This window comes from Mus musculus, chromosome 10, assembly GCF_000001635.26.
Source record: "Mus musculus strain C57BL/6J chromosome 10, GRCm38.p6 C57BL/6J".
Taxonomy (NCBI): domain Eukaryota; kingdom Metazoa; phylum Chordata; class Mammalia; order Rodentia; family Muridae; genus Mus; species Mus musculus.
Genome location: NC_000076.6, coordinates 127,816,565 through 127,959,125, shown reverse-complemented (window position 1 = coordinate 127,959,125; position 142,561 = coordinate 127,816,565). Strand labels below are relative to the sequence as shown.

General features: G+C 44.7%; 4 protein-coding genes, 3 long non-coding RNA genes, 1 other non-coding gene and 2 pseudogenes across 14 annotated transcripts; 6 read left to right on the top strand and 4 right to left on the bottom strand.

Annotated features, from left to right (window-relative positions):
* Positions 1 to 5,950: 5,950 nt before the first annotated feature.
* On the top strand, positions 5,951 to 6,081 carry Gm23996. The gene has a single exon (XR_003949077.1). It is a non-coding gene; the product is annotated as a small nucleolar RNA SNORA70 (small nucleolar RNA).
* A 529-nt stretch (positions 6,082 to 6,610) lies between these two features.
* Positions 6,611 to 23,585, top strand: Gm40805. Of its 5 annotated transcripts, none has more exons than XR_872186.1 (5): positions 6,611 to 6,692; positions 19,823 to 20,048; positions 20,487 to 20,642; positions 22,663 to 22,765; positions 23,475 to 23,585. It is a non-coding gene; the product is annotated as a predicted gene, 40805 (long non-coding RNA). The 5 variants fall into 5 exon arrangements; XR_872187.1 differs by lacking the exon at positions 6,611 to 6,692 and adding an exon at positions 15,114 to 15,144; XR_872189.1 differs by lacking the exons at positions 19,823 to 20,048; positions 20,487 to 20,642 and having other exon boundaries at positions 6,620 to 6,692.
* Positions 10,563 to 11,513, top strand: Gm15900 (predicted gene 15900; annotated as a pseudogene).
* Positions 23,586 to 33,889: 10,304 nt separating the features above from the next.
* On the top strand, positions 33,890 to 45,530 carry Gm40804. The gene is made up of 3 exons (XR_872184.2): positions 33,890 to 34,453; positions 36,816 to 36,894; positions 45,040 to 45,530. It is a non-coding gene; the product is annotated as a predicted gene, 40804 (long non-coding RNA).
* A 1,834-nt stretch (positions 45,531 to 47,364) lies between these two features.
* Sdr9c7 (4short chain dehydrogenase/reductase family 9C, member 7) lies at positions 47,365 to 60,591 on the bottom strand. The gene is made up of 4 exons (NM_027301.3): positions 60,181 to 60,591; positions 56,712 to 56,970; positions 55,385 to 55,548; positions 47,365 to 49,381 (listed from the first exon to the last, which is right to left on the bottom strand). The coding sequence occupies exons 1-4, from the start codon at positions 60,479 to 60,481 to the stop codon at positions 49,164 to 49,166; spliced, it is 942 nt and encodes a 313-aa protein (NP_081577.1). The 5' UTR covers positions 60,482 to 60,591; the 3' UTR covers positions 47,365 to 49,163.
* Positions 60,592 to 69,878: 9,287 nt separating this feature from the next.
* Rdh7 (retinol dehydrogenase 7) lies at positions 69,879 to 75,099 on the top strand. Of its 2 annotated transcripts, NM_017473.4 has the most exons (5): positions 69,879 to 69,891; positions 70,434 to 70,825; positions 71,455 to 71,710; positions 73,290 to 73,453; positions 74,358 to 75,099. In NM_017473.4, the coding sequence occupies exons 2-5, from the start codon at positions 70,513 to 70,515 to the stop codon at positions 74,573 to 74,575; spliced, it is 951 nt and encodes a 316-aa protein (NP_059501.1). In that variant the 5' UTR covers positions 69,879 to 69,891; positions 70,434 to 70,512; the 3' UTR covers positions 74,576 to 75,099. The 2 variants fall into 2 exon arrangements, with proteins under 2 accessions (NP_059501.1, NP_001144221.1); NM_001150749.1 differs by lacking the exon at positions 69,879 to 69,891 and having other exon boundaries at positions 70,393 to 70,825.
* A 5,491-nt stretch (positions 75,100 to 80,590) lies between these two features.
* On the top strand, positions 80,591 to 89,227 carry Gm31091. Its single transcript, XR_380940.4, has 3 exons — positions 80,591 to 80,865; positions 83,221 to 84,366; positions 88,854 to 89,227. It is a non-coding gene; the product is annotated as a predicted gene, 31091 (long non-coding RNA).
* Positions 81,807 to 92,650, bottom strand: Rdh16f2 (RDH16 family member 2). The gene is made up of 4 exons (NM_145424.2): positions 92,258 to 92,650; positions 84,036 to 84,297; positions 82,712 to 82,875; positions 81,807 to 82,252 (listed from the first exon to the last, which is right to left on the bottom strand). Exons 1-4 carry the CDS (start codon positions 92,568 to 92,570, stop codon positions 82,035 to 82,037), a joined length of 957 nt encoding a protein of 318 aa, NP_663399.2. The 5' UTR covers positions 92,571 to 92,650; the 3' UTR covers positions 81,807 to 82,034.
* A 5,299-nt stretch (positions 92,651 to 97,949) lies between these two features.
* Rdh19 (retinol dehydrogenase 19) lies at positions 97,950 to 109,198 on the bottom strand. Its single transcript, NM_147222.2, has 4 exons — positions 108,793 to 109,198; positions 102,086 to 102,347; positions 99,469 to 99,632; positions 97,950 to 99,006 (listed from the first exon to the last, which is right to left on the bottom strand). Exons 1-4 carry the CDS (start codon positions 109,103 to 109,105, stop codon positions 98,789 to 98,791), a joined length of 957 nt encoding a protein of 318 aa, NP_671755.2. The 5' UTR covers positions 109,106 to 109,198; the 3' UTR covers positions 97,950 to 98,788.
* Positions 109,199 to 112,560: 3,362 nt separating this feature from the next.
* On the bottom strand, positions 112,561 to 134,910 carry Rdh18-ps (retinol dehydrogenase 18, pseudogene; annotated as a pseudogene). The gene is made up of 4 exons (NR_037604.1): positions 134,530 to 134,910; positions 117,158 to 117,416; positions 115,852 to 116,014; positions 112,561 to 115,405 (listed from the first exon to the last, which is right to left on the bottom strand). The product of NR_037604.1 is annotated as a retinol dehydrogenase 18, pseudogene (transcript).
* Between the last annotated feature and the right edge of the window lie 7,651 nt (positions 134,911 to 142,561).

The following is a 142,561-nucleotide window of genomic DNA, read 5'->3' as shown; positions in this document are numbered from 1 at the left end:
GCAAAGCAAAGCAAGCCAAGCCAAACCAAACCAAACCAAACCAAACCAAACCAAACCAAACCAAACCAAACCAAACCAAACCAAACCAAACCAAACCAGTTTTTAAAGATTTCAGGCTTGAAGAATGAAAATCTATCTACTGTGTGCCTCTTCTAGATGACATCTTAAAGATGAGTGTTTCGGCTCACTGTTTCCTTCATATCATTTTTTTACTAAGACATGAGGATTTTGCTGAATACTCTTTGGTTAAGATAAGTCTAAAATAGGGAGTTTCAGGTGGAATGTGATTTTTGTTGTCTTTTCTCTTTTTTTTTGGGGGGGGGGTCAGGGTTTTTCTGTGTAGCTCTGGCTGGCCTGGAACTCACTCTGTAGACCAGGCTGGCTTCAAGTGCTGGGATTAAAGGCGTTTTTTTCTTTTCTTTTTCTTTTTCTTTTTCTTTTTCTTTTTCTTTTTCTCTTTCCTTTTCTCTCTCTCTCTCTCTCTCTCTCTCTCTCTTTCTTTCTTTTTCGAGACAGGGTTTCTCTGTGTAGCCCTGGCTGTCCTGGAACTCACTCTTTAGACCAAGCTGGCCTTGAACTCAGAAATCCGCCTGCCTCTGCCTCCCAAGTGCTGGGATTAAAGGCGTGAGCCACCACGCCCGGCTGGCGTTTATTTTTCAATTACATTTCTCAAAAGTTTCTGGTCCCTTAAATAATCCATTTTAAAAAGTTACATTGAAAAAAGTCATCTTTTACTGGAGTCTTGTGAGCATGGTCTTCTGTCTCCTGTGGTGAGTATGTGTGTGTGGCCTGGGGGGGGTGGGGGTGGGGATGGCAAAGAGCAACTTTAGATACCATACCTCAGACACTATCATTTTTAGAGACAGAGTCTTTCATTGGTCTGGAACTCATTAAATGGGCTAGACTGGCTGGCCAGGGAGTTGAGAGATCCTCCTGTCTCTGCCTCATCAGTTCTGGGACCTGGGACCACAAATACCCAGGATTCCTTCCTTCTTTTCTCCCTTCTTTCCTTCCTTCCTTCTTCCACCCTCCTCCTCTTTCTTTCTTTCTTTCTTTCTTTCTTTCTTTCTTTCTTTCTTTCTTTCTTTCTTTCTCTCTCTCTCTCTCTCTCTCTCTCTCTCTCTCTCTTTCTTTCTTTCTTTCTTTCTTTCTTTCTTTCTTTCTTTCTTTCTGTCTTTCTCTCTTCCTGTCTGTCTTTGGGGTAGGGTTGGCTTCTCTGTGTAGCTGTCTCTCCTGGAATTCTCTTTGTAGACCAGGCTTGCCTTGAACTGACAGAGATCCTCCTGTCTCTGCTAATCCCCAGTGCTAGGATTAAAGGTGTGTGCCACCAGGCCAGGCTTGTATACCCTGCCTTCTTAAAAAGTGTCTTCTGGGGATCAAACTTTCAAAGTGAGCACTTTACTGAATGTGACAACTTCCGAGCTCTCTTTCTGGAGTCTTGACAATTAAATCTAGTAGATGCAAGATGAAGATAGTAAGTAGACGAGAAGGCGCTCACAATCTGGATTTGGTAAGTCTGAAAGAGTACCTATTCAAAGTGATCAAGGCAGATGGGCATAGTGGGACTGTGGTGGAGTCAGAGCACACAAGGGAGCAAGAGATGACATTGTCAGGTGTGAAGGCGGGTAAGCGTGAAACCAAGCTTGCTTCTTAGGTAAATACCTTTTCATAAATACCTACACAGGGTTCCCATAAGAACATGTCAACTCTTCCAAGCTCATTCTTCCGGTGATCCACATCCGAGTTCCTCCCTAACTATGCCTACTTCAGAGGCTGACTCTGTAACCGTGTTTAGCAATCTTCTGGAGCAAATGTCTACACAAATTGCTAAGACTAATGACAAACTAATAATAATAATAATTAGTCCCCTGCCTGGATGGCCTCTCCTACCTCGGCGTGCACAAGGCCGAGACTATCCCCCTTCATAGTGACTTTGGGTCTCACAGGCTCTAAACAGAGGGAAACAAGTCCTCAATACCTAGGCTGTGCATGGGCATTGTCCTTTGAGCAACTCCCATCTTCTGGTGTCAAATTCCAGACCTCTAACATCTGTACCGGTAAGGAGAAAGTGACCTTGATAGTAAATAAATATGCTTTTCTCTCAAGAGGTGCGTGAATGTGTGTGTGTGTGTGGGGGGGGGGAGGGATAAAATGAGCTGAGTCCAAGAATTTATCATTCACCATTCTCATACAGGGTGAACAGCTGTCTTCTAACACTTCCCTGTCCTGATGTGTCGTGTTCCCTGAATGGGTGAGCTGCAACGGCTTCCTTTAGTTGCCTGTAGAGGTATTTTGTCGCAGGAACTACACAAGCAACGAAAGTTAGCCAGTGAGTTTATTGGGGTTTCCTACAGAAACGTGAGTGCAGGGGCACTTGTGGGAGCGCGAGTGACTCTTGCCATTGTGTCCAAAGCCAGCACCAGTGTAAGCGATGACTCGCAAAAGTTGCTGCTACACCGAGTTCACCTCCTGTACCGCTAGCATCCCCTCCCCCGCACCTCTCCCGGAACCTCGAGCATCAAGATTACATACACCTGGGCCTGGGGTGGTGGGGTAGGAGGAACTGAGTGGCTGGCAGCTCAGGTGAGGGGATGGTGACCCTCTTCACTCCTCTGAAGGGATGTTCAGCAGGCCTAGCTTTGGGAAGGTCTCCTAAGGGTGCTCAAGGCTGCTTCGGGTTCAGGTGTGCCACTCCTGGACCGCAGTGTTCCACAACAGGGGACTCCGCACAGCTCTGTGGCTTAACAAGCCATGGGTGTGAGAAGCCAACTGGTCCTTGAGCAGGTTTTGGATCAAGAATTTCCACCTTCTTTGAGATCCCTGCCCTACTTTACTCCACACTGCCACCTAGTGGGCACACCAACAGAACAGCTCCTCCTCATCCCAGAGAATGTGTGGTTGGTAACCCGGTATATATATATATATATTTATTTTAATTGCTTTCTATGAACCTCCGGGAAAACTTTATATTATGAAATGTGATATGTACTATGAGCTGACATCCCCAGGAAACACTCAGTCATACAACAGAATTCACAAAATGAATAAAATCAAGGTTAACTCTCGGAAAGCCGAGGGCTATATAGCCAGAATCTCACTGCTGAGCCTGGCAGAAGCAATAAAATCAGGACCCAGATCTCACTTTCCTTCTGGAGACAAGAGTCCATATTCATTGTCACAAATAATAGGACTTTTGAAGTTGAATTAACGAAGCTCTCTATCCTTTTCATTTCCTTTCAAATATTTACGTTATCATTCATTACAATGAACTGTTGGTGTATACCCTATGGATTTGAACACACCAACAGGTGTAATTACCATCAGCACCAAGATACAGTTTCATCATCTTTCCATGCTTTCCCATCCATGTCTCTAAGTCACTCCCCCACCCACCTACACCTATACAACGACCGGCCTGTTTCTCATCGCTGTAAATTTTGCACCCATGGAACACAGCAGACCCATTTACTCTCATGCAACTTGTTGAAGTAGCATTCCAGTACAGAATTGGCTTAGTGCATGCAAATCTTATCTATATCCCATCAACACCAAAATCCCAGTTCCATCTTATAGTCAGAGTGGAGAGAAATCTGGACACAACCTAACTCCTTCTGTGAGGTTAAACAAAAGAATTATGTGTTCTCAGACCATAGTAGAGGTGTGTCTTTAGGACTGTACTTATGAACATAGTTCCAGTTCAAAGCCAGGGAAAGGTCGAAGAACAGAAGGTTAAAAAGAACTCTCCAAGCCAAAGCAACTTGTATATCCAGCCAGGGAGATAGGCTCAGGTTCCAAGGATCTCTGCTCTCAACCCTGCCTTTCTGTCCTTGTTTTACTCACCTGCAGCCTCTTGGGCCCACCCTGTGAGTCACCTTCACATTGGCAGCTGATTGGGTGTATTCGTTACTCTTGGCTCTGACAGAATATACCAGATAAAAGCAACTTAAGAGCTGGGTGTGGTGGTGCGAGCCTGTAACCTCAGCAGGAGTTCAGATCAAGGTCAGACATGGATATTATGAGTTCAAGAGAAACTTGGGCTATTTGAAAGTCTTCTTTATGATAACAAATAAACAAAACAGGAGCGAATGGAGGAGCATGTCAGCCTGACTTACAGATTGAGAGAGTACAGTCCGTCGTGGTGGGCAGCCCACAGCAGTGGGACATGCTCACATCTGGGCAGTAGAGTAGAGCTGTAAGGCTCACACCCCAGTAAGGCTCAGCAGAGGGTTTCTGCAATCTCCCAAACAGCAAGTGTTCAAGGACATGAACTGGGGTGGGAGCCATTTCACAATCAAACCGTAACAGTGGAGGTCTTCGTCTTTGCTTATTTTTAAGGCAAGGTGTCACTATTTTGCTCAGGTTGGTCTTGAACTCCTGGCGTGGCCGTCCTGCTTAAACCACCGAGAGGCTGGAATTACAGGTCTTTCACTATACACAGCAGGGGCTGACACTTTCAATTATGCTACCTGCCTCAACCCAAACAGGTCCTGAATGAATGTCCATCATCTGACTCGGGTTAAGACCAAGGCCTTGGACCCATGGGAATGCAAGGGTCAGGCTCAGAGAAATGGCAAAGCCTCCTCTAGTCCCGATGTCTAAAGCCCGTGGCTGCTGCCGAAAGACAGCATCTGAGCTAAGTCCTCCTTTCCATGTTGTGTGCGGTGAAAGCCTGAAGTTTCAGTTGCTGCTTTGAAGCTGTTCGCCTCCATCCAAGTACAGCCCACTCAACCCCAGGGTTCCATACACACATCTCTATGTTGCGCCTAGCTTGATCCCTTCAGTGTCTGTCTGTCTTTGTTCCTTTAACCTTCCAGTCAGGTTTCTGGGACCCAGGCCTTACCGGTCAGGGTAAAGAAACCTGTGGGCTTTGGCTGTCTTTATTTCTGGCCCAATTAACAGGGACCAGAAAGACAAAAATCATATGACACACAATTCACACATTTTGAGTACAGAGAGGGAGGATCGTCCAAGCGTGGGTGTGTGAAAGAAGTGGCTTCTAACACTGGACGGGGATCAGGGTGGGAGTGGGGGGGCATGTTCTTACTGTCATTTCTTTCTTTCTTTTTAAGATTTATTTATTTTATTTATTTGAGTACACTGCTGCTATCTTCATACTCACCAGAAGAGGGCATCAGATCCCATTACAGATGGTTGTGAGCCATCATGTGGTTGCTGGGAATTGAACTCAGGACCTCTGGAAGAGCAGTCAGTGCTCTTAACCGCTGAGCCATCTCTCCTGCCCCCTTTACTGTCATTTCTTAAAAGTTATATTTTCTCTTAAAATTCTTTGATTCAGATTATAAAGTTATGTGTTTCCTTTATTGCTGCTCTGGAGGCAGCCATCTCTCCATGCAGTTCAAACTGGCTTTTAACTCACTGTAAGCCCAGATAGGCATTGCCCTGGAGATGTTTCAACGGCCTGGCTGCCGGGATTGGATACACACCGCCACACTTTGCATAAATACATGATTATAGGCCAGTGAGATGACTAAGCAGGTAACAGCAATTGCTGCATAATCCTGATGACCTGAGTTCAATCCCTGGAGCCCACAGTGAGGAGAGAGAAACATCACCTTCTGACCTTCATATATATGCCATGACACACACACACACACACACACACACACACACAGAGAGAGAGAGAGAGAGAGAGAGAGAGAGAGAAAGTTTTTTTTATTACTAATTTGAAACAATATTTTAAAATTATGTTTAAAATTGGAACATGGGGCTGGAGAGATGGCTCAGAGGTTAAGAGCACTGTTTGCTCTTTCAGAGGTCCTGAGTTCAATTCCCAGAAACCACATGGTGGCTCACAACCATCTGTAAGGGGATCCGATGCCCTCTTCTGGTGTGTCTGAAGACAGCTATAGTGTACTCACATACATAAAATAAATAAATAAATCTTTTAATAATAAAATTGGAACATGACACAGAAAGCTAGAAGTTCCTTCTGCAGCCAAGTAAACTGACTAGCTTCCTTTTTCATTGGAACCTGGTACGCAAAAGCCATAAACAGTAGCTTCTCTTGGATGTATACTGCCAGTTACATGGGTGAGTTACCATAAGACACTTGGTCCAGTTTTTTGATGGCTTTTCAGGATCTCAAGGATGCCCCAAACTTAGACAGGTGTGTAGGGTGCTTTTGGGAAGCCCCAGAGCTCATAACTGCTATATCATCATGTCCAAATGCCTCAAATTGCAAAGTAAGGGGGTGATTGAAGCCTTGCCCAGAACCAAGTTCAAGTTCCCTGTCACTAGAAGAGCCACATCTCAGAGAAATAGGTTTAACCAAATTAATGCAGATGAATTAGAAGACAAGTGTGGTGGTTTGAATAGGAATGGCCCCTAGACGCTCATATATCTGAATGCTAGCCACCAGGGAGTGACTACTATTTGGAAGGATTAGAAAGATGAGGAGGCATGGCCTTATTGGAGGAAGTGTGTCACTGGGGTGGGCTTTGAGGTTTCAAAAGTCCTTGCCAAGCCCAGAGTCTCTTTCTCTGCTTACTGCTCAGGCTGTATATTCTCAGCTACTGTTCCAGTGTCTGCTTGCACGTCACCATGTGTTCTGCCTTGATGATAATGGACTAAATCTCTGAAACTGTAAGCCAGCCCTCAATTAAGTGGTCTCTTTTATAAGAGTTGCCTCAGTCATGGTATCTCTTCACAGCACCAGTGCCTAAGACGACAAAGTAAGTGAGATGCGGCTCATTCTGGATGGTTGTGGTGGGGCGGGGGTGGCAAACATATCCCCAACTGTGCTGTCCTGGATAAATGTCAGACTCTGTGCTCCTGTAAGAGCCATGGAGAACTGGGCTCCTGAAAGGAGAGCTGGGGATGAATGGGAAGGATGGACAAGAGAGGAATGAGACCAAGACAGAGTTTCTGATCAAGGCCCAATGTTTAGTTCTTAAGTCTGAATTTAAAGAGGGGAGGGGGAACCCATCCCCTACTTTTCCAGGATCTTGTCACTTTGTAAGGAAAGCAAGCTCAGCTGCTTAGCAGGCAGTGGCTTCTTGCAGGAAGCTGTAGATGTGGCAGGACAATAGACTTCACCTAGGTCGGAAGACTCCACCCTTGGTGGGCTAAGCCGACTGTGGCAAAACAAGGTCTGATTTAGCCCATCTACGGTTGGGGGAAGGGCACACTTAGCAGTCCCATGGGGGTGATGGGATGTAGAGTCCAGAGACTCGCCTACAATGGTGTCAGCAAGTCTGGAGTACACAGTACAGAGATAGAAACAACAAGAGGGATCTGTTTCAGCAAGAACTCTCAAAAGAGGTCCTCTGACCTCTATTCACACACCTGGCCATGCATACCCTTCACACACACACACACAAACTTAAAAAAATAATAATTTCATGTGTATATGTACCTTCCCAAAGGAAAAAGAACACACACTTCAATGTTTACCCTCCGTTCTAGGAAAGGCCATAGTGACTAAAGAGAACCCTCTTCTCCTGGATCCAGCTTTGTTTGTGACTGACAAAATCGAGTCCAAAGTGGCTTAGGCAAACAGGATTTGTTCAGATAACAAGTGGGTTCAGGTACAGGATAGGTAGGACTGAACAGGTACGCACGCATGTCACAGAACGCACGTGTAGATCAGCAGCCAGTGCTGTCTACCCACAGCCACAAAGCAAGCAGCACAGGCACAAAGCCACTGCAATTTCACAGGAGACGGAGACTCACGTTTGTCAAGGGTTTTTATACCACCCGGTGTCACTGAATTACCTATTACACAGTTCCGAGGTAGCAACTCAAACCCTCCTTCCCAGCTCTGGGCTCATTCCAGTGGAGCCAGGATAGGGAACCCAGAGAATGCAGGAGAAGGTGGAGACAGAGGTTCATCTCAGTGTACAACTTTAATTTCAAAGACAGAACATTTAAAGAAGAACATGTCCAAAGTGACAGAGGATGGACGTTAGGACAGTGTCCCCTCTTCCTGTGTCTCTACTCATTCTGTGTCAATATCATTCTCAATTTAGTCCCTGTCAGGTTGGCCAGTAGTGAGACCCCAGACATTGCGGCACAAAGCCCAGACTTGACTCCCATTGGTCAGGTTTGGCCACTGTTGTCCCAGGGAAATGCTAGGTTATGTGATTCCCCCAACACACACACAGGAGCCAATCTGATGCAACTCACAGCAGGGTCTTTATTCTATTTGAGCTAGCTTGCCCCCCGGGCCCCTCCCCCACAACGTACCACCATCACACAGTGGTGGGGGAGCCCTGAATGTCTATCGAGGCAGGGCTTTATAGAAAGTAGCAAGCAGGGAATGTGTGTGCAAGCATCTAATTGAAAAGCTCCTGTGGCTTTTAACATGATTGGTTGGTGCTGGGAGTCAGACAGTCTGCTCCCTCTGCACTGGTGGTCGTTAGGCAGGGGGTGGGCTTGGAACATGGGTGCAGGTTTGTTGGGGGGAATAACCTGGAGACACTGGTCTTGTTAAGGGAGTAACCTGGAAAGTCTGGTCTTGTTGGGGATTAGCTTAGAGACTGCAGCTAGGCTCAGGTTTTGTTGGGGGGCAACTTGGAAATTAATGCTAGGTACCAGCCTGTTAGTTTACCTGAGTTCAAACTTAGGTCAGGGTCTCTAAAACGGAGTCTGAATTTAAAAGCTTTGGCATCTTACCACCACCCAAGCCTAAACCAATCAGGAGTATGGTAGGACAGACATTAATATCTATTTTCTCTTGTTTTTCCACAATGAAAAGAATTCTTTGCATCGAATGTATCGTGCTTCAGATAAAGAAATAGATTTCCATTCACGCTTTATCTAAGTACAGCCTTTGCCTAAGCTCTGTTAAAGTTCTTGCTATCAAAACAACTTTTTTTTCCCTTGGCTTTTTTGAGACAGTTTTTTTTTTTGTTTTTGTTTTTGTTTTTTGTTTTTTGTTTTTTTTGGTTTTTGGTTTTGGTTTTGTTTTGTTTTGTTTTTCCCCTCTGTGTAGCCCTGGCTGTCCTGGAACTCACTCTGTAGACCAGGCTGGCCTAGAACTCAGAAATCCACCTGCCTTTGCCTCCCAAGTGCTGGTATTAAAGGTGTGTGCCACCACCACGACCGCTGGGCTTACAACAATTTTTAATCCATAGCTCTGAAAAGAAGGAATACTCGATCCCTTGTGGTCAGAGACATGATGATGGGCTGTATCAGAATGTGAGAGCGATTCAGTCTTATGACAAATGTCTGAGGGGCTGGGGCCCTGACAGCTCCCACACATTCCATTCTGAATGGTTTTGTCAAACTGCTTCTATAACAGGCTCCCAGACCCTTAGTAGGCTGCCAAACCTTAGCCCAAATGACACCATTACAGAGGTGTCATTCAGACTTTGGAACCTAGCATACTTGCCAAACTTGGCACATAACAAATATGGACTTTGCCAAAACAAAGACCTGATTTGCCAAAGTCCATATTTCTGGCAAAGCCCCTAAGTGTGCTAACCTTGCTTTTTAGCTTCTGTAGTTCCTCTCTTGGTTATCTGTTCTTGCTAACTGAGGTGTGTCAACCCAGGATGCAGGGTGGGCTTAAAAGTTCATCCTGAGAAAGGCACAGGACCACTCTCAGGTCCCAACCACCCAGTGTAGTCACCAGCCGGGTAATTAAGACTTCCTATTGGTTTGAACCTGTGTCTGATGGTCTTCTCTGGGGGATATTCCACAACATTGTCAGACATCTATGGTCATAATCAAAATGCACACATGTACTGAAAATGTCTGTTCAGCCTCTTCTCTACTCAACTGCCAAGAGTTATAGCAGGCATCGATCCTATGTGTTGGTGTGAAAAATCAAGCCACTCCCTTTTGGAAATTTGGAATTTTATGATATTAAGAGGTATGGGTTCCAAGTCTTACTAATTTTTTAAAAATTTTATTTCTAAAGTAGCCAGCTAATTTTTTCCTCTCAAAGGCAAGGACTCCTTGTGTGTAGGCCAGGCTGGTCCAGATATCACAGTCCTGACTCCACCTCCGAGGGCTAGGCTTACAGTCGGCATCACCATTGCCGCTATTTCATCATGGTTTTGTCTCCTTTTATTTTTCAGTGATGTTAGAGGTTAAGCTTAGAGTTACACTTATGTTGAACAAATGCTTTGCCAGGGTCACATCGCCAGCCTGTTTATTTTGATGTTCTTTTTTTTTTTTCATTTTAGAATTGATATTTATTTCACACCCCATGAACCCCACCCTTAAGGTATGCAATTCATGGTTTCAGCAAATCTGAAAGGGGGTGCAACTGCCACCACTGTCTATACCACCTAGCTCCAGAACATTCTATCTGCTCTTAAAGGGTTGCTGTAGCTGTGGGTTCTCCGGACTTTTCCTCAGAGCACAAGAACCCCATCAACAACCCTCAGCAAATCAAGGGGAGGCAGTGAAAGACATTTCCTTTTTTTTTAATGTTTGAAACAATGTCTCGCTCTCTCCCTCTCTCCCTCTCTCCCTCTCTCCCTCTCTCCCTCTCTCCCTTTGCCTACTTGCCTCATGGGACAGAGCAACTGTTAGATCCTTGGACTTCCATTCATAGCTGTTGCTGACCATTGTTGGGAGTTGGACTGCAGACTGTGGCGACAGACAAGGTGGCAAAAAAGCTGAGTTCTACTCTCTCATGGGTGAAGAACACAGTATCGCACACAGTCAGTCAGATGGCCAGTCAGGTGGCAAGTCCATCTGCCTCACTACACACTACATCCTCATCTACCACACTGTCAACACCAACACAGTCACCATCTTCCCCATCAAAGTTGAGTCCAGACGACTTAGAACTCCTGGCTAAGCTGGAGGAACAAAACAGATTAATAGAGACAGACAGTAAGTCTTTAAGATCAGTGAATGGGTCAAGAAGAAACGGTGGTTCCTCTCTTGTATCAAGTTCATCAGCCTCCAGCAACCTCAGCCACCTGAAAGAAAGAAAGAAGAAGGCAAGCTCCAAGGACAGCTTAACAGGTCTGACTCTAACCAGTACATTAGGGAACTGAAGGACCAGATAGCAGAGCTGATTCATGAGCTCAGATGCCTAAAAGGCCAGCAGGACTTCTCCAGCCGACCTCCTTTTGATGGAATCCACATTGTCAGCCATCTAATAGGAGACGATGAATTGTTCCACTCATCGGATGAAGGTTTTATAGATAGTTCCTTACCGGAAAGTGCCATTGGTTTTCCTTTGCACAGAAAATCTGGCCCAATGTCTCTGAATCCCGCTTTGGCAGATGGCAGTGAGAGCGAAGCAGAAGATGGTATGCTGGGAACTCAGGAAGTGACCCTGAGGCTCCACAGAAGCAGCCCCCACAGAGAGGGTCCTACTCAACTACCCTGTGATCGTCACTGTGACAGCCGGAGTCTTGAGGGCAGCAGTGTTACATGAGAAGAGCTGGAGCCATCCCTTGTCCTGTACATATGTCTGTTTACAGTGTTATCTGACTGTCTTTGCCAAATGCTCACTGAATTTCCATTGCCACAGTAGAATGAAGTATGCTAATTGGTAAACGGGGTTCTAACAGTATTACTGAATATAAATTTTTCCTATTTAGAAAAAAAAAGAAAAAAACAATGTCTCACTATATAACCTTGAACGCTCTGAAGCTGTCTATGTAGACGATGAACTCACGACTGCCTCTGCCCCACAGCGCTAGGATTAAAAGCAAATCCCACTACGCCAGGCTTAAAGAAGGACTTTCTACTCACTGACAGGCAAAAGGAACACCAAATCTTTCAGGATCTAGAAGAACAAGAATAATGAGAAGTTTGAGATTCATGGCAGCTCGCTTACGACCCGACCCGGTCATCTCGGACAAGAAGGCCGAGAAGCTGAGGCAGTCCCTTCTCCCTGGTTTTGGCAATGAAGGAGCTAAAATGAACCAGACATCCTCCTCTGGACTGGACTGTATTAAAATCCCGAAAAGCTGCTGGAGAGATGGCTCAGCGGTTAAAAGCATGGATTTCTCTTCCAGAGGTTCTGAGTTCAAATCCCAGCAACCACATGGTGGCTCACAACCATCTGTAATGGGATCCGATGCCCTCTTCTGTGTGTCTGATGACAGCTGCAGTGTACTCGTAGATAAAATAAACAAAATCCAGAAAAGCAAAACAAACAGAAAGGACTGTGCACCCATCAGCAGCCATTCCTGTCAGCTCTAGGCAACAATGAATCTAGAATCTGGTTTCTGTGACTGTGTTGCCAAGGTTCCGAGGTCTCATATAATTGAGAATCACAGACAGGTAGCTGGAATTCTTTGCTCTGTCTGGACAGAAACTCTGGAATGAGCAAGTACTCCTAGAGCTGATAACCCTGAGTCACAGAAACTCACAGAGCAGCCTTCCAAACCCAGAACCAGAGGTCTACGTCTCAAGCTTCCTTCCTTCCTTCCTTCCTTCCTTCCTTCCTTCCTTCCTTCCTTCCTTCCTTCCTCCCTCCCTCCCTCCCTCCCTCCCTCTCCTCTCTCTCCTCTCCTCTCCTCTCCTCTCCTCTCCTCTCCTCTCCTCTCCTCTCCTCTCCTCTCCTCTCCTCTCCTCTCCTCTCCTCTCCTCTCCTCTCCTCTCCTCTCCTCTCCTCTCCTCTCCTCTCCCCTCCCCTCTCTCTCTCTCTCTCTTTCTTTCTCTCTTTCTTTCACATTTATTTATTTTATGTACATGAGTACACTGTCACTGTCTTCAGACACACCAGAAGAGGGCATCGTATCCCATTACAGATGGTTGTGAGCCACCATGTGGTTGCTGGGAATTGAACTCAGGACCTCTGGAAGAGCAGTCAGTGTTCTCAACCACTGAGTCACCTCTCCAGCCCTACTATTCCCCTTCTTAATACTCAATCACTCTTTGTATTTTTTTTAACTTTCTTTTAGTGTTTTTGTTTTGTTTTGAAGACCATGTCTCACTCTAGCTATGGCTGTCCTGGAATTCGATGTGTAGACAAGGCTGGCCTCAGACTCACAGATCCTCCTGCCAAGTGCTGGGATTATAGGAGTTGGCCACCAAGTTTGGTTCTTTGTAGTGTCCATTCTTGGTTATTTCTGGAGTTCTTTGGTGGCCATTTAGAGTTGCAGTTATTTTGGGGTAATGGGGCAGAAGCTCATAAAACTGGCTTGAACTGGCTATATAGCCAAAGATGGCTCGCCTGCCTCTGTCTTTTAAATACTTGTGGGCTGGCTGGTGTTAGAATTCTGGGACTTGACTGTAGAGACCCTAGGCTCCCTGTAACTCAGCTACATCTCATTGTCAACATTGTTATCTTCATTAGAACTGGAAGCCAGAGTCCTGTCTGTTCTTTGTACCCCACGAGCTGAAATCACAGTAAAGATCAGAAACACAAAGAACATTTAGGAGATTGTTGAGCAACATTTTGCAACACTGGATGCAGGTGCTAAATAGGCCTCTGTGGCAAACAGCCTGCTCTGAGACGGACTCCAATTACAGCCATGGGAAGGATGTGGGAGGTTCCTGTGTGGATTCAGCCCTGCACGTGCACAGCTGTGCACCTGTTATGGGCTTTGCATATGCACTAGTCTCAGGTCAAGTTTACCAATGGATCCTAAACCTGGTACCATACCAACCGCAGGCTTTTTTGCTGAATCACAGGGGAAGTGCACCACCTTGTGTCATGATGGAGAATAGCCACAGTGGTACAGGGTCATACAGGGTTACTAGTCATTGCTAGGTGGGAGTCCTCCAAGCCAAGTTGCCTGAAGTAATTAGCTGGGATACACTTGCCTCAGGCAGTCTGAAGGTGCTTTGAGGACAGTGCAGCTAGTCTGTAAGAGGGGCTGCTAGGCTCTAATAGCTGTGGACCCAGCAACAGCTTAGCTCACTCACTGAAAAGGCAAACATTAAAAGGTACTTACAAGAAAGACAGTGATGTTAACTTTTTTTTTTTTTTTTTTTTTTTTTTTTGAGACAGGGTCTTACTGTGTAACCCAGTCTGTCCTGGAACTCACTCTGCAGACCAGGCTGGTCTCAAACTCAAGATACCTGCCTGCCTTCCCTTGCTTCCCAAGTGCTGGATTAAAGGCAAGCACCACCACCCTGCCCTCTACTCATTTTCACGGCCGATTTACAGACTGTATAAACACACCACATTTTGCGTCTCCACTTGTTAGTTGACAGACATTTTGGGGGCTTTTATTTTTTAGCTGTTACGAATGTCTAGCTGCCAACAGTTGTGCACACGTTTGTGTGTCTAAGTTTACCACTTTAGGAAATCATCAGTAGGTCTTCTCTTTCTTTCTTTCTTTCTTTCTTTCTTTCTTTCTTTCTTTCTTTCTTTCTTTCTTTCTTTCTTTCTCTCTTTCTCTCTCTTTCTCTCTCTCTCCCTCCCTCCCTCCCTCTCTCCCTCCCTCCCTCCCTTCCTTCCTTCCTTCCTTCCTTCCTTCCTTCCTTCCTTCCTTCCTTTCGTAAATTTAAAAATTTATTTATTTTATGTGTATGACTACACTGTCACTGTCTAAAGACACACCAGAAGAGGAAATCAGATCGCAATTATAGATGGTTGTGAGCCACCATGTGATTGCTGGGAATTGAACTCAGGACCTCTGGAAGAGCAGTCTGTGCTCTTAACTTCTGAGCCATCCCTGCAACCCATCATCAGTAGGCTTTCTAAAGTAGCTGTACTATCGAGCTTTACTGTATGTCATAGTTGGGCCAAATTTCACATGTTTGTGGTACTCTATTTTCTTTTTTTTTTTTTTTAAGATTTATTTATTATTATAGATAATCACACTGTTGATGCCAGAAGAGGGCGTCAGATCTCATTACGGGTGGTTGTGAGCCACCATGTGGTTACTGGGATTTGAACTCAGGACCTTTATAAGAACAGTCAGTACTCTTACCCGCTGAGCCTTCTCACCAGTCCCCAGTACTCTATTTTCTTGACAGTTGTTTCATTTTGGGTTTTATTTCTGACTAGATAGTTAAGATAATATTTTAATATTTTCCAGCCAGTTATGATGATGGCATATGCCATAGTCATAGTGGTAAAGAAGTGGAAGCAGAAGGATCATGAATTCGAGGTCATCCTCAGCTACATAGTAAATTGGAGGCTAGCCTGGACTACATAAGAATGTGTCCCAAAACATCATCATCATCATCATCATCATCATCATCATCAACAACAACAACAACAACAAGAACAACAACCAAAAGACAACCTACAAGGTCTGGGTGTGGCTGTTAGTGAATGCTTGCTAAACATACACAGATCCCTGGGTTTGAGCCCAATCAGTCCAGAAGACTGGGCATGGTGGTTCATGTCTGTAATCCTAGCACCGAGGAGTTGAAGGCAGGAGGATTAGCAGTTCAAAGTCATCCTTGCTTATGTGGTAAATTTGAAGCCAGTCTGGGATACAAGAGACCCTTTTGCAAAAACAGCAAAAAACAAAAAAAATACTCTCAGTTTTTTGTGGTTGGGCATTTTCCTAGTTTGGTCTTTTCAATTTGAGACAAGAGACAAGAAAGTCCCTGCCTTTAATCTTCAAGTACGTCTCGGTATCTCCATGTATCATTAGCCCAAGGCTTACTCATATGTTAAAAAGAGCTGGATTTTCTTTATCTGATTTATCAGTTGTTTATTATAATGTACACCATATGAACCTAAGGCTAAAAAGCCCTATAGTATATAATAGATTCTTCATTACAGGTCTGTGTACACTAAAAAGTTCTGGGCAAGTATGTAACTACAGTTCTAGGGGTGTGAGGGCCAAACAGAAGGGTTTCTGGAGCTTGCTGGGCAGCTAGCCTACCAACCAGTGAGCTGCAGGCTCAGTGCCCGCTTCTGCCTCAAAAAGTAACACGGAGATGTAGGAAATACTGAACTCCAGTTTGCATCTGTATCCTCCTTACACAGGCAATCATAGCCACTTGTGGGCATGCAAGCATGCCTGTAAAACACACACACACACACACACACACACACACACACACACACACACACACACACATTTACACACACATGCACACACATGCACACTTGCACATTCATGCATGCATGCACACACACACATGCACATACTCATACACACGTACACACATAACACTCACACACATTTACATGTAAGCATGTCCACAACACACATGTATATACACATATGCTCACATACACATGCACACACATGCACACAACACTCATACACACGAAAGCATGCTCATAACACACATGCACACATGCATGCACACGCATTCTATTTAACAACTACCAGTTTCCTTCCTTCCTTCCTTCCTTCCTCCCTCCCTCCCTCCCTCCCTCCCTCCCTCCCTCCCTCCCTCCCTCCCTCTCTCCCTCCTTCTTTCCTTTTCTGTTTTTGTTTTTTCGAGACAGGGTTTCTCTGTGTAGCCCTGCATCTTGTTCTATAGACCAGGTTGACCTTGAACTTAGAGAGCCATCAGCCTCTGCCTCCTGAGTGCTGGGAGCAAAGGTGTGTGCCACCACCACCTGGCAAGCACCTGTTTCATAGCCAAACACCGAAATCTGTAATTGTGCCATATCTTTGCTGACCCTGACTTCTCATGCTTCATTCTTGGCCCTGATCTAGTCGGTTTTCTTCTTAGCTTTATACTGAAATTTGATTTATACAGTGATAATACTTGATTTTCTTAACCACAATACAGATATGATCTTATATCTCCTTTTTTATTTATCCTTTTATTTTTCTCTCTTTTTTTTCATTTTTTGTTTTATTGTATTTTTTTTTCTTTTGTGACAGGGTCCTACCATGTATCCTCCTGGCCTTGAACTTGTAACTTTTTTCATTTTATATTTTATGTGTGTGTGTGTGTGCACATGTGCATGTGTACATGTGTGATATGTGTGTGCCTATGTGTGTATGCACGTGTGTGTGCTTGCTTGCTCTTATTGTAGAGTGTTGTGTGTAGAGGTCAGAGGACAACGTGCAGGAGTCAGTTCTCTCCTTCCTTCCACCTTATGGGTTCCTGGAGATCAAACTCAGGCCCTTAGGCTTGATAGTTAATACCCTTAAGCTCAAAGGATGTGCACAGTAGGCAATCTCTCTGCCTCCAGCCTGAGTCCTGGCATAACAGGTATGTGCCACCTCACCTGGCTTAAGTTTGGATTTTGCAGACAGAAAATTACAGGAGCTACTCAAAATATTACTGGAAATACTTCTTTCAATAGGAGAGGTGACCATTCACATTTACTGTCCTCTTTGAGAGACATTTTTACCATACTTTGTTCTCCCTGTTAAATTATGTAATTTCTATCCGTCAACATTTTTTTTTTTGTTTAACACAATTATAAAATAGCCTCTTCTAGCTCATATATATTTTCCATGCTAGTATCATTTATCTTAAAAATAAACATTACTGCTTCACCATATCCATGTCAGAGCCCTTGCCTAGCATATGTGGTTCAGTCTCTAGCACAGGAAAAATATGTATATGGTGTGTGCATGAGTGCACATTATTGTATATGTGTATGTATGTGCTTGCATGCATGTATGTGTATATGTATGTATGTATATTTATTGTGTTCATGTGTGTGCACATGTGTGTATGTATGAATATATAGATGTATATATAGTGCACTTATGTGTGCACTTATGTGATATATATATATAATATATGCATATATATATATACATATACAGTGTGTGTGTGTGTACATATCTAGGTCTGTGGGTGGTGTCTGGGATTCACAGCAAGACTCTATAGGGGCAGGGGAAGAGCAAGCAAACAGAATAATTTGACTGAGGAGATGGCTTTCTCAGAGGACCAGAAATCAGTTCCTGAGCCCATGCCAGGCAGCTCACGACTGCCTGTAGTTACAGTTGTAACTGATGCCCTCATCCTCCTGGGTTACCTATAGTCACATGAGCACAGCCTCACACATCACACACATGCACACAATTAAGAAATAAAAGAAGTAAAAAATTGCTTGTTTATTGCTAGCGGGTTAATTGGGAGAATTGAAAAGATAAGAGAACAGCCCTGGGCTTTGGTGGAGGTAGAAGCTGTGGGAAGCAGCTCCAATTCTCCATCTTGAGGTTATTTGAATCTCCGTGCTTCCAAGGATACACACTCCCACCCCTCCCCCCCAGATCTCAGACCACCGAGGATAAGACACTGGCTGGAGGGTGCTGGAGCCCTAGGAGGTGGCAGCTGGCCAGGGGGGCTTCCCAGTGCAGAGAGAATGGCAACTCATAGCCAGGTCTGTTACTGGAGCCAATGCTGATACCAAAGTGGAAGGGTTTGCTCTCATGGCACCGACAGGGGTAGACTGCAAAAAGCTGTGAGGAAATTACCTCTGACTGCTGCAGGGTCTGACCAGGGAGACCTGGAAAGGCTGGGTGAGCTTTGCACAGTAGCCAAGCAAAGAAAGCATGCGCAGGCCAGAGAAAATGGCTTCGTAACCAACTTCATCCATTCCCTAACCCTAACCCTAACCCAAACCCTAAACTCTAAACCCTGACCCTGACCCTGACCCTGAGCCTAACCCTGACCCTGACCCTAACCCTGATCCTGACCCTGGCCCTGAGCCTGAGCCTGAGCCTGAGCCTGAGCCTGAGCCTGAGCCTGAGCCTGACTCTGCCTCCAGCCAATTCTCCTTCTGTTGAGCTTCCAGACTAGAGCAAAGTGATCCCTACCTCTGGGACAAGCCACAGGTTTCCACTGCACAATCAAAACCATTCTCATTCCTTTCTCATAATGAGAAGTGTTTATCAGTGGTGACAGTCACAGTCTCCCTCTCTGGAAAAGGGGTTTATAGTTGATAAAACAAACAAACAAACAAACAAACAGGCACTATCTCCAGGTCTCTGTGTACAGGGATCCGACTCATTATCCAGGTTCCAGAGGCAGATAGCGCTCCACTGGCTTCAATGGTGGTTTCATGTGATGGTGCTAGGTTTACTACATTTCTGCATATTCAGTCTAGAGACTGGATCGGTGTATCCGAAATCTGGCCCTCCTCCACAAGCATTGACTGACCTCACAGAGCTCTTTGAAGTTTGTCTGTGGTATTTAGGGACCCCAGGAAACCAACCATCCTGGTCTTTTGTTTTATACCAGTATGTGCCTGTCTGATTCGCCAGCAAAACAGATGCCACAATAGGATCCTTCTGCACACATTTATTGGGAGAGCTTGATTGCAGAGGCGAAAAGACCCCAAGCCCCAGAACTGGCGCTGCTTATATAGGCCTAGGAGAGGCATGTCTCACACCCGATTGGTTATGCTTTCAGTACCTCATTTACATGTCCACACCCGATTGGTCTATGCATCCAGTACCTCATTTACATGCCTCATTTACATATCTACACCCGATTGGTCATGCATTCAGCACCTCATTTACATACCTCGGTCCAGGCAGTGACTCGGCAAAAAAACTCTACTGCACATGCGCACATTGGTTGTTTACCCAAACTTATGGGTGATGGCCAGCGGTAGCCAGCGCCACCTTGTAATGGCATATGTGGCTTCCCACACCAGTCTGTCCAACTCTTCCTGACATTGGATGACATACTCCATCCTATGGCCTCAATCCATCTGTCCCTGCTAAACCTTGCCAGAATGCTGGTCTGCACCCTAGTGCCATGTCTTGGATCTAACGCTCGGCTCTCCCACCGATTTTACTATTCCTCTTCAAGTGAATGGTTTTCTGTTTATGCAATCTCTACTGGGTCAGCTCAGGATCAGAGCAGCAGATCCTGAGACCATCCCTCTAGTCACACAATAACAACCTTGCCCACATGCTTTCCCTGTTCCTACTTTCCACTCTGATGTTATACAAATGCTCAACTTCAACCTCTCCTGCAGCTGGGGTTTGCAGTGATTGACAGGAGGCATTAATTCTCTTTTTGAATTCTTCCTTGTGTTTTACTCCAGACAACTGGACTGTCCTACGATCCCCTGGCTCAGTGAAGTGAGGTTCTGTTCGTTATTACCGTCATATTGTCAGTGCAACCTCCTTATATTCTGCGAGGTTGCCTGCAACATCTTCCTTTCCCTTCCACTGAATGGCCACATTCCAACCTAGGAGCTTGTCCCTTAAGCTTTAATATATTCGACCTGGAAGATACCTGGATTTGGGAGAATAGACATTGTAAAGGCAGTAAGTGCTTTGCATGTGCGTGTGCATGTGTGTACGTCTGCTTTTGTCTGTCTATCTATGTCTCTCTGTATGTTCATGCTCACATGGGTATGGGTACATTAGCAAACGTGTGTGTGGAGGCCAGAGACCGATCTTGAGAGTTATCCTCAGGAACACTGTCCATCCATGTTAAGATGAGGTTCCTTTCTCTTTTGCCTGGGACTCACCAATGAGGTAGGACCGACTGGCCAGGAATCCCCCTGCCTCTGCTTTCCCAGCACTGAGATTACAAACATGTGCTACTGTGCCTAGTGCTTCTGTGTGGGTTTTGGGTTGAATTCATGTCCTTGAGTTTGTGAGGCAAGGGGCTTAATCGGTTGAGATATCTTCCTGGGCCAATGGATGCTTCTGGTTAAATTTTAGAAAATATTTTAAAAGATTTATTTAATTTTATTCTAGGTGTATGCAGGCAAACTATCCTCTCTGAGCCAAATTTGAGATTGCTGTGAGAAGGGGGTTGAGGGAAGAATCTTTAAAGGTGAAACCACAAGAAGACCTTCAATATCCATGAAAACAAGAAAAAAATTGGCCTGTCTGGCAAGTTAAGTAGTTAAGGTGACTCAAAACAATCTTTGGTATCTTTATAGAAGATTATGTATATATATAATATTAATATATAATATGTTATATGACATATAATACAGAATACATATAATATACACATACATATAATACATATAAACATATACACATAATAATATTAAATGCATGTAATACATATATACATACATAACATATAGCAACATATAACATACAATATACAATACATAATATAACACATAGCATATAACACATACATATTATATACAGTACATATAAGTATACATTTTATATTATATATTATACATTACCTATTACATACTGTATATTATTATTATATTTCATTTACTATGCATTATATATTATACATAATATGTATTATATATTACACGTGATATCATATATCATATAGCATGTTATACATGTCATATGTCATACATCATGTGCCATATATCATATATTATATAACTAGATATATCATAGCAAGTAGATAGTCACAGCTGTACATTTTTGGGTGGGGGTCACTGAGTCAGAGTTATGAGGAACTTATCTTTCAGGGATTTTCAGTCAGAGACAAAAGGCTAGTGGCTACCAAGATGGCTGCCTAGTATAAAATGGAGTTTCTTTAGCTTGCACAAACAATGCTCTACTCCTAGTCAAATATCCTTAGGGAGAGTTAAATTTAAAATAATATTTGGCCTTTGTACTTAGCTCCTCAAGGTCCATCCATGTGGTAGCATGTACCAATTCATTCTCTCTCTCTCTCTCTCTCTCTCTCTCTCTCTCTCTCTCTCTCTCTCTCTCTGTTTGCTTTTTGTTTTTGGTCCGTTTGTGTTTGTTCACGCAGTGCCTGAAGAGACCAGAAGAGGGCATCAGAGACCCTGGAATTGGAGTTGCAGACAATTTTTATTTTTTATTTTTTTATTTTTTCCTGCTATGTGGTTTCTGGGAACTGAACCCAGGTCCTCTGCAAGAGCATTGAAGGCTCCTAACTGCTGAGCCATCTCCAGCCCCTTCCTTTTAACTTTTTGAGGTCAAAGTGTTAGCAAAGGCAAGGAATTAGACTGTTCTAATTTCTGTTAATGTCACGAATTTACCCAGCTTCCATTTCCTCCAGGTCTTGGAGCTTATCCTAGGATACAATTATTTCTTTTCTGATTTGGTTCCCAGCATGATGGCGTTTTGTCCATGAAGAGCAATAAACAAAGCCAGGAAGTCACAGGGACACCCAAAACTAAGCAAATAAAAACAGTTATCAACTCCAGGGGAAACGAAACAGCTTGGAAATGATTGCATAATCCTTATGCTGTAACGCTTCATATCTCTCTGTTCAGTTTTAACCTTGATACTTTGGAAGGGGAGGAGTGGATCGCTGAAACAGATGAAGTCTCATAGTCCACAGGAAGAATCAATAGAAAATGAGACCCACATCAAAAACAAACCGCACAAATACATTGCTTGGAAATGTGGCAGTAAATTAAAATAGTGAGTTGGAAGGCGTCAAAGCATAGCCCGGTGTGGAGTGGGAAGTGGAGAGGGAAGGAAGTCGGTCTTGCTCGGGGCTGCCTCATTGTCTTTATAGAGCCACGACACATGCTTCTTGATTATGGAAACACATTCAGAGAATGTGCTAGTGGTTGTCATCCTTGTACTAAAGTCGTGGAGTGTATTATACAAACTTAGACGGTCATGACACAGTGACGTCTGAGGTGACGTCATCTTACGAACCGCGGCCTCTACGTGGTCCGCCATTGGTGGACCGCAGCACACACGCAGCAGTGTTTGCATGTCTGTGTGGCTTCATGGTGTCTGTAAAAACCACACTTCCAAACAGAATGAGAGAGAAGGGTCTCATCGTTTTCTAGAAGCAAACTTGTGCTGCAGCCCTTGAAGTCGTGGTTTGGGGAAAATGCCAGAAGTATAAAGCAGAAAAGAACAGCAAGTACCTCGCTCCCTGAAGATAATTGCTCGTAAGACTGCAGCTCAGAATGTTTCCTCCCAGTCCAGTACTTAACCCAGCTCATTTCTTTTGCAGCTCAAGATTCAATTGAACTCAATCAGCCCACGCTGGGCATTATGCCCAACTGCAGCGTTAGGTGCTCAGAACGAGACACGGTCCTGACCTTTCATTGTTACAGGTTAGATTTACCACAAAGAAGCAATAGCAACATTTGTTGATTGCCTTGAGACATCTTTGCATTAATTCTTAGAAACTACATTCATTTATTTGGGAGAATAGGGGTATCGTGGTGTGCATGTAGAGGCTTGTGGAAGTCAGATCTCTCCTTCCACCATGTGGGTTCAGGTAATTGAGTCAGATTGTCCAGCTTGGCTGCCAGTAGCAAGACTCTTTACACGATGAGCCATTTCTCCAGGCCACTTTCAATTCTTATTAACAAGCCGATATTGTATCCATTGAGCTTGCCCCGGTGACTCCAGAAGTAGTGGGAAACTCTGCCAAGGCCAGTAACATACTTTCCAAAAGAAATAGACACAGTCTAAATCAGTCATCTATTAAGTCTAATTCTTGGTATATATTTGCCACATGTGATTACAGGCCCTGACTTTGCGTGAGTTACCCTAGTCATGGCTTCAGAGTAAAGAAGGTAGAGGGCAGTGAAGTTGCCGGGTGACCACCAGATGACTGACTTCTTGCAATTTTATAATCCTAATAATAAAAGTTATAAGCTGAGCATAGTGGTACATTTCTGAGTTCCCATCACTTGGGAAAGGGATGCTGGAAGCTTGTTTGAAGTCAGACTGGGCTAAACAGAGGATCTTGTCTTTGAAGAACTGAAAAGAAGACTCAAATTATGTACGTTTTAGAGCTAATTGTTGTTTTCACAGGTAAATTCTCAGCTCCAGTGCCTGCTCGCCACCGTGTTCCCTTCCACGATGATCATGGACTCAACTCTCTGAAACCATAAGCAATTTCCCAATAAACTCTTTCTTCTGTAAGTTACCTTGGTCAAGGTGCCTCTTCAGAGCAAAAGGAATGCGCCTAAGACAGCTGGTAGGCAAACGGGCTTTAGTTGAGTTAGATCTTGGCTTTTTGAAACAGAGTTTCAATGTGTGGCCCAGGCTGGCCTTTCATTCACTCCATAGCCTAGGATATCCTCAAACTTGTGATCCTCTGCCTCTGCATTTAAAGTGCTGAAATTACATTTTATTTCCCATTTAAATGCTATTCTTTTTTTGTTTGCTTGTTTTTTTGTTTTTTGTTTGTTTGTTTGTTTGTTTTTTGAGACAGGGTTTCTCTGTGTAGCCCTGGCTGTCCCGAAACTCACTTTGTAGACCAGGCTGGCCTCAAACTCAGAAATCTGCCTGCCTCTGCCTCCCGAGTGCTGGGATTAAAGGCGTGCGCCACCACGCCCAGCTTAAATGCTATTTTTTCATTTCTTTCATCTTTGTGAACAAAAGGGTGACCCCAAGCCTGGTATCAAGACTGTGTTAGTTTGTTTTCTTTTTGTTTATTTGTTTGTTTTTTTGGTCAGCTTGACACAAGTTAGACAACAGTTGAGAAGAGGTAACCTCGCTTGAGAAAATGTCCCCGCAGGATTGGCCTGTAGGCAAGTCTGTGTGTTGGGGGGTATTTACTTGATTAATGATTGAAGTGGGAGAGCCACTGCGGGTGGTCCCCCTCCCGGACAGTCAGTCCTCCCTGGCTGTATAATAAAACACGCTGATCAAGCAAGCTTGAGTAGCAAGCCAATAAAATGTGTTCCTCCATGGCCTCTTGCTTCAGGTTTCTACCTTGAGTTCTTGTCCTGACCTCCCTTCATGACCTACTGTAAGGAATAAGATGAGATAAACCCTTTCCTCTCTGGGTGTTTTTTTTTTTTTTTCTTACAGAACGTCAACAGGGGAGTGGGGGGCTTGAGAGATGGCTCAGCAGTTAGGAGCATCGACTGCTCTTCCAGAGGTCCTGAGTTCAATTCCCAGCAACCACATGGTGGCTCGCAACCATCGTAATGGGCTCAGATGCCCTCTTCTGGTGTGTCTGAAGACAGCTATAGTGTATTCATATACATAAAATAAATAAATGATTCTTTACAAAAGAAAAGAAAAAAAGAAAAGAAAAAAAGCCAACTAGGACAAATAACCAGAAATATGCTAAATTAAAAAAGCTAGAACTACAGTTAAAAATGCCAAAACATCCTGAGTACCAGCTGGACCTGGATTGCTTATGACCCTGTCTTAAACAAAAAAAAACCAAACAGGGCGGGTGAGACGGCTTATCAGAAAAGGAACTTAAGAAGAAATATGATTCCAGGGAGTGTCCTCTGACCTCCACAGGCTTGCCATGGTGTAGATACGCTCACATATGTACACAGGAATAAGCGTATAAATAATGAACTGGAGAGATGGCTCAGTGGTTAGAGCACTTGCCACACAAACATTATGATCAGAGTTCAGATCTTGGCGTTCCCAGAATTCACAGAAATGCTGTGTGGGTGTCAAAGCCTGTGATTCAGGACTTGGAAGTTGGAAACAAGGGATCCCTGGGGCAAGATAGCAAGCTATACTAGCTGGTGTCAGCGAACTCTGATCCAAGATGTCACCCTCAGGTCTCCACAAGCCTGTCACACACACACACTACACATGAATATCGATACACCACATGGATGAATGCACACAACACGGAAAAAATGAAAATAAATAAAAACCTCTAAATTCCCATCTGCGTGAAAGCTGAACTGTAGTTAAATCTTTCCTTCCGCCAAAGTCTTCACTTAGAGAGGCCAAGCTTTTCCATCAAGGCCCCCATTGGCATACGGAAGGCCAAACAGTACGAAACCTAACCGGCAACATCCAATTCATGCCTCATCAGGGCAATATTTAAACACTGTCTTAATTTTTCTGCCGCTTTCCAATTGTATAATGGCAGCCAGTGTATAGGCCTAAGTTTTATAAAATAAATTTTTTCTTTTTGCCTTTACCCTGGAACTAGGACATTTTAAATTACAAAAATGTATTTGTAGAGTCACTGTTGGGTATTTTTGCAATTGTGAGCAATATCTCTAGATACAACAGCAAGTGATTGGGAGGCCTTATGCAAGAAGCTCCGAGGAGAGTCTGTTTGGAAAGTATCAAGATAATAAAGTCCATTCCATCAATCTTGTCAATTTAGCTACATTATTCTAACATCAGTCCTAACTTAGAGAGTTTGCAACTCTATACCTGAATTATGTTTTGATTTTACCTTAGATTACCATCTGGAAACAGTCCTTTCAAATCTACATTATCTTCCTCAATACAAAACAACTGAAGTTTGATTATGAAACTATAACTAGTCTTCAACCCTATCAGAGATCCAAGAATGAATTACATATTATCTGAATGTATAGGAAGCACAAAAACATAGCTTCCAAAACTTAACCAATTTGCAGAGACAGCTGGTACCTGGACAGTCCCCTATATTTCTTATAATGTTGGAGCAGCTGTCTTCAGCCTTCTGGCTCAGAACCATCTGACAGACCTTACATGAAGCAGGAATAATGGTTAGTATGGTTAATAAAGTCATAACAACTTTTTGGGAGTAGGGAACTCCACTGCTCAATTAGAAAACCACACAAGACAAATATCACACAAGAGAAATATCACACAAGAGAAATATCAGTAAATAAAAGAAATGTGGTTGATCCACTGACTAAGAAAATGCCAAGTAAAATAAGAAAGAATTTGCAATAACCAAGGGGCTGTTTGCTTCGTCAGCTCGAGTGTCCAGGCCTGGCAAGACCTCAAAGACCTGGCGTTCACACACTGTGGGCGGGGTTGCCCTCAGCTGCGAGTAGGGATAGCTGAGTGTCTCCAGGGGGCTGCAGCTGTGCTCCATCCTTAGCATATCCTTTGCTGTGAAAGTCTTTTGGTTTTGTAGTTGTTATTGATTTGGGACATGGTGTCATTACGCAGCCAGGCTGGCCCCAAGCTCAGGATTCTCCTTCATCCTCCCAGATGGTGAGATTACAGACATGCATGCACCATGATGCCCAGCTGCTGCTGCTGCTGCTTCTGCTTCTGCTTCTGCTTCTGCACTTGATCTTAGCCAAAAGGCCGAGAAGCGATGCTTCTGCTTCTGCTTCTGCTTCTGCTTCTGCTTCTGCTTCTGCTTCTTCTTCTTCTTCTTCTTCTTCTTCTTCTTCTTCTTCTTCTTCTTCTTCTTCTTCTTCTTCTTCTTCTTCTTCTTCTTCTTCTTCTTTTTTTCTTCTTCTTCTTCTTCTTCTTCTTCTTCTTCTTCTTCTTCTTCTTCTTCTTCTTCTTCTTCTTTTCTTCTTCTTCTTCTTCTTCTTCTTCTTCTTCTTCTTCTTCTTCTTCTTCTTCTTCTTCTTCTTCTTCTTCTTCTTCTTCTCCTCCTCCTCCTCCTCCTCCTCCTCCTCCTCCTCCTCCTCCTCCTCCTCCTCCTCCTCCTCCTCCTCCTTCTTCTTCTTCTTCTTCTTCTTCTTCTTCTTCTTCTGTTGTTTGAGACAGGGTTTCTCTGGATAGCCCTGGCTGTCCTGGAACTCACTTTGTAGACCAGGCTGGCCTCCCAAGTTCTGGGATTAAAGGCGTGCGTGCCACCACACCCAGCTAATGCCCAGCTTCTTAAGCATTTCCGTTCGCAATCATTCCGAGTGAGTACTTTTGGGGAAAAAAAGAGCCAGGAAGTGATTTGAACCTGTGGTTATTTCATTTCTCAAATTGCTGTAGAGTCTGCATTCAGCTTAATTAAAAGACTGGCTTTTATGTTTTCAACCCTATCTGTTCCCTTCACACTTACCCTGCCCCCCCCCCCACAAAAAAAATTCCTCAGTCAACTGACAGGCTTTTTCTTTCTTCTAGCTTTGCCAACCCCATGCTCAGTTCTCTGTTGACTCCCTTTCTTGTTGACAGGATTTTGCCAAAAATAATATGGCCTCTTGGAAAAAGCTAAAATCTCTCTCCCCAAACTGGCCATCTCTGACCCAGTCTTTCCATTTGATTCTGTTCTCTTGTGAGCGAGACACCATTAGAAGAGCCACAGATCCCCTTCTTGGGTTCTGATGCCAAGGTTGAATGTGTTGGGGCTCCTTTTGGGTCAGATCTCCTCCACTCTTTTGAATTGAATTCCTGGATCTGCTGGATGTTGCGTTGCATTTATGCCACGCCTATATCATTGGGCCAGCAGGGATGGAGGGGTACTGTTGCATAAGTTAATTGAGGCTGCTGCTCAAATTGCCCTGCTCCACTAGTAGCTGCCTGAGTTCCTTGCCACCCACCAAAATGCTCTGGATTCTAGAATGAAACACACACACACACACACACACACACACACACACACACAGTCTTATTATTATTTTTTTTAAGATTTATTTATTATTATACATAAGTACACTGTAGCTGTCTTCAGATTACGCCAGAAGAGGGCTTGAGATGTCATTACTGGTGGCTGTGAGCCACCATATGGTTGCTGGGATTTGAACTCAGGACCTTCGGAAGAGCAGTCAGTGCTCTTACCCACTGAGTCATCTCACCAGCCCGAGAGTCTTTTTTCTGTTTTTGTTTTTTTTGTTTTTTTTTTTCGAGACAGGATTTCTCTGTGTAGCCCTGGCTGTCCTGGAACTCACTTTGTAGACCTGGCCTCGAACTCAGAAATTCGCCTGCCTATGCCTCTCAAGTGCTGGAATCAAAGGCATGTGCCACCACTGCCCAGCCAGCCTGAGAGTCTTATTTTTAAATATGCCCTAAGCAGCTCACTGGTTGGGCCACTCCTAAACTCCCATGTTGCTAACACCTTCCCTCTGATACTCCTGAATTATTATTTACTAAAATCTAAAATCCATTTTTGCTACCCTAGACCCAAACGGGGCCCCCTCTTATATGGCTGCACACACCTGCTTCTCCAGCTCTCAAGCCCTGTCTTCCTGCTTCCCTGTCACAACGATTCTAAATCCTTCTCCCTTACCCGGGAAAGCCAAGGTTCTCTTGCCCAGGAAATCTAAGGTTCCACCTCTGTCCCTCTGAGCAGCCATTGGTCGATGGTAACTTTATTTACTAATTAGAACCAGCTGGGGGCAGGGACCTTCAGCATCTCACACACAGATGTGCAAATTCCTGTGTAATTTGGGAACTCAAATATAATATAAGCAATAATCCAAATCCACAACACTTCACCTTTCCATCCATTAAAAAAGGCCTTTTCTCTTAGATATACAATGAACATAGTTATAACTATATATAACTACAAGGTATAATATACACTAATAAAATCCATTCCATCAATTTTGTCAATTTAGGTACATTACTCTATCATCAATCCTAACTTAAAGAGTTTGCAACTCTATACCTGAATTACGTTTTGATTTTACCTTAGATTACCATCTGGAAACAGTCCTTTCAAATCTACATTATCTTCCTCAATACTAAACAACTGAAGTTTGATTATGAAACTATAACTAGTCTTCAACCCTATCAGAGATCCAAGAATGAATTACATATTATCTGAATGTATAGGAAGCACAAAAACATAGCTTCCAAAACTTAACCAATTTGCAGAGACAGCTGGTACCTGGACAGTCCCCTATATTTCTCATAATGTTGGAGCAGCTGTCTTCAGCCTTCTGGCCCAGAACCATCTGACAGACCTTACATGAAGCAGGAATTATGAAGGGCTAGCTTACTCTGTCTTGGCAGAGCTAACTGTTGACTATCCTGCATCATGTGCCCTTTCCTGGGCAGTATTTTTGTCTGTAGATGAATTAGGGCAATTCTTGTTCAGTGGCTTACCTTGCCACAGCTGGAACAACTCCATATAGAAGTTATGATGCTCAATATATTTTTTGAACTGTGAAGGGGATACCACAGGAGCCGACATGTCTCTTAGTCAAAAATCTAATAATAATGAAATTATTATAAGTCCCATATCCCGTGGATTTCTGATGTTTTTGATACTTTGTATAACATTTATCCAGGAAATAGTCTGAGCATTGACAGTTATAAAATCATAATATTTTTAATTCTGAATAATGTTGAAGATTCCGTTCATCTGCAGTATAATCAAGATTCAATTTTTATGTGAAAATAAATAAGCCCATCCATATCACTAGTGTTCAAATCTGTGCTCTTTTTAATAGAAATGGTGGCAAGCTCACACCACGTGCACTGTAGCTGGAATGTCACATTGCCACGTGTGACTGCCTGTTTTAAGGAGTCACACCTTAATGCTGCCTGTTCATTGGAAAAACTGACCTGTTTCCTTGTTTCTGTGGGTGACTTAAGTGCTGGCCCAGAAACCTCGGCATCTGGGGGGACCTTGACGAGAGAGGCTTTCGCCCCATGGTAGAGGAACCAGAGGCACAGTCCAATGCCAAGTCTTTGGCTTGGCTTCCTAGCTAGGGGAGGCTTTTTACAAATCTAAACTAAAGGCCAGGCATGGTGGCATGTATCTAAGTCTTAGCATTTCAGAAGTAGAGACAGGAGGATCAGAAGGTCAAATCGGCCCCCAAGTGTTGGCCTGGGTTACATGTGGCCCTGTCTGGAAGCAGACAAGAAAACAAATCCAAAAGTGTCACAAGATTCTCATTATAGAGAATAGAAAAGTGTGTGCTCTCATAGAAACACAGGTATCTATCTGTCTGTCTGTCTGTCTATATCTATCTATCTATCTATCTATCTATCTATCTATCTATCTATCTATCTATCTATCTATTATTTATCTCAGTGCTTTGAGTCAAGGCATTGCTATATAGCCTATCATTGTTGTAATTAGTTTACGACCTTGCTATATGACCTACCATTATTATAATTAACTAGCTCACCATTGTGTACATGCTATGCATATGTGTGCATGTGTGCACGTGTGTACGTTTGCATGTGTGTGCACATCCATGTGGAGGCCAGAAGCCATATCAGATGCCATCCTTAGCCACTCACTTCCTTATTATTCTCACTGAAGCCAGAGCTCACCGGTTGGCTAGCTGGGAGGATCCACTTGTCTTTGTCCCCTTCCTCATGCTTCTCCCCCAGCATTTATGTGAACACTGGCGATCTGAACTCTGGTCCTTGTGCCTTCATGGCAGGCACTTATTGACTGAGACATCTCCTCAGCCCATGATACTTTTGTCCTTATTTACTTTTTACTGGACTGTGGTGGTGGTGGTGGTGTTGTTGAGACAGTATCTATCTATGTAGACCGGGCTGTCCAGGAACTCACTATGTAGACCAAGCTGGCTTTGAACTCATAGAAATCTTCTGCCTGCCTCTGTCGCCCAAGTGCTGGGGTTAAAGGTCCATACCACCATCCCCAGTATACTTTTTATTTTTAACTGATCCATAAGAGCATAAAAAATAGAATATATTAATAGGGTATTATGTCATGCTTGACACATTGATTATATTGTATGTCGTTTAAATCAGATTAACTATATTTATCTCTTTAGTGATTCTTTGTGGTGAAAACTTTCATTCATTATTGTTATAAATTGTAGCCATGCTGCACCGGCTCCCTGTATCTTCTTGTTTCTAACTATAGCACAGAGCCCATTCATCACAATTGCTGCACACAATGTGAGCTTGAACAGACATGCCATCAATCACTGCTTCCATAAATCATCAGACGGAGGCTGAATATATTTTGTGGATTAGTCAGCCTCCCTGTTATTATCTCTGCAAATGGGGTGACTAAAGAAAGAAAAATTGTTAAAAAAAACCAAACCAAACCAAACCCTTATACATGAATTTGCTCTTAGACTCTGCTTCATTGTGCTTTGTTTGTTTGTTTATTTATTTGATACAGGGTTTTTCTGTGTAGCCCTGGTTGTCCTGGAACTTACTCTGTAGATTAGGCTGGCCTACTCAGAGATCCGCCTGCCTCTGCCTCCCAAGTGCTGGGATTAAAGGTATATGCCACCACTGCCCAGCTACTTCATTGGTTTTGAGGTGTTGAATCTACTTGAAATCTGGCTAGACACCCCCCTTTAAACACCCCTCCCCAACCCTCGACCCTCACGAGCTCTGCCTCTTTTTGAGACAAAGTCTCTCTGTGTAGCTCTGGCTGGACTAGACCAGGCTAGCCTCATGCTCAGAGAAATCCACCTGCTTCAGCTTCCTGAGTGCTGGGATTAAAAGTATGCATCACCATTTCAGGTTTAGAGCCAATTATTGTCCTTCCTTCCAGTGTCAGGCTGTGACTCTCCTAACTACGATGGTGACTCGCGCCCCCCCCCCCCCAATCCCAACCTTCTAGTTCAGAATCACTGATGTCAAAAGTATCATGTCCTGAAGCCCTGCAAGCTGGTTGGTGATAGGATGAAGACTTTTAAGAAATAACCATGAGCTTTACTGTTCTTCATGCTGCTGTATGGGCCTCTCAGGAATGGCTCAGAAATCATTCTTCAGCCCAAAACATTATAGCTTGAACATGCTGGAACCCAAATAGGAACTTCACGGGAAGTCTACGGCTGAAAAACCGAGCCCACAGTTTGTCTTTGCTCCTTGTTTTCTTTTGTGTCTATAGAAACCCAATTGGAGATCTGGTGGGTTGAGCCCTGCAGAGGCCGCCTCTTGATGGAGCCGTCTGCATCCAGTGCCCTGAGAGGAGACATGCAGCTGTGGATTGGGTGACTACACTGGCCTGTTTTGAGGAATTTGGTCCAATGTTGGGTTAAAGGGTTAGGGGAGTGGATTTCAGATTAGAGAACGTTGATGCTCAGAAACGGACACTCCAGAGTGAAGGGCTCCAAAGCAAGGTTTCTCTCTGACCCTCTCCTGCCCTCTTGCCTCTCCCATCCCTTGTTCTTTCCCAAAGTGAGCCACCGAAACCACAATGTGCCTTCTTCCAGGCTGTCATCAAAACCTGAATTTTGTCTCTCCCCAGGGATAGCCATAAAATCTCTGCCTTCCTGCTGCTGGGTTGACCAGAAAGAGAGGAAGCCCTGCACTCCAGAGGGTCCTGCCTTATTCCTAAGAATGAGATGCTACAAGAAGAATTGGAATAGATGTGCCTTGCAGGGTCCCCTCTGTCTGTCTTCAGCGGCACACACACATATACATGGCTGTGTCTGCTCATTGGCCCCAAACAGTGAAACACCACCATTCAACTTGTAAGCTTTTGGGTCTTCAATCTGCAGGCTCTTTTTTGTCTATTGTTATAGTTGTCAACCTGTCTTTTGTCATAGGGATGTCAACTATGGCCTTTATAATAGGCAGGGAAGGTATCATCTCTCTCCACCCTTACAATCTTTAAAGACAGTTGGCAGATGACAAAAAATTTAAAGCATATAAAATAATCCCATTCATTAGAATCCTATTTTAATAGTTCTTTATTAGAACTGTGAGGCTGGAGGGAGGGCTTCGTGGTTAACAGCACTGGTTGCTCTTCCAGAGGATGCAGGTTTGACTCCCAGCCCGGGAATGGAGGCTCACAGCTGTCAGTAACTCCAGTCCTAGGAGACCTGAGGCACAGTTCTGGGCTCAGTGGGTACTAGGTACACATGTGGCACACAATCATACATAAAAGGAAAACAGCCAAATATATTAGATAAAAAAAGAGAAGACTAGAACAAAATTCTGCAGAGGAGGGGAGAAGTAGGGGACATACAACAGTCAGTAAGTGCTCCTTGGTGTCTAGAGACAGATCTGGTGTGCTTCAGTACTTGTGAGTGGATTATTGGATGTTCAGAAAGCTTTCTTTAGTCACATGGATGAAAGAGACCTATGAGAGAGGATAGAATAAGCCTGAGAAAGATACAAGAGATGCCAAGACTCCAGCTCTATTCCTAAACTCTGCCCAAGAGCAAAGCATGGTGGCACATGCCTGTGATTCCAGTACCTGGGACACAGAGGCCAGAAAAAGCAGTTGTTATCTAGGCCACCCTCAACTATTTAGTGAGTTTGGGGGCCAGTGTGGCCTCCCCTTGCACGTTTTATAAAGTCTCCTGACGATCTGAGCTTGCTCTCTGTGGCATCTCCCATTCAAGAATCACTTCTTGGTTTTGAATTAAAAAAAAAAAAAGATTCCTTTTATCATACTAGAGGAAAGACACAGTTGCAGGCTGGTGTCCCCCTCCTTGCCACTACTGCCACTATTAACAAAGACATGAAACAGAGACAGGATTTGCCTTACATACTCAGTAGTTTGACCAGGGACTAGAAGTTAGGATTCTAAATCCAGTCCCATGAGATGTATGATGCTTATCTAGAGAAACCCAGACAGCTGGTTTAACGAGTTGCATGTGGAAGCTGCCAGGAATTTCAGGGCTTTCCTCCATCATCAGGTCTGGTGTTACTGGTTTTACCACATACCCAACTGTCTAAATCCATCTGGCTCAAACAAATCTGAAAATGAGTCAGGGATGGTAGAGCAGGCCTGTAATCCAGAGTTTAGGCAGGAGCTTCCTCAGTTACATCGTTACATAGTTACTCAGTTACATAGTTACTGAGGCCAGGGCTACAGAAAACAAACCAATAAAGAGCCATTGTTTCTAGAAGGCCACACCAAATCCCATAGATGGGGGAGGTGAGGAAGGGGAGGAAAGGAGGAACAAGTAAGTGAGCGGTCAAGCTGAACCCTCTTGGCCATTATTAATATGCAGCACATGCCTGCTAGCTTTCTGGTCAGTACTGACTCCCCCTCAGCCTTAGCTCAGACTGATTCTTCCAAGAGTCCTTTGATTCCCCAGTCTAGACTACCTGTCCCTGCTGTGCACCAGCCCTTGTAACAGCCTGTTCACTTTGTTCCATGGTACTTACCACTGCTCATTCTACCACGCCCTTCCCTGGTATCGGATGTTTCTCCAGTGCGAGAGTTATGGCATGTTCAGCACAGGCCCCCAGGCCCAGGCAGGCTGCTGACTTCTGTCAGATGTTGCTATGTAAGTCAGATGAACGACTGAGAATGGAATGGTTTCTAATTTTTGATATGGAGAATATTTTCAGTAGGTCATCTAGAGCCTTCACTGGAACACCTCGGATGTGGGTTACTGGTCACAGAAGCTAGAGGTGGATTGCTTTAGAAGGTAAATAGCCAGTACACCTGTGTATGCACTTAGGCCTGTACAGTGCATACACACCTAGACACACAGAGACACACATAGAAAGACATAGACTCACATACAGGCATACACACATAGACATGCACACACACAGACACAGACAGAGAAACACACAGTCATAGACACAGACAGACACACACAGACACATACACACACACACACACGAAATTAGGAAATGAACTGAATAGAAATGAAAATATAACACATAATAATTTGTTAGCTGAAACCAAAGCAGTGCTTCAATGAGATTTCACAGCTTGCTATGTGTTCAGCATTGTTTATTAGTAGGGAAATGCAAATTAACACCATCATAGGATGACACAACACTCTTACTGGGGTGACTGTAATCCAAGAGATTAACTATGCCCAGTGCTGATGAGGACATAGAGAAGGTAGAGCCGGCATACATTGCTGGTGAAAATGTAAAATTCAACTGGAAAATTTCTTAAGAAGTTAGGGACAGTCCATGACCCAGTTAGGTAACTTCTGGGTAACTACTTTAGAGAAATGAAAGCTGTGTTCACACAGAGGTAGCACATATATATAATACATATAATAGATATATTATATATATGGGCTCTAACATAGCCCAGGGTGGCCTTAAACTTGCAGTGTAGCTAAGGTCCACTTCCCAGCAGCTGTGCACTGCTACAGCAGGATCAAAGCTGGGGCCATGCTTATAGTAACATCACAAATAGGAGCTCTAAACTAGAAACAAGTGGATATTCACGCATGGTAAATAGGCAAGCACAAAGTGCTATTGCTATGCCATGGGAGATAGTCCGGCAACTAAGAGAAGTTAACCATTGAAAACATATGAAATATCATGAATAAATCCCCAGATACTAAGTAAAAAGCTAGACATAAAGGGCTACCTATATCGTGATTTGTTTATATGAAATTTCTAGCAGTGGATGCTCCCTGACATAGAACTAGATTTAGATACAGTAGATTTAGGTTTTAGATACAGTTATACAATTGCATACATTTAATTAAAATCATCAAACTAAACAATGGCATCAAATTCAGAGAATTTAATGGTACAAAAATTATACCTCGACAAGACTACTAAAAAACAAAACCAAAGAACTAGCAAGGCTTTACCTATGCAGGAAGATTCTTTTCTTGACCACACCCAAAGGCCTGCCATCCTCCCAGAGGCAGAGACTGCCACCCACTTCCGTGTAATAATGCAACTTCTAGTTGAGAACGTGGCTGTCTAGAAGGCAGACCAGTGTGACTGAGGTCTGGCCAGTGCACGTGAGTACAGATTAGTTGTGCAAACCGTGTCATGCCCTAAGGGAGCAGAAACCTACCCTCCATCTTCTCATTCGGGCTGGCTGGTGCCATCTTAGACCACGGGACGGCAGAGAGAAAAGACACAAGACATCAGGCCCTCTGGCAGATTCATAGAGATTTTTTTTCTATTTTCAAGTGAAAGAAAAGACGATTGTCATAAATGTTACCATTGGTTGTTTTGGTGCTGTAACAGGCATCTTGGGAACCCCGTGTTTTACACTGTGGGCCGGAAACACCATTTGCATCCCTGTCTGTCTTTCTGGGAAATTCTCTTACCACACGCTCTAAGTGGTAGATAATGTCATTTTGGAGATTCTATCTGCTCTTAACCTGAGGTGATTAATCAGGAACCAGTCTTTCACCCAGGCGAGGCCAGTCCCGGGGCCCTGAACCACTGTATATTGACCAGGATCAATGGCTTTAGGCATTTAGGCAAATATTATTGACACAAAGTAATATTTTTTTTTTTGAGCTTGGTTCTACTGGGGGCAGGTCTGGCCTCCAGGGTAATAAAGTTACAAGGTTTGAGCTGGAAACTTCTATGGGTTGTCCCACCCTGAGCCTCATGTTGGATTTCCCCTTATGAAACATTAAGAGTCAGACAAGAGAACCTCTTCTTGGTGACTAGGGCTCTTGCTCTACTGAATGGGGTTGATCCATCCAGTGACTAATGGGTGAGTGGATTAATGATTGAATGGGCTACCTGGAAAGTGGGCCTGCTACTAAAACCAGTTTGGTTAGTCTCTTGCTCTGTCATGCACAGCACTACCTCAGGACTCTGTGGCCATCAGCAATGCCTACCCTTTGACCTTGGGTTGGGTTGGAGCTGTGAACCAAAATAAACTTCCTTCTTTGTAACTTATCCAGTCTTTGATTGTCTTAGGGGTTCTCCTGCGGTGATAAACCACCATGACCAAAAGCAACCTGAGAAGGAGAGGGTTTATTTCAGCTTACACTTTCAGGTAAGTCTATCCCTGAAAGGAATCAGGGCAGGGATTCAAGGCAGGAGGAAGCTGGAGGCAAGGACTGAAGTGGAAGTCATGAAGAGGTATTGTTAAATGGCTTGCTCAACTTGCTTTTTGTTTGTTTGCTTAATGTATTTTAATAGCAAACTTACAGGAACAGCACAGAAGACAGACAACATTAAGAACATGTGCTTGTATGTAGGACAACTCAGTTAGAAAAGTATCGTGAACGGATGGAATCTATTGGGTGATAACAATGCCACACACACCACTTAGTTGCTGACAATAAGAAATTTACTTATTTTTAAAAAAATCCAAATGCTGGCATTGTCCAGAAAATTGTAACAGGTTTATTTATAATTGTTATAAAATTCAACTGTTGAAATGTGTTCACTGGGGCTGGCGAGATGGCTCAGTGGGTAAGAGCACTGACTGCTCTTCCAGAGGTCCTGAGTTCAAATCCCAGCAACCACATGGTGGCTCACAACCATCCGTAATGAGATCTGACGCCCTCTTCTGGTGTGTCTGAAGACAGCTACAGTGTACTTATGTATAATAATAAGTAAATCTTTTAAAAAAAGAAAAACCAAAAACCAAAAAAAAAAAAAAAATGTATTCACTGAAACATTTTGCTTGGCATTTGTGCTTCATACCTGTCATTTATATTAAAGATTCACATACAAATGAATGTGGAGAAACTGCCAATACCGGATTCTGTTCCCTATGTTTCCACTCACAATCATATACTTAGGTACCATTGACCCCATGGAAAAAATATCTAACATTCAGAACCACTGATGACAGGAAGAAGAGGAAAAAGGGGTTTTTATGAGAGTGAAACGTTTCCCCTCATAGTGGACTCTTAAGCACGTCCTCCGCGTACGTGGCGTACTAGCTAGATATCTTTTGGCCTAATTGTTACACGTTTGGCATGGATAGCACATTAGGTTGGTATCTTCAAAAAGGCCAACCAGATAGGCCTCACTTACTTCCTGCAAAGCACCCATAGCTGCACTCTGGAAGCACAGACTTGTTTTGAAGTCCTGAGCACCAGATGCTGAAAGGGAAGTTTGCAAATCAGAAGAAGTTCAGTGGACTTCTGACAGCATCTGATTTTACGGAGTCCAGTGTATTTTCGGGCAGTCTGCTTTGTACGAGTCATGGTATGGGCACCTCCTTCCTTACCCTGCTTCTCCCTCAGCCAGAGCTCGGCAAGAGCTTTCTTGTACACCCCAGGACCACCTACCTGAGAGGTGGCACCACACACAGCTGGGCCCTCCCTTATCAATCACTAATCAAGAAAATGCCCTACAGATTTGTCTACAGGCAATTTGATTTTTTTTTTCTCAACTAAGGTCCCTTTTTCTTAATAACTCTAGCTCATGCCAAGTTGACAAAAACCAAAACCAAAACCAAACCAAACCAAGCCATCTAGGACAATGATTTTGTTATTAGCAACAGAAAATGGATAAAGATGGGACCTGATCTTCATAGTGACTGGTGCAAGAGAGGCAGTCAGTCTTAGAAGGAGGTTAAGGGGTGGACAGCAGCTACAATTTCCACTTGTGACTTTTTTTTCTTACTCAAGTATTTTCTCTCATCTTTACAATAACGGACTCTGTCTCTCTGCTTCTGTCTCTGCCCGTCGGTCTATTGTCTGTCTGTCCATTTGTCTCTCTCCCTCTCTCTTGGTCTTTCTCATATGTCTGTTCTGAATCTTTGTGTGTGCATGTACACGTGAGTGGAGGCTAGAAGACAGCTTTGGGTGTTGTTCCTCGGGAACCACGCACCTTGTCTTTTGGAACAATGTTTCTATGTCTCATATTGGCTTGGAGATCATCAAGTGGGCTGGCCAGCAAGCCCCAGGGAACCACCTGTCACCCACTCCCCAGCACTGGGTTCATAATCATGAGCTATCACATCCAGATTTTTAATTAAAAAAAAATTTTTAAAGACAGGGTCTCTCTATACAGCCCTGGCTGTCCTAGAATCACTAGGTAGACCAGGCTGGCCCTGGACTCACAAAGACCCACCCACCTCTGCCTCCTGAGTTAAAGGTGAACAACACCATGCCTGGTTCACACAGCTTGTGTGTGTGTATTTTAATTAAGTAAACTTTTATTTTAGAATGACTTTAGATTCACAGAAAAGTTGCAGAGACTAAAGAGTTCCCTTCCAGCTTGAGTAATCTCATCTCTGGGATGGGCTGGATGAAGAATGCAAGAGAACTCACCCAGCCTTTCAAACTGTGGGTTCTGAAGCTTGGGCTTGGGTCCTCATGCTGTCAAAACAGGTTCTTCACAGACAGCATTAACTCCTCAGTCCTGGTGGGTGGATTCTCTTGACTCTACTTTGCTATTGTCAGAACAGACCTCCTTGAAGGAGCTTTTCAGGGGTTGGTGGGGGGTGATAGTTGGCAACACAAAACAGAAATGATCTATGGACAAGGAGATGAAGTCTGGGGCCTTGGCTGTGCAGAAGTCAGCGGTGCAGTGGGACAAACCTAGTCCATGGTGGTGTTTGCGTCACTGAAGGGAGGGTCTGTCCATCACAACCCTCTTCAGGGTCTTCTCAGCCACCCCGAGGCAATACAAGCAGCACTTCAGGGTGAGAATACGGATCACATAGCACCCTTGACTTCAGGCTATGCCCTGTTCTGTGTAATTTACTCATTATTAACTCTTAATCTTTATAATAATACCGTGAAATTGATACTATTATTACCCTTGATTTATGTGAGAGAAAAATGAAGCACAGAGCGGCTAATACTTTGCTCAAGGAAGGTCACAGTGAATAAAGAACTGACAGAGGGAGACTTAACCCCAGGAAGTCTTCTTCCATGACTGTAATGTTCAGGTATCCTTTGAAAGGCAAGAGTGTGGCTTGCTCTGCAGAAGTGGTTCGAAGTGTTTAGTCACATAATCCTTCCTAATTGCCTTTCACACCTGCCTCCTGTGAACTCTGGGGCCACCACCACTGCTCACAGTCTTCTTCCTTTTCTAATTGCTTGACTAACATGCTGGATGCTGATCCAGGTATCAGACGACTTTTAGGATGGACAAGGTAATTTGTAGTGTGTGTGTAAGGACAACGGTTCTCTCTCCACTTAAACTGGTTCCCTATTGCACAGAAGACAAGGTGCTAATCCTGGCCTGTGAGTTTCAGTCTCTCTCTCTGTCTCTGTCTCTGTCTCTGTCTCTGTCTCTCTCTCTCTGTCTCTCTGGTTTTCTCTCCACTTAAACTGGTTCCCTATTGCACAGAAGACAAGGTGCTAATCCTGGCCTGTGAGTTTCATTCTCTCTCTCTCTCTCTCTCTCTCTCTCTCTCTCTCTCTGTCTCTCTGTCTCTCTCTCTGTCTGTCTGTCTGTCTCTCTCTCTCTCTCTGTATGCATGCACACATGTAGATGCATGTGAAGTTCAAAGGTTGCTGTCCAGTGTCTCCCTTCATTACTCATTTGAAATAGAGTCTGTCACTGGACTAGGGCACTCACTGAATCACCTAGAGCTCTGGAGAGCTGCCTGCTCCTGTCCACCCCTGAGTTTAGGTTACAGATGCATGTAGCCCTATCCAGCTTTTGATGTGGGTGTGGAGGATCTGAATTCATGTTTATGCACTTGCCTAAATAGAGCTGTATCCCCTCTTCTTTTACAAAGTTTTTTTCTGTGATGTGTTATAGCATGTGTGCTCTACCATTGCCTCCTGGGGAGACACTGTTATTCCTATTTCACTGGGAAAGGCACTGACTCAGGAGGAATTAATAACTTGACCAGGAGCACGCAGAATCTTAATGTAGGCATCTGGATTTCAACTCATATATGATTGCAACAGCATGTGTGTCAGAGCTATGAGCAAAGACCTGGAATGGGGAGGTAAAACCCATTAAAAAATGGTCAAATTAACTGGGTGTGGCAACTCACGCCCATAATCATAGCACTTGGGAGGCCAAGACAGGAGGCCTTAGGGTTGAGGCCAGCCTGGGTTACACAGTGAGTTTCAGGCATATAAGGTGCGGAGTTCAACACTAAGTATGGGGCAGGAACCAAATTACTATTTTGATGCCTCTTTGTTATTAGGAACATTGGTGGTATCTCTTTGAGGGACCATTTGGAATAAGGGGGGATGTAGATTAGGAGAAAACAGACCAACATCATAACTAGTTCTTTCAGCGGTGCTTCAGTCTCTGGACAGCTGCAGTGCCTGCTGCTCATTGTCTTGGTGACCTTCATGGTCACCATCTCACAGCCAGCAGCTACAAGCCTTACACACTCAGTTGTACGCTCAGCAGGTCCCCAAAGGCTGAGTCGCATCTCACCATTAAATCACCAGTGTCTCCGAGATGGCTCTCCGGCACCTTCCTCAACACCCAGTGTGCTAGAGCGCCATTTTGGGCTTCTTCTCTTTCACTAGTGGGATCCACAAATGAGCTGGTGAGGCAGCTCAGTGGGTAAACACATTTGCCACCAAACATTTGGATCTGAGTTTAATATCTGAGACCCACATGGTAGAAGGAGAAAACTGGCACCTGGAAGTTGTCTTTTGGCCCCTGGGGGTGCCCCACTATGTGTGTGTGTGTGTGTACACACACACATGTGCAAGTATACCCAATAAATAGTTTTTAATTTCAAAGAAGTAGAGATAAAAAATTAGATCTTTCTTTTTCAGCAAAATTAAAAAGAATTATCAGAGGGCTTTGTCACAGCTCCTCATGTACAAAGGCTTCTGATAGGTTGTCAGCTCCTCAAGTACAAAGCCTTCTGATAGGCTGACAGTCAACTCCTCATGTACAAAGCCCTCTGATAGGCTGACAGTCAACTCCTCATGTACAAAGCCCTCTGATAGGCTGACAATCAACTCCTCATGTACAAAGCCCTCTGATAGGCTGACAGTCAACTCCTCATGTACAAAGCCCTCTGATAGGTTGTCAATAAGGTCTCAGTTCTGCCTTTGAAATTGTTTACTCGCAGCCCATTTTCATTTCCTGCATCACATGAGAAATCCCAAAAGGAACGTTTTGCTCGCTATTCTGTTTTCCATTAACACTCTGTATGTGTTTGATTGAGTGCAGAGGCAGTGAGCACTCTGTCCTTGTGCAAAAGTCTCTAACAAGCTGGCCAGGCAGGAGCAGCCGCTTTGGGCACCTGGGCTCTTATTTTTTCCTTCCACCTTGAGGTTGGGGAAGATTCTGGAAACCTGTTGAGATTCCAAAGGGACCTCATAATCCCCAGGAAAGAGAAGTCCCTGGAGGGGCAGGGGCTCCTATGGAATGAGCTGGAAGAACGGCTCAAGAAAAGCTATAAGGGGAGGCATTGTGAAGTGGAAGACCCTGATGGTCTTAAATGGTTGGACAAAAAAGAAATAGAGCAAGGTGCATGGTAAAGAACAGTGCTCTAGAACTCAGAGTCTGCTCTGCCCATCCTTGTAGGGTAGCTAACAACACTCTCTGGGCCTAGGCTCTTTGTCATCAAAACTAGAACATTAACCCCTTCTGGCATGAGGTGAGTACTCTGGAAGGACTTGCTGTTGTAGAGTGTTGGGATTTCCACAGGGCTAGAGGTCTGACTATGCTCACCAACTCTGTAAACGTGGGCTGATCGCTTAACGACCCTGAGCCTCGGTTTCCTCCTCTGTAAATTAGGAGCAACGTCCCGGTACTTGTTGCAGAAATTTAAAAACAAACAAACAAACAAACAAACATTTTTTAATGAGTTGCGTGGAAAACAACCTGGTGCTTGAGACGGGCTCCGGCCAATAAATGCCAATTGTTGTTTGTTTTTCTAATTGTGACATGTCTCTCATTAGCTCTGGACTTGCTTGTCTCTCTAGTTCGTTCCAACTCATCCACTCTGTGTATAAAGTGACTTTCCTAATGGTAATCAGGCACAAAGCAAATGTGGAAGGACTAGGGTAGGGAGGAAGGATCAGTGCCCAAGGTGGACAGGAGAATTTTCTAGAATGACAGAGTCAGCCTGCATCCCCATAGGTGCTGTTGCTAGGCGTTTTTATATTGCAAGGCTTGGGTGCTGGGGTGTAGCTCAGTGGTGGGACATGAGTGCAAGGCTCTGTATTTGATCCCCAGTACCGAAAAAAAAATCCAAAACCTAAACAACATAAAAATCCCAAAATCCTCATTGAATTGTACACTTGAATGAATATATTTGTTTTTATGTAATTTTTTTCTGTGTGGATTTTTTTTGTTTGAAAATATCACAATGAAATCTATTATGCTGCACAACAAACCAAGAGTAATAAATTAATTTAAATATACAAAATGTAAATCAGATTACATTACTTCCCACTTTAAAAGCTTGGGAGGTGCAGTGATGAGAATGCTAAGTGATGAAAAGTGCTGAGTAAGTGATGAAAAGTGCTGAGTAAGTGATGAAAGTGCTGAGTAAGTGATGAAAAGTGCTGAGTAAGTGATGAGAATACTGACAAAAGTGCTGAGTAAGTGAGGGAAGTGCTGAGTAAGTAAGGAAAGTGCCCAGTAAATGATGAAAGTTCTAAGTGGTGAGAATGCTGAATAAGTGACAAAAATGCTGAGTAAGTATTGAGAATGCTGATTAAGCAAACTTTTAAGACAGGAACATGGAAAAGCACTTGTAGGGAGGAGTAAGGATAGCGGGTGAGAATGATGTAAAATGTACTTCAAACATGTATGAAAATGTCAAAGAACAAAGTTAATTAGTAAAAATGAGTCTGAGGAAGGGATAGCTCTAAGGGCCTTTGAAAACGACATATGGAATCTGCTGTAAATGCTTCTTAATATGCATTTATAACATTTGTTTTATTATACATGATCAAAAGACTGTAAGTGGAGTTACACTATACAGGGAGGATGTGATGGTTTGTATATGATTGGCCTAGGGAGTGACACTATTAGGAAGTGTAGCCTTGTTGGAGTAGGTGTGTCATTGTGGGCGTGGGCTTTAAGACCCTAGTCCTAGTTGCCTGGAAGTCAGTATTTTCCTAGAAGCCTCCAGATGAAGAAGTAGAACTCTCAGCTCCTCCTGCACCATGCCTTCCTGGATGTCCTGTCTTGATGATAATGGACTGAATCTCTGAACCTGTAAGCCAGCCCAATTAAATGTTGTCTGTGAGAGCCCGACTCGCCAGCAAAGCAGACGCCACAACAGGATCCTTCTGCACACGTTTATTGGGAGAGCTTGATTGCAGAGGTGAAAAGACCCCGAGCCCAGAACTGGTGCTGCTTATATAGGCCTAGGAGAGGCATGTCTCACACCCGGATTGGTTATGCATTTACTACCTCTTTCATGTCTCACATCCGATTGGCTATACTCTCAGTACCTCACAGAACCTCATTATTATACCTCATTTACATGTCTCACATCTGATTGGTTATGCTCTCAGTACCTCACAGAACCTCATTAACATGCCTGGGCCAGGCAGTGACTCGGCAAAAAACTTTACTGCATGTGTACACATTGGTTGTTTACCCAAACTTATGCGTGGTGGCCAGCGGTAGCCAGCGCCACCTTGTAATGGCATATGTGGCTTCCCACAGTTGTCCCTATAAGAGTTACCTTGGTCATGGTGCCTGTTCACAGTGGTAAAACCCTAACTAAGACAGAGGATAATACCCCAGCTAGACACTAGACATTACCAAATAGAACCTCCAGTATCCAGAATGGGTTACCAAGTTTTGAGTTGTTGGCCAGTAGGTTCCCATAGAACCCCACCCCAAACATTACAAGTTAGGGGCTGTGCTATTGGTCACCTCCAGAACCTGATGGCAAGACCCTGTTGCTGAAGACACCACCTACTTGAGTCATAGAACATGGCGAAATCTAGCTGGTACCTGTTGGCTAGCATTCACGGTGCTGGAAAGTGCTGTGCAGGTGACCGGAGGGGAAAAGTCAGCCCCAAATTTCACCTAGCTCTGAACCCTACAGGTTATAATAACAGCCTGCCTGGTGAGATATGCCCCGTGATGAAATAGTGGCACAAATGTCATTTTCAAATGGGCTTGAAGGCCTGCTCTATGATATATATCTCATATCTGACACTGTCAATGAGGCCATGAATCTGTGACTAGAGAGGTCATGGTCCCTAGGGGAAATCTATGACTGTTATTCTGCTAAGTGGGCAAAGCCAACAAAGCTTCTCTTAATAACTTATTGCAGTAACCATAAATCAGTGCATCATTCGACCCTTGGCTTCCTTCCGGAGAGGACAATTCACAGAAACTCACAGCTGGTCAACATACAGAGAAACGATATGGAAACGCTCAGCCCTCCAAGGCTCAGGGATCTACGAGGAAGAGAAGGCAGAAAGATTTAAGAGCCAGAGTTGTAGAGGACTTCAGAGAAACTTTTCCAGACACAGCAGGGTAGGTGCACAATGAACTAACAGAGCTTGTGAGAGTGCACACAAGGCTGGCACAAGCTCAAGTCAGACTAAATCCAGCGTGGGGGAGGGAAAGTGGGCATGGCTCGCTGAGGAACTGTTGGCCTCTGATCACTGCTGGGACAGTCAGTTTTCTTCAAGGAGTGACATCTGGTTGATGGACCAGTCCTATCCCTTGAGTAGTCTGCTAACACAAGCTGAATTCCCGTTTTGTTCTAAGATAGAGAAAGCATATGAAGTTGGGTAGGGAGATGGAGAAGGGTGATCTGGGCGGAACTGAGGGATGAGATGAGTATGATAGAAATACATTGTATGACATTCTCAAGGATTAAATAAAAACAATTTTTTTCTGAAACAGGATCTCTGGCTATCCTATATTCACTATGTAGACCAGGCTAGCTTTGAACTCACAGAGATCTACCTGCCTCTGACTCCTGACTTGTTAGGATTAAAGATGTGAAGGCTGGACTACTACACCTTGCCTAAAAAAAATGTTTAAAAGAAATGATTATTTTTTAAATGGAAAAAACCCTGTTACTTCATATTCCGATTTAACAACTAATAAAAATTATGCTAAGCACCAAGAAGAAGAAAAGCCACTTAAAACTAAGAAAAATACCTACAAAAAAGATCATAGTCCTGACATGAGATGAAGTAAAATGTCACATTGAAGCAGGTAAGAGTCACAAAGTTCACAAACTCAAAAAAATACTTCAACTGCTATGAGGTGGGCAGGTATCTTTTCTAGCACTGCTTGGCCCTGGGAGCTTGTCTGGAGCATGACAGAGAAGAAAAGGGACAGAGATAGAAGTAGAGTAAAGCTGGTATTGGATGGGAGTGGCATCTGCTACTATGTAACAACCCCAGAAGGGAAACAATTTACTTTGTAGAGTGCAGGGAGCTAGCTGTTAGCTAATCTGGGTGGAGGTCAGCAGTCTCAGACTGTAAAAACTGGGAGAGGGAAGCTGGGGTCCTTAGATTTTGCACAAGCTTTCAACATCCACATGGACCAGAGGAAGGCTTTGCCAATTCCTATGTTTCTTAGGCATTGGTCCCCATCAATACACGTTCACTTGGGACTTCATCCGCACCTTCAATATTCATTGGAGGCATCCTCTGATCCCCACAGAGGGGTAGCTCTTAAACCAAAACCCTGAACTGTTTTTTCTTGCTGAAGTACTTTGAGGCTGAACCCTGGATTGCTTGCACGCCAGGCAGGTGCTTTACCACTGAGCCACATTCTCAGCTTCTACAATGAAACCTCCCACCTACACAGGTTACTCAGATGTCTGCTGCGGCCCTGCATATTCCCTGTGCTGCGATACTCCTGCTGCCTTCCTGCAGTGTAGAGTGGGACATATGAATATTTTCTGACATTACCCAGGCTGTCATATACCTGAACACAAGCGCTCAGCAAGCAGTGGTTCTCTCTAGGCTCGCCACTTCCCAAAGTGCTTCCAGAAACTTCCCCAGAAGCCTTAACCCTCTTGTCTTACCAGCCATGTCTTTGGAGGAAGGACAGCTTCATGGAGATCAGGACATGTCCAGAAGTAACATTATTTGTACTTCATTCCCCAAAGTCTATAATTTCTCTAACAACCTCAGAGCTGGAGAAAATAAAAACTGAGGAAGGAAATCTGTGTTCTGTCAAGCATCTCACCCTAAGTAAAGTCTCACTTTAGCTACCTACTTGAGTAGAGGAATGGAAAGAAGCCTGGGAGAGCATACATGAAGATCTCAGAATATTGTCTAACAGTTTCCTTAGACGGATGCAATTTTGTGTCATTTGTTTGTACAGGGTCTCATGTGATCCAAGCTGTCCTCAAACACATGTAACACAGGGTAACTTAGAACTCTGGATCTTCTTGCCTCTACCTTCTCGGAGCTGCGATTAAAGGTATGCACCATTACCCATGCCTGAATTTGCTGCTAGGAATAGAAGTTAACAGACTGTAGTGGATTATATAGTGTTTCCTTCCTGGCCCAGGTATATCTTCATGTTAATTCCTAGAAACTGTGACAGTTGCCTTATTTGCAAAGAGTTTGTAGAAACGACTATCTTCAACCTCAGCCAGAAGTAGATGAAACATAAACTAAAAACATTTTGATTTTTAAATAATAATATTTGACCTTTATTGCACAAACTGCAGAATTTTAAACAATTCTATTTATTTATTTTATCACTGTTATTGTTGGGACTGATGGCACATGCCTGTAGTCATAGCACTCTGGGAGTAGAGGCAGGAGAATTATGAGTTTGAGGGAATATTGAAAGTTATAGCAAGTTCAAGGCCAGCCTGAGCTTCTGAGTAAGCTAATTGAAAATCTGAGGGTGGGAATGTAGGTCAGTGGTGAGTGCTTGTCTATGATGCTCAGGCTCTGGGTTTGATATTCAGTATATGAACTTGATCAAAAAAGTATCCTTTTTCATTAATAGTTCATATAACTCAGAAGTTGGTAGCTATTTTTAAAGACATGAATTATTTAGTTCTATGACTTATTTGAAGATGTTACAAACAGTTCATCACCTGCTGCTGGAAAAGGGTTCTGTTTGTTTGACCACTTAGCTGGGTGCCTTGGCGAAAATGACTTCCCACTCTGAGCTGATTGGCTGCTTCTCCTGTGGGACTATCACTGCCTCCCAGGTGCGCAGGTACATTTAGGTCCTTAGTACACAATTCATAGTTCTGGGCTCTGCCTCACTCAGGTTTATTGAATCGGATTTTCTAACATTGGGGTTCCTATGAGTTCTTTTGTTTGTTTCCTGGGGTTTGTTTCTTGAGACAGTGTCTCATTTTGTAATCTAGTCTTTCCTTAGACTCACAAAAATCCTCCTGTCTTAGCCCCATAAATGTTGGGATTACAAACATGAGATACCATGCCCAGCTTCCTTACACATTCACTTTTTAAAGATTTATCTTATTTTATGTGTATGCGTGTTTTTGCCTGCATGTATCAATACACATTACATTCATGCTTGGTACCTGTGGAGGTCAGAAGGGGGCATCCGATCCCCTGGAACTGGAATTATGGAGGCTGTGAGACACGGTGTGGAGACTGGGGATCTATTCCAGATTCTGCGAGGCACAAATGCTCTTAACCTCCGAGCCATCTCTCCAGCTTCCGTACGCATTTTAAGTAACTGAGTGATCCCAGTAAACATCCGAGTCTAGGACTATTGAGATCCAGGGTCCTTCAAATTTCCTTTTTCTGATCTTTGTCCCCTTGGTCACTGTCCTATCTCTGCTGCTAGCTACTGTAACAAAGTAAAACGTGAGACAAACAAAACAAAACAAAACAAGACAAGTTCATGATTTCATCACCCTCACATACCCCCAGAGTTTTGGTGCTGGTACGTAGTAAGTGCTCAATAAATACTTGAAACAGGAATCAATGGTGATTAGAGAAGCAAGCATTATATGGATCCCAATCAGATAGAGAAATGCAAAGAAAAGAAAACTATTTAAAACCTTCTCTGAGTATGCTCTGGCAGTTCTTGTTGCCATGTTACATATTCCATATATACACAAACCAGTGCCTGCTTTGAGAGCTGTGGGGAGGGGACCGAGATTCTCCTGTGGGCTAGATTGTCCCATGGTGTTTTACGGAGGTGGTGACAGCTTGTCAGTCAACAGAAGCCGGCTTTTCAGGTCCAGGAGCACTAGTACCTGCCTTGGTGAGGGGTGTCTTGCGGCCTATGCTGCAACGCTCTATCTACATCAGCCGGGGTCACATCAGGTTTCTAGAGGCCCCAGCAGATGGAAGGAGACATCAGCCTGCAGTGGGAGTGAGCTGAGTATGCTCTTCTCTGCCCACAAGATATATGACAACACCTCTTGTGATCCCCCAGTCCTTTGCCCTCTCCCCTGTGCTCCACTGGCTACCCCTTGAGCTCGCCAGCTCAAACACTGTCTGCTGGTCTTGGCAAGTATCTGCTAAGGATGAAATCTGTCACAGGGGTGGGCAGCTTAGCCAGGGTGAGATAGAGAAACTTGACGTCCAGGCCAGGGTTGTAGCGGATTCGGGGGCTCCGGGAGACAATGGCGTGCTCCATGCTGTTGGTGACATCGCTGATTCTTGGCTCTGCTGACCTCATCAAGTTAACCAACTTTTTAGTATCTGTTTGAAAATTTGGTGGCAAAAGGAAGATAGAACAAAAGCCTTTGTTATTATTATTTTTTTAAAATGTGCTCCCCTGCCTACCGAATTCTATCCAAGGTCCTTGTCTATCAAGTTCAATTCAGCATTTAAAGCAAGTCTCCCACAGTATCCCGTAACTAAACACCCATTTACAGGATCATTATAATATCTTATTTTCTCTGTCTAAACACAAGAATTGTGTCCTGAAATCTTACTGTCTTATTAGATGATCAACAAAAAGATCTTGCCCAATTCTTCTACAATAAATCACTTGGTATCTGGCTGGCCTGGAACATAAGCTTTGATTATCTGTAAATAACATGGACCTGAGGGAATAACAAAGATGATTTTCATCTTTCTGTCCCTGAGAGGAAAACGTAAAGGGAAAGGCTATTTTGACTCAGTCCTGCTGTTCTGGGCCTGCTATGAAGTCAAACATCAGGGGGTAGTGTGAAAATGTTCTCCTCATGTTGTCCAAGAAGGGGCAAGGGATGGAAAAGAGGTGGAGAAGGAAGAAAGGAGAGACAGAAGGAATGGGGACAAGGGCAAAATACAGTCCCCAAATGTATGTTCCTAAGGACACACCCAGTATTTCAACTAGGGCCCAGATTAAGTCTGTATTATTTCCCACAAGCCAGCGAAGTATGAACCATCAGTAGATTAATCCTTTGCTTGGTTGGTTTTGTGTTGAGGACAAAGTCTCACTCTGTATCCTAAGCTGATCTAGAACTCACTATATAGCCCAGGCTGACCTCAAAACTCATGGCAATCCTCCTGCCTTAGTCTTTCAAATACTGGAATTACAAGTGTGAGCCTTCACAGCTATCTCCCCCAATCTTTCCTGGAGCATGCGAGTTTGTGTGGGGTGTGTGTGTGTGTGTGTGTGTGTGTCTGTGTGTGATCTTGGAGATTGAGCACAGACTCCCAGACACACTAGGCAGGTACTCTACCACTGCACTATAGCTCAGAGGGCTTGATCCATTGATAACATCAGAGCCCTTGTGATTCAATGGCTCCCAGAAGGCCCCCACTTCTAAATATTGTCTTGGGGACCCAGCCTTTAACATGTGAACTTTTGGAAGTCATTTCCAGTTCAAACCTTAACATTGATTAATAGCAGAATGGATGATATGGAAGGACAGAATGAAAGAGATGCATAGTCTCTCTCACACATACACACATACACATACATATGCACACATACACACAAATACATACATATACACACATACATATATACACACACATATACATTCACAAACATACATACACACATATATATACACACATATACATACATACCTACACACATACACATACATATACACATACATATACATACATACATACACAAACACACATACAAACACACGCATACACACATACACACAACAAACACACGCATACACACATATATACACACACACACATATATATACATACACACATATATACACACACATATACACACACACACACACACATACACATACACACACACACATACATACACACACACACACATAAAACACACACACACACATATACACACACACACATACATACACATACACACACACACATACATACACACACACATACATAAAACACACACATACACACATACATATACATACATACACATACACACATACTCATACATACACATATACACACATACACACACACACACACACACACACACACACACACACACACACACACACATTAAAACTAAGTGAAACTATTGGCTAGTGGGATGCCTAGTTATTGCTGTTAATTTTTCTTCTGTGAGTTCTATATTGTCTACAAAAATATCTGGGGAAAAAGTATTAAAATTAGTGATTCTGCACACAGGTGTGGAGGAGATACAGATTGGCAGCTGAGCAGTTCACACCTGTTGGGGCTCATGACATAAACAACAGGCAGGCCTCAGGCACCTCACCATGCCCCTCCTCCCAGACTCTGGGACAGAGATAGGCATTTGAATGGGGGTGGAGTGGGATTCAAACCTCAGGAAGAGAAAGGACTCCAGAGAAAATGGGTTTGAGGGTCAGACTTCCATGACAAAGCATTAAAGCTGCCAGGAAAGGGAATAACATTTGAAATGTAAATAAAGAAAATAACTTCTAAAAAAAAAAAGCTGGAGAACAATAACAAAGGTCTCCTGACTCTGGCATGCTCTAGGTGAGTAAATCACCCATTAATTCTGGGCCAGGATGCTTGTAGATAGTGGGTGGGCACTCAAGAATCCTTAGCCAGCCTCTAGCTGCACATTGCCACCCCCACCCCTTGAAGAGCCTTGCTCACTCTCACAAGTCAGGCTGTCCTTTTAGTGATGTGGCTCTCAGACACCTCCAACATTGTACCCAGCATGAATCTCTCCCCAGCGAGGCCTGGGCAGGAGGGTGACTAGGTAGGTACTCGGGGTTCTGCACATTGCCTCCCTTAGGGACATAGAGCCCATGCAGGCTGAGGGAAAGTAGCAGAGGTCCTCAGGGGCATGTGGAAGGAGGTGTCTGGATACAGAGGCTGTAGGCTTTTACACTGTTTTTTTGACATATTTGTTAGCTCCAATTTTGCGTGGAATTCCCATGAGACAGATTCCCGCCCACCCAGCCCTCTGCTCTCCCAGATGGTAATGGAGAGCAGGGGATTTGGATCTGAGTCCTTGAGAAAGAGTTCTCATCATGGAGACACAGCACTCTAGGAAGTATCCTGGCTTTCCCACTTGGGCTCTAAGGCTCAACTCTCTGTTTTCTCCTGTGGTCCATATACATACTCCCTAAGAAGGAACTTAAATGGGAACTTTTGCTGGCTTCCCAGCAGAGTGCGGATGAGACAAGAAGCTCAGTTAATAGTCTGACCCCTCTCAGATCCTCCTTAACCCATTTGGCTGCAGTTTATCCTGGGATCCATCAGTGGAAGAACATTGCCCTCTGCTTGCTGGCCTACTCTAGTGACTGTGTGCCACTTTAATTTGATTCTACCCCAGATATGGCTAAAAGTAACACCAAGAAATAGGGAGCCTGCTCCAGAGAAAACGTGTCACTGAGATGCTCACCCTCCTGGGTAGATTCAGACCTATCATGGATTGACTGACAGACTGACTTACGTTGTTGTAGTTTGGATCTTAGGTATCTCCCAAAGACCTATGCATTAAAGGCTTGGGCCCCAGCCTGGTGTTATTAGGCAGTCTTAGAACTTTAGAAAGTGAGGTAAGAGGTCTTTAGATGTCTAGGAGCTTTTGAAGGGGATGCTGGTAGGGCCCCAGGCCCTCCTTTGTCTCTTTCACCTCCCAGCCACCAAAAGAAGAGTTTTGTTCTGCTGTGAGCAATTGATACACTGTATCGCTGCAGGCCCAAAGAAACAATAAGGTCAACTAATCATGGACTGAACAATTCTCAAAACAGCAGGGCAACAACAGCTTTTCTTTTTCTGCTGATCATCTCAGCGATTTGTTGCAAGAACAGAAAGCCAACACCTCAGACACTTTTGAATTTTATACTTTACAAACCTGACCTTTTGGGTTTGGGGTCATTTTTGTTTATTTTTGAGACAAAGTTTCACTTTGTAGCCCAGGGTGGCCTCAGATTCACTATGTAGCTCAGGATAGTTTCTTTAGCCTTCTGAGTGCTGGGAATGGAGGTTTGTATCACCCCACACCTGTGAATATCCTATTGTTATTTTTTGAGAGAGGATTTCTTTGTGTACCTTCCCTGTCCCAAAACTCACACTATAGATCATGCTGGTCTCAAACTCACAGAGATCCACCTGCCACTGCCTCCCTGAGCATGGGGATTAAAGGTGTGTGCCACCACCACCTGGCTGAATAATGATTCTTTAAGGCTCTCTCTTTGTAAGATAAAAACTTAAAGTCTGTAGGTACATTACATTAGCAGCATAATGGCAGAAAGAAGGCCATATTCAATCTAAAGGAAAAGAACAATAACCTCAAAGTTTAGATTCAGATTGTTCTTACAGGGACCAGGTGTTTCTATAAATCTGTGTGTCTGTCTGTGGGTATATGTGTGTCTCTGTGTATGTGTGTGCTTGTGTGTGTGTCGTGTGTATGTGTGTCTTTGTGTACATATATGTATGTCTATGTGTGTCTTCTGTGTGTGTGTATGTGTGTGTCTTCTGTGTGTGTGTATGTGTCTGTGTGTATATGTCTGTGTGAATTGATTTCTCACCATAACTCATTACAAATGAAAAAAACCTGAGAGGTTAACTAACTTTCCAGCAGACAATTGAAACCTGCACCTGGATAGCTTAGATCTGACCTAAACAGCACCGAAATTGCCTCTCAGCCACAGGGACATCTAGAGGGAGTGGAACAGGGCTGGGCACATGGCTGCTTCCCTCAAGAACATGCGTAGCGCCAGCTCTGCCTTCCTTGGCAGGCAGCCAGAAGACTCACACCAGCTAACTGTGTCACAGTGTGTCTCTGTCATCAAGAGCTCCCTTCACAAAGGGCAGTTATGGAGGAGGCTCCTGGGAGACTTCTCCCCCAAGGCCCTGGGAGCTGCAACAAGGAGACACCATGGAAGGAAGTCTCATGGAGCCTCCCCCTTTTGAAACCTCCGCTTTGGTATGCTCCAAGGGGGATGTGGGGCTCTCTCTCTTTCCTACTAGGCTATGTCCACCACTGGCAACTCCTCCCTTCACCATGCCCACTCACATGCCCCACTGGTTCATATGTCCCTGGACTCGAGGCACTGCTGAGATTGACTTCTGCCACCCTCCAAGTTCCAAAGGTTACAGACGCCTGCTAACTTGGTGAAAGAATGGGAGCCTTGGATCAGCTCTACATACTTATCATCCTCTTTGGCAAGCTGTATGTACACAGCAGCACTCACAGCCTCCTGAGGGAGAGACATGTGGAGGCCTGCCTTCAGGTGACATGCCCAGTGGTTTCAACTTTTTTTTTTTTTTTTTTTCGAGGCAGTTTCTCACTGAATCTGGAGCTCACTGGCTGGCCAGTAGAGCCTGTGGATCCTTCTCTGCTTTCTGGGATTTGAGTTATGTGCTACTGTGTCCTGCTTTTTATGTTGCGGTCAGGGATACAAACTCAGGTGCTCAGTAAGCATCGTACTGACTGGGACATCTCAGCCTCATAGGCTCTATGTACAGATGAAAAACTGAGGCATAAGATGAACAGTGGAGGGCTGGAGAGATGTGGCTCAGTGATTAAGAGCACTGCCTGCTCTTCCAAAAGGTCTTAAGTTCAGTTCCCGGCAACCACATGGTGACTCACAACCATCTGTAATAGGATCTGATGCCCTCTTCTGGTGTGTCTGAAGACAGCAACAGTGTACTCACATACATAAAATAAGTAAATAAATCTTTTTTTTTTTTTTTTTAAATAGATGATCGGTGGAGCAGAGCCTGGTGGTATACTCCTGTGATTACAGCATTTGGGTAGCAGAGGTAGAAAGGTCCAGAGTTCAAGGTCATCCTGAGCTACATATGAGGTTTTTTTTTGTTTGGTTGGTATTTTGTTGTTGTTGTTGTTGTTGTTTTGTTTTTGTTTTTTGTTTTTTTCTGAGACAGGGTTTTTCTGTATAGTTCTGGAACTCACTCTGTAGACCAGGCTGGCCTCGAACTCAGAAATCTGCCTGCCTCTGCCTCCCAAGTGCTGGGATTAAAGGCCTGCACCACCACGCCCGGCTACATAGGAGGTTTTAAGACTGCCTGCAAGCAGGCAGTCTGGCTCCGGCACACTTGCTCTTTTTCACTTGCTAATTGTCTTCTCAGTGCAAGATCTACCTGTACCTGATGTTTGGAGGACAAGTGCAGGCAGCGTCCCCCACACAGCCTACCTTCCCCTACACTGTGGCTCTGCAACGTGGGCTCTAATCTCAAACTCTGACTTTGCTCCTAACTGTATGCATGATCTCTGGGGCTGTACGTCATCATCCAGCCAGTGACCCCAAACCCCCAGCTCTTCCTCAGAGAGCCCACGTCTGCCTGGAGACTCACAGGTTTGGAAATACTCCTCTCCGTAGCTATCCCGGGTCTCCTGTGGCAGCCGATCCCACAGCTTCTTCATGCGTGATTCCAGAGCTTCTTGGCCCAGAATGGATGTCTTGTAGTTCCCTGGCTCAATGATGCTGACCTTCACCCCGAAGAAATGAAGCTCGCGCCTGTGAGATTAAGAGTTGCGTTTGGTTTAGCTTCATAATGACAAACATCAGAGACACTTTTGGAAGGACCTATCTTTCTGGGAACCTGGAAATGTATATCCTACCATAAAAGCTAATTTCAACATTGCCTTCATGCACATAAGCCTTCCTTAGGGCTTCAGTCCTTTCCCCAGCTGATCTAGTAGTCTGTGGCATTTGGCATTAGGCAAAAACAAGAGGAAGCCAGGGAAGAATCTAGGCCAAGGCCTTGTCTCCTCCACAGTTCTTCCCACTCAGCCCTACACCACCCACGTGACAAAAGGAACAGGAGATCTGTCAAAGGCCTGCATCTTCTGAGGGCTTCCAGATGCACCTCTGCTCCAGGCCTCCCTCTGTTTGGAAAGTCAGTCAGTCAGTCAGTCAGTCAGTCAGTCAATCTGTCTCTCTCTCTCCTTCCCTCCTTCTCTTTCTTCCACCTTTCTCCCTCCTCCCCCCTCTCTCTCCCTCCTTTTTCTCTCCCTCTCTCCTTCCTTCTCTCTCTCTCTCCTTCTTTCTCTCTCTTTCCTTTTCTTTCTCCCTCCTCCCCTCTCTCCTTCCTTCTCCCTCTCCTTCCCTCCCCTCTCAGGTCCCTCTCTTTCTCCTTCCCTCCTTCTCTCTCTCTCCTTTCCCTCTCCCCCTCTTTCCTCCCTCCCTCTCCCTCCCCTCTCAGGTCCCTCTCTTTCTCCTTCCCTCCTTCTCTCTCTCTCTCCTTCCCCTCTCCCCCTCTTTCCTCCCTCCCTCTCCCTCTCTCCCTCTTTCTCTCTCCTTCCCTCCCTCTCTCTTCTCCCCCTTCATCTCTCTCCCCTTCTCTCTCCTTCCCCCTTCCCCTCTCTCTTTCCCCTACCCCTTCCTCTCCCTCCCTTCCTCTATCCCTCCCTCCCTACCCACTCCTTTCTCTCCCTTACAGGCCTATCAGGGTTTTCCTCACTCTGGGTCCACCCAAGGGAAGACCCACCTGGTGTTTTCTATCCTCACCCCACGCAGTTTCCTCCTTACTTCTTCTCTTGGTCCTTGGAGAAGATACCAGCTGCTGTTGGAGCTTCTTCCCCCAGAACTACCCTGACCATATGCTGTTATTCTCTGGATTCCATTGCTGTGGTAAAGCCCCAAGATCCCCACCTGACTTAGAACCAGGACCCAGTCACCTGATGCTATCAGAGAAGGCTTCAACACCAAACTTGGAGACACAGTAACCACCGCCGAATATAGCCACACGGCCACCAGAGCTGGACATGTTGACCACCCTGCCCCGGGCTTTCTTGATCATCGGCAGCATGTTCAGAGTGACATCAATCAGCCCCACCAGGTTTATGTTGATCACTTTCACAAAGTCTTTTATGGTCAGCCATTCGTTGGGACCACTGGGCAGGCCCACGCCAGCGTTGTTCACCAGGGCCCAGAGGCCTAGGGGAAGAGAGAGAGGTAGACAGAATCACATAGGAGTCAGCAAAATCCCTGAGAAAGCTCCAGGGGCCACTACCCAACAGCTCAGCCCACGGAAGCCTGGGCAGGTGAACAGCACACAAGGTCAGTGAGCAGATATGCTCAAGGGTGCTGTGGCTTGGGACAGCCACGGGAGCTATGGCAAACTGAAGGTCAAAGTGCTCCCCGTTCCTGATTCTTATGATCTGCCAACTATACTGGGTCCTGTGCCCTGTACCCAGGCTGTGCAAACAGAAGGCATGGGATACAGAGTAAGAGACACAGCACTTTTATACAAACGGGTGAATGCTTGAATTCTCCTAAGTAGAAAAACTTTCCAGTTCACTATTACCAAATCAGTCCATCTGTGCATTCATCTAGCAAACTTCATTCATTCATTCATTCATTCATTCTTTCACTCATGTGTCTGCCCTGGGCCAGTTACTAAGCAAAGGAGACACTAAATGAATAAGTTGGGCTCTTACACCTCCAAGAGCTCAGACACCAGAAAGAAAAGTGTGGTAAGAATATCTATAGATACATGCAAAAGAATATTTAATAAAACTACTTGTGGAAAGAGCTATCTCTTTAAATTAGGTAGATAGGATTGGAGAAAAACAGTGTGGTTACCCAGCTCTTGCAGAGCCTCAGGGTTGAAGAACTTCAGGTTCTGGGTCTAGATTTAATTCCAGCCTTGGATAGATGCCTTCTTTCCCTTGGTCTCAGGTCCCTCATCAAACAACACTAGCACAGTTATTCTCAGAAGCCTGCAGGGGAGGGGGCTGTGGGAGAAGAATTCCTTTTGCTTGTTTTATGTATTGAGCTTCTGAGTGAAATCCTACCAGGAGAGATCATGGTAAAGACTGGAAGCTTCTTCCTCCCTCGGATTCCATGAACCCATCCCCTGACCCCTCTGTTCCTTTCCCTGCTATACTCCCATTGATTAACACAGACCTTGCCACCGCACACCTTCTCCTAAGAGCAGATCAGGATGCATGCTTCAATTCTGACCTGTCTTTCCCCTAGCTCTGGGGTCCCTACCTAAGCCACTCCTCTCCCCATCTTATCCCTTCTTCAAGTGAGAGAGAGACTTCAGGGGGATAACAGGTTGATAGGGCTTAGAACCTTCCCAGCTAAGGGAACTCTCTTGCTTTACGGAAGAGAAAATGAGGCTCCTGAGACTCAGACCCTAACCCGTCAGTGGTCTGGGCTCCAGAGAGGGCCACATTCTGCCGGTGTCTCGGACAATGTACTGGGGAAGTGGAATGTATTATCTTTGTTTGTTTCCCTGTAAAGAATACCTAGATGATAGAGCTCCAGGGCTGTGCTTACAGGAGCTTCTCTATCCTGCCTCAGTTTCTCTGCTCTGAGATGCAGGTGTGCATCACCCCTAGTGCTTCTTACACAGAAGATGTTGCTGGGTGGCACACGCAGAATAATGGTCCTCCAAAGATTGTTACCTTCCCAGAACCTGGGAATTTGTTAGGTTATATGGGAAAGAGCTATAGGCAGATGGAAGGCAGCTAATCAACTGACCTTACACAGGGATACATTATCCTAGGTTCACTGGGTAAACCCACAAAACCACAGGATACCTAAGTGGAAACAGAATGCAGGAGCCGAAGAGCCAGAGAAATGAAAAGCCTTTAAGAGGACATGTCCCAGGCTTACTGGAAGAGGGAGTGAGCCACGAGCTAAGGATGATAGTGTGTTTCTCTGGCACCACCCTCGGAGACACGAGCTGTATGTGGTCCTCTCTAGAGTGTAGATCACTGATGCATCAGGACCTGAGGCTCGGGGAGCCTCATTTTCTCCTCTGTCGGAATGTAGGTAGCCTCTGAAGGTGGGAAACCTGGACGTGAGCTCTGCCCTAGAGTCCCCCAGATGAGCAAAGATCTGCTGGGACCTTGAGTCTCGAGAATCATTTTTGGATTTATTCCTTCAGGAATTATGAGGTAATAAATATGTGTTGTCTAACCTATTCATTTGCATGAATTTGTTGCAGCAGCTACAGGAGACCGCCCAGTGAGTAATGAACACAAGAGGCCGGATGGAGGAGGCTGTATTCAGGAAACAGGCTGGGACAGCAGTGTGGTGGAAGAGGCTCACCCCTGCCAAGTTATTCATTAGCTAATTCATTCAGAAAATATCTGCTAAGTACCTTCTTAGGTGCTAGGTTTCCTCCTCGGTCGGTACTCAGGACTTGGGGTGAGTAGAAGAGACACAAAGTCCACTCTTAGGAATCTTAACTCAGCAGAGAAGACATGATAAAGAAAGAGAGGGCCAGCAGGACAGCTCAGCAGAAAGTCCTGAGGCACAAGCCTGAAGACCTGCGTTCCATCCCCAGGGCTCACATGGTGGGAATTGAGAAATGACTTCCAAAAGTTATCCTCTGGCTCACTCATACGCACATTTTTCATACTGTCTTTTCTTTTTCTGTGACTCCAGATCCACAGAGCCAATGCTTTCTTCTGACCTCCTCATGCATGGTACACACACACACACACACACACACACACACACACACACACATCAATCATAACAATAACTTTTTTTAAAAAAAGTAAAATGTTAAAGAGAAAATCAGTGAAGAGCTAGAGTTGTTGGCCTGACCTGGGCAGAGGTCTGGCTTTGACTTTTTAGGAGCCATTACTTCTCCCAGTTTTTGTACTCATAAGTAAGCAATCTAGTGTCTACAGCCTGCATGCAAGTCCCCAGACATTCTTGGTATAGTCCCCAGCACAGGCTCCTTTCCCGGTGGGAACAAGCTCCTGCCAAAGGCAACAACATCTATGGGATATGTGTGTATGTGACGTACAGAAGAGACCTGCCTGTCACACCCATAGATTTCCACCTTTTGCATCTATATGATTATCCCTAGCCTGAGCTGGCCAAGAAATATGGAGCCAATAGTGGGACTCCTGAAGTCTCTAAAACACTTTAGAGGTTTGGGTATTCAGAACTTTCAAGTTGTTGCCTTAGATGGAGGAAATTTCCTCAGGGTGTTTCTTCGTCGTCAGCTGGCCAAACCAGATTCTACTGGACTAGAGCCTTCCAGCCTGTTCCTATTTCATCTTCCCATCCCCATTTGGACATCAGGGTCTCACACACACACACACACACACACACACACACACACACACACACACACAGAGAGAGAGAGAGAGAAGAATATCCAAGAATACACCCCACCTTGCTCGCCCACTTGGTCCCTCACCCACTGGGCTGCTTCCTTGACGTTCTCCGACTTGGTGACATCTAGGAGGAAGGTCTGCAGCTGGTGGGAGGTGTCCTGCAGGAGTTTCTGAGCCCCCTCCTCAGTGAGGCAGGCAGCAAGCACTTTCATGCCCCTATCAACCAGTTGTTTGGCCAACAGGTTCCCAAAGCCGGAGTCACAGCCAGTGATGAAGACATACTTCTCAGAGAGGTTTTTAACCAGATTGCAATTTTTGAACCAGCGGTACATAAAAGCAAAGTCTGTGAGGGCCGCCATGGGAGCTGATGTCTGAGGATGGACCCAGGAGATGGTAGGATAGGCTGATCCTCAGAGCCCAGCAGGCAGCCCACAGGAACCCACAGGAAAGGAGAGCTTCTGAGACTTGCAACAGATACGGGCATCTGGGTGAGCCACTCTGTAATTTTATAGGTGGCTGCATTGCCACAGCAATTAGCTCAGATGCAAGAAATTCAAGTCCAACCTGCAGTGTGTCACTCTGACAAAGCCACTGCCCTGGCCTCTCCATCTCTCCTCTAGACCTTTCAGGAGAGGGATCCAAAAATGGGGATATTCATAGTCATGGGAACTCAAGTGCATTCTGGGAAGGGGCACGGGAGGCAAAGAAGGGCTTAGATCTGATCTGAGCTCTCTTTAAGAAAATCCTATCCCAGTTTTACCTTCTGCCTAGGGATCAAAAACCCTCTTCCGTGCATTTAAGCTTGTCAACAAATTTAATTTTTATTACCTGAAAAAAAAAAGATGAAATCATTAATACAAAGCGAACAAAAGCTGAATTTCGAGGACTGAATTCCAGTAGGAATGAATACCAGCTCATCAGCCCTTAGAGAGCTTTAATTAATGTATTTTCTTTAGTTTAGTTGTTGAGACAGTATCCCTAACAGCCCTGGCTGGCTTGGCCTGAACTTGCCAAGGTGACTTAAAATGGGTGACAGTCCTCTGCCTCTACCAGGCACTGGGATTTCAGGCAGGTGCCACCATGACCGACTTCTCTGGAGATGGTGAGTTTCCATCATGACAAATGATAAAAAATACAGGGTTTTTCCAGGCTGGGTGTGACTCCACAGTGCTGACTCCAGAGTCTCTCTAGAGGAGGCTGGAGGTATGAGTTTCAACTTCTAAAAAGTAGAGAGCCTCAAACAGCTGGGTGTGGTTCTGCACATTTGTTTCAGCAGTTGCGAGGTAGAAATGGGAGGATCTGGAGTTCAAAGGTCATCCTCTGCTACATATCTAGCTAGAGGCCAATCTGGGATACAAGAGATCCTGCCTCAAACAAACAAAACACCCAAAACCAACCGGAACCTTGGTGGTTGTTGGGCGGGTGATATTCAAGTTAGCAGCAAGAAATCTCCATATTGGAAACTAACCTAGTATTCCATCCATCCTATGGGCTGGTGACCTGGCCATTGTAGGAGCCCAGTCCTGAGGGCTCATCAGCTCCCTCAGGAAAGGGATCTTGGGGAAGGTTCCTTTCCTTGTATCCCCAGCACCAGGCATATTTTAGGTAGTTTGATGAGCTGGAGAGACTGAAGGCAAGAAATGCGACAGAGCAAGGGAGGGACTAACACAGCATGCGACACTGTGGCTAGCTGGATGTGCAAGAGGAGAGGGGAGAAGAAGTCAAAATGATTAGAAGGTATGGGGTCAAGGACAGATGGAACAGCAGACGACGGCAAGAGAAGCCAGGAACTAAGACACAGCATTGAGGGGAGTTAGGGAATGGATAGCTCTGATCTGAGGTTCTCTGAGACTGACAGGCAGCCAGACCAGATGACGTTGGACAATTAACTCATTGAAACTGTGGGAAGAGCTTGGGCAGAGTCCTGGGTCCAAGGGAGATGATTTGTAGGGAGAGTGAGGCCAAGGCTTGGAAAGTATCAGGGGCAGCAATTACAGAGAATGATTACAGAGAGTGAGTAGAGACCTTGCAGAAAGTCAGGGCAGATGCTGCTGAAGCAAACGGAAGAAGGAAATCAGTTGGTGTGAGTCTTGAGGGGGCCACACCCAGCATTGTGTAAATTGCAGGGATCTGGTAATGCTGGGAGCTTTCTTGGGTCGACATCCAGGGCCATCAGGATGAGAAAGGTCACTAGCTAACCTCGACTTGTTTAGAGGGTCTGATACAGAAATCGGGTGCAAAAGTTCTCTAAAGAGGGGGAGCAACAGGTGCGTCTTTGTGCCCTACTATTTACCAATGAAGGCAGGTATCACATCGGAGAAGTGACTATGGCCACATGGTACCCGAGAGACCTAAACACCCATGTTTTGTGGACACAAGCAAAGCCAGAAGGATGGATGGTGGTAATGATGAAGATGACAAGGGGGGGCTCTGGATAGAACTCTGGACAGAGATCTCTTTCTCTTCCCACTGTGTGCAGCTCAGTCACAAATGCCAGAGATCCCTTGGCCCCTAGGCTGACCCAGTCCCCGGCATCCTGAAAGGTCCCCACACTGCTCCCTTTTTGTAGAAGCCAGACTCCATTACAGCCAGCATGAATGCACTCCAAAGTGAGAGTTCTGTCCTGTGGTGTGCACGAGCAAAGGGAAGCATTATAGAGAGTTCAGAAGAAGAAACAAAATCGGGTCCACACGTAACGCAGGACCTGGGTCATGAGAAAGCCCCGGGAGCCAGAGAAGTACGGCCCCTGGGGCTGAAAACCACAGTGATGCCATTCGGTGGAACGGTTGAATATTGCTGCAGAGATTTGGCATTTTCCTGCCAAGGCACCAATACAACCTCTCTGTATGTCATACACATCCAACGGATCGTGCGCCTGCTCATGCCTCAGTTCTCTTCCTCAGCAGAAAAGGCACTTCAGCCCTCAGCTGGGCCCCAAACTGTTCCCATCTGCCCAGCTTCCCACCTCCCAGACTCATAAAGGCTTGTGGGTAAGAAAAGGAAGCTAGGGGTTGGTGAGATGGCTCAGCGGGTAAGAGCACTGACTGCTCTTCCGAAGGTCCTGAGTTCAAATCCCAGCAACCACATGGTATGTGGTACAGATAGCCATCTGTAATGAGATCTGATGCCCTCTTCTGGTGTGTCTGAAGTCAGCTACAGTGTACTTATGTACACTGTAATAACAAATAAATCTTTGGACTGGAGCAAGCTGGGTTGACCAGAGCGAGCAGAGGTCCTAAAAATTCAATTCCCAACAACCACATCTAGGCTCACAACTGTCTGTAAAGCTACAGTATACTCACATACATAAAATAAATAAATCTTAAGAAAAAGAAAAGGAAGCTAGAAGTTGTTTCTATTTGGTTATTATTATTATTAATTAGTTTTTCTATTGTGATTTTTTTTTTACCCCTAAACTTCTCAGATCTTTGAAGAATCTTGCCAGTAAAGATTGTTCCCTTTACTCAGAGACAAGACACAGACAGGAATGTGGGTAGTACCTCTGACTGCCCACTGCCCTGATCCCCGCACCCATTCCTTCACCCTTTAGAGACTGCAGCCATGCTCTATGGCTTGTTGATGTCCAGGGTCATGGTCTTCAGTATGTCTGAGGTCCTGTTCTTCTGCTGCTCAACTCCTTTCTCTATCAGATTAGATGTTCAGCCAGCACCCTCATGTAGTTGTCTGGCCAGCAGATTCCAGAGCTGGGTCCCAGCCCATGATGAAGGCTTGCTTGTTTAGGTATGGCTCACCAATACCTGCCTTTCCCTGTGTGAATTCCACAGGCCCACTATGGCCACCAGCTACAGCCAGAGGGTTTCAAAGACACCAAACTCTGAATCAAAATGCACCTGACTGCTGCTCAGACTTAAAAGACTGTGGGCAGCAAGGGCTGTGGTTGGCAGGGCAGCCTGTAGGCTTTGGCATGGCATCCTCAGTTTCCTCCCCGACTCCTGGCCTTCTGGAACTTAGTTCTGTCCCATCTTGGTTCTTCGAATTATTTTCCTATTCTGATAGACAAATGTTCTTGGCTATTTCCTGTCCTGCCCTCGAAGGAAACACCTCATTATTTAGCAAAACCTTCTTGATTTTCCATACCTCCTCAACCCACCTGAGAATCCATACATGCATATTTCATGACACGTTCTCCACCCTAACCAAGTTACAGGCTCCGATTAACATCTCAGAGGCTAGTGGGCAGCTTTGAAATGGGGACTTTCTGAACAAAGGCGGTTGCTATTAATAACCAGGACATGGCATAAAAACACATTTACAGCCACCTGTGCCTAGTGGGTCACACCTGTAAAGTGAGCTGCTTCAGAGGTGGACACAGAAGAACCACAAAGTCAAGGCCAGCCTGCAGGACAGCAGGACCCTGTCTCAGAATGAAGTTTTTTTTCTTTCTTTTCTCTTCTAGAAATCTGGTGACACAGCCCATCAGTGAAATCCTGGGCTCAGCTCCCAGCTCTCTTCTCCCACCTTACCCCCAAACTCACATTTAAGAGAAAAAACATCCTCTCAGAATCTAGATTTTTCTCATTAGGGTTAGAATCCTTCTCAGGAACCCGTCAGTTCCCCTAGAACTACAGGAGAGACAAAGGAGAAGGCAGGGAGGCTTTGGTGTCCTAGAGGCAGAATCACTTCATAGAAATAGGAAGCGGGGTCTCCAGACAGGAAGTCTGACTTGATGAACAAGGAAAGGAGAAAGGAAGGGAAGAATAGAGACTTTCACCGTCTCAAGATGCCCCTTTCCTTTCTGTGTAGAATCAGATTGTCATAACTACAGCCATCTTGAGTTGTAATCACTATAAAAAACCTTGACTGACCTAGTTGGATTTTTTTTTTTACATAGATTCCTAGAAAAAAAAATTATTAAATGGAGTTTGGGGAACTATTCCCTGCCAAGACATGACAGGCTTGGCACCTTGAACCTGACTAGTGGAGGTGAGGGAGTGGAGAAGAGACAGACACACAGACACATGCACAGAAAAGCTGGCATCCGGTGGCTTGTGTGAGCACTGAGTGTCCTCAGCTTCCTCCCCTGCAACCTCAGCTCCTTTATCATGAACAGCAAGGGGGAGGGGCTAGCTAGTCCTGTCTGAAGGCAGCTGTCTCAGGCTGGAAACCTCCAGAAGGGGGAAGCTGCAGTTGCCAGTGTTTACACACTGGTCAATCATCTACAAACACCTGAACTTGGGCCAGTGGAAGAAGGCTTTGTCAGTTCTGAGCCTGACCCAGATAGAGAAAAGCTTTGCCAGTTCGTGGTGGCTGGTCAACAGGACACATTCACCCAGGACTGCACTCATGCAGTCCTTTTCCCTACATTGCTTCTGTGTCTCCAGAGCTGGCATCACGAGGGCATGTCATCATGCCTTGCTGTCATTTTTTATTTGAATACTATCTACAAACGCTAATATTACAGATGATAATGGAATACCATGCAACACTTCAAGCAATTCATTGCAAAACTTACTGGAGCCTCCCTCAGCCTTGAAGCAGGCTGATCCAGACTTTGACCTTGCTGCCACTAAGAAGGAGATTACCTAGGGTAGAGCCTTCTGACCTTGATGGCTCTATTTGCTCTTCTCCAAGACTCTGCCTCCAGTAGAAAGGTCCTTGAGATGTTCCAGAGACACACCCTGTAGATCGCCTAAGGGCTGGCTCCAGGCACCAAGAATGGGCTGGAAGGGGATGGGCCTACCCTCTTTATAAGCATGGACTCTAAGTAAACTTCAGAGGCTTTGAACAGAAAGGTTTGTCTTGGCCTCCTTCTTTTCTTGCTGTCTGATCTCTTTCAGCCCCAGCCTGCCTTTCAGGGGAATCCAGTTACAATGGGTGTTAGTTCCAGCATCAGAGTCATAAAGGACCAGGATGACCAAGAAAAGATGCAAAGGAGCTAAGAGTCTCCCAATGCTCCTTTGTAGTTCATTTGAAGAACATTTTCCAAACAGAGCAAGATCATAACAGCTTACTCCTGTAACCTAGGAATTCTGGAAAGCTGATGTAGGTGGAACACTATGAACTCAAGGCAAACCTAGACTACTAAAAATGAGGTCCTGGGTTACAACAGAGATAGATAGAGGTTGCGGGGAAGAGAGAAAAACACATTTACACACACACACTCTCACACTCATTCACACACTTTCTCATACACACCTATACACATTCACACACTAAAAGCAAATACACTCTGATAAACACACACAACTCATACGTGCACACAAACACTCATACACACTCATACACACACACACACCACACTTCGGTAACCCAATGGTATCTCTGCACATAACAGCCTGTGAGGAGGCTGGTCAGGAGGTTGGACCCATCTCAGTCCTCTCTGGAAGGTCATGCTGGCTCCCCCGGGAAAGGGCAGCACCCAGGATGATCTACAGCCCTAAGCATAAGTAGAGGCTGAATGTTGTGTCTGGCCAGCATGTCTGGGTTCTAGTCTGGAAAGGCATCTTGGAATCTGGAAGAGAAGAGGGGGCTAGGCAGATGAGAGAAAGATGAAGCTAAAACAAAATTCTGATCAAAGCTCAACTTTAATGACAGCAAACACGCTTAATAAAGAAGAGGGGAGGCTCATTCCTTGCCATGTGGCAAAGTTCCTTTGAAGTAGACAGATCAGCCTTCTAGTGGGAACTCTAGAAAATAACAGTTTGGTGCTAACTCTGGAAAATCTCAGAGAAGAACTGGTTCGGCCTCAGACAGGTTCTGCCTCAGGCAGGTAGTGGCACATCAAAGGAGAGGGATGAGAAGCAGCACAGCAGGTGGCTTCACTTAAGTGGTGGATGGATGGTCACAGCCAGCCTTGCTAGGCTGGAAGGAGGTAACAGCTGAAGAGCATCATGATGAGACAGAACCATGTGTAATTAGCAGGAAGTGCCCTGTAAAGTGGTTCAAGACTGCATCCCCATCCCTGGAGGAGCCTCCTTTTCTCCTCACCCAGGATTCTGCATTGGGAGAAGCCACAGTGTACTCAGAGGGACACAGAAGGACTCTGGCTGCCACAAGAGGCTGTCTCATCCATCCATGCATGAGGAGTGCACTGTACATACCCCAATCCCATGCCTCCAACCCTAGATCCTCAGCCATTAGAGCACAATAGTCTTTCATTTCTGATTCCCAACTAAGACTGAGTAGGGGCAGCACATGGTCAAGTTGAGAAACAGGCATGACAGTGGGCCTGTTTCCACCTTTGCAGCACGGACCCTAGGCTCCACCTTTCCCCCTTTTGCATGAAGAAGAAAGGGTGGATTGGGTGAGGTACACTGACTTTTGGGAGAAAGTGCTTTCCCCTTGGCTAAGGTGGACTCCTGATCCCAGGGGATGGCTCAGTTCCCATCTACCTCAGAAGATCAGAGCAGCCCAGAGATCAGAAGAGTTTTAGCATTGGACACTCACAGGGTCAGGCTGGAATGGGATCAGCCCACCCTAGCAAGGACAGACAAGAGGAGCAGCTGGACACTATCATTTGGCTTGTGTGAGAATCTCAGGAGGAATGGATGGACTGAGGGAACCTCCATGAATCAGGGAGTTGTCTCTGAGGCTTTTTTTTTAGTCCTGTGTCTCCTGCAACAGAGTCACATCTACTTTCCTATTCTCTCTGACTTTACCCGGAAATTCTATGGACTCCTTAATCGTACAGAGTTCTTGAAGCCCCAACACCAACAAGAGTGCAGACTGTGGTCAGAAAAAGTAAGAGAGATGCAGTATGTATGAGGAATGGCTTTTGACAGTAAGTGGACGAATCGTTGAAGGGACGTGGGTTCACTGCAGAAAAATATATCCACAATCTCCCTTTGTTTAGAAAGTCCCAGTGTTCACTTTGTAGGGTGCTGGCCACTCAAGGATTTTGAGGACCTCTTGGCTGCTAAGATAGTTCAGAGTCCCTTAGTCCCTATTGCTCTGATAGACAGATATTCTGGAGCAGCTGTAAGGCACAAAGCTGGTTCAGCTGCAGGGTGTAGAGGACACAGGGGTTGCTTTTCTCCTGCTGTTACCAAACTTCATGAACAAGATAACTTATTTTAAGAAGCATTTAATTGGGCAGGGGTTCTGCTGGGTTAGAGTCTACGACGCTGAGTGCAAGCATTGAGGCAGGCAGCTGCTGCAGCATGAGAGATGAAGTCTGAAGGAAGCAAGAAACAGAGCTGGCTTGAGTAGAGGGAGTCCTTAGTAATCTCAAAGCCCATCTCCTCCAACAAGGCCACACCTCCCAATCCTTCCCAAAGGTGGCTCATACCCGGGACAGGGCTTTAAACTTCTGAGGGTCAATTCTCATTCAAAGCACCACAGAGCAGGAGGAGCAGGAGAAGGAAACAAGGAAGAAGGAAACAAGGCTCGAACAGGAGAAACTACAGACTAGCAGAGAGCACCTGAGCAGGCAAGCTGCGCAAGATCAGGGTCAGGGGGGCGCCCAGGTCAGGAGCAGGCAGGATTAACGACAGAAGCTTCCTACCCACTGTGGAGGCTTGTATTACGAATGCTAATTGCATCGCTTTCGGTGCTCCTGGGAACCTGTCTCCAGTTAATTCTGATTGGTTAATAAAGATGTCAGCAGAAAACAGCTAGGGAGAAGAGAGAAGCGGGTGTTTTAGGTTTCCCGGGCTTGGGACCTAGAGGAAAGAGAGTGAGTGTTATCTGCCTTGCTTTCGGAGAGCGTGGAGAGAGAGAGAGACGTCATGCTGAAGATAGGAGAGAGGAGCAGAGCTGCCACGTAATGGGTGCAGAGGACACGTCCCAGAAGGCTGCTCAACTGGGTCTAGAGCAGCCAAGATGGAACATTAGGAAGTAGTAACTTGAAATTATCAGCGGGAAGTAGATTCTAGCAGCATGGAGGTTAGGTAGATGCCCAGTTATTGTGCTGCATACGGCATATTAAAATATAAAGTCTGTGTGTGTCTTTCATTCGGGAACATAAACCATTGAGGTGGGAAGCAACCCCACACCAGGACTTATTAAATAAAAACTATTACTACAACCCACCCTTTTTCTTCCATTAATTAATTAGTAATTAACTTTACATCTCAATTGCTGCCCCACTTCTAGTCTACCCCTCACACAGTCCCTCTCCCCATCCTCCCATCCCTTCCTCCTCTGAGAGGGTGGAGGCCCACCTTGGGTATCTCCCCACCTTGGCACATAAAGGCCCTTCAGGACTTGAGAGCAACAAGACTACTTTGATTCATGCAAACTGAGTTAGAAAGTGGTGACCATCATATGTGCAGAGGGCCTATGTCTAGCCTGCAGATGCTTTTTGGATGGTGTTTCAGTCTCTGAGAGCCCCCCAAGGGTCCAGGTTAATTGACTCTGCTGGTTGTCCTGTGGAGTTCTTAACCCCTCTGAGGCCGTTGATCCTTCTCCCAGCTCTTCCATAAGAGTCCCCAAGTTTGGGCTGGAGAGATGGCTCAGAGGTTAAGAGCACTGTCTGCTCTTCCAAAGGTCCTGAGTTCAATTTCCAGCAACCACATGGTAGCTCACAACCATCTGTAGTGAGATTTGATGCCCTCTTCTGGTATGTCTGGAGGCAGTGTACACATATACATAAAATAAATAAATCTTAGAAAAAAAAGTCCCCAAGCTTTGCATCTGTTTCAGTCAGCTTCAGCCTACTTTTTACATGGCCCAGCATCCCCTGCCCAGGGGTGACCTGGGAATGTTGCTCCCACATAGAGGATTGGACCTTCCTCTGTCTATTAGCAACCAAGAAAATGGCCCCATGGATGACATGTCTATGGGTAATCCAGTGGAAGCATTTTCTCAGGTGAGGTTCTTCCCATTTGATCATCACTTGTGTGGGTTGACAAGAACAAACAAGAGTCACAACTAACAAGAAAGGCCTGTTTAGGGTAAAGTCATTTCCTCTCCACATCAACTCTGGGGGTCACAGTGTGTCTGGGACCCCAGTTTGTGTTTCATGTTTGGGGCCGGCCCTTCCCTCTTCCTGGGCAGCTACTATATTAGGAAGGTACCAGCTCTCCATGTCCTCTCCTGTAATGTGTCCTCAGTCCAAGTGCAGGTTGGCAATAGCTTCAAACTATGCTCACAATGTCCTGGTTTGTAGTTCCAGAGTGCAAGATGCAGAGACACAAGATGAGCCTTGGACTGGACCATGGGGCCTATGTAATGAACCAAATATGTATTCCCCCCTGAGTCCAGGGTCAAAGAGCTTAAGAGAATAGATCTGTGTTATTGAACAGACAGAGGTGTTTTCTTTGGCAGCAAGACAGGGAGAGCCAAAGGGCATTGAGATATCAGAAAACCCATACTGGTCAGAGGAACATGATAGAAACCTGACATTCTCAGTGCCTATACCTTCCTGTGTAAGCAGAGGCCAGGCTCATTTTGACACAGAATATCTCTCTCTGCTTGACTTCTACAAACCATGTGGCTCTACCTGGTTGCACTGGTGGGCCTGTGGACGCTCCTGCGCTTCTTCAGGGAGAGGCAGGTGGTGAGCCATCTCCAAGACAAGTATGTCTTCATCACGGGCTGTGACTCTGGCTTTGGGAACCTTCTGGCCAGACAGCTGGACAGGAGAGGCATGAGGGTGCTAGCTGCATGTCTGACGGAGAAGGGAGCTGAGCAGCTGAGGAACAAGACATCTGACAGGCTGGAGACAGTGATCCTGGATGTCACCAAGACAGAGAGTATTGTGGCAGCCACTCAGTGGGTGAAGGAGCGTGTTGGGAACAGAGGTACCACTGAGATTCCTGTCTGTGTTGCTGGTTTGTCTCCCTGTTTGAAGGGGGCCTCCCCTTTATACTCCCTGGCCAGATCCCTAATGGGGCTTGGGGGCCCTGAAGTAACCCAGCACATCACCTGAGTACTCTCTCTCTTCCCTCTCCAGCCCCTACCTTCTGTCTCCCAACTTTCTTCAAAGTACAAAAGCAGCACGGCTTTCCAAAATCATCTCCAACCAGGACCTTTTGTTCATGTGTCTCAAATGCCATTAGAATATTAGCTTTGCCTTTCGCCTTTTATCCCCCTCCCCTTGTTTTCCTTTGTCTTTTCCTCTGCTTCCTCATCTGCAAAGGTATTGTTAATCTGTAAGATGTCTTGGACCTTCGTTCTTGTTATTAGCAGACATGAGGTGGGTGGTTCTCGAGCAGTGAGCTGACCTGCCAAGGATCAAAAGAAGCGGAAGGTATCTGTGCTGTGAGCCATTTCTTCCGGGATGGGATGCACCAACCCTGCTGACAATATGCTGTTTTTTATCCCCCACTCTCCATCCAATGCCTGTCTGAATGGTCTCAGTTTACCCGGTGGAATGTGGATTTTAGTGAAAACTAGACCTGTGATTCTTTCTTCTTTCCGCTTTTTCCAGGACTCTGGGGCCTGGTCAACAATGCTGGCATCTGTGTCTTTGCTATCAATGAGTGGCTGAAAAAAGAGGACTTTGCAAATATACTGGATGTGAACCTGTTGGGCATGATCGAGGTGACTCTGAGCATGCTGCCCTTAGTGAGGAAGGCGAGGGGCCGTGTGGTCAACATCTCCAGCTCCATGGGTCGAGTGTCTTTGTGTGGTGGTGGTTACTGCATCTCCAAGTATGGTGTAGAGGCCTTCTCAGACTCCCTCAGGTATTAGATGGTTTTGAGGTCCCGTGGGGACCCTTCAGCGAAGTGTTTTATTATAATTGCAACCTTTGAGAACCCCTCATGAACAGTCTTTTCTTTTTGGTTTGGAAGGCTCTCTTTACCTTCTCCTTTCTGGAGTAAGGTGGTCACTCACTGGAAAACCACGCTCTGTGCCTGTCAGGTAGCTGAGGCCTAAGTTCACTTAGACTTGTCCTGCTCTGGAGGCCTGCCCCTTGGAAGCACCTAAGGCATCCACTGTACTTGGCCAAGAGCCATAGTTCCTCACGGTCTTTGATGCTCAGGTTGGGGATGCCCTGGGGGTGTAAGCATCACACTCAGCCCACCGCCTGGTGTGTATCAAGCTCTTGTTTAGAGCCCACAAGTCCCACACTCTCGCATGACAAAGAGATTTTTTTTTTTACCCTAATAAACAAATAAAAAACCCAACAGCAGCAGCAACAAAAATCCCAACAACCGATTGAAAGAGGAGAGGAGAGTGTGGCCAAGACTGAGAGATTATTAGCAGTAGTGACCATGTTGTTTGTCAGATTTCTGGAGGGCTTTGCAGCAGGGCTCTGAGGTAAGGATTAAACATGAGAACAGGGCATTATGGGTAATAAAATATTAACAGCCTGGGCCCAGTGTGACTGTTTGCAGAGTGCCTTTAGTACCTTTAGTCCTAGAGCAAAGGACAGGTTAGCCCTGCCAGTCATGGGGCTTGGCAGATTGTCACAGGGTGACTTTTGGAGAGTCTGAGGGTTCTAGACAGTTTTTTTTTCTTTTTTTCTAGATAGGTTTATATACCATTTTGATGACAGCCCAATCTGTAGACTTTACCTTAGACCTTATACATTATACATCATTATACAGTATACAGTATACCTCTGTAGTATACCACTGTAGCAAACTGAGTTAGATTTCTTGCTAGCTGCAAGACAAAATGGTCTCCCCAGCACTTGGGAGGCAGAGGTAGGCAGATTTCTGAGTTCGAGGCCAGCCTGGTCTATAAAGCAAGTTCCAGGACAGCCAGGGCTATACAGAGAAACCCTGTCTCAAAAAAACAAAAAACAAAAAACAAAAAACAAAAAACAAAACAAACAAACAAAAAAACCAACCAAAAAAAAAAAAAACAAGCCCAAAATAAACAAAGTCAAAATGGTCTCTAAATGTGGGGTACCATGACTGCTTACACAGAGTAGCCCCTGAAGACATCTGGGGGAGCCAAAAAGGAACTGGCCTGAGATTTCTTTAGGCAGTAGTCAGTGAAGGTGGGGCCCAGGAGTGAGAGGGAACTGACTTAGGCAAGTCTAGTGAGCTGGCGTGTACAATATATGGACGGCCTACCTGTGCCACAGAACAAAATATCTAGATTTAGACTAGCGTGCTGCGTCTGCATGACATTGGAGTGACATTCAAAAGCACAGAGATGACACCCTTGCCACATCCCATCCCCATCAGCTGCACATCCCAGACCCCCAAAACCCTTCTGAACTTTTCTCTCCAGCGGCATCTTGTGTTGTCGATTGTATTGTTTTCCTCAAAAGACCTCTGATGTCTTTGACCTTTGACTACTGTCTTACAGGAGGGAGATCTCCTATTTTGGGGTGAAGGTGGCTATCATAGAGCCTGGCGGGTTCAGGACTAATGTCTCCAACTACGAGAGGCTATCACACAGCATAGAGAAGCTGTGGGACCAGACATCCTCGGAGGTCAAGGAGGTCTATGACAAGAATTTTCTGGACTCCTGTAAGTAACTTGTGGGACCCAAAGGAAAGCCCCATCCTACACCCTGAGCCTCCTGTGCTTTTCTGGTACAAAGTCTGCTCCCAGGCTGTTTCTCTTCATGACTCCCCTTTCCTTGGGAGCTGATGGAATTCTGGTCCCATAAAGAAGTTCTGGGGACTGGAGAGATGGCTCAGTGGTTAAGAGCACTGAATGCTCTTCCAGAGGTCCTGAGTTCAATTCCCAACAACCACATGGTGGCTCACAACCATCTGGAATGGGATCTGATGCCCTCTTCTGGTGTGTCTGAAGAAAGCTACAGTGTACTTATAAAAATCATATATATATATATATATATATATATATATATATATATATATATATATATTCTAGAACTCTGGTTTTGTTGTTGTTGTTATTGTTGTTGTTTTCTTTTTCTGTTTTTTTTTTTTTTTTTTTTTTTGAGACAAGGTTTCTCTGTCCTGGAACTAACTCTGTAGACCATGCTGGTCTCGAACTCAGAAATCTTCCTGCTTCTGCCTCCCAAGTGGTGAGATTAAAGGTGTCACTGCCCCACTAGAACTCTGTTTTATCTGAACCTGTCATTATCTTAATGATGAAAGTAAAGACAGGGATGGAAGTATCATACCACCACTTTTCATGAGCTTGGGGTTTGTTCCCACCATTAGGAGAGAACCTCCAGCTATTCTGCCAGGTAGTTCTCTGACCCAGGCTGTTGAGTGAGCACAGCTATTTCTTGAAGTTGTTGGTTTGGGTTGTGGCCCTCTCTGAGGAACTGGGACAGGCTAGACTCAGGCATGGCTTCTGAGTGTGGGAGACATGGATCTGGAGAAGCCCTCTTCGACTGGTCATGTAATAGCGTTGGTGGGATGTGGAGTCTACTGGAATAATTTCTCATTTTACACAGATATCAAAGCAATACAGTCATTGACAGACACATGCTCAGATGACCTGTCTGTGGTAACTGACTGCATGGAGCACGCTCTGACTGCCTGTCACCCTCGCACAAGATACTCAGCTGGCTGGGATGCCAAGCTCTTCTACCTACCCTTGAGCTACATGCCCACCTTCCTGGTAGATGCCATGTTGTACTGGAGCTCTGTAAAGCCTGCCCAAGCCCTGTGAATCTGCACGTGTGTGCAGACTTGTGGCGGGTGGAGGGAGATAATGGCACAGGGCATGTGGTTCTTGAGACTCATTAAAACAATTCAGCTTCCATACTACTCAGAACCAGTAAAGTTCAGGGGAAAGAGGCAGTAAAGTTCTGCCAAGGGGGAGTGATACAAAGGGGCTGGCAATATCCTGTGAACTTAGCTTCTTGGGGCTTCATCTTGGCCTATTGTGAGAATCCACAGGACTGCAGAGATTGTAAACACCTAGGATGAGCTTTGCCTCTGGCCCTTCCTCATGATGTCCATGGGCCTGGCCATCATGGAAGATCGAAAGAATCCACTTCACAATCACCTTTTTCCATGGTGTCAGGAGGGAGGGCCCCCACCCGCACTCCACATCCTAATGCCGTTTAGGAGGTGGTTTTGCTGGTGGGATAGAATCTTGCTAAGATAAACAACAACAACAATTTTTATTTGTCTCAAAACCATGGTTTTCTTTGGATTCCTTTCATTTCAGAATAAAAGTTGAAAAGATTACATGTGTCTCGTGCTTTGAAGTAGCTGAGCAGCGTGGAGCACTGGAAGGCAGGGTTAGGGAAGAGGGGACCACACTGGGGACCGCGCTGGGGATGGCTAGCACAAGTGAACTAGACTGTTACCTCTGCAACCGCTAGGCTCTCCCAGCACGGAGGGCAGTGGACATTGCTTCCCGCCCAGGATTTTGCAGTATCCTACCTCACAGGATAAAGCAGGAGATGCCTGGGAGATACTGGCAGGACCTGGGTCCTGTTCTGCAGCCTCACGAGCTGACCATCTCAATTTTCTGTGTACTACTCCTCATGTCCTCCTGTCGTGACCTCTGCTTCCCTCCTGTAGCCCCTTGGCACATGAAGTCAGTGCCCTGTCTGGATCCTGGTCTTTCGTTTTCTGCTCAGCATTTGCTGTGCTGGATCAGAGAGGCTCTTGGACTTGTTTTGGCTTCCCAAAACCTTGATCTGTATGTCTGTAGGTTTGTGGTGATTCTCTCAAGTAAGGGATAAACACAGAAAACATTTCTGGGAAGTGGCAGAGTCCTGGGTTCAACTCCAAAGTGCCATTGTGAGCGACCTCTCCATTGTGTTCTAGTGCCTTCCCTAAGAATGAAAATGGAGACTATGCTATCATTGTCAAATCTAGTTTAAGTGTTACAGGATATTTGAACCCATTTCTAGTTAGGGGGTGACGCAGCCCTTAGAACACACTTTAATCCCCCTGGCTGGAACACAGACATGCCCTTAGTACTCACCTTTAATCCCAAAAAATGAAGCTAAAGGTAATTTGTAGAAGGAAGCACCCCTGTTTGAAAATGATATGTAAACGAATGGCAGACAAAGTGACAAATCAGAGAGATTTGATAGAATAGGATACGCCCAACTCCCATGAGAAGAGAGAGGAAAGGGAAGCTACTTAAGAGAGTCAGACACTACAGAAGAAGAGAGTACAGAACAGGAAGACAGTAGAGTCCGTGGAGACATTTCAGCAGAGTTGAGAGGGAGAGTGGAGCAGCGCAGACGGAGGAGGAGGCAGTTTTACTGGGACAATTGTACAGAGTCAGGTTGCAGAACGAGACAGAGACAGAGAGAACAGAATGAGCTAGAGAATGAGGAGTCAGAAGATTAGAAACAGATTGACAGAGATAGTTTGAGGCCAAACAGAGCAATTCAGAAGAAACACAGAGACAACAGATTGAATCAGTCAGTTTAGAAAGGGGTTTGAGCCAGAACAGCTGAGTTGAACCAGCCAGTCAGAGTGTAGAAAGTATCAGAGGCTGGAAACATTGTAGCAGCTTCCAGGATGGCCTAGGTTAGCAGACGGAGGCAGTAAGCCTTGGAGATGACAATTACAACAAGCAAGTAAAAGGGACTTTTACATAGGAAAAAAATAATAAAAATTGAGACCCTGTGTTACAGAGCCTTTCATTTTGTTCATTTTAACATTTTACTTGTTTTGGGTTTGAGATAGAGTCTGAGTTTATGAGTTTGGCTGACCTTGACTTTCTTGTCCTCCTGCTCCAGCCTCTGGGTGGCTGGCATTACTGATATATATCACCACACCCAACTTAGCGTATGATTTGTTAGTTCTCTCTCTCTCTCTCTCTCTCTCTCTCTGTGTGTGTGTGTGTGTGTGTGTGTTGGGTTTTTTGAGACAGGGTTTCTCTGTGCAGCCCTGGCTGTCCTGGAACTCACTGTATAGATTAGGCTGGCCTCAAACTCACAGAGATCTGCCTGCCTCTGCCTCCTGAGTGCTAGGATTAAAGGTGTGCGCCTCCACAACCTCGTGTGCTATTATCTCGATACCACTGCCTGGATATTTGTTCATATGCTTGTGTTTGAGACACTGTCTCTCATTAGATTAGTGTTCACCAGTAGTGTATGTTGCCTGACTAGCGAGCCCCCAAAGTCTGCTCATCCCCACCTCACCAGGTTAAAAAGAGCAGGAACAATAGTTCTCTCAGCTTCTCTAATCTGGAGATTGCAGTCAGGTTGTTTTTGTTTTTGTTTTTTGTTTTTAGATTTATTTATTTATTATATAAGTACACTGTAGCTGTCTTCAGACACAGCAGAAGCATCAGATCCCATTACAGATGGTTGGGAGCCACCATGCGGTTGCTGGGATTTGAACTCAGGATCTCTGGAAGAGCAGTCAGTGCTCTTAACTGCTGAGCCATCTCACCAGCCCTGCAGTCAGGTTTTTATTCTTGAGCAGTCAGTAGTTTTCTCACTCAGACATCTTCATATCCTCTTCCTCCTCCTCCTCCTCCTCCTCCTCCTCCTCCTCCTCCTCCTCCTCCTCCTCCTCCTTCTCTTTCCTTTCCTCCTCCTTCCTCTCCTCCTCCTCAGCTGCTACAATAAGCTACCTTATGCTACGCCCATTCCAGTGAAGTCTGCTTGACAGTTTCAAGGAAACTATGCCTCCTGGAACCTTGGCATTCCAATAGCCCGTATACTCAAACCCTGTTCCCGCGTTAGTCTGGTGTATGGATCCGTGTGCTCTCTTTCAATATAGTTTTATTATAAGTGCCTTAAAGGATTGATTTTTGACATAGCTAAGCCTCCACCAGTGTTCCAATGGTTCCTAGAAAATCCTTGAAGCCAATGGTGAGCTTGGAATTCAGTTAAGAAAGTTACCTATTCAGTAACATTCAAATTCACTTCTAGTAGAGACAGTGAAAGAAATCAGGCATTACAAAGAACAGAGCTAAAAAGCTCTGGGCTAGTCTGCATAGTGATTACTTAGGACAATAGCCAAGTCACACTCAAATACAGGTTTCTTCACTAGACCCAGAGGAATAACATAATCAGGTATTTATTAAAGAACCCCTGGTGGTGGGTTTAGCAATAGACTAGCATTGCATCAGAGCATTCACCTGGCTCCGGTGTTAAGCTGATCTTTTTAATCAAGTGGCAAATGCGGCATGGTCCCCGTCATCTTTTGATGTACGAATTCCTTTTGTTTTGTGTCACTGTAACTTGGTGGATGTGTTCGCCTGTTTTTTTGTTTTTCTTCTGTATAAAAAAGTCTGATGTTCGTTGGGACAATACATTCAGATCCAACACACTCTCTCGTGTCTGTGTCTGTCAATTCTTGCCGACTTTTTGCCCACCTGCAACCAGAAACCCATTCCACGCAGATAGGAGACAAAAAAGAGGTTAGTCTGTGGCAACCTTATTTATTCCCTTTGTTCTTGTGGCCCTCTGTGAGATGTTTGCCTTATTAAGTCCCAACTTGTAGTCCAGTGGTTCACAACCTGTGGGTGTCTACCTCCCCTAGGGATAGAATGACCCTTTCCTAGGGGTAGCCTAAGACCACTGGAAAACACAGATAGTTACGTTATGATTCATAATTACAGCTATGTACATAATTACAAAAATAGCAAAGTTACAGTTATGAAGTAGCAGTAAAAAATAATTTTATGGTTGGGGGTCACCACACACGAGGAACTGTATTAAAGGGCCACAGTGTTAGGAAGGTTGAGAGCCACTAGTGTAGACCTTCAGCTATGAGAGCACAAATGTGCTCATTTCTGGGACCCCAGTTAAGATGAGTAGGGGCTGCATGTGGTCAAATAGAGAAACAGGCTTGACAATGGGCCTGTTTCCACCCTAGGCAGCACTCACTCTAGACTCCATCCCTTCCTGCATGAGGAAGAAAGGGTGGGTTGGGTGGGGTACACTGCCTTTTGGGAGAAAGTACTTCCCTTTGGGCTGAGCTGGACTCCTGATCCCAGGAGATGGCTTAGTTCCCATCTACCTCAGCATATCAGGGTAGCCCAGAGATCAGAAGAGCTGCAGCATTGGACACTCACAGGGTCAGGCCTGGAGTGGAATCAGCCCACCCTCCTCAGGGCAGGGAAGAGGAGCAGCTGGGCACCGTCATTTGGCTTGTGTGAGAATCTCTGGAGAGATGGATGGACTGAGGGAACCTCCATGAATCAGCGAGGTGTCCTGAGACTTTCTCTTCAGCACTGTGGCTCCTGCAACAGAGTCACATCCACTTTCCTATTCTCTCTGATTTTACCCAAAAGTTCCAGGACTCTATCTAGATCCTGCTGTTTTCCAGAAGACCTTGATCCAATAAGAGTTCCTTCCCATCACTGTCAGGGTTAGTAAGGAAAGGACAGTAGGTATGAGAAGCAGGAAATGATACTGAATGGGTGGGCCTGAGGAATTCACAGGTGAAGGAACAAGGAGCCACTGGGGAAATGAAATCTGCCATTCATCCAGCCCAGGAACCCTTGGGTCTTCTGTTAGCTAGATGTGGGCAAGGATGAGAATTATTAGGTCCTGTTGGCTGCAGACAATTTTCTTACCCCTGCTTCATTGCTGAAATAAGACAGTGAAAGAGAGTCCAGGCAACTACTGCAGAAGCGGGAGTCTGGACAGGAGCCAGAGGGAGAAGAGCAGCAGGAGGCTGGTGATGTGTTGGAGCAGGGTGTGGGGGTGAAGCAGCATTAGGAGGAGGAGGAGCAAGGCCAGAGAAGGAGGAGGAAGAGCAGGAGCAAGAGGTAGAGAGGTGAAGAAAGACTCTGAAGAGGAGGAACAGCAGGAGGAGGAACAGGAAGAGGAGGAGCAGGAGGAGGGACAGGAGGAAGTAGAGGAGAAGGAGGAGGAGGAGGAGCAGCAGGAGGAGGAGCAGGAGGAGGCAGAACAAGAGGAGGAGCAGTAGTAGGAGGAGGGACAGGAGGGAGAGGAGGACCTGGGCAAGGCCCCACCTTGGGGGTTGAAAACCCCAGCTCTGGGTGGAGTCAGCTCCTCACTGATATCTAGTAATCAGCCTTGAAGGCAAAGCTGGGCGGTGCACACCAGTCTTCTCCCTCCATCTCACTGGGGCAAGCATATGGCTGGGTCTCTGGTTTCCGCAGAGAACTTGCATGGAGTCCATCTCTTCTTTGAGCACCCTTTGACCCTGTGATAGCAAACTAAAACTTGTCCAGTGCTATGGACCCTGGCTTACTCTGTCCTTTCTCTCCCCTAACTTCTCGTAAGTCTTCATCCCCTGCCCCCCTCCCCCTCATTGTTGTGGGAAGTGGTATCCTGTGCCCAAGGACAGTCATGTGAACTGACACGCTGGCTCCTCTTTAGATCTCTTGAAGGATAGTGTCTGTCCAGGATGTATACCAAACTAACACCTCTCCAGCATGTAGGGCTAAGTCTGAGTGAGTTGCATGACACCTTCCTATCTTTACAGTCCTTATGCAATAGAGTCTGCTACATTCAGATCCTCAAAGCCTGAGGGGTCTAGGGGCTCAGTGTGGGCACAGGAGAGAAGCAGGCTACTCCTGCTTTGGTGTTCTCCATCAACATGCCCTAGATATAGGAGAATCAACACACCCAAGGTGCTATGAGTTGTAAGAAGATGGTCAGGTAGGTCAGGGGCAGGGCACAGAGTGCTATGTATGGGGGAGAATTTACTGAAGGAAGTGCAATCTCTTGGATAGCAATAAAGCCAGCTGGATTCCTGTGATCTGGATAAGGAAGAGTGTTGTATACAAAAGTGATGTCATTAGTTTGTCCCATCACTGGTGTGAGGGGGTGGGGGTGTTGGCTCATAAGACCACACCCCTCCCTGAAGAACTACAGGCATCTCATGGGTACTGGGAGAGGGGGAGGCAAATTCCTCAACTGAGTAGTGACTGATAAGTTACCCTTGCTCAAGTAAATAACTCCCCACCCATGCTGATACAGGCAGTCCTAAGTAATGCAGTGGGACAGAAGGACTTACAGGACAGGAAAATAGACCACGGACTTGTTCAGAAGACAAGAGGTTAGGTGGAGGGGGTAGGGGATCAGAGGGAGGAGGATGTGTGTGTGTGTGTGTGTGTGTGTGCACACGTGCACACGCACGTGTGATTGTACAAAAACAAATTTAAAATAAGAGAAAAAAGTGACCTTATTGTAGCAGAAAGTCACCTTGTTTACATTAAACTGTTATCAAGGAGTCAAATACACCCCTGAAGACAGGGGACCGAAGAGGCAGAAGAAGCCCTGCATGAATGTATTCCTGGGTGAATGTGTCCTGTTGATCAGGCATCACAAACTGGCAAAGCTTTTCTCTATCTGGGTCAGGCTTAGAACTGACAAAGCCTTCTTCCACTGACCCAAGTTCAGGTGTTTGTAGATGATTGACCAGTGTGTAAACACTGGCAACTGCAGCTTCCCCCTTCTGGAGGTTTCCAGCCTGAGACAGCTGCCTTCAGACAGGACTAGGCGGCCCCTCCCCCTTGCTGTTCATGATAAAGGAGCTGAGGTTGCAGGGGAGGGAGCTGAGGACACTCAGTGCATCACACAAGTCACCAGATGCCAGCTTTTCTGTACATGTTTCTGTGTGTCTGTCCTTTCTCTATTCCCTTACCTCCACTAATCAGGGTTTCAGACCTAAGGCGGATGAATTGTAACAAGGCCAGAGATTCAGAAGGTACCTGTGTGACAAATGAGATCCAGCCTCAGGTTAACTTATTAATTAACTTAAATCATAATAAAGAGTCTAGATCATTGACAGCTGGTGACAGGACTTGCTTATCTACTAGATGACCCAGATTTTGTTGCCCATGCCAAGGTTAGGTAGTTCACAACTACCTGTAACTCTCAATTCCAGGGGACACAATGATCTGGCCTCTATGGGTACTCTACACACATGGATTACAGAAACATGTGTATACAGATAGATAGAAAAGAGAAGTTTAAAAATAATGAGTAAAACGGATAAACCCGAGACAGGGGAGGTCGTTTTTTTTCTTTCACCAACAATGGTAATGATCATTTAAGCATAGCAGATTCCTGTGGTCCCATGTCCCCCATGTTATACAGAGGAAGAAAAAGCCAGGCACCTATGCACAGCACATGTGGGCTGAGAACAGGAATCTTCCTCCTCCTGAGGCTCTGCACCCTCACACAGCACTTCCATTGACCCAACAACACAAAAGGATCTAGCTTTCACAGGGCTTTGTCAGGTTTTGGAGAAGTCCAGTATAGAAGAGCATCCACAAGAAAGGTGGGCAGGTAGCTCAAGGGGGTGAAGAAGAGCTTAGCATCCCAGCCAGCTGAGTATCTCGTGCGAGGGTGACAGGCAGTCAGAGCGTGCTCCATGCAGTCAGTCACCACAGACAGGTCCTTGTTGCACCTCTGGTCCAATTCGTTTAGGTTTTTCAGATCTATGCAGAATGAGGAATGATTCAGGTGGTCATTCAGCTCCCACCATGCCTGTCTCATACCAGCATAGAGGAGAACTTCCGTTTTCTATGTGGGAGAGTCCACGTGTCTAAAACCCAAGCCTAGCCTGTCCTAGTTCCTCAGAAGGACCACAAACATTCTTCAAGGAAAATTGTGCACTTTGTCACCCATCTTAGCTCATAGAGAGTGCTGGTCTCATACCGCCTCCCATCCCTGAATTCAGTTACAGCCCCAAGAGCATGAGAGAATCACAAGGAAGAGAGAAGCATGTTCTGAAAGACAAGAATTCCTTTCTGACCCCAAACTCAAACTGCCCACCATCCCAAGGAAATGGGAAATGGGTTTTTTGAGGAAAAGGGTGAGGCATTAGAACTCCTAATATTAGCAGGGGATTGAGGGTTCAGGATTGTATGTAGCTTCGGCCCTCAGAGGTCACTTACAGGATGCCAGGTATTTCTCTCCATAGATCTCCCTGATTTCTGAGCTGGTCTGGTCCCACAGCATCTGGATATTTGAGCATAATCTGGCACTACTGGCCATACCAGTCAGGAAGAAGCCAGGCTCTATAATAGCCACCTTCACCCCAAAGTAGCGGAGCTCCCTCCTGCAAGACAAACAGATGTCAAGGACTTCAGAGATCTTTCAGTGAGAACACTTTAATAAGAGTACAGTAGCAGGTCAACAGGAGCCTGTGATGAGGAAAGGCCACACACTTTGGATCTGGGATGTGCAGGAAATAGGGAAGGATCTTGGGATAAGTGTAGCTCACTGCCCTAAAACTAGACATTCTGGTCTATGGCACTGTGTAACATCTTTCTCCAAGTAGGACAGATGGAAAAGATCCTAGTCCTTCTCCAAGTCACCTCTACTTCAACAGTATAGTAAGTCTCCATCTACCCCACATTTGTCCCAGGAGGTTCTCAGGATAACCCCCACTTTCTTCCTGCAGGTGTCTTCAGAGATCAACCTCCTACATCCAACTCTTTCACATTGGCAGCCTACCTGCTCCCTGCCCCTATGTCTGCCCTGGTTCCATGGCTTGGAAGGGTTGCATTGCCAACAACACAAAATAAATAGTATTCTGTACCCTCCAGTTCACCACAAGTCTACCTCTGCCCACCTGGTGACTACCCTCCTTCCATATCTGGCCTTCTCATTCTCCAAGGAGAATCACCTACACATACAGGTTCCAGGATCTCATGTTTACTCTCATGTACTCTAATCCTCATGCAGGACCCTCAACAAATCTGATGGCCAGCATGGTCAACAGGGCTGATTGGCCATGGCAATCTCAAGGAAGTCAGAGTTCTCTGTCTCCTCTCTCAATCTCTTATTTGCTATAGTTTTTAGGTTATGATAGAAGCACACAAGTTATGCTAGAATGTATTTATTTTGGACTCTAAATGGGGCCTAGTATCTATCTGTGGAACTAAAAGAGATATTCACCCCAACTCAAAAACATGCTCAGCATATAGCTATCAGGGGTCTACATTCTTCACCCCCAAAATTCATATTTCTAATCCTATCTGAGTAATATCTCAAAATACCCTTCCTCCTCTGTAACAGAACAAAATGAACTCAACTCATGTCTCAGTCATGCCCACTTCTAGAGACATGAAATGTTGCTGCCCAGTGAATGATTCAATGAGTTAAAGGTGTGAGAGATGCAGAATTGAAGTGTCCTCCCTATGATGGGAACTTAAAGAGTGTGAGTAAACAAAACCCACCCAAAGCTCCCCTGGGGGATCCCTTCCCTTCCAGTACCTAAGGGAGTCTGAGAAGGCCTCTATACCATACTTGGAGATGCAGTAACCACCACTACCACCAAGTGACACTCTGCCCAAGATGCTGGAGACGTTGACCACACGGCCCCTCGCCTTCCTCACTAAGGGCAGCATGCTCAGAGTCACCTCGATCAAGCCCAACAGGTTCACATCCAGTACACTTGCAAAGTCCTGTTTTTTCATCCACTCGTTGGGACCCGAGGGGACGGAGATGCCAGCGTTGTTGACCAGGCCCCAGAGTCCTGGGGACAGTGGAAGGAGAGAGTCACACAACACAGGCTTAATTATGGATGAAATGCACATTCAACAAGGTAAGCACACTGTGACGCGTGGTTACTGGAGAATAGGAAGCAATGAACAAGAGCAAGGTATCAACTGGTCTGGGGAATACATGCCTGAGACTGCTGGCTCACAGCATGGTCACCTTCATCTTTTAAGACTTCCTGGCCCAGCTTTCTACCTAGGAATCAGTAGATTCCTACCTTCTCACTCTGTAAGTTTAAGAACAGATGGTGAAAACATGGTGCACCTTTGTTAAACTGGAGACCACAAAAATATGTTTGTGACTTACAAGTTGATGCTGTTGGTGTCCGACAAAAGACCTTCACTCACAAAGACCAGACAGGCCAACATGGCTGCAAACCGCAAGAGGTTTTTTTTTTTTTTTGATCCAACGTGTTGGGGACCCCCCTCAGCACGCAGGCAAGAGAAGAGACCCCGACCAAACAAAGAACACACTTTTTATACCTTGTAAGGGGCAGATTTAGGCAACAGGGCTAGCTGGCTTATCCTCATTAGTGTAGCAAGTAACCCTTTCAGGCATTGGTTGGTTTGTATGGGGTGACTGCCTTTGGCCTAGTGACTCACTCTGCCTGCCTTATGGTTTATTTTCAGAATTTAGTGCGAGGTGGGACAGAAGAATTTTTCTGAGAACTGTTATTTTCGTTACAGTTATTTTTCTGAGAACAGCTAATCTTGTTTTGGCAGCTGTAGACTTGGTCTGGTCATTTTGACTGCTAGAACTATATAGTTTGGAAAGTCCCTTCAGAGCGGGGAGGGGCTAGGTGGTCTTGAATTTATTTTGGATTCTATATTTTTCTCTTTTTCTCTGGTGCATTTCAATCCTGAAATGATGTCTCACTTTGTTGCAGCTGCTGATATTATTGTCTGAGCATCAAAACTTGTACTGTACATAAGCAATTAAGGATGCATGGGCCAAAGGTTAGGAGCAGAAACAGGATAAGAAGGGGTAGTAAGCAGGACTAGGTAGGGACTCTTCCAACGAGGCTCGAGGGTCTGGGCGTGATGCAGGTGCACGTAGATCAGATCTCGGACCTGGAACTTGTGAGATGTCTTTGGGGTACCCGGCTCATTTGCTGCAGCCAGTTGTGACCAGACTTCCTTCTGCACCACCTGCAAGCCTTTTAACCTAGCATACAGATCATTATTACAACAACATGTGGATTCAATCATATCATTTAAGACAGTGAGGGGTGCAGGAGCCCCATAAAGGATCTCAAAAAGGGGTAAGACTGAATTGAGAGGGAGTATTTCTGGCTCTAAATAGGGCAAGGGCGAGGAGCACCAAGTCTGTGCCAGTCTCCATGGTTAATTTTGTCAAGGTCTCTTTTAGGGTTCTATTCATCCTTTCTACCTGTCCTGAGCTCTGAGGTCTATACACACAATGTAATTTTCATTTGACCTCTAAATACTTGACCACCCCCTGACTTACCTGTGCAACAAAGGCAGGGCCATTATCTGACCCTCCAAACCTTGGAAAAATTTCTTCAATAATCTTCTTGACGACCATCTGAGCAGTCTCATTTTTACAGGGAAAAGCTTCTACCCATCTTGAGAACGTATCCACAAAAGCCAGAAGGTATTTATACCCATATTTTCCTCAGTAAAGTCTACCTGCCAGTAGACGCTAGGTCTGTCTCCCCGGTACCTCTTCCCTGGATCCACTGTGACATGGCAGACATTGGCTTTTTGGCACTTGTGCACCATCTGCTCCACAAGGTGTTTTAAACCTGGTACATGATACTTGGAGAATGTCTGGATGAGCTTGCTTACCCCTAAAAGAGTCCACTTGTGCATCTGTTTGATCATAGCCTCTGCTTGTCTTTGTGGCAGGATTTTCTTTCTCCCGGAGATGTACCACAGTCTCTTATTTTTGTTGAACTGGTAACTGGAATCTGCTATCTGTGTAGATGTGGAGTCTTTTTCCTTTTCTGAATTCCAAGGCCTTACTGAGGGCGATCAGTTCCACCTTTTGGGCTGATATGTCCTCTGGCAGATAACTTGGTGTTTGTCTACCACAGCTGCTCCAGCATGTCTCTTCCCTTCTTCTAGATAGTTGCTCCTGTCTGTGAACCAGGTAATGTCTGCTCCCTCTAGTGGCTGGTCTGTCAGATCTTTATGCCACCATGTGCCATAAAGATGTGCTGACAGTCATGAACAGGGGACTCCAAGTCTGGGTCTGTGAGTAGAGTAGCTGAGTTTAGGCTTGTGGGGGGGTTGGGAGGGGACGGGGAGCAAAAGTGACTCTATTGGAGTTGAGCAACAGAGTCTGGTAATGTGTCGTGCGAGTGTTAGTCAGCCATCGGTCAGAGGGCTGCTGAACTACACTTTCTAGGGTATATGGCACCGAGATCACCAAGTTCTACCCCAGAGTCAATTTATCTGCGTCCTTGACCAGTAACATCATAGCAGTCACTATGCACAGACAAGAAGGCCATCCTGCAGCCACAGGGTCTAATTTTTTTTTTTTGATAAGTATGCCACAGGTCTTTTCCAGGGCCCCAATCTCTGAGTAAGAAACCCTTTGGCAATACCTTTGTTCTCAGCCACAAATAGATGGAAGGGCTTAGTTATATCTGGGGGCCCCAAAGCTGGAGCTGACATTAGGGCAGTCTTAATGGCATCGAACCTTATATGAAACGCTGTTGATGTCTTGTGAAGGGGTAAAGTGGGGCCACTAACTCAGCAAAACCTGGAATCCACAGTCTGCAAAAGCCCGCAGTGCCCAGGAACTCTCTAACTTGTCTTGAAGTGGTCGGTGGGGGAATATGAAACAGTCTCTTTTCTAGCTTCAGAGAGCCACCGTTGCCCCTCTTCTTCTTCTTGGGGCAGTCTCTCACCCAGTGTCTTTTTCTTTACAGTAAGCACATTGATCTTTAGCCAAAGACTCTCTGTGGTTGCCTGGTACTGTCTTACCAGGCTCTCTAGTTTCCCTGATGACTGTGGCCAGTATTTTATGCAAGTTTCTCTCTTGTCTCATATCCCTTTTTAATTCTCTGGCTTCCTGTTCCTTCTGCTTATCATTCCCAAGTGCTAGCATTATCAACATGTGCCACCTTGTCAGGTTCTAGTCTTTGTTATTTACTTCTCTTTGCTCCTGTTTTCCTGACTGTAATGGATATCTCATACAATGTTCTCGTTCTCTCTCTCTCTCTGTCTCTCTGTCTCTCTCTCCATCCCTTTGTTCCTCCTCCTTGTCTTTGCTTCCTTTGGATGTTATACAATTATCACATCCCCATCCAGTCACCTATTCTCTCCCATAGTTTGGCTCTGCCCTGGTTTACCCTTCTGTTTCACTGCACATCTCTGATTCTAACTCTGATCTCTGTCTTTGTCAGCCTGTCCGTGTGCTCACCACTTGTGCTTTGTCCTTCTGCCCACCATGCTTCCTATTTCTATATAGCAACCCTTCCTCTCACCTGCCTCTCCCATCTCAAATGCCAGCCTTGCAGAAATTTTACTCTTCTATTTGTTGTAGTGTTTTGAAGCAGAATGGCAGACATTGGTTCAAGGACATGAGCCCTTGTTGGAGTGGGTGTGGTCTTGTTAGATTTTTTTATTCACTGGGAGTGGGCTATCCCAGAGTCTTCCTGTTCCTTCCATCTGTGGATCTAGATGTAGAGTTCTCAGTTGCTTCTCTAGCACCATGTCTACCTATACCCCACCCCACTTCCTGGTATGATGATAATGGACTAAACCTCTGCACGTAAGGCAGCTTTAATGAAATACTTTCCTCTATAAGAGTTACTGTGGTGAAGGCATGTCTTCACAGAGATTGAATAAGGCACCTGTATCTTCAGAGTATTATGAGCAGTTTACACGCTACTGCCTTCTCCTTACAAATGGCCACACAATGTAGTAATAAGCAATGGTTATTATTCCTTATTATTCTAATATGAACAGGGTCTGAGGAACACCTGTGGAGAGAATGGGGGTGGGGAGGTGAGAAACACAAAGGATGGACAGCAAGTCTGATTGATCAAGCTGTCAAATTTAATTTTTCCCAGGCAGGTTTTATGCCCACAGAAGCAGGATATAGGGAGGGGGATGACGTAGAATCGCTTTGTTTCTGGGGGAACGCACCTTTTCCCAAAAGCAAGATATTGGCTAGGTAAAAAGTTCAGCAGGAGAAACAGGACAGAATGGGTTGCTAGGTACCCGTCCACAAGATCTATAGCTATTTTTTCTTAACTGGGGGTAGTACTTTCCCACAGAAGCCTCAACTTTTTCCCACAGAAATATCAACTAAGTTAGTACTTTTAATCTGTCATTGAGATTGTTTTTGTTTGCTTTTGAAAAATCATATGGAAACCTTCTTCTGTAGAAGCTTCCTAAAATACATATATAAAAAGAACTTCAGTGGAGTCACCATATGATGGATGATAGAACAAGGAAAGTAGACATCAAATGTCAACAGTAAAACCTTGAGTGCCAGGAATGGGTCACTAATGCCCCTAAAAGGGAACCATGGAATACTCCCTCTCAACCTCCATTGTAGGCTATGGCCAAGGCTACGAGATGCTCTCCCAACCCGATGGTAAAGACATGTAGCTGAAGACCATACTATCTGATGTCATCAAACTAGAAGGCAAGTTGGTGCCCAACTATGCGGGGCAATGGGCTATGCACAGACAGCCTGGTCTCCAGTTGAGTTGAGGTCTTGACCCCCCCCCCCCCCCGTGGGACTCAGTGGGTGGTAATTTCAACCTACATGGGACAGAAGGCTTTCGATCAAGTCTCCTGGACTCCTGGCTCCTGTAGAAGTTACCCCCCCGCCCAGCCCTCACAGGAGAGACATGTGGTTAGCAGTCACGTAGACAATGTCCCAAGCTTCTGGTATTCTGGCTAGACGCCTCCCCACAGTTACCTAGCAACACCAAGATAGCAAAGCCCACTATAAGAGGGGCTGCTTGAAGCAAAAGACACCGTCAATAAGACAAAAAGGCCACCAACAGATTGGGAAAGGATCTTTACCTATCCCAAATCGGATAGGGGACTAATATCCAATATATATAAAGAACTCAAGAAGGTGGACTCCAGAAAATCAAATAACCCCATTAAAAACGGGGCTCAGAGCTGAACAAAGAATTCTCACCTGAGGAATACCGAATGGCAGAGAAGCACCTGAAAAAATGTTCAACATCCTTAATCATCAGGGAAATGCAAATCAAAACAACACTGAGATTCCACTTCACTCCAGTCAGAATGGCTAAGATCAAAAACTCAGGTGACAGCAGATGCTGGCGAGGATGTGGAGAAAGGGGAACACTCCTCCATTGTTGATGGGATTGCAAGCTTGTACAACCACTCTGGAAATCAGTCTGGCGGTTCCTCAGAAAATTGGACATAGTACTACTGGAGGATCCCGCAATACCTCTCCTGGGCATATATCCAGAAGATGTCCCAACCGGTAAGAAGAACACATGCTCCACTATGTTCATAGCAGCCTTATTTATAATAGCCAGAAGCTGGAAAGAACCCAGATGCCCTTCAACAGAGGAATGGATACAGAAAATGTGGTACATTTACACAATGGAATACTACTCAGCTATTTTAAAAAATGAATTTATGAAATTCCTAGGCAAATGGATGGACCTGGAGGGTATCATCCTGAGTGAAGTAACCCAATCACAAAGGAACTCGCACAATATGTACTCACTGATAAGTGGATATTAGCCCAGAAACTTAGGATACCCAAGATATAAGATACAACTTGCCAAACGCATGAAATTCAAGAAGAACGAAGACCAAAGTGTGGACACTCTACCCTTTCTTAGAAATGGGAACAAAACACCCATAGAAGGAGTTACAGAGACACAATTTGGAGCTGTGACGAAAGGATGGACCATCTAGTGATTGCCATATGCTGGGATCCATCCCATAATCAGCTTCCAAATGCTGACACCATTGCATACACTAGCAAGATTTTGCTGAAAGGACCCAGATATAGCTCTCTCTTGTGAGACTATGCCGGGGCCTAGCAAACACAGAAGTGGATGATCACAGTCAGCTATTGGATGGGTCACACGGCCCCTTATGGAGGAGCTAGAGAAATTACCCAAGGAGCTAAAGGGAACTGCAATCCTATAGGTGGAACAACAATATGAACTAACCAGTACCTGGGAGCTCTTGTCTTTAGCTGCATATGTATCAAAAGATGGCCTAGTCGGTCATCACTGCAAAGAGAGGCCCATTGGACTTGCAAACTTTATATGCCCCAGTACAGGGGAACACCAGGGCCAAAAAGGGGCAGTGGGTGGGTAGGGGATTGGGGGGGTGGGTATGGGGGACCTTTGGGATAGCATTGAAAATGTAAACGAGGAAAATACCTAATTAAAAAAAAAAAGAAAAAAGAAAAAAAAAAAAAAGAGGGGCTGCTTGGCCCCTCCTCACTTTGTTTGAGCTTTCTTACTCTCTCTTAAGCTTTTACCTCTCTTACTCTCTAGCCTTTCTTCTCTCTCTCCTTTTCCCCCTTCTCTCCTCTTGGCCATGGCCAGTCTCTCTCTTTTTCTACCTTCTCTCTTTCCCTCTGCCTCTTTACAACAAAGCTCTAAAATCATAGACTGTCTCTGTTCATCAAGACCTGCCGTGCTTGAATGATGGAATAGGCTTTCTCTTCACGAGCCATGCCTAATCTCCTGACAGAAGGCCTTCCTATGTTACAGCCACGGACCGGACTAAAGACTCTCACTTGCGTGGGAACCACCCAGAGCCACCTCTTCCTCTGTTCTCGCTTCCCATATGAGTACTCCCCCAGGGCCCCTATTCTGTTCTCAGCAACTCTGCCGTATCCAGCATGGGATGCCGGAGGCTGAGAACCTGGTACCAGGGGTTGCTCCTTGTCCACCCTCTGCCATGTGGGGTTAGTGGCTTCACACAGCCAGATGCTCACCCGGGGCCACATGGAAAGCATCTGGCAGTCCTCCTGCATCTGCCTGCCTAGAGCACTGGAACTCTGGCAGGATGCAGGCTCTCTCCCACCCCCTTTTTTCCCCCTATATCCACTACCCCACACAACGAAAATCTTCATTGCTACAGTTTAGCATGCCAGGTGCCAGAAGATACTCTGTACACTCCCAGAGGAGAGAGGGAGTCGTTACTATTACACAGGCTCAGGCCCTGTGATCTACAACAGTGACCTGCCTTTAATGCACCAATGTGTCATGGGGGTAACTATACATTTTTCATTAGATTTAAGAACCGCTCTCTGAGATGAAAACCATAATAACACTACTAAAGTGGCCAAGAACCTGATACTAGATAGGTCATAGTTCTATGGGAAGATTGAATATTATCCTTCTGCTAAGGGGACACACAGTAACATGATCCTTAATGCATATTACTAACAGCACTCCAAGTCTAGTGCCTCGATCAATCTCCATCCACAAAACTGTGTCTGGCCATAGATAAGAATTAACACAGAGACACACAACTGCACAATGTTGGAGAGAGTAAGAGACTCTGGCACACTCAGTCCTAAACGGCAGAGTCATCTATGAGGATGAGGAGGCAGAAACATTTTAAGAGCCAGAGGTGATGGCTGACTCCAAGGAGACTGTCTTACAGACACATGAGGAATGCTGCTCACATGAACTCACAGGACTGTAGCAGTACACGTAACTCCTGCACAGGCTCAAGGAGACAGCGAGCCAGCACTGAGGAAGGAAAGTGGACATATAGTATAACCTCTAGCAAGCAGCCATTTGTAACAATTAGTCCTGGGTCACCTTGGAGAATAAGGTATAGAGCTAAGAGGATAGACTGATGTGCTGGAGAGGAGCAGAGTCTGCAGTGACTCCAACTCCACACTCACCACCACCAGGAATCCTTTGGGGACTACACAGGCCTTCTCTTCACACACATAGAGAGCACCAAAAACACAGACAGGATTCTCAATGGTACCTCTGTTCCCAACACGCTCCTTCACCCACTGAGTGGCTGCCACAATATTCTCTGTCTTGGTGACATCCAGGATCACTGTCTCCAGCCTTTCTGATGTCTTTCTCCTCAGCTCCTCGGCTCCCTCCTCCTTCCGACATGCAGCCAACACTCTCATGCCTCTCCTGTCCAGCTGTCTGGCCAGCAGGTTCCCAAAGCCAGAGCCACAGCCTGTGATGAAGACATACTTGTCTTGAAGATGGTCCACCACTTGCCTCTCTCTAAAAAAGCGCAGGAGCATCCACAGGCCCAGTAGCGCCACCATGTAGAGCCACATGGTTTGTAGAAGAGGAGAGAGAGAGAGAGAGAGAGAGAGAGAGAGTCAAAATGAGCCTGGCATCTGCTCTTGCAGACTGCTGTAGGCGTTGAGGACTTTAGCCTTCTGGTATAAAGTCCCTTGTGTCTCTGCATCTGCAATCTGGAACCACAAACCAGCAAGTAGTAAACATAATGAGAAATGATTGGTGACCTTCATTTGGACTCTGGACAACAAGTGAGGACTGGGAAAGCTGGTGCCTCCTAATACAGCAGCTCCTGAGAAGATAGAAGGGCAGGCCTCAAATATGGAAGGGTGACCTCAAAGGAACACAAGGTGTTAGGCCTAGGAAGCCAGACACATCATGTCTTAAGGAGTTGATGTCAGGCAGGAAATGACTTTCCCTCTCAAGTGGCCCTTCTCCTGGCTGTCTGGATTCAAGCAGACATGAGCAGAGAGTTCTTGAGTGGTGACCTCCATGACTTCCCATGGCTCCTCCGAGCCAGGATTTCATGCTTACTTTCTCAGGAAGCCTTGTTCAGAAACTCTAGAGTAGTGTGGCTCCTGGTCTGGGGAATGTCTGAATGGCATTCTGATTCCAGCTCAAAAGAAACCCAGTGCCTTCCTTCAGGAGTGACGTCACAATTCCCTTGCCTGACACTTCCACAACTTTCTGTCCCAACCTGCAAGGATTCAGACTGTCATGCCCTCTCAAGAACCATGTTTCTATCAGGAAGTGCCCCAGTATGGGTTTGACTACACCTCTACCTTAAGGTCTGGGCCTTGGTTATCAATGTTGACTGTGCTACTCTCCCTCCAATGGGCCCCTGGGTCTGCTCTGCATTTGATCTTCTCTTCCTCTTCTCCTGCTTCTGGTCCTGAATGGTGTACAGCTGCTATTCCTTGTCCTCCTGTCTCCAATCCTTTCCCTACACATGCATCTGCAGAAGCTAATAGGACATCCTTCATCTGGCTGTTAGCACTCTACAGGTCCTCAGAATCCTAGCACTGAACTGCATCTTGCAAAATGTAGAACTGGGCTTTCTTGACCAAAGTACATGCAGATATTGCTTCTCTTAGTTCTTGTATCCTTTCAACAGTGAGTTCTCTAGAGCATTCCTTCTATGGTCATTTCCCAATGCTCTCTCCTACAGTCCTTTCCATATCAACCCTGACAGTGATGGGCCCTCTTGTTGGATCTAGGTCTTCTGAAACACAGCAGGATCTAGATCCAGCCTTGGAGTTTCTGGATAAAGTCAGAGAGGATAGGAAAGTGGGTGTGACTCTGTTGCAGAAGCCACAGGACTGAAGAGAAAGCCTGAGACACTTCCTTGATTCATGGAGTTTCCCTCAGTCCATCCATCCCTCTTGATTCTCATACAACCCAAATGACAGTGCCCAGCTACTTCTCTTCCCTTTCCTGGGGAGGGTGGGCTGGACCCATTCCAGGTCAGAACCTGTGAATATTTAACAAGACAGCTCTTTTGCTCTCTAGGCTGCACTGATCTGTTGAGGTAGGTGGAAATAGAACAATTTCCTGAGATCAGAAGTCCAGTTCAGTCCAAGGGGAAACACTTTCTCCCAAAAGGCAGTGTACCCCACTTAACCCACCCTTTCTTCTTCATGCAAAAAGGGGAGAGGTGGAGCCTGGAGTCAGTGCTGCAAAAGGTGGAAACAGGCCCACTGTCAAGTCTGTTTCCTGACTTGATGATGTGCTGTTCCTACTGAGTCTTTACTGGGAATCGGAACTGAAAGACTATTGTGTCCTAATGGCTGACGATCTAGAATTGGAGGCATGGGACTTGATTGGGTATAGTGCAGTTCTCCTGCATGATTGAGTGAGACAGTGTACTGGCTAGTTTTGTGTCAGCTTGACACAGCTGGAGTTATCACAGAGAAAGGAGCTTCAGTTGAGGAAATGCCTCCATGAGATCCAACTGTAAGGCATTTTCTCAATTAGTGATCAAGGGGGAAAGGCCCCTTGTGGGTGGGACCATCTGGGCTGGTAGTCTTGGGTTCTATAAGAGAGCAGGTTGAGCAAGCCAGGAGAAGCAAGCCAGTAATGAACATCCCGCCATGGCCTCTGCATCAGTTCCTGCTTCCTGACCTGCTTGAGTTCCAGTCCTGACTTCCTTGGTGATGAACAGCAGTATGGAAGTGTAAGCCAAATAAACCCTTTCCTCCCCAACTTGCTTCTTGGTCAAGATGTTTGTGCAGGAATAGAAATCCTAACTAAGACAGACAGCCTCTTGTGGCAGCCTGAGTCCTTCTGTGTCCCTCTGAGTACACTGGCTTCTCCCAAGAAGAATCCTGAGTGAGGAGGAAAGGGGAAATGTTGCAGGCATCCTGGGATCAACTTACAGAGCACTTCCTGCTAATTACACATGGTTCTGTCTCATCATGATGCTCTTCAGCCTCTATCCATGTTTAGTGTAGATCTGGCCTGGGTGCTGCCCTTCCCCTGGGGAGCCAGTGTGATGTTCCAGAGAGGACTGAGATGAGTCCAGCCTCCTGACCAACTCCTCACAGGCTATTATGTGCAAAGATGCTGTTGTGTTACATCTGAGGGAAATATTTCTAAAGAACCAGCAGGTTTCCACGCTACTGCTGGCAACTCTTTGACCTGCTGTGGTCCTACTGACTCTGTCTCTAGCTAGCCCCCACAGTGACCAATTGCAGTCTGCCCATCTCCAATTAGCTTGTCTCTGGAGTGGCTAGTTCCTTCCCAGCCATAAACCCCTGTGGTCAGTGGCCCCACCTTCCAGTAATTCAGTAAAACAAAATTGAAGCTTATAAGGAATCAATCACATTTTTTATATCAATAAATTGCCAAAGCAATAATTTCAGAACCAACAGAAAATGATAAAAGCTGCCCACCTAAATTAGACAAGTCATCCCAATTATTCTCTCCTTTATGATATTATATCTACCTGTGGCTATTTAAAGCCATGCTAGTTCAGGATCTTCTTACTGTCAGTCCTCCATCTTGCTTTTTCCTTCTCCCCCTGTGAGTTGCTCTCTGTCCCTGCAACTATTTGTCCTGCATCCCTTTTCCCTGTCCAATCACAGGCGTCCTGCTACACTAATAATTTAATGTAAATGGACAGGGAAAACCTTGCCACATGTTACTACAGTGCGATTTGTGTAATGATGAAAACAGTAGGGCTGGAGATTACAAGATCATGGTAAACCTATTATGTAGTGAGACATCTCAAAATAAAATAAAATAAAATAAAATAAAATAAAATAAAATAAAATATAAATACACATTTTGGAGCAACGACTTAGCCATGAAGAGTGCTTCCTGCTCTTTTGGAGAACCCAAATTCAATTTTTTCTTTTTTGGGTTTTTTTGAGACAGGGTTTGTCTGTATAGCCCTGGTTGTCCTGGATCTCACTCTGTAGATCAGGCTGGCCTCGAACTCAGAAATCTGCCTGCTGCTGCCTTCCAAGTGCTGGGATTAAAGGCATGCACCATCACTGCCCAGCCCCAATTCAATACTTGACATGCATATTTTATGGCTGAAAACTTCCTTTAACCAGAGGCCCTCATCTTCCTTCTCACCTCTGAGGGTACTCCCACACATATAACATGCAGGTACACACACATACACTCAAAGATTCTACAACAAACCTTTGAAGTTAACATAAGTAAAATGAATGACAAGGTTCATGATAGCGTTGGAATTTTCTATTTTCATTAAACCAGAAATTATTGTTTATTTACAAGTTTCTCCTGTGGGTCCTCAGCCTCCATGGTTCTACTTAGAGAAGAGGAGTCAGGCATCTATGGAAGTTCCTCCCAAGGGCAAGTCTGCACTGAGCCCAGGATTCTCAGTCTCTTCCACACATGCTGTTCCTGCTCAGCCTACTCTTGAGATTCACCAACCTAGCAGCAGGCAAAGCCAGGCCTCAGGGCATGGCAAATTCAATACCTTTGCTCTTCTGCAAATATTGTCCATAAATAAAAATGAAAACCAGAGTTAAGAGGAACGTCAAGCTGACTCCACCAGAGTGCCGTGACAAGGAACACTCTCTGCATGCTGCTGGAGGAGTGTGGCAGTGGGATGAAGGGAGGGGACATGAGAAGTGGCTTGGGACAAGGACAGATGGAAAAATCAGAAGTGCTTCTTTGTGATGGTCAGTTAGTGAGTCTTATATGAAGGAATGGTCATTTAGTGGGTCTGCAGGAAAGGCATGACCACTTAGTGGGTCTGCAGGAAAGGGAAGGTCACTTACTGAGTCTACAGGGAATTGATGATCGCATAGTAGTTATGCAGAAAGGGATGGTCAAGTTGCGAATCTGCAGAAAAGGGATGTGTGGGGCCGTGAGAGGCAGTCTATTTTGGTTGAATGAGGCTTGTTCTGGCAACCCAGTAGAAAACTCTACTAGGGACAGAACAGCAAGCCACATTCCCAGAGACAGGTGCCTGACACCACAGAGCCCCCAGCTCCATAATTCTGTGACTATAAGTCACACAGACAATATCCCAAGCTTCTGGCATTCTGGTTAGACTCCACCCCCACAGTTACCTGACTATAGTCAGGTATGCTTTTCCCCATAGTTTCCTGGCAACAGCAAGATAGTCCAGTCCACTATAAAAGGAGCTGTTTGGCCCCTCCTTACTCTCTTTAAGCTCTCACCTTTCTTACTCTCTGGCCTTCCTTCTCTCCCCCCCCCCCCCCCAAATGTGGCCATGGCTGCTCTCCCTCTTTCTAACTTCTCTCTTTCTCCCTGCCTTTCTACAATACAGCTCTAAAACCATAGACTGTCTCTGCTCATCAAGGCCAGTCATGCTTGATCGATGGGATAGGCTTTCCCCTACTGAGCTGTGTCTAACCTCCCACCAGAAGGCCTTCCTATGCTCCAGCCATGGACCAGACCAAGGAGTCTCACCTGAGTGGGAACCACCCAGTGTCCCCTCTCCCCCTGCTCTTTTCTTCCTTCAGCACCAGGGCTGACAGAGCCGCCCCCAGAGTCCCCATTTGTTCTCAGCAATTCCGTGGTATCCAGTGTGGGATGCCCGAGACTGAGAACCTGTTGCCTCAGACTGCCCCCTTTCCACCCCCTGCCGAGCTGGGGTCCAGTGGCTTCCCACAGCCAGACATCCACCCTGGAAAGCATGCTGCAGTCCTTCTGCTTCTGCCTGCCCAGAGCATGGGAACTCTGGCAGGATGCGGGTTTTCTTTCACTCCCTTTATTCCTCTGGCACACACTGCCCAACAGGGATGGACACTTATTCTACAGGTAATTGATGATCACCCAGTGAGTCTGCAGGAAGGGTTACTCATTTAGTGATTCTGTAGTGAATTTATGATCACTTCCTGAGCGTACAGGGAAGCAATGGTCAGTTAGTGGGTCTGCAGGGAGGGATGGTCAGTTAGTGAGTATGCAGGGAAGGGAGTGGTAAAAGCTGAGTTCTACAGGTAAATTCTGTTCATGGGCTTGCATGCAGAGACTTCTGCACTATTTGTTGTTGTTAAGTTTTGAATGGAAAGTTGTTGTTCCTACTTCAGTTGCTGGAAGGGCTGAGACAAAGCAAGAAGAATCCTGCTGTCCTGTAGAAACCCTTCTCAGGACATTCCCAATACCTCTGTCTTCCAAACCTCACTAACCTCCAAAGCCAAGTTTAAATCTCAGGATATAGGAAATAATGTCATACTTTGCTCTAAAAAGAAAAAGAGTCCAAAAAGAAGCCATGAATTAAAAAAAAATGGTGTCTCCATCATTTGCTGGATTTTAACCCCAAGGGACTGAACCTCCTACCCAGGGCCTTGCCAACCTGACTCCAGGGCATGAGTAATGATTCAGGTGGTCACTCCTCTCAGATCCCACACCATGGTTACTTATGGTTTCAGAGAAGGGACACTTCCATGATGCATAGGTGTTTAAATTAGCCCTGGCATGTGCATTTCCTTCAGAGGAGGACACATGGCAGTGCTTGGCACTCGCTGGTCCCAACCTCCTCATATGTGTGGATCCTCAAGGAAGGCCATGATGATCAGGGCTTGGGCATCAGCTAGCACTTTTGTAACTGAATCCCTTGGCAGAATTCTTTGCGTATTTCTTTGCTCATCATCCGTCTTGAGTAGTATCATAGGAGAATTAATGAGATGAAATGTGTGAATGAAGAACCCCAGAGTAATAAACTCCCTCCCTCAACCCTCCTAATTTCCCCTAAATATTCTCTCTCTCACACTCTACCTACATCTCCCAGGTATGCACATAGGTAAAAACTTCAGAGGGCTTTCTCAGGCTTCATGGAAGTCCAGTAGAAAACAGCATCCACAAGAAAGGTGGGCAGGTAGCTCAAGGGGATGAAGAAGAGCTTAGCATCCCAGCCAGCTGAGTATCGGGTGCGAGGGTGACAGGCAGTCAGAGCGTGCTCCATGCAGTCAGTCACCAAAGACAGGTCCTTGTTGCACCTCTTGTCCAATTCATTTAGACTTTTCAGATCTATGCAGAATGAGGAATGATTCAGGTGGTCATTCAGCTCCCACCACGCCTGTCTTACAGCAGCATAGAGGAGAACTTCCATTCCCTATGTGGGAGAATCCATGTGTCTGAAACCCAAGCCCAGCCTGTCCTAGTTCCTCAGAAGGACCACAAACAATCTTCAAGGAAGAATTGAGCACTTGGTCACCTGTATCTCAGCTCATGGAAAGTGCTGATCTCATACCACCTCCCATCCCTGAATTCAGTTACAGCCCCAAGAGCATGAGAGAATCACAAGGAAGAGAGAAGCATGTTCTGAAAGACCAGAACTCCTTTCTGACCCCATACACAAACTGCCCACCATCCCAAGGAAATGGGAAATGGGTTCTTTGAGGAAAAGGGTGAGGCATTAGAACTCCCAATATTAGCAGGGGATTGAGGGTTCAGGATTGTATGTAGCTTTGGCCCTCAGAGGTTACTTACAGAATGCCAGGTACTTCTCGCCATAGATCTCCCTGATTTCTGAGCTGGTCTGGTCCCACAGCATCTGGGTATTTGAGGATAATCGGGCACTACTGGCCATACCAGTCAGGAAGAAGCCAGGCTCTATAATAGCCACCTTCACCCCAAAGTAGGAGAGTTCCCTCCTGCAAGACAGACAGATTTCAAGGACTTCAGAGATCTTTCAGTGAGAACACTTTAATAAGAGTACAGTAGAATGCCAAGAGGTACCTGTGGTGTGGAAAGGCTACATACACACTTTGGATCTGGGATATACTGCAAATGGGGAAGATTTTTTATTTTTTATTTTTGGTTTTTGAAGACAGTGTTTTTCTGTGCAGCGATATTGTGACAAGGGAATCTCCTCCTTTCTCTTGGATGTCACACTAATTATTTGTTGTGTGTAGCTCACTAGCCTAAAACTGAACATTCTGGTCTATGCCACTGTGTATGACCTTTCTCCAAGTAGTACAGATGCAAAGTATTCTAGTCCTTGTCCAAGTCACCTTCACCTCACTAGTAAGTCTATATCTACCCCACATCTGTCCCAGGAGGCTCTCAGTACACACCCCTCCCCCTATTCTTCTTCCTCATGTGTCTCCAGAGAGCAACCTTCTGCCTACAACTCTCTCACATTGGCAGCCTCCCTGTTCCCTGCCCCAAAATGGTTCCTCTGGTTCCCTCCCTTGGAATGTGGGATGGTTTGTATATGCTGGACCAGGGAGTAGCACTATTAGAAGTTGTGGCCCTGTTCCTCAACAGAAGAATGGATACAGAAAATGTGGTACATTTACACAATGAAGTACTACTCATCTATTAAAAACAATGGATTTATGTAATTCTTGGACAAATGGATGTATCTGGAAGATATCATCCTTAGTAAGGTAACCCAATCACAAAAGAAGTCATTAGATATGCACTCACTGATAAGTGGATATTAGCCCAGAAACATAGAACACCCAAGATACAATTTGCAAAACACAAGAAAATCAAGAAGAGGGAAGACCAATGGGTGGATACTTCATTCCTTCTTAGAATAGGGAACAAAATACCCATGAAAGGAGTTACAGAGACAAAGTTTGGAGATAAGACGAAAGGATGAACTATCCAGAGACTACCCCATCCAGGGATCCATCCCATAATCAGCCACCAAACCCAGATACTATTGCATATGCCAGAAAGATTTTGCTGAAGGGACCCTGTTATAACTGTCTCATGTGAGGCTATGCCAGTGCCTGGCAAATACAGAAGTGGATGCTCACAGTCATCTATAAGATGGAACACAGGGCCCCCAATGGAGAAGCTAGAGAAAGCACCCAAGGAGCTAAAGAGATCTGCAACCCTATAAGTGGAACAACAATATGAACTAACCAGTACTCCCAGAGCTCATGTCTCTAGCTGCATATGTAGCTAGTCGGCCATCATTGGGAAGAGAGGCCCCTTGGTATTGCAAACTTTATATGCCCCAGTACAGGGGAATGCCAGGGCCAAGAAGCGGGAGTGGGTGGGGAGGGGAGCAGGGCAGAGGGAGGGTATAGGGAACTTTCGGGATAGCATTTGAAATGTATATAAAGAAAATATCTAATAAAAAAAATAAAAAGAAGTTGTGGCTCTTGATGGAGAAGGTGTGTCACTGTGGGTATGGATTGTAAGACCCTGATCCTTTATGCCTGGAAGCCAGTATTTTGCTAGCATCCTTCAGATGAGATGTAGAATTCTCAGCTCCTCCTGCACCATGTCTCTCTGGCACTGCCATGCTCCCACATTGATAATAATGGACTGAATCTCTAAACATATAAATGTCATCCCCAATTAAATGTGGTCCTTATAAGAGTTGCTTTGGTCATGGTATCTGCTCAGTAAAACCCTAAGACAGAATTGTTGCATTGCTAACACCATGAAATACATAGCATCCAGCAGCCTCCACTTCTTCACTTCTACCTCTCCCCACCTGGTGACCAGTTGCCTTTCATATCTGGCCTGTCCATTCTCCAAGGAGAATCACCTATACATACAGGTTCCAGGTTCCCATATTTACTCTGGTGCAGTCTAATCCTGCTACAGGACCCTTGGCAAATCTGATGGCTAGCATGGTCAACACAGCTGACTAGCCATGTCAACCACTCAGGAAGGGCATAGTTCCTCTCTGTCTCCTCTCACATTCTCTTATTTGCCAGTCTTTAGGTCATGATAGAAGCACATAAGTTATGCTAGAATATGTTTATTATGGACTCTAAAAGAGGCCTGATATTTCTCTGTGGAGCTGAAAGAGATATTCACCCCAATTAAAAAACATGCTCAGCATATAGAGATCAGGGTTCTGTATTCCTGACACCAAAAAAAAAAAAAAAAAAATCACATTTCTAATCCTGAGTAATATCCCCCCAATTCCCTTCGTCCTCTGTAACAGAACAAAATGAACTCAACTCCTGTCTTGGTCATGGCCTCTTATAGAGACATGGAGATGTTCTAGCCAGTGAATGGTTCAGTGAGGAGAATGCATGGGAGGCACATGTCCTCCCCATGATGGGGACTTTAAGATCGTGATTAAATAAAAACTTCCCAAAGCTCTGCTATTGGACCCCTTCCCTTCCATTACCTGAGGGAGTCTGAGAAGGCCTCTACACCATACTTGGAGATGCAGTAACCACCATTACCATGAAGTGACACTCGACCCATGATGCTGGAGACGTTGACTACACGGCCCCTCGCCTTCCTCACTAAGGGCAGCATGGTCAGAGTCACCTCGATCATGCCCAACAGGTTCACATCCAGTACACTTGCAAAGTTCTGTTTGTTCATCCACTGACTGAGACCCAAGGGGACGGAGATGCCAGCGTTGTTGACCAGGCCCCAGAGTCCTGGGGACAGTGGAAGGAGATAATCACATAGTACAGGTTTAAGTATGGATGAAATGCATATTCACAAATAAGACCACTGTGACTGCTGTTTACTGAAGAATAGGATGCAATGAATAAGAACATGGTATCCACAGGGCTCTAGAACACATGCCAGAGAATGCTGGCTCATAGCATGGATACCTTCATCCATTAAATCTTCCTGGCCCACCTCCATGCCTGGGAATCAGCTAGCAGTGCCTTCTCATTTCCTAAATTTCAGAACAGATGGTGGAAACATGGTGCACTTTTGTTAATCTGGAGACCAGGAAAGTACAATTTTTGTCTTAAATGTTGATGCCATCTTTGCAGAGGTTTTAGTCTTTTATTTTGTGTGTTGGTTTGAATGACAAAAGCAGCCATAGGCTCATATATTTAAATGCTTGGTCCTGAGAGAGGGGCAGTGCTCCAGAGGGATTAGGAAGTGTGACCCTTGTTGTCATGGTTGTGGCCATACTGGAATATAAGATTCACTGGGTATCCCAGGGTTTTGCTGTTCCTGCTACCTGTGGATATAGATGTAGCATCTCAGCTCCTTCTCTTGCACCATGACTGTTAGCCACCCACTATACTTCATGATATGATGATAAAAGCCAAAAGCTTTAACTGTATGCAAGCCCAAATTCAATGTTTCATCTAAAAGAGTTACCACAGTCATGGAATCTCTTCATAGAGATAGAATTCTGTCTATGACAGTGGTATCTTCATATAACTCTGAGCAGTTTACACACTGCTGTGACTTTCAAATGGTCAAGAAAGGGAGTAATAAAGAAGAAATAGTTTACATCATTATTCCTTATTATAGTAAGAAGAAAAGATAAAATAAGGGAGAAGGAACAGAGGAAACACAAAGGAGAAATGAAAGAAAAGACAAAATTGATCTCTGGAGGAAATTTTTTGGGAAACAAAAAATTGAAATCTTGATTGTGAGAAATTTGGAAAGCAGACTTTTGCTTTTCTGCCCTAATGAAACCAGCCTTGAAATTAATAATGATCAACTCTTGCGATTGATCAACATCTATACTAATGAAAATCAATATTGACCAACTCTCTTCAGATGCTTACAATCCCAATATATTGGCTGGTTTTGTGACAACTTGACACAAGTTAGAGTTATCAGAGTAGAAGGTGCCTTAGTTGAGGAAATACCTCCATAAGATCAAGCTGTAAGCCATTTTTTCAGTTACTAATCTAAAGAGGGTCTAGCCTATTGTGGGTGGTGCCATTCCTGGGCTGCTGGTCCTAGGTTCTATAAGAAAGCAGGCTAAGCAAAGCCATGAGGAGCAAGCCTGTAAGCAGTACCTCTCCATGGCTTCTGCATCAGCTCCTGCCTCCAGTTTCTTCCCTACTTCGTTTGGTGATGAACAGAGATGTGTAGTGTTATCTAAATAAACCCTTTCCCAGAACAACTTGATATTTGGTCGTGATATTTGCAAGGTTGAAAACCCTAACTGAGACACTGAAGGACAGAAGAAAGGAGGTGACAATATTTGCTAATAACCAACAGGATAGATTTTCCACTGTCAACCTGAACACACTGGGTACTTTCTGCTACTCACCCGCAGGTGGTTCTCATTCATTCCTTTGGCCTTTAAGTCATGGATCTTCAAAGAACTATTCTGAAATGCCTACAGCTAAATACTATATCTTCATTGTCCATTTCTGTGCAGAGTGAATGGAAGACTAGTTGATTGAGATTAAGATGGGCATTTGTTGTTTTAAAACGTTGGCTCAATAAGTCATCTGCAGCCTTGGTTCAAAGGTATATCTTGTCCTTCTACAGGTACATAATTTGTCATTGAGATTGTTTTTGCTCTGTTTTTAAAAAAAAATATGGAAAAATATTTCTGTAGAAACTTCTTAAAATACATATATGAAGGAATTTCAGGGGTGTCACCATATAATGGTAGACATGACACCCTTAGTAAACATCTTGTGACACCAAGTAAAACCTTCAGTTCCAGGAATGGTTCACATCTTGTCACTAAAAGGGACCCATGCAATAGCCCCTCTGTCTTAGGGTTTTACTGCTGTGAAGAGACACCATTACCAAGTCAGTTCTTAGACAACATTTAATTGGGGTTGGCTACAGGTTCAGGCAAATGTTATTATTAAGGTGGAAGCATGGCAGTATCCAGGTATACATGGGGTTAGAGGAGCTGAGAGTGCCACCTCTTCTTTGGAAGGCACCTAGGAGAAGACTGGCTTCTAGCCTGCTAGGATGAAGGTTTAAATCCCAAGCCCAAAGTGACCCACCTACTCCAACAGGACCACACCTCCAAAGAGTGCCACTCCCTGTCCTAGGCATACTCAGACCACCATACCCTCCAAACCCCGATTACAAACTATTTCTCAAGGCTTCTAGCTGCTCTCTCAACCTGATGATAAGGCTATTTAGCTGTGGTGGTTTACATATGCTAGGTCCAGAGAGTGGCACTATTAGGAGGTATGGCCTCGTTGCAGTACATGTGTCCATGTTGGAGGAAGTGTATCACTGTGGGCATAGGCTTTAAAATCCTCATGCCAGCTCCCTGGAAGCCAGTCTTCTCCTGTTTGCCTTCTCAATGACATGTAGAACTCTCATCTCCTCCTACACCATGCCTGCCTACATGATGCCATGCTCCTGCCTTGATGATGGATTAAACATCTAACCTTTTAAACCAGCCCCAATGAAATGTTATCCATCTAAGAGTTGCCTTGATCATGGTGCCTATTCATAGCAGTAACCCTAACTAAGACAGAAGTTGGTACCAGGACTGTGGTTTTGTTGTGATAGGCCAGAACATGCTTTTGTTTGGAAGAATGTGGATTTTAAGACTACAGTTAAGGGAGAGCATGAATCTCAGAAGATGCTTTGAATCCTCAATTTTTAACAGTATTGAGACTGTTACACACTATTGGGACTTTTGAAGTTGGATTATATGTATTTTGCATTATGATATGTTTAGGTATGGCCCCCACAGACCCATGTGTTTGAACAAGCCTATGGAGATCAGGGAGGAGAATGTAACGCTTTGAATATGCTAGACCAAAGGAGTGGCATATTAGTGGGTGTGACCTTGCTGAAATAGGAGTGGCCTTTTTGTAGGAAGTGTGTCACTGTGGTTGTGAACTTTAAGACCGTCATCCTAGCTCCCTGAAAGCCAGTCTTCTTTTGTTTGACTTTGGAACAAGATTTAGAACTCTCAACTCCTCCTCTATCATGCTTGCCTGGACACTACCATGCTCCCACCTTGATAATGGAATGAACTCCTAAACCTGTTAAGCCAGTCCCAATTAAATGTTGCCCTTCTAAGAGCTGCCTTGGTCATGGTGTCTATTCACAGCAGTAAAACCCTAACTTAGTCAATAGCTGAAGACCATATTATCTGATGTCATCACACTGAGAAAAGGCAAGCTGGTCCCCAACTAAGTTTCACTGCTAAGAACAACATTCAAAGTGCAATCATTACTGTTATCCAGCCTCAAGCCCTATGATACATACCACAGTGACTTGTCTTTAAGATATACAGTGCAATAAAGGCACCAATGTCATGAGGGTAACTAAACACTTTTCATTAGATTGAAGGTCTGCTTTCTGAGATGGAAACCATAACGACACTACTAAAGTGACCAAGAACCTGAGACTAGATAGGTCACGGATCTATGGGAAATCTAAATATTATTCTTATTCTAAGAGAATAGACTGTAGTAAGACTCGTAATGCATATTACTAACAACACTCAATGTCCAGTGATATGATCAATCTTCATCCAGAAAACTGTGTCCTGCCATAGACAAGAATTAAAACAGAGAAAATGCGCAGAAAGTCAGAGACTCTGACACACTCAGTCCTTATAAAAGGGATGACTTCATCACACCCCTCCCCTCAAAGCCCAGAGATCTATGAAGATGAGGAGACAGAAACATTTTAAGAGCCAGAGGTGATGGGTGACTCCAAGGAAACTGTCTTACAGACACTTCAGGACTACTGCTCACATGAACTCACAGAGACTCTGGCAGCACACATAACACCTGCACAGGCTCAGGGAGACAGCGAGCCAGCACTGAGCAGGGAAAGTGGACACATGGTCTAACCTCTAAGCAAGCAGCTATTTGTAACTGATAACTACTGTCCAAGGAAAAGACAGTTTTCTGCATTGTAGTGTCAATGGTGCCTTGTAATCACTTTATTGTGCACTGTGTGAAGATTCAAATGCTGATTTCTTGTCCACTATATCTGCTTACCATCCTTATTCAGACACTATCCAGGTGCAAACTTGTGTAAACAACAGCTCTCCCATTGTTCCCTGAAGTGGGGACAACAACCATAACAACCAAAGACTGAGCATGGGAGAGAACAGGCTGGAGTTCTCCCAGCCAGGGGAGGGAGCTGGAGAAGAGGAGGTATGGCTTAGCCACCTGCAGAGAGTCTAGGAGACACCAACATTATGAACTAACCAGTACCCCTGAGCTCTTGACTCTAGCTGCATATGTATCAAAAGATGGCCTAGTCGGCCATCACTGGAAAGAGAGGCCCATTGGACTTGCAAACTTTATATGCCCCAGTACAGGGGAACTCCAGGGCCAAAAAGTGGGAATGGGTGGGTAGGGCAGTGGGGGGGGGAGGGTATGGGGGACTTTTGGGATAGCATTGGAAATGTAATTGAGGAAAATACGTAATAAAAAAATTAAAACAAAACAAAACAAAACAAAAACAAAAAAAAGAAAACACCTGGAGCAGAGAAAGACTAAAACTGCAAGTATCTCTATTATTTTGTCTGGAAGTTTGGCAGATTAGTTTAGAGGATTGAAATAGAGTAATTCTGCCCTTTAAGCATGTTAAATAAATAAATAAATAAACAAACAAACAAATAAATAAATAAATAAATAAATAACTTAGACCAGTCTCAGTTATTTGGGAGTTACCTGGCTAAGAAGCAAACTGTAACACAGGGATTAAAAAGGCACTCAGTGAGCCTCATACACAAGAGAGCTAGAATCTCCACAAAATAAACTCTGAAATTTTGGGAGGAAAGGGGAGACTGTTTTTGGTTTTTGGTTTTTTGGTTTTTTTGGCTTTTTTTCATTATGTTTTGTGCTGGCTTCTTTGCTTGTTTCTTGTTGTTTGTCTTTTGTTATTTTCTGTTTGGTTGTTTGTTTATTTATGTTGCTTTTCCTTGGGGGTTTTATTTTCCTTTTGTTTTTCAGACAGAGAGAGAAAGACAGACAGACAGAAAGACAGACAGACAGACAGAAAGAATATGAACTTGTGTGACTGGGACATGGGGACGATCTGGGAGACGTTGGGGAAAGGAAAAACATGATCTAAATGTTTGCATATGTGTATGTATGTATACATATATATATATATACAGATATTAAAATATAACAGATATTTTAATCCTAGGATCACAAAATACACATGCTTGCAGACTTAGAATTGACTAGAAGTTTCACAAGACAGTTCTTAAGACAACAAGTACAAAGAACAAGCTGAGCATGGTGGCCCATGCTGTTAATGCCAACAGGAAGGAGCTGAGCAGCAGGTTCATCAGATGGTATCCAGACCCATTTCTAGAACCCTGCCTCAAACACGCAAGCCAGAAAACCACAAAGGGAATAAATGATACCCAACACAAATGCTAAAATTAGTGGGCCTTGGTTAAGAGCCATTTTTTTTAAAATTCATTGAATGTTATTATTGTAACTAATGCTCTTTAAGTGGTAGAGGTAAAAAATGTTTACATTTTTCAAGTGGAAAGAAAGCACATACGTTAAGCCTACAGGTCAAAGTGTTACTAGTTTTCATACACTGGATAGTAAATCATAAGTAAGACATGTAGCTTGACATGTCTAGAGTTTAGAACAATATCTGTTTCCAACTTGTTTTTATTTAAATTTATCATTTAAATAATAACAAAAATGGTGGAGGGAGAGACAAAGGGAGAAAGAAAATGATAGGAAGTCTTGACTTTGGGCTTAAGCACGGCAATGATTATGGCTCTCCCTGCCATGGTGCACAGGCAGTGCATGAGAACATGTTCCAGAGCTGGGAGAGCAGGTGCACGCTGGCACATGACCTTCACACAGAGACCAGATCCCAGGAGCCCAGGGTTCGCCTCCTTCCTCACTGTCTCTATCCTAGGATTCAGCAGCCAACAATCTGGTCTTTCTACATACAAAGTCAAAGAGGACAGAGAAGAATTTGGACATGAAAACTTCCCAAGGCTCCAGTTGACTAAGAACACACAGCTTGGAGGACTCAGTGTAGAGGTAAGAGGACAGACTGATGTGCTAGAGAGGGGCAGAATCTGCAGTCACACCAACTCTACCCTGACTCCCAGCAGGAATCGTTCCAGGACTACACAGGCCTTCCCTTCACTCAAAGACAGAAAACGAACAGCACAGACAGGAATCTCAGTGGTACCTCTGTTCCCAACACGCTCCTTCACCCACTGAGTGGCTGCCACAATACTCTCTGTCTTGGTGACATCCAGGATCACTGTCTCCAGCCTGTCAGATGTCTTGTTCCTCAGCTCCTCGGCTCCCTTCTCCGTCAGACATGCAGCCAGCACCCTCATGCCTCTCCTGTCCAGCTGTCTGGCCAGCAGGTTCCCAAAGCCAGAGTCACAGCCCGTGATGAAGACATACTTGTCTTGGAGGTGGCTCACCACCTGCCTCTCCCTGAAGAAGCGCAGGAGTGTCCACAGTCCCACCAGTGATACTAGGTAGAGCCACATGGTTTGTAGAAGACAAGCAGAGAGAGAGAGAGAGAGAGAGAGAGAGAGAGAGAGAGAGAGAGAGAGAGAGAGAGAGAGAGACTCTGTGTCAAAATGCGGCTGGCCTCTGCTCACACAGGAAAGTGTAAACATCCAGGACACCACCCTGCTGACATACAGTTCTTTGCATTTTTTATAATTATTAATGCCTTAGATCTCTGGTCTTTGCCCTGCTTTTGAACAGCAGACATATCATGCCCACTGGCTCTCCCTATGTCACTGCCAAGGAAAAGACTACTGACTGTTGAATAACATAGGTCTATTCTCTTATGATCTTTGTTTCCTGGACTCATGTGAGAATACATGTATGTGTGCCATTACATATGACTCATGGTCCAGTCCCAGACTCAGCTTGTGTCTCTGTAATTTGCGCTCTGGGGCCACAATCTAGGAGGTTGTGAACATAATGAGAAACTATTAGTAACCTATTCTTGGATGCAGGATAACTTATAGGAGAGGACAGGGAAAGCTGGTGTCCTCCTAATACAGCAGCTCCTGAGAAGGTATAAGAGCCATCCCAAACATGGAAGGCTGACATCAAAGGTACACTAGGTGATAGGGCTGGGACCGCAGACACATCAGGACTCCCAGAGTAGGTATGGAGAAGGAAATGACTTTATCCTCTCAATTGACCCTTCTTCTGGCTGCCTGGATTCAAGCAGACATGAGCACAGAGTTCTTGAGATGTGACTTCCATGGCTGCCCCTGACTCACCTGAGCCAGGGTGTCTTTCTTTATTTCCCAGCAAGCCTTGCTCAGAAACTCTAGAGTAGTGTGTGGAGCTTTCCATATGGCTCCTGGTCTGGGGAATGCCTGACTAACCCTCTGATTCTAGCTCAAAATAAACCTGGTGTCTCCTTCAGGAATGATGTCATGATTCCCTTACCTGGCACTTCCACAACTTTCTGTGCCAACCAGTAAGGAATCAGACTGTCCTTGTGCTCGTAAGAACCATGGTTCTATCAGGAAGTGCCCCAATACAGGTTAGATTACACCTGTGCACTAAGGCCTGGATCTTGGTTATCTGTGAATCTGGAGCTGGGCCACTCTCCCTCCAAGGTGGTAGCTTCCCCTGGATCTGCTCTGCATTTGCCCTGCTCTTCCCTCTCACCGTTCCTGATTGTGTTTGACTTAGTGATGGTAATCCTCATCCTCCTGGCTCCAATCCTGTCCCTCCTCCTACTTCTGCAGAAGGTACTATACTAGGATATTCTTCATGTAGTTGTTAGCACCCAACAGGTCCTCAGAACCCTAGCACTGAATTGCATCTTGTAAAATGTAGTGCTGGCTTTTCTTGACTAAAGTACATGCAGATATTATTTCTCTTAGTTCTAGTATCCCTTCAACAGTGAGTTCTCTAGAGCATTCCTTCTATGGTCATTTCCCAATGCTCTCTCCTACAGTTCTTTCCATGTCAACCCTGACAGAAATGCGCACTCTTGTTGGACTAAGATCTTCTAGAACACAGCAGGATCTAGATCCAGCCCTGGAATTTCTGGATAAAGTCAGAGAGAATAAGAAAGTGGATGTGACTCTGTTGAAGAAGTCACAGGGCTGAAGAGAAAGCCTCAAAGACACCTCCCTGATTCATTGGAGGTTCCCTCAGTCCATCCATCCCTCCTGAGATTATCACACTGGGCAAATGACAGTGCCCAGTTGTTCCTCTTCCCTGTCCTGGGGAGGGTGAGCTGGACCCATTCCAGGTCAGACCCTGTGAATATTTAACAAGACAGCCCTTCTGCCCGCTGGGCTGCTCTGATCTGCTGAGGTAGATTGGAACAGAACTATCTACTGGGATCAGGAGTCCAGTTCAGTCAAGTGGGGAAGCACTTTCTCCCCAAAGGCAGTGTACCCCACCCAACCCACCCTTTCTTTTTCATGCAAAGGGGGGAGAGGTAGAGCCTAGAGTTGGTGCTGCGAAGGTGGAAACAGGCCCACTGTCAAGCCTGTTTCCCAACTTGACCACGTGCTGCCCCTACTCAGCTGTAGTTGGGAATCAGAAATGATAGACTATTGTGTTATAATGGCTGAGGATCTCGAACTGGAGGCATGGGAATTGAGTGAGACATACTCTTTTGGCAGCTGAAGTCCTTCTGTGTTCCTCTGAGTACACTGGCTTCTCCCAACAAAGAAACCTGAGTGAGGAGGAATGGGGGTTCCTCCAGAAATGCTGCAGGTAGCCTGGGAGCACCTTACAGGGCACTTCCTGCTAATTACACATGGTTCTGTCTCATCATGATGCTCTTCAGCCTCTACCCATGCTTAGGGTAGATCTGGCTTGGGTGTTGCCCTTCCCTGTGGAGCCAGTGTGATGTTCCAGAGAGGACTGAGATGAGTCCAGACTCCTGACCAGCTCCTCACAGGCTATTATGTGCAAAGATGCTGTTGTGTTACTGTTGAGGGAAATATTTTTAAAAGGCCAGCAGGGTTCCTACACTACTGCCTGCAACTCTCAGCCCTGGCCTGGTTGCACAGACTCTGTGTCTAGCTACACTATACAGGATCTTCTTCCCACCCATCCTCCCTTTCCCTTCTCCTCCTCTGAGTTGCTCTCTGTCCCTGTGACTCTTTGTTCTGCCTCCCTTTTCCCTGTCCAATTAAACCTGTTATGTCCTGAGACATCTCAAAATGAAATAAAATATAAATGCAGGTTTTAGAGAAATGGGTCAGCCATTAAGAGTGCTTCCTGCTGTTTTGCAGGGTCCAACTTCAATTTTTGACAACTACATTTTATGGCTGAAAACTTCCTGTAACCAGTGTGCCTCATCTTCCTTCTCACCTTTGAGAGTACTCCTAAACATGTGACCCGTCCAGCAGGTCCAGTTATTTGAGGGTCTCGAGGGGACCTTCTCCTAATAACCAAATGGGGGGCGGGGGTAGAGAGAGACGAGAGTCTTGTGTGAATAACGCCACAGAAACTGTTCTGGATTGCATCAAGACCCCAAATGTATCAGCCAGGCCCGAGGTTTAAATGCACAAGCAAAAGGGGAAGTGCCTTTCAGCAGGAGGAATGGGGCAGAGGAAATGCACCTCAGCAGGAGGGATGGGGCAGCAGAAAAAGAGGAAGTACTTCTCAGCAGGTGGGATGGGGCAGCGGGAATTTTTCTTTTGGCGACTACAAGGGGAAGCAGGAACTTGGCGGTATCAGGGTACATCTTGAGGTCAGGACATCCGCGTTGACTTAGGGCTGGAACAATCTGTGGTTGTTCTCGGAGGGGTGCATGGCCCACTTTTGACCCCCTTTTCTTCTCGGGGGGGGGGGAGAGGCCCAATTCAGAGATCAGGACAATTGTGTTGTCTTAATAGCTCCCAACAAACATGTAACATACAGGTACATACACATATGCTCAAAGGTCCTACCACAAGCCTTTGAAGTTAACATAAGTGAAATGAATGACCAGGTACATGATAGGGTTGGCATTTTCCATTTTCATTAAACCAGAAATTTGCCACAGACCACCCCAGTCTGGTATGGGGGTCCCTGGAATGAGGGTCCTTGAAGCTAAGTGGGTAAGGCTTCGGCTGTGACAAACAGAAACAAACACAGAGGCAGTTTGAATCTGAGTGTGTTTTGCAGCTCTCAAGCAGGGGATTTTATACCTTAAGAAGCCAAACATTACATCTCTTAGAAACTATATCCAGTGAAATAATCACAAATACCAACAAAAATCATTTGGCACAGTAAAGCACAAAAATCATCTAAGCATTACAACTCTGAAGCCATGTATTCAGTGAATCACAAAACAGAACAGGTAACATCATTATAAACCATCAAAATATAACAATTCTAAAAGAATGTATTCAGTGCGGGGCCGTCGTCCAAGGCTAGTGGCATGTTTCAAGGAGCAGGTTAATAAATCTTTAACGGTCAGTGCTCTTAACCACTGAACTAACTTTCCAGCCCGATGGTCAATTATTATTTAACATCTAGTGCCTGATTTTTTTTATATAAATCTTCAATGTATAAATTTAAACTATTTTGATTTTTCTAATTAAGGCTTTCTTTACCATATACCAAAATCCACCTCTGATGACACACATGTAGCCATATGAAATTTTATTGTTGGGAAAGTTTTTATCTATCTTAATAGTTTTGTAAATGATTTAAAAATTAAAGTGTTGGTTTTCTTGGGGATAAGGTCATGTTAGTGGCCCCATTTCTAGGGATGCTTTCTTACCCATTATTCTCACTTAAGATCTTGGCCTAGGCTACCAGGAACATGTAAATAAGAAAAGGAATAAGAGAAAACAAAACAGATAGATTGCCATGAGAACTATGGCTCAATATTTTTTCTCCTGAGAAGAGTTCCACAACCGGTTCCAGGAGGTCTCTCCCTTTTGAGGTCAATCGCCTCAGTCTATGAAACTTGTCACATAGATCCTACTGGAGGTGGTGTGGCAGAAATTATTGTTTACTTTACAAGTTTCTCCTGTGACTTCTCAGTCTCCATGTTTCTACTTAGAGAAGAAGAGTCAGGCATCTATGAAAGTCCCACCAAAGCACAAGTCTGCACTGAGCCCAGGATTCTCTGCCTCTTCCACACATGCTGTCCCTGCTCAGCCTACTCTTGAGATTCACCAACCTAGCACCAGGCAAAGCCAGGCCTCAGAGCACCTCAAGTACAGGACCTTTGTTCTTTTGCAAATACTGTCCATAAAATGAAAAACAGAGTTGAGAGGGACACTCTCGGCATGGTGCTGGAGGAGTGTGGCAGTGGGACAGAGGGAGGGGACATGAGAAGTTGCCTGGGACAAAGATAGATGGAAAATCAGAAGGGCTTTGTTGTGATGGTCAGTAAGTGATTCTTATATGAAGAAATGGTCATTTAGTGGGTCTGGAGGGAAGCATGGTCTCTTAGTGAGTCTGCAGTGAAGGGAAGGTCACTTAGGGAGTCTGCAGGGAAGGCATGGTCACTTAGTGAGTCTGCAGGGAAGGCATGGTCACTTAGTGAGTCTGCAGGGAAGGCATGGTCACTTAGTGAGTCTGCAGAAAAGGGATGGGCGCCTAGTCTACAGGGAATTGATGATCACCCAGTGAGTCTAAAGGGAAGGCATGGTCACTTAGTGAGTCTGCAGAAAAGGGATGGATGCCTAGTCTACAGGGAGTTGATGATCACCCAGTGAGTCTGCAGGAAGGAATAGTCATTTAGTGATTCTGCAGTAAATATATGATCACTTTGTGAGTCTGCAGAGAAAGGAGTGGTGAAGCCGAGGCCTACAAGTAAATTCCGTTCATGGACCTGCATGCACAGAATTCTGCACTATTTGCTGGTGTTAAGTTTTGAATGGAAAGTTGTTGTTCCTACTTCAGTGTCTGCAAGGGCTGAGACAAAGCAAGAAGAAGCCTGCTGTCCTGTAGAAACCCTTCTCAGGACATTTCCCCTTACCCCTGTGATCCAAACCTCATTAACCTCCAAAGCCATGGATTAAATCACAGGATACAGAAATAATGTCATACTTTGCTCTAAAAAGAAAAAGAGTCCAAAAAGAAGCCATGATTTCAAAACAAATAAAAAAAAAAATGGTGTCCCCCATCCTCTGCTGTATGCTCACCACCAGAGACTGAACCTCCCACCCAGGGCCTGCTGACCTAACTCCAGGGCATGGGTGCTGGCATTATTAGTGACTCTCTCAGACCCCACACCATGGTCGCAGGTGACTTCAGAGCAGGGACACTTCCATGCTGCATAAGGGCTTAACTAGCCAGGGCAAGTGCATTTCCTGCAGAGGAGGACACAGGGCACTGTTTGGAACAAGCTGGTCCTAACCTCCTCATCTGTGTGGATCTTCATTGAAGGCCATAATGCTCAGAGCCTGAGCATCAGTCAGTGCTTTTGTATCTGAATCCCTTGGCAGAATTCTTTGCCTATTTCATTGGTCATCATCAGTCTCAAGTAGTATCATAGGAGAATTAATGAGATGAAGTGTGTTGACTAAGAACCCCAGAGTAAAACACTCCCTCCATTGACCCTCTTAATTCCTTCTAAGAATTCCCTCCCTTACAGTTCCTACATCTCCCCAGGTATGCACATAGGTGAAGACTTCAGAGGGCTTTCTCAGGCTTCAGGGAAATCCAGTAGAGAACAGCATCCACAAGAAAGGTGGGCAGGTAGCTCAAGGGGAGGAAGAAGAACTTGGCATCCCAGCCTACTGAGCATCGGATTCGAGGGTGACAGGCAGTCAGAGCGTGTTCCATGCAGTCAGTCACCAAATTCAGGTTTGTGTTGCACCTCTGGTTCATTTTGTTTAGGCATTTCAGACCTATGCAGAATGAGGAATGAATTAGGCAGTTTTTCAGTTCCCACCATTTCTGTCTAACCACAACATAGAGGAGAATTTCTATTCTTTGTGTCAGAGAATCAATGCTATGGAACCCAAGCCTAGCCTGTCCCAGTTCATCTGAAGGACCACAATCTTCAAGGATGAATTGAAGTCACCCGTTTCTCAGCTCATGGAAAGTGCTGATCTCATGCCATGTCCCATCCCTGAATCCATTTACAGTCCCATGATCATGAGTGGAGCAGAAGGAACAAAGCAGCATGTTCTGAAAGACAAGAACCACATACTCACACTGCCCACCACCCCAAGGAAACGGATCTAAATTACTGTTCTCTGAGGATAAAGAGCAATTCATTAGAACCACTAATATGAGCAAGGGGTTAAGCGTTCAGGGCTGGACTTCGCTTTGGTCCTCAGGGCTCACTTACAGGATGCCAGGTATTTCTCGCCATAGATCTCCCTGATTTCTCCCTGGTCTGGTCCCACAGCACCTGGATGTTTGATGATAATCTTTCACTCTCAGTCATATCAGTCAGGAAGAAGCCAGGCTCTGTTATAGCCACCTTCACCCCAAAATAGGAGAGTTCCCTCCTGCAAGGCAGAAGGATGTCAAGGGTTTCAGAGTCTTTAGTACAGTGGCGTGAGAACAACAGCCTGTGGTAAGGAAAGGCCACACCCTTTGGATCTGGAATGTGCAGGAAATGAAGGATTTCTGTGCTTTTGGATGTCATACTAAGTGTTGGTGTGTGTAGCTCACTGCCCTAAAAGTACACATTCTGGTCGGAGCACAGTAACAGTAACACCTTTCTCCATGTAGTGCAGACGTAAAGGATTCCATTCCTTGTCAAATCACCTCCACGTCACAAGCATAGTCAACCTCCATCTACTCCACATCTGTCCTAGGAAGCTCTCAGACTACGCCTCTCCCCTTTCTTCAAGCAGGTGTCTCCAGAGAGTGAACTCCTGAATCAAACTCCCTCACATTGGCAGGCTACCTGTTCCCTGCCCCAAATGGCAGTCCAGGTTCCATCCCTTGGAAGAGTTGCATTGCCAACAGCTGGAAATACATAGCATCCCCACAAGTCTACCTTTATCCACCTGATAACCACCCTCCTTTCATATCTGGCCTTTCCATTCTCCAAAGAGAATTCACCTACACATCCAGGTTCCAGGTTCCCATGTTTACTCTGATACAGTCTAATCCTGCTACAGGACTCTCAGCAAATGTAATGGCTAGCATGCTCAACACAGGTGACTGTCCATGCCAACACCACAGGAAGGTCACAGTTCTTCTTTGTCTCCCCTCTCACTCTCTTAGTTGTCATAGTCCTTAGGTCATGATTGAAGCACATATGTTAGGATAGAATGTGTTTATTGTGGATTCTACAGGGGGCCTGACATCTACCTATGGAGTTGAAAGAGATATTCACCAAAATTTAAAAACATACTCAGCATATGGAATGGATTCTTCACCCAAAAACCTCACAGTTCCAATCTTACCCCATTAGTATCCCCTAATACCCCCCTTCCTCCACAACAGGAAGAATGAACTCAACTCATGTCTCAGTCCTGATCTCTTCTATAGACATGGAAACTTGCTCACCAGTGAATGATTCAAGGGAAAGGTTAGACAGACCCAGATGACTAGTGTCATTCCTATTATGGTAACTTAGGAGTGTGATTAAATAAAAACCTTCCTAAATCTTCACTAAGGGACTACTTCGTTTCCAGTACCTGAGGGAGTCTGAGAAGGCCTCTACACCATACTTGGAGATGCAGTAACCACCACCACCAAAAGACACTCAGCCCACAATGCTGGAGACGTTGACCACACGGCCCCTCGCTTTCCTCACTAAGGGCAGCATGCTCAGAGTCACCTCGATCATGCCCAACAGGTTCACATCCAGTATACTTGCAAAGTTCTGTTTGTCCATCCACTGACTGGGACCCGAGGGGACGGAGATGCCAGTGTTGTTGACCAGGCCCCAGAGTCCTAGGAACAGTGGGAAGAGAGAGTCACACAGTACAGGTTTAATTATGGATGAAATGCATATTCACAAGGTAAGACCACTGTGACCGGTGTTTACTGGAGAATAGGATACAATGAATAAGAACATGGTATCCGCAGGGCTGGGTTCTCATGCCGGAGACTGCTGGCTCCAAGCACGGACACCTCATCCATTAAGTCTTCCTGTTCCAGTTCCTTGCCTGGGAATCAGCCAGCAGTCCCTTCTCAGCTGCTAAGTTTAAGGACGGATGGTGGGAACATGGTGTACCTTTTGTTTTGTTTTTTGTTTTTTTTTCCGAGACAGGGTTTCTCTGTGTAGCTCTGGCTGTCCTGGAGCTCACTTTGTAGACCAGGCTGGCCTCGAACTCAGAAATCCGCCTGCCTCTGCCTCCCGAGTGCTGGGACTAAAGGCGTGCGCCACCACGCCCGGCTATGGTGTACCTTTTTAAATCAGGAGACCACTAAAGTGCATTTGTGTTTTACGTGTTGGTGCCATCCTTGAAGATGTTTTATTCTTTTACTTTGTGTGTTGGTTTGAATGGAAACAGCAGCCATAGGCTCAAATATTTGAAAGCTTCGTCCTGACAGAGGGCAGTGCTTGAGAGAGATTAGGGGCTGTGGCCCTGTTAAACTGGGTGTGGCCCTGTTGGATTATGTGATTAACTGGGAGTAGGCTATCCCAGGGTCTTGCTGTTCCTGCTACCTGTTGATCTAGATGTAGTATCTCAGCTCCTTCTCTAGCACCATGACTATCTACAACCCACCATACTTCCTGTTATGATGATAATGGCCTAAATCTTTAGATGTATGCAAGCTCAAATTGAATGTTTCATCCATAAGAGTTACCCCAGTCATGCCATGATGCCATAGAGATAAAATTCTGTAGAAGACAGTTGTATCTTCGAGCTACATTGAGCAGTTAACACACTGCTGCCTATGTCTTTCAAAAGGCCAAGAAAGGTAGTTATAAGGAAGTATTTGTTTCCATTATCATTACTTATTATAGTAATAAGAAAGAATAGTCATGAGGAAAAAGAGAAGGAACAGAGGAAAATACAAAGGACAAAAGAAAAAAAAGACAAAATCTCTGGAGGAAATTTGGTTGGGAAACAAACAACTGAAACCTTGATTGTGGGAATTTTGGAAAACAGAGCTGTGCTGTTCACCTCTGCTAAAGCTGGCCTTGAAATTAATCATGATCAATTCTTTTTTTTTTTTTTTTTTTTTTTTTTTTTGGTTTTTCGAGGCAGGGTTTCTCTGTATAGCCCTGGCTGTCCTGGAACTCACTTTGTCGGTCAGGCTGGCCTCAAACTCAGAAATCTGCCTGCCTCTGCCTCCTGAGTGCTGGGATTAAAGGTGTGCGCCACCACGCCCGGCTCATGATCAATTCTTGTATTAATCAACATCTATGCTGATGAAAATCAATGTTGATCAACTTTCCTCAGATGCTTACAAAACCTAATATATAGGCTGGTTTTATGACAACTTGACTCAAGCTCGAGTCATCAGAGGAAATGCCTCCATAAGATCCAGCTGTAAGGCATTTTCTCAATTAGTGAACAACTAGGGAGGTCACAGCCCATTGTGAGTGATGCCATCCCTGGGCTTCTGGTCCTGAGTTTGTAAGAAAGCAGCTGAGCAAGCTGTGGGAGCAAACCAGTATGCACCATCATTCCATGGCCTCCAAGTTCCTTCTGAATTTAAGTTTGTGTCCTGACTTCCATTGGTGATGAAGAGTAATGTAGAAGTTTAAGCTTTCCTCCCCAAGTTGCTTTGGCAACAATAAAAACCCTTAGGCACCCAGGGACAGGATAAGGGAGGTGACAATCCTTGCTGAGAACCAACAGGACAGATTTTCCACTGTCAACCTGAACACACTGGGCTCTTTTTGCCACTACCCACAGGTGGCCGTCACTCATCCCTTTTGCCTTCAAGTCACAGATCTTCAAGAATCCACTCTGAAATACTTACAAGTAAAGACCATATGCCTACCATTGATTTCTGTGCAGAGTGAATGGGAGACTAGTTGATTGAAATTAAGATCGGCTGTTGTGGAATTGAAAATGTTGGCTCAGTAAGGCTTCTGCCTTTTTGGCTCAAAAGCATGTCTTGGGTTTTTATAGACCCATAATATGTAATCAATATTGTTTTTGTTCTGGTTTGAAAACATATATAAAGCCACTTCCATAGAAACTTCTTAAAATACATATATGAAAGGATTTCATTGGAGTCGCCATATGATAGTAGACATGATATCTAAGTACACATCATAATTCACCATGTAAAACCTTCAATGCCAGGAATGGGTCACATTTTGTCCCTAAAAGCAATCCAAGGAACACCCCCTCTGTCTTAGATAGGGTTTTACTGCTGTGAACAGACACCATGACCAAGACAACTCTTAGACATTTCATTGGGGCTGGCTACAGATTCAGATGTTCAGTCCATTATCATCAACGTGGGAGCATGGCAGTATCCAGGCAGACATGGGGCTGGAGGAGCTGAGAGTCCCACCTATTTTTTGGAAGGCATCTAGGAGAAGACTGGATTCTAGGCAGCTAGGAGGAGGGTTTTAAAGCCCAAGCCCACTGTAGCACATTTACATCACAAGGCCACACCTACTCCAACAAGGCCACACCTTCAAATAGTTGTACTTCATGGGCTAGGCATACACAAACCAACATCCTCCAGACCCTGAGTACAGGCTATGCTCAAGGCTACTACTAGCTGCTCTCCCATCCTGATGGTAAGGCTATGTAGCTGTGGTGGTTTGAATATGCTAGGGCCAGGAAGTGACAGTTTTACGAGGTATAGCCTTGTTGCAGTAGGTGTAGGCATGTTGGAATAAGTGTATGACTATTGGCAAATGCTTTAAACCCACATCCTAGCTCCCTGGAAGCCAGTCTTCTACTGTTTGCCTTCTGAACAAGATGTAGAATTCTCAGCTACTCCTACATAATGCCTGTCTGTGTTGGGCATCGGGCTACACACAGACAGTTTGGTCTCCAGTCAAGCTGAAGTGGTGGTAATTAACCTACATGGAACAGAAGGAGTTCTCATGTCTCCTGGAACCCTGGCTCCTGTCAAAGTTACCACCCCCTCAGCCCCCACAAGAGAAGCATGGTTAGTAGACACATAGGCAATGTCCCAAGCTTCTGACCTTCAGGCTAAACTTCTCTCCAGATACCTAGCAACAGTGACGATAGCAGCACACCATAAAAGGGGCTGTTTGGCCCCTCCTCACTCTCTTACTCCCCTTACTCTCCTCTCCTCTCTCCTCTCACTCTCTTCCTTTCTCTCCCTCTTACTCTCTAGCCTTTCTTCTCTCTCTCTTTCTCTTTCCCCCTTCTCTCCTCTTGGCCTAGCTGGTCTCTCTCTTTCCACATTTTCTCCTTTCTCCCTGCCTTTCTATAATAAAGCTCTAAAACCATAGACTATCTCTGTTCATCAAGGCCCACTGCACTTACTCTTGCCTGCATGGGAACCTTTTCCCTCTGCCCTCTCTCCTATAACCCTGGAGCAACAGGGTGTCTCCCCAGGGGCCCACAGTTGGGGGCTGCCCCTTGTCCACCCCCTCTTTGAGTGGGGTTGTAAGGTAGAAAATTTAAGTTTGACCCCCCCCCCCCAGACCAAGTTGGATCCAAGAAAGAGAAATAGTTGGTCCCTGAAGCAGCCTGTTCCAAGAACTGGCTGATCACACAACGGGTCATTACGCAAGCCGGTTCAGTGACCTTGTTCCAGGACCTGGCTGACCACAAAAGTTAGATTAAAATCTTGAGAAGCAGGGAGTCTCCACTTGTGATTTTTAGTACCCCCTTGTGATTTTTCACTGGTGTTTTCGGCATTTTCCAGTAACGCCCTCCCTACCTCCTTGGGTTATGTTTTTTTCCTTTAAGTACCCCCTTTCTCAGTTACTTGGGGTCGACGGTTCTCTACCCCTGCGTGGTGTACAACTGTGGGCCACAGAGTGCGCCTGGAATAAAAAGTCCTCTTGTGGTTTGCATCAAGGCTGTTTCTTGTGAATGATTTGGGGTGTCTCCTCTCCTGAGTCAGAACATGGGGGAGTCCTCACTTTGTGGGTCTTTCAGGGTCAGTGGCTTAGATGCCCACCCAGGGCTGAGTGGAAAGCATCTGGCAGCCCTCCTGTGTCTGCTTGCCCGGAGCATAGGAGGAACTCTGGCTGGGCGTGGGCTATTCTCCCTTCCCCCTTCTTCCCCTGCCCCCTTTTAGTAGAACTCTCAGCTACTCCTACATAATGCCTGTCTGGATGCTACCATGCTCCTGCCTTGGTAATAAAATACATAACTGATCCTGTAAGCCATCCCCAATTAGATGTTGTCTTTTTAAGAATTGCGTTTGTCATGGTGTCTGTTCATAGCAGTAACCTTAAATCAGACAGAAGTTGGTATGAGTACTGGGGTATTGCTGTGATAGGCCTGACCCAGCGGTTGTTTGGAAGAATGTGGATTTTTGGACTTTAGATTTGGAAAGCAGGTAAATGCTTTAAGTGGGGATTAATGGCCTATTGTCATAGGAATATGAATGACTTTTTTTTTTTTTTTTTTTTTTGCTGAGTGTGATTTGTACTGTGGAAGCCTGGCTCTAGAAGTTTTAGAGGAGAAGAATTTTAATATGTGACCTAAAAACTGCTCTTGTGATATTTTGGTGTAAAATGTGGCTGCTCTTTGCTCTTGTTTGAGGAGTCTACCTGAGGCAAAGTTCAAGAGATTTATATTAATTTCATTGACAAAGAACATCTCAACAAAGCCCAACAGACATCATTTTGGTTAAGTCTCATGATGATCAATTTGGCCAACCATAGCAAGCTTCAAAAGGAAAAATATGAAATGTATGGTTCAAGGAATAGAGTGTCACCAGGAAGCTAAATGAAGGTGAATCCTGTATTCAAGAAGATAAAGAGATTAAGGAAGTTGTGACTTTGTGGCAAGATCTGACTCAGCTAAGCATACTGTTTTTATAATTGTTGTAGGTGCGATAGGATACAGGCTAAGTTGGGACAACGTTGACCCAGCGCTGATTCCACTTAGGGGTTGACAGCAGAAAATGGGAATAGAAAATTCTAAACAGGTATTTGTCCGCAGCCTTCAAAGGCTGCTTCAGGTGAGAGGAGTAGGGTTTGAAGAACAATTGTTAGAAGATTTTTCAGATCAGATAGATTCTTGCTGCCCATGGTTCAGAGGAGAAAAAAAGGTTAGAGACGAGAACCTGGGAGAGAATTAGAGAAGCTCTGAGAAACACCCAGGCAGATAATTTCACCCTCTGCCTCTGGGCACTCATAAAAGATGCTATTGATGAAGAGACCTCACAGGTGTCAGATAGTGCCCAGGGAGAGCTTGAAGAATCTCAGGAAGATCCCCTGCCAGAGAGGACTTTCTCAGAAAAGGGCCCTCTCAACCCTAAATTAGAAGGGTATAGAGATTCTAATGATGAGCTAATTAATATTAGACAAAGAAGATCATTCAGAAAGAGGAGTTTCCAAATATTATGATGAGGATTGGTCTCCTTTCGAACCTTCTGCTCCACCTATGGCCTCCACTATAGGAGATGCTACTCAAATGGACATGCAACTAAGTAAATTAGAGTTTGAAATTAAGTTGCAGAAATTGACTAATGAGCTACAGGAGCTTAAAAAAAAAAAGGTCAAATACAGGGAAGAACAGCTATTCTGAGATATACCAATCACCGCTAGAAAGAGCTGTGAGTCAGGCTCAAGGGAAAGGACAGAATACATCTGATGTGCTATGCTAGCTTTCCCTGTAGTTGAGATAATTGACCAGCAAAACAATAGAGTCAGACAATATCAGACTTTGGAGTTCTAGGTGATAAAGAAGTTAAAAACAGCTGTGGCACAATATGACCCTACAGTTCTTTTTACACAAGCATTACTGGATACTGTCCTGGAGTTAAATTTAACCCCCTAAGATTGGAAGACTCTATGTAAGACTATTTTGTCAGGAGGAGATTTCTTACTTTGGAATTCTGGATGCTGAGAAGCCAGTAAGAAAACTGCCGCTTTGAATGCTCAGACAGGTAACCCAGGCTGGGATTTTAACATGCTTTTAGGAGAAGGTCAATATGAAAACAATGCTAATCAGGTTGGGTTTCCTGTTGGAGTATATGTGCAGGTTACTCTGGCTGCCTGCAGCACTTGGAATCAGTTACCGATTAAAGGGGATCTTGGTGGAAGTTTAGCCAGTATTCGGCAGGGTCGTGATGAGATCTTCCAGGATTTTGTGGATAAGCTATTAAAAGCAGCTAGTAGAATTCTTGGAGATTCACAAACAGGAAATCCTTTTGTTGCACAATTGGCTTATGAGAATGCTAACGCAGCATGGCTATTCAGCTGCACAAAGGACAGACAGATTTAGCAAGGTATATCCATCTTTGTGCAGAGATTGGACCTTCATACAATCAGGGCTTGGCCTTCAATGCTTGCACAGAAAAGAGGGAATAAAGTATGTTTTAAGTGTGGAAGTTTGGGTGATTTTAAAAATGATTGTCCTAGGAATAGAGGTGCCAAGCGGGCAATCAGTCTATGCTCCAGGAGTTTGTCCTCAATGCAGGAAGGGTAACCACTGGGCTAGGGAATGCAAATCTAATACAGATATTCAGGGCCATCCGGTGCCTGGGAAACAAGAAGAGGGGCCAGCCTCAGGCCCCGAGATACCCACATCAGGCAGCTTATGAGGCCATGAAGCTGCTGCCCAGCCAAGGAAATCCATTTTTTTGAACTTATTAGGACAACCCCAGGAAGTGCAGGATTGGACCTCAGTTCCACCACCCACGCAGTATTAACTCCAGAAATGAGAGTCCAAACTCTGCCTACAGGCGTTTTTGGACCTCTACATGCAGAAACTTGGGGATTTCTTTTAGGACAAAGCAATTCTATTGTAAAAGGTCTGCAGATTTATCCAGGTGTTATAGATAATGATTATGAGGGAGAAATTTAAATTATGACTGCTTCCCCTCATGGTATTATAACTGTACCTGCTAATCAAAGAATTGCTCCACTTATCTTAGTTCCCTTGCAACTGCTACCGTCCAGATTTGTTAAGAGTGAGAGAGGACAGAGTGGCTTTGGTTCCTCTGATGTGTACTGGGTTCAATCTATTACTAGTAAGAGACCTAACCTTAAATTATTAATTGAAGGAAAAACCTTTGAAGGATTAATAGATACTAGAGTTGATGTAACAATTATTAGAGGACAAGATTGGCCTTCAACTTGGACTTTGTCTGATACGCTTACTCACCTCCAAGGAATTGGTTATGTCAATAATCTAAAACAAAGCTCTAAATTGCTAACCTGGAGAGTTGAGAAGGGCAATTCAGGACAAATTCAGCCTTTGGTTATGTCAAATTTGCCTGTTACCCTCTGGGGAAGAGATCTCTTGTCACAGATGGGCCTTATAATGTGTAGTCCTAATGAGGCAGTGACTAAGCAGATGCTAAGACAAGAATTTCTGCCTGGTCAGGGGCTAGGAAAGGAAGGACAAGGTATTAAGACTTTTGAAGGTCCTAAGCCTCACTCTAACACAAGAGGCTTGGGGTATTTTCTGTAATGGCCACTATCTTGCCTGCATCCCATGCTGTAAAATTCAATGGCTTAATAATATTCCGGTGTGGGTTGATCAGTGGTCTTTACCTAAAGAGAAGATAGAAGCCATCTCTTTGCTAGTGCAGGAGCAATTAGAGGCAGGACATTTAATAGAATCCCAGTCTCCTTGGAATACTCCAATATTTATTATCAAGAAAAAATCTGGTAAATGGAAATTGCTAAAGATCTAAGAAAGGTTAATGAAACCAGGGTACCTATGGGAGCTTTACAACCTGGGCTTTCATCTCTGGTAGCCATTCCAAAAGGATATTATAAAATTGTGGTAGATTTTAAAAATTGTTTCTTTACTATTCCTTTGCACCCTGAGGATTGTGAAAGATTTGCTTTCAGTGTTCCTTCTATTAATTTTAAGGAACCTATGAAAAGATATCAATGGACAGTTCTTCCTCAGAGCATGGCTAATAGTCCTACCTTATGGCAAAAGTTTGTGGCACAAGCCATTCAGCCTGCAAGAGAGCAATGGCCAATGATATATATCATTCATTACATAGATGATGTCTTATTAGTGGGAAAAGATCCTCAGGACTTGCTTTTATGTTATAGAGATTTACAGCAGGCCTTAGCTGATAAAGGACTGCAAATAGCTCCTTAGAAGGTACAAACTCAGGATCCTTCTAATTATTTGAGTTTTAGACTTACAGATCAAGCTGTTTCCCCCCAGAAGATAGTTATTCACAGGGACAGCTTAAAAACTTTAAATGATTTTCAAAAATTGTTAGGTGATATTAATTGGCTTTGCCCCTATTTAAAGCTTATTACAGGGGAATTGAAACCTTTATTTGATATTCTAAAGGGAGTTCTGATCCTACCTCTAGATCTTTAACCTCAGAAGGATTGCTGGCCTTACAACAAGTAGAAAGAGCTATTGAAGAACAATTACTTATATAGATTACTCTTTGCCTTTACATCTGTTAATTTTTAATACGATTCATATACCTACAGGATTGTTGTGGCAAGGGGCTCCTCTAATGGGAGGATATCTCCTAAACATAATATCCTGCCATATTATAAAGCAGTAGCCCAGATGATTATACTTGGAAGAAAGCAAGCACTAACTTATTTTGGCAAAGAGCCAGATATCATTGTTTAGCCTTATAGTGTAGATCAAGATACTTGGCTGAAGCAGCACAGTACGATTGGTTGCTTGCTCAAATAGGATTTATTGGAACTGTAGATAATCATTATCCTCAATATAGGTTGATAAAAATTTTAAATGTACATGAGGTGATATTTCCTAATATGACATCTTTACAACCTTTGTATAATGCTCTTTTGATTTTTACTGACAGCTCCTCTAAAGGGTGAGCTGGATATCTTATGAATAATCAACAGGTAGTCATAGAGACTCCTGGCCTCTCGGCTCAGTTAGCAGAGCTGACAGTGATACTGAATGTTTTTCAGTCTATGAATGATGCTTTTAATATTTTAACTAATAATTTATATGTTGCACAATAAATTCCCTTGCTGAAGACTTGTGGTACATTTAGCTTTAATACACCATCAGGATCTGTTTTCACAATTGCAAAACATCATTCTTGCTCGAAAAAAAATCTGTTTTATATTGATCGTATACGAGCTCATTCTGGTCTTCCTGGACCTTTAGCTGCAGGCAATGATTGCATTGACAGAGCCCTAATAGGAGAGGCCTTAGTTTCAGATCCTGTTGCATTAGCTAGACGTGATCATGATAAATTTCATCTTTCTAGCCACACCTGCCACAGACCCTCTAGGTCCCTGGTCTGTGAAGAACGGGATTTTTTAGGCAGATGGGCAAAGAAGTCGGATGAAAAATGACAGACAGATACACAAGTGGTTTTGGATCTGAATGTAATGTTCTGGTTGAGCTTCAGACTTATATTACAACGAATTATCAGAGGATACAAATCACAAAAAGACAAGATACACTGAAATTCACCAGTTACGGCAGAAAGGAATTTACAGGGACTAATTAAATGTTTACATTAGGGATAACAAGCCCTGCCTAGGATCAGCCTAATGCCTAATGCCAGGCAAGAATTTCACACTTTAATCAGGGGGTTGTTAACTCTTGACAGGCCTTAAGAGTAATGTGCTATCACAGAGCTCTAAATTCTTAGGTCTAATAAAACTTATCTTGTCTGGAGAGTTTCCCCTTATCAGGGTAGTATATCAACTTATACTTGACATGGAAGTAGCCTGTAGTAAAAGATTTCTATCTCAGTGAGACTTTTAGTCTCTATCTACAGACAGCTGAGTAAATAGCAGATGTTTATATTGTTTTATGATGCAGCTTAATTAGTTACTGAATAGGTTAAGCTCCTTGCTGCTATCTGGAATCTAAGAACACTGGAAAAAGGCTTTAGCTATGTTAGAATACAATCTTAAAAGGCATTTACTATAAGGTAATACTATATAGAGTGCACGTGAATCTATACACTAGATTAATGTGGTGGAAATTTGAATATAATGGGTTAGGGAAAGAGATGCCATAACTCTGGGAGGAAAATTTCCCTGGACTCTTATCTTCATGAAACAGCTTCCAGGCTTTTCGCCTGACAAACCGATCCAAGCTGGAGAGTTGGCTTTCGCCAGAATATCTAGGAGGAGAGTCCTAGAAATTCATTTCTCATGAGCAGCTTTTTGGCATTTCTGCCTCACAAGCTGACTCCACCAGAGTATCCTGACACACACCTTAAGGTTTCGACATAAGATCACTAAGGAGCAGGCAAGAATGATTGTAAAACAATGCCCTAAATGTATTACATTATCTCCAGTTCCACATTTAGGGGTTAATTCACGAGGCCCTATACCCAATCATATTTGGCAAATGGATGTAACTCATTGTGCAGAATTTGGAAAATTAAAATATATACACGTTTGTATTGTCACTTGTTCAGGATTTTTTTTTGCTTCTCTACATACAGGAGAGGCCTCTAGAAATGTAACTGATCATTGTTTACAAGCATTTAATGCTATGGGATTGCCTAAAGTCATTAAGAAGATAATGGGCCATTCTATACTGGCAGCAATTTTATTTCATTTTGTAAGGAATTTGGTATCAAACAAAAAACTGGAATTCCTTATAACCCAATGGGACAAGGAATTGTTGAACGTGCTCATCACACTCTGAAAAATTGGCTTTTAAAAACAAAACAGGGGCAATTTTATCCCCCAAGGTCACCAAAAGTACATCTCGCTTTTGTCTTATTTGTTTTAATTTTTTTTTCAAACTGATGTTAAAGATCAGTCTGCAGCAGATCGCCACTGGCATCCAGTTACTTCCAGTTCTTATGCCATGGTCAAATGGCGGGACCCATTAACTAATACGTGGAATGGTCCAGACTACGTTTTAATTTGGGGAAGAGGTTCTGTTTGTGTTTTTTCACAAAAAGAAGACAGAGCACAATGGGTGCCTGAAAGATTGGTTCATCAAGTGGGCACAGACCCTGAATCTTCTAGTAAGTATGATTCCAACCTTGATGATGGCTAAAAAAAAATCTTTATTTAGTCAGAAGCATTAATTTGGAGCACAGCCTCCACTTCTTCCTGAGAATTAACAGCTTTTTTGTTGATTCTCAAAGCCACCTCCCCCACACCTGGAGGCCAGAGTTTGAGCTTGATCGTTGCTAATTTGGAACTGAATAGAGTACTTGGACTTCCTCACTGACAGCCTTTATCCTATTGCTTTTCTACTCTCTGCTTTGTATTTCAAGCAGGCCAGTCACCTCCCTACAGGCTCCTCTTCAGCAAGCATTCAGGTTCACGCAGGTGGGAGAAGTTCATTTATATGAAGAGATGTATTGAGTATGCATTGTGGCTTTGGTCTGATTGGGAATAAAGTGTGCTATGAGTGCCAGTTAGATAATGACAGGCAACTAAGGTTTCTGAACTATATCAATCTAAGACAGAGGTATATGCCAAGAGGACGTGGTTTATTCAAAATTCACAATAGAGCCATGTTTCTGCAAAATAAACACAAGCAAGCTGCACATACTTCCTTGAAAGATAAGAATAGTTCATAGAAAACCTAGTCCCAAGCCAGGCACAGCTGCCAGCCACCATAATTCCCAAGCAGGACCATGGAGCATAAATAAATTTTATGCCCCAGTTCAGCTAATTTTTAATTATATATTTAGGAAGGAATTGTAGCCCCCACCTGTGGGAAGCTGCCCTCACATTTGCCATTATAAGATGGCGCTGACAGCTGTGTTCTAAGTGGTAAACATAATCTGCACACGTGCAGGGGCAGTTTTCCCGCCATGTGTTCTGCCTTTCTCGTGATGACAACTGGGCCGATGGGCTGCAGCCAATCAGGGAGTAATACGTCCTAGGCGGAGGATAATTCTCCTTAAAAGGGACGGGGTTTTGCCATTCTTTCTCTTGCTTTCTTGTTCTTGTTCTTTTTCTTGCTTTCTTGCTCTCTTGCTCTCTCTTGCTCTTGCTCTCTTGCTCTCTTGCTCTCTGGCTCCTGAAGATGTAAGCAATAAAGCTTTTGCCGCAGAAGATTCCGGTTTGTTGCTTCTTTCCTGGCACGGTCGCGAGAACGCGGGTAAGAGTAAGACCCACCCCCAGCCTTGAGCAGGCTGAATCAGACTTATGCTGCCACTGTGAATGAGACCACCTAGGGTGGAGCCTTCCAACCTAGATGGTTCTATTGTTCTGTCACCTGCACTGTTCTTCTCCAAGATGCTGCTACCTGCTGAGAGGTTGAACCTGCCTTCCTGAGAAATTCCTGAGATAGCTGACAACCTGTCGACTGACAACTTACTGCCAACAAGTGGTGTCAGACTAATTGCTTACAGGCTGGCGGCAGGCATCAAGAGTGGATTGGCAGGGGATAGGGTTTCCCTCTTTATAAGCACAGATTCTTAGTAAACATTGGGCTTTGATCAGAATTTTGTCTTGGCCTCGTTTCTTTTCTTGACATTTATTCCCTTTATAGCCCCAGCCTGCTTTTCAGGAGGAACCCAGTTTCTGTGGCTGCAAGCTGTCATAGAAAAGCTTAGGTTGACTCAAAGTAGTGCATGCCTTTGGTCCCTGAAGACTGTGTCAAGAAGATCTCTGAGTTTATGACCAACCTGGAACAGAGCAAGTTCTAGTTTAAGAAAAGCTTAAATTCAGGCAAGGTGGTACAAGCCTTTAATCCCAGCATCTAGGTCAGGCAAGGTTAGGAAGTGAGTTGGAAAACAAAAAGCTGGTAAAAGAATAAGAGGGCCATGTTCCAGGCCCAGCAAGCAGCAGAACTCAGCAGCTTCAGCCATCTGGCTCTGGCTATACAGTCAAGAATAGAAGGATAGAAGGGACTACTGGGGGGAAAAAAGCTGTGATTAAGAGGAGACCAGAAGCACTAAGCTGAAATCTGAAATCTTCTGGGAAGTGTTTCTCAGAGCACAAAGAAGCTCTATTCCAGAGATAGACAAGATTGTACCTCGTGCTGTTGTTGGACCTAGTAATGTGTAAGAATCACCTGGTGGTACTGGTTTTGAAGGTATAAAAGGATCATGGAGAGCAGCTGAGGCTTGGTACTTTGAGTACTGTTTTCATGGCAGATCCAACAGTATTTGCCACCTGAGGTTGTAGATTTATTAAGGCTTACAAGATAGGATTTTAGTTATTGTGCCCAGCTATTAAGTTACCATTGTTTCTGATGGAAGTCTGTATTGCATTTTCCTTCGCACAGTGACTCACTCATCTGGGTTCTCAGGAGAAAAGTACTGTGGCAAAATGTGGGTTTGCCTGATGAGCACTACAAAGGCCATGGGGAATTTGAAGTATGGACTGATCTGTTTGTGATGTAAGACCCCAACTCAACGTGTTTCTTAGATCCCTAGAAACGAAGTCCAGCATGGAGTTCTTTGTTCTTTTGCCTTCAGTCTGAGAGAACGATGACCACTGGGTGACCCACCCAGGTGCCTGACCCATGGTGTAAGGGACCAAGAATGTTTGCCAAAGATAGCCTATAACCTTTCCATGAGAGATGAGCTGTAATTCATCATCCCCATTCTTACAATGTTTACTCAGCTTCTCCACTCTTTGTGGTCTTATCCTCCCCTCACTTTGTGGTTTATTCTTTAAAAACCCTCGACTGCAACTGCTGGGGGTCAATCTCCTCTGCCCCTGTGCGAGTTACGAGCTCAGCCTCAGCATGCTGATTCCTGAATAAACTTCATGCAATATTGCATCAAGAATAGTTTCTCTCGAGTTATTGGGGCATCGGCTCATCCCAGGACTTGAGCAAGGGTCTCCCCAAAATGAGAGTCTTTCAGTGACCCACTGTAGCCTCCCCCAGACTGAAGTGGGCTGGTGAAGACCTTGTTGCCACTGAGGTGGGGCCACCTGTGGTGCAGCTTTCTGACTTGGCTGGCTTTTTTGATGTGTGTCAACTGCCCTGCTCTTCTCTGAGATCCTGCTGCCTGCTGAGACACCTTTGAGACAATCCATTTTGCACTGCGCTGGCGACAGGCACCAAGAATGGATTGGTGGGGGATGGGCCTTCCCCCTTTTAAGCACAGTCTCTTAGTAAAATCATGGGCCTTGATCAGAGAAAATTTGTCTTGGCTTCATTATTTTTCTCGACTTCTAATCTCTCTTTCAGCCCCAGCCTGCCTTCCAGGAGTACCTGTTTCATGTAGGCCGTGGGCGGTTACAACTACAACCTACCATTGGCATCTTAGCAAGGTTGGTAAAAACGTTTTGGGAGGTCCAGCCCATGAGATAAAAACAGGTCTGCCATTGCCCACCAGAAAGGGCTGGCCAGGCTGGGGGTGGGAGGCAGAGAGTTGCAGGCTCAAGAGCATAAACTACTGATTCATTTAAAAAAATATTTCCAACAACACACAATGAGCAGACTCTGACACACTCAGTCCTAAAAGGGATGACTTCATCACACCCCTCCACTCAAGGCCCAGAGATCTATAAATATGAGGAGACAGAAACATTTTAAGAGCCAGAGGTGATGGGTGACTCCAAGGAGACCGTCTTACAGACACATCAGGACCTCTGCTCACATGAACTCACAGACTCTGGCAGCACACATAACACCTGCACAGGCTCGAGGAGACAGTGAGCCAGCACTGAGCAGGGAAAGTGGACACATGGTCTAACCTCTAAGCAAGCAGTTATTTGTAACTGATAGCTGCTGTCCAAGGAAAAAACAGTTTTCTGCACTGTAGTGTCAATGGTGCCTTGTAATCACTTTATTGTGCACTGTGTGAAGATTCAAATGCTGATTTCTTGTCCACTATATCTGCTTACCATCCTTATTCAGACACTATCCAGGTGCAAACTTGTGTAAACAACAGCTCTCCCATTGTTCCCTGATGTGTCAATAAAGGGACCTTAACAACCAAAGACTGAGCAGGGGAGAGAACAGGCTGGAGTTCTCCCAGCCAGGGGAGGGAGCTGGAGAAGAGGAGGTATGGCTTAGCCACCTGCAGAGAGTCTAGGAGACACCATAAGAAAACACCTGGAGCAGAGAAAACCTGGAATGTTATCTCCACAATTTTGGCTGGGAGCTTGGTAGATTAGGTTAGAGGAAGTAGAGTAATATTATTTAGTAATTCTGCCCTTTAAGCATGTTAAATACATAGTCCAGTCTCAGTTATTTGGGAGCTATCGTATATATATATATGTATAAGGATGTATATATTCCAAAGCATATGTAAATATTGATAGTCATGATACCCAAGGGAAATAAAGCCAACTGAGCTATAACCCATAACTATCAGGAAAGCAAATCTAAAATGCAAACAAAACACCAAAAGAGTAAAAAAAGTTGAAAGTAGAAATCTTGCCAACCCTACTGGTATAGGTATACCTATATAGGTAATATAGGTATTGAAAAGCCATGCACTGAGCCTCATACACAAAGGGCTCTTTTCTCCATAAAATAAACATCATGAAATTAGGTAAAAAAGGGAGCTTGCATTTCTTTCATCGAGTTTTCTTCTGGATTTTTAACTTGTCTTTTCTTGTTTGTTTTTTATGGGATTGTGATTGTTTTTCTGTTTATTAGAGTTACTTTTCCTAGGGATTTTTAAGTTTGCTTTTGTTTTTTCAGAGAGAGAGAGAGAGAGAGAGAGAGAGAGAGACTGGGACATGGAGAGGACCTGGGAGAAGTTGGGGAAAAGGAAATATAATATAATTGTTTGGATAAAAAAAATCTAATAAAAATATACAAAGTAGATTTTTGACTCTTGGAACCCAAAATACTTATGCTTGCAGACTTGGGATGTACTAGAAGTATCTCAAGAAAGTTCTTTTTGTTTTGTTTTGTTTTTTGTTTGTTTGGGGTTTGTTTGTTTGTTTTTTCGAAACAGGGTAAATCAGTATAGCCCTGGCTGTCCTGGAACTCACTTTGTAGACCAGGCTGGCCTCGAACTCAGAAATCTGCCTGCCTCTGCCTCCCAAGTGCTGGGATTAAAGGCTTACGTCACCATGCCCAGCTTCAAGACACTTCTTACGACAATGGAACAAGCTGAGTGTGGTGGCGCCATCTGGTGATGCCAACAGGAAGGAGTTGAGAAACATGTCCATCAGATGGTGACCAGCAGCCAAGGGAACACAAAGGTAACAAACAATACCCAGTGCCAAGGCCTGCTAAATGCAATGGGGCGTGGATGAGGGTCAAGTTATTTTAATTCATTCTATATTATTGCTGAAAAAAATGTTCTTTAAGTGGTAATGTTGCTTGCCTTCTTAAACTGGAAAGAATGCATATACATTATACATACAAGTCAAAGGGTTAACTACTTTGTATCCACTGAATAGCAAATTGTATGCTAATTGTAGTTTGACATGTCTAGAGTTTTGAATAATAACTGTTTTCCTTTCATTTTTTAAATGAATTTATTGTTTAAAACAAATGCTGGAGAGAGAAAAAGGGAGAAACAGATGGAAAGGCAAGTTAGTGTGTGTGTGTGTGTGTGTGTGTGTGTGTGTGTGTGTGTGTGTTTCTTTGTGAAAGAGAGGCCACTTCCTACCTTTTTCTGTCCTAAGTTTTCCTTGACTTTGGGCTTAAGCAAGGCAATGATTATGGCTCTCCCTGCCATGGTGCACAGGTAGTGCATGAGAACATGTTCCAGAACTGGGAGAGCAGATGCACGCTGGCACATGACCTTCACACAGAGACCAGATCCCAGGAGCCCAGGGCTCTCCTCCCTCCTCACAGTCTCAAACCTAGGCCTCAACAGCAAACAATGCCCTCTTTCTACATCTCTTTCTACATACAAAGTCAAAGAGGGAAGAGAACAATTGCAAATGAAATCTTCCCAAGGCTCCAGTTGACTAAGAACACACAGCTTGGAGGACTCAGTGTACTCAGTGTAGAGGTAAGAGGACAGACTGATGTGCTAGAGAGGGGCAGAATCTGCAGTTACACCAACTCCACCCTGACTCCCAACAGGAATCTTTCCAGGACTACACAGGCCTTCCCTTCACTCAAAGACAGAAAACAAACAGCACAGACAGGAATCTCAGTGGTACCTCTGTTCCCAACACGCTCCTTCACCCACTGAGTGGCTGCCACAATACTCTCTGTCTTGGTGACATCCAGGATCACTGTCTCCAGCCTGTCAGATGTCTTGTTCCTCAGCTGCTCAGCTCCCTTCTCCGTCAGACATGCAGCCAGCACCCTCATGCCTCTCCTGTCCAGCTGTCTGGCCAGCAGGTTCCCAAAGCCAGAGTCACAGCCCGTGATGAAGACATACTTGTCTTGGAGATGGCTCACCACCTGCCTCTCCCTGAAGAAGCACAGGAGAGTCCAAAGGCCCACCAGTGCCACTAGGTAAAGCCACATGGTTTGTAGAAGTCAAGCAGAGAGAGAGAGAGAGATACTCTGTGTCAAAATGAGCCTGACCTCTGCTCACATAGGAAGGTGTAGACATCCAGGACTCCACCCTGCTGACATACAGTCCTCTGCATTTTTTATAATTATTCCTGCCCAATGACTCTCAACTTTAACAGGCTTTTGGTCAGAAGTCATACAATGTTCTTTCACTTTACCTATATCCCTGCCAAGAAAAACACCTCTGATATTAAACAACACATATATATTCTCTTATAATCTTTGCTTCCTGGACTCAGGTGGGAATACATGTTTGGTTCATTACACAGGGTCCACGGTTCAGTACCAGACTCACCTTGTGTCTCTGCATATTGCACTCTGGAACCACAAAGCAGGACCTTTTGAACAGAATCAGAATCTATTGGTAACCTGTACTTGGACTTAGGACAGCTTACAGGAGAGGACAGGAAGAGCTGGTGCCCTCCTAATACAGCAAGTTATGGAGCATAGAAGGGCCAGCCCGAAACATGTTAAGTTGACCTCAAAGGAACACAAGGTGATGGGACTGGGACCCCAGACAAATCAGGACTCCCAGACCTGAATTGGGAAAGGAAATGACTTTAGACTCTCAAGTGGCCCTTCTCCTGGCTACCTGCTTTAAAGCAGATATGAGCATAGACTTTTTTGATTTGTGATCTCCATGTGTGCCTCTGAATTACCTGAGCCAGGAATTCTTGATTATATTCTACAGAACCTCTAGAGTAGTGTGTGGAACTTTGAATATGGCTCCTGGCTTTGAGAAATACCTGAATGACTCTCAGATTTCAGCTCAAAATAAACCTGATGCCTTCCTTCAGGAATGATGTCACAGTTCCCTTACCTGGCACTTCCACCACTTTCTGTCCCAACCAGTAAGGAATCAGGCTGTCCTTGTGCTCTCAAGAACTGTAATCCCCCCCCCCCACACAAGCCTGAAATCTGGCTGATCAGGTGTGACTGTTAGCATGAGGAGAGTATCAGGGGTGGAGCCAGCCACCCTATCGGTCTGCCACTCCCACAGCTGCTACCTGCTGCCTAGCTGTTCTGGAGCTGACACGTGGTCACCTGAAACTGGACTCCAAGGATGATTTGGTCGGAATGGGCCCCTTCCCCTTCTTCATAACCCAGTGTCTCAGAATAGTAAAATTGAACCTTGATCAGACTGATGTCTTGGTTCCATTTTTTCTCACACCGCCTAGTTCCCTCTTCTCTTCCAGATTCCAAGATACCTCCCAGGTAGAACCCAGACATGTGGGCCGCTGGCCGGCCTCAAAAGATTGGCGAACTAATGTGGGACTGGGAAATGGCAGAGGATATTTGGAAGAAGCACTGCTGGTTTGGAGCTCCATGGAAGAAGAAAATAAGGTTCAGCAGTGAGATTATCAGGGGCTAGGAAGGTAACAGGCAGTTAGCCGCAGCTTGCAGAAGCTGCTTTTTTAGGCATGAGAAAAGAAAAGGTTTAATACAAGGGATTTAATAATCAGGCAGATGGCCGCAGTTAGAAACTACATCAGGCGGGAAGAAAATGTCCCAGAAGCAGAGAGAAATTTCAAGGGTGCCCTGTTTTGTTCTCTCTGGGCCTTACAGAAGAAGTTCTCTGCCCTCTTTATGTTTTTGTGTTTGTGTTTTTGTCTAATGTCTGGTGTACCAGTCCGTTCACGTGTCAATCCATGTGTGTTTGTGTCTAGCGGTCTGAATGAATGAATGTTCTATGTTTTATGTTGGATAAGAAAGATGGCTAAAAAAACTTTATCTGGTGGTTCTTCAAAGCGAGAGTGGCCACATGCTTTAACCAGGAAACAGGCACACAGCAGGAGGGCCCCTCCTGGAGAAACTGTTCTTTAAAGAAAAAAAGAGAGTCTACAGCCTCATGGTATCGGGGCACAAAAAGCTGATAGATGGTTTGTCATAAGAAAATTCTCTGCATTCATGATTATTGCGTTTAGCTAATGATAAAGTGCTTTTTATTCTATGATTATAGCTAGAAAAATTGAAATTCTTTGATTGGTCTAAATTCATAAGACTCGTGTAGCTGCTTCATTTGGTTTTTTACTGGTCTTAGAGGTGTAATGTGCTCTGCATGTTTTCACAATCCACTCATAAGTTATTGGTTAAGATTAAATAATTGTTACATTGGTAACAGAAGGTTAGCCTTAAAATTGGCAACTCAGGAGTCTTTTCAAGCATGTGGCATAGCAGGCCAAATTTCGCAATGTATTAGTAAAGTTTTAATGTTGATTCCTAAAGTGATAAATTGTTTCAAAATCGGGTTTTGCTTTCCCAAAGTTAATGTTGCAAAAGATACTTAGTAATTCTAATATCTGTCCTCATGGCAAGAGGAACTAAGCTCAGAGCAGCTTCTGTTCAGTTTCTGTGACTTTCCTTTGCCTTGCAAACCAGGAGATATTCTTTTAGTTAAAAGAGCACCTTTACAGATCTAGCCAGATGCTGTTTTAATAAAGTTCAAATTCATAGTTTATAAAGGGTCAATCAGACTGTAAAATTTATCAAGGCATTACAATCTGGCTTGCCTACCTTTTATATAGTTATTATAGATCTGAAAGTTTGTTCTTTTTTTCTCTCTCCTTTGCATCTTAATGATTGTAAATGTTTTGCTTCTAGTGAGTTTATAATAACTGGAATATTTCGCCTCTAGTATGGCTAAATATTGATCTACATTATGTGAGAATTTTTTTTATCATTTCTGCTTCTATACAAGAAGCCAAGAGTTTTAATCTTTCAGTTTATATTGTTTCCTAAGTGGAAAATATTTTATTAGCTAATGCCTCTCAAGGGAAGTTTACTTTAAATCCTTGCTCTTACCCAAAAGATTCAGAGGCAATATCTTTTTATTACTTAGGGTTTTAGTTTACTACAGAAGGCTTTGCAGAAAATAAAGAAAGCTTTTATAATTGTTATTAATTATAATCATTGGTAATTAAATATTAGCTGTGCCCAAAACAATTCTTTGGCAAGAGAAAACATTATTGTAAAGTCATTTTTTTCATCCTCCCAGCTGATCGTGGGCCCACTCGGAGCGAGCTAGCTGCTGGCTACTATGGGGCAGGGCCTTAAGACACACAGTTTCCCAGAGCTATAGTGGTGCAAGAGGCCGCCTAAAAGTGGGCGGCTTTACAGCAAACTCAGAAGAGGGCCGAGTTCACCTTTGCCCCTTGAGCCTTCACATGTCCCGACCAGGATAGCCATATTGTCCCCACTAAGACCCGGGGTGGGTTTTCTGGCCTACAACAGATTGGGCTGCCTTCAGCCTCTTCTGCCTGAGAGGAAGGCTGAGGGCAGACAGCCAAGGTCGAGGTGGTTTTTACCTCAAAACACAGTTTCATCATCCTATTAAAACCACTGTGGTACTAATAAAGAATTGTAAAATATATTCATGTATTTTTAAAAAACCTATAACAAAAATTGTGTCTTAAAAACCTGACTAAGTATATGTTCCTTGTTCAATACAGCAATTTATTTGGTTATTACAGAAAATTAACAATTGACCTACTACATACCATCATTTTAAATTGATTGACAATATCCCAAAGATAAGTTAAAAATTGTTTTTATGCATGCTTTTGTATCTTCTATAAATTCATGCATGCATACATCCCAATTATTGTGTTTGAAAACAACCCCTCTATGGGAAGTAAGTACATGTGAATTAGATCACATGCTTATTCTTTTGAGTTTCCCCCTGTTTGAGCACAGATAATCTAGTTGTGTGCTGTAGATGGTGTTTTAAAATGCTGAACAATCAAACCTTAATTTGTATATTAATAGTCAATGTTATATCTCAGAGCTCACAATTGCTTAAGATTGTTCGTCCCTCAGATGCTATTCTCAAATTTGCAATTGCTTATGCGTATACAACTCAGAAAAAAATGCTGTCCTTTTAAGAAGGCGGTTTTTAGACATTTATTAAATTGTTCTAGATTGCCTGGACATCTTAAAACAATGCCATGCTAGATTTATATCTCAGGCAGTCTATAGTCCGTACATATAAGATAGATTGTATATATAACCTCATTCTTTGTATATTCAGAACAGTTATGGTTTAAGATAATATTTTAGTATCCTTGAAAATTGTGCATGTATAATTCTTTCCTCTTAGTGTCCTCAGTTACTACTTGTTTCCACATAATAATGTTAATTCTTGAGGACTTTTACTTAATAAATTGCTACAAATAAATACTCTTATTTCTAGTTAATAAATAAATAAATTATGCACATGTGACTATTAATAACTTTTCAAGCTTTCTAGTTACAACCGCTCCTTAAGAGAAACAATTGAAAGTGCAATTAGTGACTGCCTTTGTTACATGAATACAGTCAAGTATTTGAGATGTTTTGTCAACAAGTTATTAATTCTAAGGACAAGATATTGTGAAACCTTAAAGCTTTAACTTCTTAAAAGACAAAAAGGGGGAAATTATATCCCCGTGCATATTATTTAGTACATTCCCATGCACACTATTTAAATCATACTTTTATTTTCAAATTTTGAAATTTAGATCTCAAAGAATTTAATAAATGCTTTATAGTATCTTAAAAGAATCTACTTATTGGCTTATGGTTTGATTCTAAACAGCTACCTTATTAGGGAAGGGAAAAACATAGGTCCTCTCCACAGAACGCTGCAGAAGCATGATGGTTAATTCGTGTGATGAGCTGGCAGGTGAGTTGACTCAGTGCCCTGATTGAAGTGACTAGGAAACTAAATTGGGTACATGTTTTAGACCCATCCTTGCTTGCCATTTTTCCAGTTTGGACTAGCTTCAAGCCTTTTAACTTTATGACAAAAGAACACCAGAGACTGTATATTCTGACTTAGTAAGATTAGTCATTTAATAGAGTCATAATGATTTTTCTCTTTCTTCATTGTGACCAATTATTCTAACTCAATATTAGACTGGTCTAATATTTAGTCCAATATTAGAGATTCCTATTGTAGATAGCTAAAATTCTTAATTACCTAGCAGATTAATTTAGAGCACAGCCTCCACTTCCAGAGAGTCTCTGGCCTTTTAAGACAAAACAGGGGCAGTTATAGCCCCCAAAGTCACCAAAGGCACATCTTGCCTTTGCTTTATTTATTCTAATTTTTTTGCAAACTGATATTAAAGGTCAGTCTGCAGCGGATCGCCACTGGCATCCAGTTACTTCTAATTCTTATGCCATGGTAAAATAGAGGGACCCACTAACTAATGATTGGAAGAGTCCAGATCCTGTTCTAATCTGGGGTAGGGGTTCGGTCTGTGTTTTTTCACAAAGAAAAAAATAGAGCGTGATGGCCCACTAGGAGGCCGGAGACTGAGCTTGAGCCTTGCTAATTTGCAACTGAATGAAGTACCTGGACTTCCCCAAAAGAAGCTTTGTAATGTTACTTTTCACTGTCTAAGATTTTTGTTTTTCAAGCAGGTCAATCAACACCCTTCAACCTGACTGCTGAAGTGCATCCCTGCCCCCAAGAGCGTGCAGGTGGCAGCTACTAATTTTCATTCTAAAGGCATTCCAGCACATATTGTGGCTTTCGGTCTGATTTGAGATTAAGGTTTGCTATTAGGGCTAGAAAGGCGAAAAATTCAGATATCAGAAGAATGTTGTTTTTATTCTGATAAGACGGGCTTAGTACCTTAGCTGGTCTCCGGTTTTCCACCCTTGCTGCTATTGCAAGGTCCCCTTGGTTCCTCAGGCTGTGGAGAGATTTGGGATGAGGAGGGTGACCTCCAGCTCCTAACATAGCCTAAGAGCCACAAATTGTGGTATTACTAGTGACATAATTCTTGTAGAGACCTTGCTGAATCTGAGGTTGACAATTCTCCCTTGGGAGCTGCACAGTACTCAGAACTGTGCATGCTGGTTCGTGATGATACGAATACAGTATGGGTATCAGCGTTGGTGCAAGGCAAAGTACTGCAGGGGAAGGTCCAACTTGACCATTTGAGTTCCTGAGTACCACACACGGTTTGGATGGAGGTTGGTATCTAGTTCCAGTTACAACCAAAAATATCTTTCTAAGGCTCTGCCTCCCATCCCCAAAAGATACCAAGAGCCATGATTGTGGATCGTGACAGCACCAACGGGAGGAATCAGGTCAATGTTCCCCCAGCCATGGTTAATGCCCACTCATCCAAGGATGAGAAAATCATTTGATCACCTCAGTTAAGTGTGGCCTTATTAAGCTAAATTCTTAGGGGGGAGAGAGGTTGGAGACCATACCGTGAAAAGGGAAAGCCCTTCACAGCCTCCCACCCTAACAAGCCAAATGGCTTTGTGCTATGGAGTCGATCGTCACCCCCTCCTCTCTGTTCCCTGCCTGTCATCCAAGGCTGTTGAGGAGGATCCATGCACTCTCCTTCAATGTTATCTTACTATAGTGCCTTTAAAAATTGTATCCTGATACAGGTAGTCTTCACCAGTGTTCCAATGCCCTAGAAAGACCTTGTAAGCTGACTACATGGAATTCAGTAAGAATTTAACAAGGAAGTTACCTATTCAGTAACCAATTAGCATTATAAAAGACAGAGCCAACAGCTCAGGGCTAGTCTGCAAGATGTTTACTAGGACAGAAAGCACAGTCTTATCCAGATAGGGTTTACCATGAGAAAAGCTAGGAAATCCCACTGAAACAGGTTTCTTCACTAGGCCCTAAGAATTCAGGCAGAACTATAGAGCATAAATAAATTTTATGCCTCAGCCCAGCCTTTTCTTTTTTATATTAACAACAGGCAGGAGATGTAACCTCCCCCGCCCCCAGCTTGAAATCTGGCTGATCAGGTTTGACTGTTAGCACAAGGAGAGCATCAGGGGTGGAGCCAGCCACCCTATCGGTCTGCCACTCCCACAGCTGCTACCTGCTGCCTAGCTGTTCAGGAGACACGTGGTCACCTGAAACTGGACTCCAAGGATGATTTGGTCGGAATGGGCCCCTTCCCCTTCTTCATAACCCAGTGTCTCAGAATAGTAAAATTGAACCTTGATCAGACTGATGTCTTGATTTTATTCTTTCTCACGCCGCCTAGTTCCCTCTTCTCTTCCAGGTTCCAAGTTGCCTCCCAGGCTAGAACCCAGACATGTGGGCCACTGGCCAGCCTCAACAGAGGACCATGGTTCTATCAGGAAGAGGTGCAATAAGTGATTTATTACAGTTCTTCCTTAAGGTCTGGGCCTTGGTTATCAGTGGTTTATCTGTGAATCTAAAGCTGGGCCACTCTCCCTACAAGCGGGCAAGCTGCCCATGGGTCTGCTCTACATTTGGCCTTCTGTTCCTTCTCTCCTGTGCCTGATTCTGTTTAAATTATGGCTGATATTCCTTGTCATCCTGCCTCCACTTCTGTCTCTGCTCCTGCGTGTGCAGAAACTAATAGGACATTTGTCATGGGGCTATTAGCACACATGTCCGCAGAATCCTAGCTCTGAACTGCATCTTGCAAAATGTAGTACTAGGCTTTCTTGACCAAAGTTCGTGCAGATATTGGTGCTGTTGGATCTTGTCTCGCTTCAACAGTGAGTTCACTAGAGCATACCTTCTTTTTTTTTTAAGGCATGAAAATCTTTATTTTTAAAAAGAGACTGTATTTTTACATAAATATACAACAGAGTTCAACTGTAGAAAAAATAAACTATACTCGGGGAAACTGTGCTCAACATGGCAAGCAAGTTCCCTCCCTCAAGAGGAGGCCGCAC

What these genes read in the sequence shown, in the direction of transcription:
- Sdr9c7 (NM_027301.3), bottom strand. Translation starts at nt 60,481, where the DNA reads ATGGCGGCCCTCACAGACTTTGCTTTTATGTACCGCTGGTTCAAAAAT. An exon ending in GGACCAAGTGGGCGAGCAAG is followed by an intron (nt 56,971 to 60,180) that starts GTGGGGTGTATT and finishes CTCTTCCCCTAG; the next exon opens with GCCTCTGGGCCCTGGTGAAC. An exon ending in GCCTTCTCTGATAGCATCAG is followed by an intron (nt 55,549 to 56,711) that starts GTGACTGGGTCC and finishes TTAATCTCACAG; the next exon opens with GCGCGAGCTTCATTTCTTCG.
- Rdh7 (NM_017473.4), top strand. Translation starts at nt 70,513, where the DNA reads ATGTGGCTCTACCTGGTTGCACTGGTGGGCCTGTGGACGCTCCTGCGC. An exon ending in GCCTTCTCAGACTCCCTCAG is followed by an intron (nt 71,711 to 73,289) that starts GTATTAGATGGT and finishes ACTGTCTTACAG; the next exon opens with GAGGGAGATCTCCTATTTTG. An exon ending in CAAGAATTTTCTGGACTCCT is followed by an intron (nt 73,454 to 74,357) that starts GTAAGTAACTTG and finishes CATTTTACACAG; the next exon opens with ATATCAAAGCAATACAGTCA.
- Rdh16f2 (NM_145424.2), bottom strand. Translation starts at nt 92,570, where the DNA reads ATGTGGCTCTACATGGTGGCGCTACTGGGCCTGTGGATGCTCCTGCGC. An exon ending in GCCTTCTCAGACTCCCTTAG is followed by an intron (nt 82,876 to 84,035) that starts GTACTGGAAGGG and finishes TTTGTCTTGCAG; the next exon opens with GAGGGAGCTCCGCTACTTTG. An exon ending in AGAGAAATACCTGGCATCCT is followed by an intron (nt 82,253 to 82,711) that starts GTAAGTGACCTC and finishes CATTCTGCATAG; the next exon opens with ATCTGAAAAACCTAAACGAA.
- Rdh19 (NM_147222.2), bottom strand. Translation starts at nt 109,105, where the DNA reads ATGTGGCTCTACCTAGTATCACTGGTGGGACTGTGGACACTCCTGCGC. An exon ending in GCCTTCTCAGACTCCCTCAG is followed by an intron (nt 99,633 to 102,085) that starts GTAATGGAAGGG and finishes TCTGTCTTGCAG; the next exon opens with GAGGGAACTCTCCTACTTTG. An exon ending in CGAGAAGTACCTGGCATTCT is followed by an intron (nt 99,007 to 99,468) that starts GTAAGTAACCTC and finishes CATTCTGCATAG; the next exon opens with ATCTGAAAAGTCTAAATGAA.